At 48.2% G+C, this 131,167-nt stretch overlaps 4 protein-coding genes across 5 annotated transcripts; 2 read left to right on the top strand and 2 right to left on the bottom strand.

Moving 5' to 3' along the window:
- Positions 1-27,335: 27,335 nt before the first annotated feature.
- Positions 27,336-39,994, top strand: TMEM119 (transmembrane protein 119). Its single transcript, XM_054006463.1, has 2 exons — positions 27,336-27,581; positions 37,738-39,994. Exon 2 carries the CDS (start codon positions 37,753-37,755, stop codon positions 38,659-38,661), a length of 909 nt encoding a protein of 302 aa, XP_053862438.1. The 5' UTR covers positions 27,336-27,581; positions 37,738-37,752; the 3' UTR covers positions 38,662-39,994.
- Positions 39,995-49,174: 9,180 nt separating this feature from the next.
- On the bottom strand, positions 49,175-53,502 carry ISCU (iron-sulfur cluster assembly enzyme). Its single transcript, XM_054006377.1, has 5 exons — positions 53,384-53,502; positions 52,596-52,709; positions 51,640-51,750; positions 50,723-50,801; positions 49,175-49,740 (listed from the first exon to the last, which is right to left on the bottom strand). Exons 1-5 carry the CDS (start codon positions 53,480-53,482, stop codon positions 49,643-49,645), a joined length of 501 nt encoding a protein of 166 aa, XP_053862352.1. The 5' UTR covers positions 53,483-53,502; the 3' UTR covers positions 49,175-49,642.
- Positions 53,503-55,073: 1,571 nt separating this feature from the next.
- On the top strand, positions 55,074-77,077 carry SART3 (spliceosome associated factor 3, U4/U6 recycling protein). Its single transcript, XM_054006491.1, has 19 exons — positions 55,074-55,268; positions 57,849-57,975; positions 58,755-58,859; positions 60,555-60,739; positions 61,722-61,827; positions 62,939-63,063; positions 63,983-64,138; positions 65,077-65,215; positions 65,650-65,757; positions 66,315-66,392; positions 66,927-66,985; positions 67,803-67,912; positions 68,360-68,472; positions 68,957-69,033; positions 70,392-70,560; positions 71,353-71,813; positions 73,026-73,178; positions 75,130-75,317; positions 76,066-77,077. Exons 1-19 carry the CDS (start codon positions 55,089-55,091, stop codon positions 76,244-76,246), a joined length of 2,820 nt encoding a protein of 939 aa, XP_053862466.1. The 5' UTR covers positions 55,074-55,088; the 3' UTR covers positions 76,247-77,077.
- A 5,157-nt stretch (positions 77,078-82,234) lies between these two features.
- FICD (FIC domain protein adenylyltransferase) lies at positions 82,235-86,120 on the bottom strand. 2 transcript variants are annotated; one of them, XM_054006430.1, is made up of 2 exons: positions 85,648-86,120; positions 82,235-84,021 (listed from the first exon to the last, which is right to left on the bottom strand). In XM_054006430.1, exons 1-2 carry the CDS (start codon positions 85,943-85,945, stop codon positions 82,946-82,948), a joined length of 1,374 nt encoding a protein of 457 aa, XP_053862405.1. In that variant the 5' UTR covers positions 85,946-86,120; the 3' UTR covers positions 82,235-82,945. The 2 variants fall into 2 exon arrangements, with proteins under 2 accessions (XP_053862405.1, XP_053862404.1); XM_054006429.1 differs by having other exon boundaries at positions 85,690-86,012.
- Between the last annotated feature and the right edge of the window lie 45,047 nt (positions 86,121-131,167).

The raw sequence follows: 131,167 nt of genomic DNA, 5'->3' as shown, positions 1-131,167 counted from the left end.
GGATTATAAACTAGACCAGGGGTAGGCAACCTATGACTCAGGTGCCGAAGGCGGCATGTGAGCTGATTTCAGTGTCACTCACACTGCCCGTGTCCTGGCCACTGGTCCGGGGGCTCTGCATTGTAATTGAATTTTAAATGAAGCTTCTTAAACATTTAAAAAACCTTATTTACTTTACATACAATAGTTTAGTTATAGATTATAGACTTATAGCAAGAGACCTTCTAAAAACCTTACATTAGAGTGAATAAATGAAGACCCCGCACACCACTTCCGACCCCTGGACTAGACTGATCCAAGAGAATCTGTCCCAGCTTCTCTGTCCCATGGAGCCCCTGCATGCTGGGACAGGACGTTGGGAGTGCTATGGGCTCCCCTGCAGGGCAGACATGATCAATAAAGCCCATGGTTAATGTGTTTCAACAGAGAGTCTCAGTGTCTTGATTTAAGGAGCTTCTCGTAACCTTGGAGAGAGCCAGGATGCTCTTGGAACCTGCATACATTAAGCACCCCCAAAGGTCCAGTAAGTCCCTGTTTCCCTCTGAAGTGCAGATCCAGGGGGAAATAGCTCTCCTCGTCTTGGCTGTGCAACTCTGAGTGCCAGGGGAGCAGCGATTAGCAATGAGGAGATCTCAGGGGGTTGGGCAGCCAGCGCATGGACATGCCTGGAGACAGCACAGCGCAGAGATTGCTGTTCTTGGCTTTCTCTGGGGAAACACATTGGAGACTGAGGTTTGAAAGCCAAGAAATGGGATTTGAGAATAGGAGCTTTCCAGTGTTGGATCTTGTTCATCGGCCTACTAGCTGAAATGAAATGCACGGAGCCATAGTCTCTCTTAGCCGCACTGTTCGTGCCTTAGGTCTGCAACTTTTCACAGGACTCGTGCAAAGCTGAGACCTCTGCCTGTGTCCGGGGAGCAAAAGTGACTGAACATTTCTCTGGATGCCCACGTTGGTAGAGTTTTCCTCCTCCAGACCGAGAGCAGCAAGAAGAAATCACCTGGTTTATTTGAGGGGCTTGCTCAGCTCTGAATAAGGTGCTGGTTGGTTTTATGCTAGAACATGGTGTTGTCACTAGAGGGCGCTTAGACTTTGCCCATTTCAGGGCTGCATTGGCGAGGTAGTGCCAGCCAATGTACGGAAGGGGAGCACCTGGGACGGATGCTGGTAGCTTGAAGATTTTTTTTCAATTATATTAAAAAAATAAAAAATCATGTACTGAATTTAAAAATACTGATCGTTAAAATATGCAAAGGGGTTTTCTGCTGTGCTGCTAATGTTAGGAGGGTCTTTCCGTGTGGGTGGCCTAAAGCAAGAATACCAGCCACCCCTCCTACCCTTCCCCTCTCTTCACATGCCTGCAAGTTTTAGCTTTGCTGCTGCTGCTGTTCCTGGGAAGTGCCCCTTGCAAGGCCTGGGGCATAACTTGTACATGAGCTTCTGCAGGGCAGCATGGGAGCAACGAGGTTACACTCGGGCAAGAGACGCACAGTGCGAATGGCCATCAACTGGGGCACAGCGTAGTCCGGGAGCAGCCCTAGAGACAAGCTGTGAAGAGTCAGAGCTTAGCTCAGGATCGTTAATAGCAATCATCATCCCTCCTCAGACTGAGAGTTGATACCGATGGGCTTTGGGACCAGAACATACCCCATCGGTACACATCCACACACACTCCCTCCATGGCTTTTGGTTGATAGCTGGACTGAAAGTAACATGATTTCTGCCCATGCCTGCTCAGTCCTAGAATTTTCCTAGTAGAGACCTGTCTTCTCCTGTATACCTGCACAAGTGCCCTACCATCACCCCTCATCCCAAGCACCATGTCTCCCCCGTGATCTGCAGGCACCACCTACCTAACCAAACCGTGGGTCGCTCTAGCCAGAGGGTCTGGCCTTCCCCTGAGCGAACAAGCTTATACCTACCTCAACGAGCCAGAAGAACTTGCTCAGAAGCTAACTCCTGCTAACAGGTCGGGCCAGGAGAAGACCCCGGCTGCAGCAAGTCTTGGGCTATGCTGACACCCGTCGTTTTTTAAGCCCTCGTGATGCTAATATGTGATGTCTGGTTATTTACAATGGCCCTGATTCAGTAAAGCATCCTTATTCAGCTTGAGTGGTTTGCTGAAGAGCGATGGACGTGAGCATAGCTTTACTTGCTATTCTGAATCCTGGGCGATGTGTCTATTGTATATAAACTCCTATAAAAATAGCTTCTTCTAGCAACTGCTCTCACGCTGCTGTAACTGACTATAAAGAACTGGCCATGTCCGTCCATGACACGATAGTTTTGCATGAATAGTCTTGTTTGATGTCATGGACTGCGTGCGAACAGCTGTATTATTTGTAGCTGTATTTTCTTCACTAACTGCACCATTTTAAAAAGCTTTTAAACTCCCAACCCTTGCCAACCACCCAGTTGTGTGGAAAGGACGTAGCCACTCACAATGAGGCACAGATTTGACCCTTTAATCTTTGAGAGTCAAAGCCTTTTTCCTCCTCCTGCTTTCCCCTCAATAACAGTGCCGACCCCCTTTGTTTTTTCCCAGAATAGCAGCTGCTTATCTGAGATCGCTGCCAGCAAAGCCCTGTTTTGCTTTCTTGTTTAGCTAACCAGTAAATAGTTCTCAAACATCATGCAATGCTTTCACGCTTCGGTTTTTGTGAGAACTTAGATAGGGAGCTCAGCTCTCCTTTTTAAAAGTAATATTGATCACTTTAAAATAATGACTCTCTCCTGTGGGGCCAGTTACATTTATGCACTAAATAATAATCCCTCTTGTATGGCGTTTTTCATCCATAGACCTCGAAGAGATTTACAAACAGATCAGTATTAGCTCCATTTTATTGATGGGGAAACTGTGGGGCAGGGAGGGGAAGTGACTTGCCCAACGTCACCCAACAGGCCAGTGACAAGGCCAGGAATAGAATCCAGATCTCCTGAGTCCTAGTCCAATGTTCTATCCACTAGGCCATACTGCCTCCGAGAGGCCACCTACAGCCCTGATCTGAAATCCACTGAAATCAGTGGCAAGACTCCCATGTGCTCTCAGGGCTTTGCATAAGGCCCTGATTGGCAGTTTGTTTTCTACTTTTAAGGCCTGCTCCTGCTTCCGCTGAAGGTAATTAACAATCTCCCACCGCTTTCAGCGGAAGCGAGATGGGGCATGAGTGCTTGTGCAGTCACTGCAGCCAGGCGCTGTGCAAGCTTCTCCCAGGTTGCTCTGCAAGCCTGCCCCAGGATGCGATCGCTCCTAGGCATCTCTTGTAGGCAGTCCGAAATTGGAGGGTGGGCAGGAGTTCCTTAGCGTGATACCAGGGGGTTCAACCAGGAGCCTGGGGCTGCAATCATGGAAGGGAGATAGCAAGAAAAATGCCCCACCAGTGAGATCGGTTTGACTGTGGAAGAATCTCCTGGGGAAAGTGGTTAAATGAGATTGGAGCGACACCACCCTGGCCCTGCTCTAGACGGGGTTCCTCCGGGTCTCTGCCTCTGAAATGCCCATTGACCTCGAGACCGTCAGACTCATTTCACTTGCGGCTGATGCTTGGGGAGGAGGGTTTAGGAGAGGAGTTTGGAGACAGGATTTCCTTTTCTTTAGCTTTTGCAACGTGCATCCCACCCCAGACGAGGGTAGAACATGTGAGGCCTTTCCTGCTATTCCAGAAACGCTGCCTCTCGGGCCTTCTGATCGTTGAGATACTGCAGACATAGGCCAGGATGTTGGAAGAATTTCCCCAGTAAGGCTAACGAGGAGCGAGAGAGAGCGCTTTGGGTGTCTGCCACGTGGATGCCGACTGCATAAGTCACAGAGGGTCTATTTGGAGCATTTCCTGGCAGAGTTTATGCGCTCCTTAGACCCGTGCTGGCTGCGTCTGGCAGAGGGTGCCAAGTCACTGGCTCAGATATGGAGGTCACTATGTGTCAGGTTTGAGCGAGGCGAGCAAGCTTGCCTAGATTGGTACCTGATACTGTTTCCTTGCAGTATGTCATTCAGCCACTTGGTGACTCTGCCTTCTGTACAGAGCGGACTGCGGTACATGGTGAACAGGGGAGACCAAGCAGGAACTTGAGCTGTATGGAGCCTGTTTGCATGTGTAGTTGTAGCTGTCTTCTGTAATAAATGCCTCCTGTTTAAGATGGACTGAGAGGGCCGAGACTACTGCAGTCCAAAAGCACAAAATAGCGCATAGACGCTCCACCCACAGTAGGAATTCCCCATGAATTGTCCAAACTCCTCCTTGCCTGGTCTCCAGTTCAAATCCGGCATTGCCAGTACCACCTCAGAGCTGGATGGGAGCCTGGAGAAGGACAGAGGGATGGGTATGTCTAAAATCACAATGATTAGCACCAACTGTGTCCCCCTTTCGGGTGCTCTCCGGGGAGAAGCCAAGGAATGAACGGGACATGCAGCCGGACATCTTCTTTCACCCTCAGCAGCTGGTTCCTGCAGATCAGAGGTGAGCCCTATTGCCTGGGATGAGTGGGGATGGGCAGTAGATCTACTGGCTGCATTCTAGCTATATCATCGATGCACGGAACAATCCAGGGCACGTCTGCAGCGCCTTCCATCTGAGGAGCTGAGTGCTTGGGAAAATGTAACTCCTTCTCACAGCTCTCCTCAGGGTCTGATCCCCGTCTTGTTTTCAGATGGCTCTGCCAAGGTCGCATCGCGAGTCGCTGGCAGTTCCAGAGACAGAATCCAGCTCTCTTGATTCCACATTCTAGACAAAACCATCTTTCCCCCGCTTCTCAGTGTGTAGATAAAACTTCCCGCTCCAGGACTGTCAACCAGGCACCTTTTGCTGAGAGAGGAACTGAACGAGACAAACTCAGACCCCAGCAGTGGTGCCCGCTTATCGAATAGATAATTGATAGACGTGCTGTTCCGTAACAAGCCCTTCCGTTCTTGGGCATGAGCTGTAACCCTGACATTCCGCTCACAGACCTAGACTTAAATTCAGTCATTTAGTGTTTCCATTTCTAGGGGCTTTATTTTAAATGTTTCCTTTTTTAGTGCTAATTAATAGAGGCCACAGTTTGCTCCTGAACTCGAGCCAGATGTTGGGAACATGACCCCAAGGCTGTTGACCCCGAAGGCGGCCCAGGTAAGTGGTCCTTTGTCACCAGGACTAAACTCTGAACTGGATTTCTTGGTCGAAGTTGTAATTACACGTGTTATTTCGGGGTCTAAAGTGACATTGCCATATGGCTGGGAGTGCTGGGCAGGGCCCAGAAAAGAACGCTGGGGGGCAGGGAGTGTGAGCCTGGATTTAATGTTTGTCGCTGAAATCGTCCCATGTGTGACAGCATGAGGGAGACATGCCTGTGACACAGACGCAGCACTCAGTCAAAATAGGAAGGCGATTTAGGAATATCGCTGGGCTGCAGACTGGGCCTGGATACCGTGGGCCAAACTTTTAAAGAAGCCCCACACCGTGTGTGCCCTTCCTCTTGGCACTTCATCTGTTCACCCCATCCAAGTAGCTGGGTGTCTGTTTTCCCAATACAGCTCGCATGCCTGCAGAGTCAGTGTTCTGGTGGGGGTGTGAAAAGTTGGCCCTGGGTGTCACTGAGATCACAGCCTTAATCCCAGAGAGGCAAGAAGTGCTAACTGGCTGACTCTAGCTGACCCTCATGCTGATTAACAGAACTGTTACCGGTAAGTATGCGTCTTCCCTGTTGTTCAGATGGGGGAAGCGCCATACAGAGGTCACCAGCAGCATTCCAGGGGGAGGCAAATCGGAAAAGGAAAGGTTGGTCTTATTTTTCTTATCAACACACCAATTAACGTCTAGGGTACTTAGTCGGTGTAGAACTCATTGGCTTAGGTCATGTGCCCTTGTCTCCCTCTAGTGGCAGTATCAGCAAGTACAACAGCGTGCCGGTGACCACTATCTGCAGTTACTCCTCCAGCTCCAGTGGGAGGAGCTTGTGCTGTTCAGAGGCAGTGATGGCCAGTGGAGAGGCCACTGTGCCGGGAATTGAGGGACCAGGGTCTAGTCCCATCTCTGCCTTGACTTGCCAGGCGACCTCAAGCAAGTCAACTCCCTGCTCTGCGTCTCCACTTCCCATCTGTAAAACAGGGACCGGGATACAGCCCTCTTTGTCCGAAGTGCCTGGAGAGCCGTGAAAAGCTGCTCTGTTGGAGCTAGCGTAAGTTTGGTGCTAAGGATCCCATGATCAAGCTCCATTTACAGCCCTGGTTTGTGAGACAGAGTCGGGCCAAATTTCTGTTGCAGATGATACTCTCCTGCTTCGGCTTCCATGGAAGTCGAGGGGAATTTTGCCTGAATAAGGCATGCAGGGCTGGGCCCAGAACTGTAATAAATTGTGAGATTCCGTTGCTGCAGTGGCTTTCAAAGGGATGTGGGTGAGCGCAGGAAGATGGTCTGTGATGGAAACTTTGCTCATAAGAGCCCTGCAAAGAATCTTCCTGTAAATAGAGAAGTGATGCCAGTTGGGTTGTTTACGTGGGCTGAGGATGGACGCTCCTTCCCCACACTGTGGGTGCTAACGGCTTATGTTCGTTACAATGTGACTCTGAGCACAGCTGTGGTCAGCACCATCGCCAATGTCCTCAGAGCTCAGCAATCTTAGCTTCAGGGGAACTGGTTTGGGGTCTGTTGTGAGGGGGGTTGAATGCTGCAGTCTTTCCTCAGACAAAACTGCAGTATTTGCTTCCCCCCCACCAACTGCGCGCTAATGAATTTGACCTATGAGGTGACTGCTAGTGTCATACGCTCACCAGTGGGTTCAGCACTAGCACCTGGTGTGAGTGATGCAGTGCACACCCGCTGTTCTGGGCTGCGAGATCATTTCACTGTAAAAGGATTTCCAAGGATTCTTGTGGATGTTATTAACCAGCCCCATGGCAGGCTGCAAATTGTAAAGTCTTTTAAAATACCATGACCAAGTTCCCCTCTGAACTCCAATACCAGTCCCGGCAAAGGGAACTCCATGTGTGCAGAGAGAGGCAAATATTTGCATCGAGGTGGGAGGGGAAATTTTGCCCTGACATGTATTTTGGGCTAAATTTGGGAACTTAAATCCCACTGCATTTTTGTTGTTGATTTAGTCCGATGTTCAGCTTGAACCAGCTGTTGCTATATCAATTTAAGCCCAAGTCCTGTTAACTTTAGTGAATAGTTTTTAAAAATACAAAGAAGTCTTAGATACAGTGTTTTGCAGAGCATTGGCTGTAACAGAGATAAAATCTGCCTGCTTTACGAGCTCCATCTCAGAGGCCTAGGGGCTCATAGGAAGCCATAAAATACACAAGGGAAAGAGATTCATTAGCAAGCTCATTGGTGGTGGGTTGTTTTTTTAGCCCTCTTCATCTGGCAAAACCAGAGAGATTAAAAACCAGGACAAAACAGCAGTCAGGGCAGTAAACTAACATTGGAGGGTAATTTTTCCCAGCAGGAGACAGAGCAGACCCAAAGGCTGTCTCTTTTGGCACATCGCCTCTGGGACGGCTATGAATTCTTCTCACAGCGCCGTTCTTCCGAGTAACGGCTCTAAAAATGGCACGGTGTTGCTCCATGTTTATCGTCTTCTTGACTCCAACTCTCAACTGCGCTTTGCTGACAAGCTGAAACATGCGGGGTGGGGGTTCTGACCACCAGCCCAGAAAACTTCTGCAGGGATCTGAGAATCAAGCTGGGTTTCTGCAGCAGGGTCCTGCAACTGGAACTTAGTTAGCAGTTTTGCAGCTGGCATACGAGACCGAATAGAATCCAGCTCCCTTTCCGCTGCTGCAGAGTGAACAGGCGTTAAAAGGGGGAACGACGTATTTATGACACTGGAGTCATCAGCTGTAACTGCACGTGATTAGCAGGGCTGTGGAATAGGAAAGGCTGGTCTCACATAGTCCCTTTCCAGATTAGAACCACGTTTCAAATGACTGTCTCTGCATTAAAAAAAAAAATTGCTGTTAACTCAGCTGTTTTTGCCTTCCTGGCAATGCCACGGACTGAGCCGCCGGGGAGGCTGGCTGGGGAGAGTGGCATGCTGCTAGACCACAGTGGGTTTCTTAGAGCGGCGTAAGACATCTGATCCAGCAGCCATCTCTAAAGTGTCTGGGCTGTGGGTGAACTTAAAGCAGCATTTTTTGCTTTCAGGGCTGAGTGTCCTGTAATTTTGGTGAGGGCTGGGCTCCCATCAAAGATCCAGCCCATCAAGCCAAAGACAAGAGGGAGAACGTACATATTTTTTGAGAGGAGCCGTATTTGCAGGCTTTCCACTCGCCTTCTGGCCTGACATTCTCAGAATTCAGTCGAGGGGCATCAGCGCAAATGGCTTGAAGATCACATTTGAAGATTTTGGTGTTTACATTCAGACCCTGCTTCAAATATTTTCCATCCGAGGCTAATAAACCTCACTCTCCCCTTGCTTTATCCTGGTGAATGTAAATGTTTACAAATGAGTCAGCAGCTGGTTAGCCTGTGGCCACAGGAAATGGGAGCTTTGAGCTCGTTAGTTTAAGCCCTGGGTCAGTAGGAATCTGCAGACTGTGATTTTTCCATTGCAGGAATCGAGCCTCGAGCAGCGCTCTGACTTTGCAAATTCAAGGAAAACCAGAGGCGATCCAGATGTTGGCCATGACGACGTCCTCCCCGGGAGGAGGAGGAAGGGGGTAGATAATTTGCTTAGTTATGCAGCCTTGTATTTTAAAGCTGGGGCAAACTGATACTAAAACATTTCGGTACCTTGAAAAAGAGACGCTTGTTCCACAGGTAGGATGGGCAGATTGGCAGCTGTGCTCCTTCTGAATCCTGCCATCTCTGCCCTTTCTGAAAGATACAACCCCCAGCTCCTCTTGGTAACCAGCCTTTTCTTGAGTCAGGCTTGTCTGTGTATGTAAATCTTTCCCACTGAGAGAGAATATGTAAAATCAGCTCAGGCATAGATCTGTTTGTAATAGTCTTGTCCTCCAGAGACTGGAGTCTTACTCCTTTTCCTTGAGCTCAAGTGGCAGAATTTGGGGATTTGGGAGCAATGGGGTGTGAGTTCTGCTCCCAACTCTGATGTCTCTGTTTTGTTCGGAGCCCTGGACCCCTTCACATGATTTTGGATTGAGGTTGCCCTGGCATAGGTGCGACATGGGTATTTTAGGTGCATCCATGAGTACAGGAGTACTGTATTTCAAATCTAGCCGGATTACAGATGAACAAAGGAGATGGTGGAAGCTTCATAGCTTGAGCCATTTGACCCTGGCCTGGAGAAGGCAGTGAGGACTATGCTGTAGGGAAGGATGCTGTATCTGCTGAAGTTGTAATGGGTCATTCACATACCCAGCTAATGCACAGATGAGCAGAACTATCTGACTCCAGTAATTTTGTGAGCTGGGATCTATTTGTGTGGGTTTTCTTTTTTCAGTACCCAGTGTTCCCATTCCCTTGGTATATTCAGGGCCATGGAATATTGATTCAGTGGAGAACTAATGCTGGTGGTCCCTGAATCCTGGAAATCAAACCACCTCATACCTGCACTTCGAGTTATAGGGTCTGAGATGAACCCCTAGGTCTAAAGTTGCCCCTACAATTCTACTGAGGGTCAGATCCCTGCCAGGAAGGGGCTATTTTCCAGCTCTGATTCAGAGCCACCTGCAATCTCATGGAAACTGTTCTCATGTGATTTGGCTTCCAGGCTGCAGAAATCTCAGCTCTGGGGACTTCTACCACTCAGGGCAGAAATCTCTCAAGAACAGCTCATGGGACTTTTATGGCTGTTGAATCTGGACCTTTTATCCCTGGTATGGACTCAACTCTGAACCCCATCCTAAAGCACCTCCAGACCCCAGCACCACCCGTTCGGTCATCCACTAGTTAATTACGCCACCTCCATCTTCACTGAATTTCCGAGGTTTTTTTTACAAGAACGCTCTTCCCTTGACATGATCTTTTTTAAAACAACCTTTCTTCATCACCTAGACCTTTCTGTCCACATGAAAAGTCTGTGGTTCCATAATGAAAGCTCCTGCTAGTTGTTATTATACTGTGTGACTGCCGTCCACCCTGCTCTGCATAGTGTATTTATGGATTATAATTCAGCCATGTTTCCACAATTAAAGTGTTCTCAGCTGAGACACACATCAGAGGAACTCCTGCTCCTGGAGATGGCTCTTAGTGTTTCTTCTTTTAGAATTTCTTTAAAAGGCCTGTACTATAATTTCCTAGCCCCATGAAATACAACATGTGTTACAGAAAGCCCGTTTTCCAAAGATAGATGGGAACGCTGTTGTTTCATGCCAGGTGAAGTTTTTGTCTCATGATGCAAGAAAATGGTTTTTTATAGAATATTCATTTGTAAAAGAATTTTCACTGCTTTGAAAATAAATTCCCATTGTTGGTAAATGCCAGACGGACAGATTCTTGAGTTTCTCTCTCAGCTGTATTCTCTTTCCCCATTTTAACAGCTATTGGGAGCTCACTGGATATTCCTGGGGGTTCAGTTCTCTGTTTGGAAGTCACTGGAGTGTGATGGGAAAAGTTCTTCCAAGTTACTTTCAGCAACACATGTTAGTTCCCATCAAGTCCTGTCATGCCAAATAATTCAGCTTTCAGAGGCAGCTCATGTTTTTACAAGGCAATTTGTGAAAGCTCGTCTGCAGAGAGATTTTTAATCCCTTTTGCTTTATTTTCTGCCCCTTCTGTTCGGAGTCCTGCTCGCTCACTTAGAACGGGTGCTGAATTCTCTCCCCAGCCTTTTGGATTTACCAGTCTCTTACCCACACCACACCTTTGCTCTGGCAGCTTTAAGTTGCTGTTGACTTTTTTATCCTGCAACTATTGATTGTTCACGTTATTTTGGACTTTCTCTGTCCGGTACAATAATTCCTTCATTTACAAACATGATCACACTTCGATGCTTTAAATTCAAATACTCTAGTTGGAATTTTAAAGGGACTGGACAATATAGGCACATGCGCCCTACTAAGCATAAGTACCTTCTAAACAGTTCCTTACATGACACAATAATCGGTGCTCCCATGCTCACGAGCCAGCCTGCAGGTCGTGGGGTGGAGAGCCCGGGAGCCCATGGTGTCTGGAGGCATATGGACACAGCCCTTCTCAGTCAACCTGTGGAACTCTTTGCCAGAGGATGTTGTGAAGGCCAAGACTATAACAGGGTTCAAAAAAGAACTAGATAAGTTCATGGAGGATAGGTCCATCAATGGCTATTAGCCAGGGTGGGCAGGGATGGTGTCCCTAGCCTCTGTTTGCCAGAAGCTTGGAATGGGCAACAGAGGATGGATCACTTGATGATTCCCTGTTCTGTTCATTCTCTCTGGGGCACCTGGCATTGGCCCCTGTCAGGAGACAGGATACTGGGCTACATGGACCATTGGTCTGACCCAGTCTGGCCGTTCTTACGTTCTCCAGAGAAGTTGGGCGGATGGCGTTCCAACCCTGCTGTCACTGCCGCTGGCTTGAGAGCTCTCCGAGCACTGTTTCAAGCCTTAGATTGGTTTCTGTCTTCTGAGGGTCTGTCCAGGCCCCCCCTGAGTTTTCCAAGCCACCCAGATGGGGAAGGAATCGGCTGTCTTACTTAAGGATAACATCAAAAGGGGGTGTCCTCCCTTGAGGGGACAATGCCAGAAAGAGAGGCAGATCTCCTCAGAGGGTCGGTGTCTGGAGCAGCACCCAGGAATGCTTCTCTGGCCAGCCCAGAGCTCCAGAATAGGACAAACCCATGAGAACAGGCCCTGTCTTCTGAGCTTGCTGACTTTCACCTCCTTTGGTGGCTTTGGAAATGGCCCAAGAAGAGTCCCTTACACTGTGTTTCTGGTCCGGCCAGCGCTGAGCGGGAAATGAAAAGCAAAGGGGAAAACGGGAAATCAGAGGCTAGGCCTGATGGTGGCTCACACTGGTTCTAAATTAGCCCGGCTTGTTCGCACATCTCTTTACTGTCGTTTCCCCCCCCCCCCCGCCCCGGGGCCGGCTCTCTGCAGCCGTGTGTGTCTGCCCCACATCTCCTCTTTGCATTGCTCAGCCTTTACCGCGGCTTTGCCATTACAGTTCTGTCACAAACAGCTCCGAGAACTACGGCATCCAGACCCGGGCTCAGCGCGGCGCCCTGGCTGGCCCGTTCCCCAGCTACTCTGGAGTCTCAAGCCCAGCCCCGGGGCCGCTCCAGAACACTGCTGGCTTTCCCAGCGGGGCCTTGTCCCCTTGATTTCCTGCTGATGGGGCGTGCGGAGAACTGGTGCTGAACAATCTGATCCTGCAAAGTGAGTCTCTGGCAGAGGATCAGACCGAGGAAGCTGCAGGAAACCCTGCCCCCGTGTGAAGCCACAGGGGAGCAGGAGCTGGTGGGAAAGAAACCCCCACATAACCCCACAGCTGGTCTGATTAGCAACGGGCAGCCCCTGCGCTGTGCGTGCGGAAAGCCCGCAGGGAGGCCGGGCAGGTGTCCCTGTGAACTGCCCAGCCTGTGCCACCCCCAGCTAACGGAGCAGGCTGCTGCTAGCACATGAGGACGTTTGCCTGAACCCGAGACTGCTCGGCACAACAACACACGCTTCGCCAAGTCCCCTTTCCCCTCCCAATAACCTCCTTCACCCCCAGGACTGTAGCATGGGATTGACGCAGAACCCTGGGCCCAGCCCCCTCCCCAGCGTTAGGGCCAGGCGGGTTCAGCATTCACACAGGGAGGCCAAACCAGCAGCCGAACTCTTCCTGACTTCAGGCTATTCCAGATCTGGCCGGGAATGTGTATCGCTGGCACTATGGTGAGCCAGGTCCGGCCCGGCTGAGGTTCGGCTGAGAACATCGCTTGAGAGCCTGGGTGGGAAGACGGATCAATGGCCGTTGTGTGATCCAGCCCTGAGGCTGCCTCGGGGAACAGACCTGCAGTGTCCACTTGCTGGGATTTCTTGGGGAGAGGAGCTGGATGGGGGCGTCTGTTAAACTCCCGCAGCCGATTTTTACCCACTGCAGGAGGAGATGGGTGGGCATAAGACGTGATTCTCCAGGGCTTTTGTGGGGGGGCTGCTGCTCCGGCACCTGGGCTGCTAAAGGGCTGCTAAAGGGCGTACTCTTGTTTCTAGCGGATCCTGCTGATGAATTGTTTGATCTTCGATCACTGAGCTCAGCCCTGGTGCGGATGTTGGGATAACAAGCGAGAGAGACCCAGAGTGCTGAAGTGCTGTAACTCCCGGGCTTCCCTCTACCTTCAGCTTGCTCCGTGATTCCTTCCTGGGGGCTGCTGAGAGGGGCCTGGGATCCCTCCCCCTCTTCCCAAAGACATGTTATGGTGCCAGGCAATGCGCCCACGTGGTTTATCCTGGAAGCGAGGGCGTGAGGCTGACTTAGTGGAAGCAAAGAGCGTAACGGGCGAGGGTGCGGGAGTGCGCAGAGGGCAGATCACGTTGGGGGAGCGAAGAGCGTGGTCTCCTGGCTGCAGAGGGTGGTGCTGGTTCTCCGCCGCCGCTCAGAGCGATACAAACGCCCTGCTCCCATGCAGGGCCTCCAGCAAGCACTGTGCAGCCTGCCAGGCCTCCCTGGACGGGGCTTTAGGAAAGGCACTGAACTGACTTCGCTTCCCCAGTAAAGTCACCCAGCGTGTCGGTTGCAGAACCAAGAATGGAACTCAGGAGTCCTGGCTTCCTGCCCTGGCTCGGAGCCCCTGTGCTCCCTCCTGACCTTCGAGATGGAACGAAGGACCCTGAGTCTCAGACTCCAGCTCTAAGCCCAAGAACCTACGCTCCCTCCTAGGGTCAGGATAGAACCCAGAAGTCCTGAATCCTAGAGCCAGCTCTAACCCATAGTCCTCACCGCCGCCTCTTGCTCTGTTGGATTATTACTAAATATCTGGGACGAATGTAACGTTGGGGAAAGGTGCTGGATTGACCCCTCCGTCAATAGCTCTCCCCCCGGCTCTGCCAGCATTCCTTGGCCCGGAGGGGCCATGTCTAGCTTACTCTGCAGGCCCGTCAGTCCTTGGCTTCTCAGCTGAAATTGCCAACACAGGAATTTTTCTGGTGTGGCCACCTTCGCCTTGGGAACTGCACTGAGCTCATTTCACTCAGGCCCCCGCATAGGGAGGGTCACTGCTGACTTAAGCTGGGTTTGAACCGGCAATTTAACACCAAAGGGCTCTGTAGTCCTCTCTCCATTTCGTGGCGGTATCCTGTCCCTGCTGCCAGTCGTTCTGAGCGGAGAATACCCAGCTGTGTGCTGCCTGTGTTCAGAGACCCTCGCGTTCCTCTCAGGAGCTGATGTGAGAGGGAAAAGGCCGTTGTTTTGCTGAGCCCCACACATCTGGTTGTCGCTTTTTCTGTATTAGCCGCATGGCCAGCAGCAGCATTCCTCAGTGTATGCGTAAAAGCAATAGCAAGGATTTTTGTCAGACGTGCCCTTTATCGCTACTGTTTAAATGAGCAGCTAACACCAGAGCCCAGCTCTGGGTGGAATCACTTCATCCTCCCACAGGAATAACCCCCCAGTGCGTTGCCGGCTTGGAGAGATGGCCCAGGGAGGCGTTCATATTGCAGGCTGAATGGCTTTCCCCTCACATGGGCCCTGAATCTGTTCATTCACTGGCTCGCTGTACGAGCCAGGCCAGGAGCATTCCCAGGAGTGAGGGTGCCCAGAGAGGAGCTGACGCCATGTGAAGTAACTCTCAGGCCTGCGTGTGTCACGAACGTGGCCGGGCGGGGCGCCGGGGAGATTCTCCCAAACGGGGCTGGGATGCGATGGAGGGACCGTCTGTCAATGGGAGGGACCGATCTGGGTTTTCTCCGCCATCCCCTTCCCTGCAGCCGGGGAGCGAGGGGCACCTGGCAACTGGTGCAAACTGCAATGTGCAGGGACAGTGTCTGGGCTGGATCCTCAGCTGGTGTGAGCCCGGACAGTCGGCGGAGCTACAGTGATTTCCACCAGCAGGCCCATTGTTAGTGTTTATACACGTCCCCTTGGCGCACCTCTGCCTCTTGCTGGGGGTGGCTCAGGCTGCCGCACAGCCCCCCATCTCCTCACAGCCGGGGGAGGTGTCTGGGGCCAGCAGTGGATGGGGTCCAGCCGCTTCCCCTTTGTGGGCTGAGAGTGTGGAGGGCATGTGGCTCGAGCCTGGAGCGAGAGGCCGCTGTTTGCTCGGAGAGCCGCGAGTCATACTCAGACAGTGACTGGCCAGCTTCCCACGGCTTCGTTCGGGGCGGCCTGAGCCCCCCTGGCCGTGTTACCGACGATGCAAGAGAAACATCCGTGAAATCCTCGGGCCGGATCCCCGGCTGGGTTCTGCTGATTGACTCCCTACTCACGGGGCCAGCCATCCTTCCATCGTCACCCGTTCCATTGTAGGTGTTTTCACAGAGCCTTTCACTAGGGCGTCTCAGGGCTGCTGCCTAGGCCCATCTTCAGTTTCCTGAGATTTTGGGCGAGTTTTCGAAGCTGGTAGTGGGCATTAAGCAATGCAGCCGTGTGGGCAGCTGTCACCTGGGGGGCTTCTCTCGATGTTCCTAGCGCAACGGCGTCCTGATCTCTGCTGAGCCCTCAAGGTGCTGGGGAATAGTAGGAGTTCTGTTTTAATACACTAGCTGGCTCACGGTCAGCTCCGTTTGTTCCCTGGAGAAATCAAGGACCAAACCAAGGGCAAACCAGGGAGGCTGCAGAATGTCACTGGCTGAGGGCACACACCCAGCGATCCCAGCTCTACCAGGTTCAGATAATGGACTCTTTGTGCATGGGGAAAGGAAAATCTCTATGCCCTGCAAATTACTTTTCTACCTTCAAGTAATTAAAAATCCCATGCTATGAATATTCCATTGTGAGAGCCGTGGATAGACGCCGGCGTCTGTTTCCGCCCCTTTATCGGAGGCTTTGGCTAGCGAAGATGCACGTTTCCAGATAACCCCCCTTGAATTCTTTCTGCAAGTCAAAGCAGCCTGAGTCTACCGCATACCCCCAATGCTGTCTCCCTTTCATCAACCACAGGGCTCTGTTACTGTTTGCAGGAACACAGATAGTGGCAAGCCAACTTCTAGACATGGAGAAATGCAAAGCTGCTATTAATCACAGTTTGCATTTCCAGCTGGGATTCATAGGTGTGTGCTGTCAGCAATGCAAGAGAGTGATATGGCCTCCATCACCATCGCATCAGAACCCCATGCACGCTTTACCCTGGGCTATTATCCCCGGTTTGCAGATGGGGAACTGAGGCACAGAGACTAAGGGACTTGCCGAAGTTTGCACCAGGAAGTCAGTGGCAGAGCTAGGAATTGAACTCGGGTCTCTTGTGGGCTAGGTTAGGGCCCTAACCACTCCTTCCTCATCTGGAAGGACCATCCTTCCTCATCTGCCTAGCTCAGGGCTCTGTGTCCAAATTCAGCCTGTCAGCTGCAGTGTGAGGTAGGCAGGTAGGGAGCTGTTCTAGCCCTTCTACAAATGGGGCTCCCAAGGCACCATGAGCTGAGAAAATAGTCCAACGTGTCCACTGCAGAGAGAAGTGTGGAAGCCAGCAGGATGACTCTTGTTTCTCTGTTGTACCCACCAGGCCTGGGGCCCTCCCAGATACCTGGGACAGGAAGCTCTGGCATGTGCTATCTCCTAGGACTTCTCTCCGGGTCTCTGGGGCACCGTTCTGCTGGCAGGTGTTTGGTTCTATGGAGTTTGCTCTGAGCTGGTTTTTGTGTGGTGGTGGTTATCCGCCAGGCAATAAGTATCTGAGCGTCCACTTAGCCTTTCCTGTCAGTCCATGTGCTTTGGAATGGAGAGACAGGGTTTTGAGTGCAGAAGAGTCCGAGAAATGCTGCAAGAAAGGGGAAGGTGGTGGGGGGAAGGTATCTTTGTTCCAACGTTACTTCCAGGAGATACAACTTCTGCTCCTACAAGCCTGACCTTGTCCTCTGCTAGCAGAGGAGACAGCTAGCCTGTAACTCGCTGATCCGGCAGGTGGCTACAACTCCAGGGGTATGGTAAGGGGAAGAGGGAAAACGATACTGCTAGGTGGCTGAATGATAATAATGAGCATCTCCCAGAGCTTCACACTGGCAGGGCCTCTCCCATCCAAGGATCTCAGAGCTCTTTATGGATAGTGGTTAACCCTCAGCTCTGCTGTGAAGGACAGAGCTGAAGTCTGAAATCCCCCTGTGTTTTGTAGGGTATTTCCCACTTTGCAAGCTGAATTCCACTGAATTACTAGTCAAAAGACACTCCCTTCTGAAGGAGAGGGCTTTCTAAGATTCCAGGGCTGTGGGTAATAAGTGTTTTTTATCCCTGTTTCACAGGGAGGGAAACTGAGGCATAGAGATGATTGAAGATGAAGGTCACACAATAAATGTGCTGGCCCTGTGATGAGCACACAGGTGGTCCTAGCCCCACACCTGTTCTTAAACCATGAGCATGTGCAATTTTCTCAGCTTCAGGTAAGGAGAGCACGGAGCACCATGTTTCGCTGCACTGAGGCTAGTTTTGATGCTCTCCGCTGTCCCTCATTCTACACCCAGGTTTATCTCCATCCCATAAACCCCCGCTGGCATCTCCCGTGTACCGCAGGAAGTGAGTCACCTGCACAATGCAGACCCCCTAGAGTGCAGACCACAGAAGATGGGGTTTATGCAAATCAAACTGATGTTATTTGCGGTCTCCTGTCCTGGTCACTCACTTGTGCCCATCGTTTAGGGCAGAGGCGGGCAAACTTTTTGGCCTGAGGGCCACATCGGGGTTCCGAAACTGTATGGAGGGCCGGGTAGGGAAGGCTGTGCCTACCCAAACAGCCTGGCCCCTGCCCCCTCCCACTTCCTGCCCACTGACTGCCCCCCTCTGAACTCCTGACCCATCCAACCCCCCCATTCCTCGTCCCCTGACTGCCCCCGCCCCCACGGGCCCCATCCCCTATCCTTCCCCCCTGCTCCCTGTCCCCTGACTGCCACAACCCCTATCCAATCCCTACCCTGCCCCCTGACAGGCCCCTTGGGACTCCCATGCCTATCCAACCACCCCTGCATCCCCCTCCGCCCCATCCAACCGCCCCCCTGTCCCCTGACTGCCCCCAGGGACTCCCTGCCCCTTATCCAACTGCCTCGCTCCCCGCCCCCTTACCATGCCGCTCAGAGCACCAGGACTGGCAGCCACACTGCCTGGCCGGAGCCAGTCAAGCCGCCGCGCAGTCTAGAGCACTGGGGCAGGCCGGCAGCTCTCGCAGCCGCGCTGTCTGGCAGGAGCTCACAGCCCCCCTGCCCAGAGCGCACTGTGAGCTGAGGCTGTGGGGGAGAGGGAACAGCAGGGGAGAGGCCGGGGGCTGGCCTCCCCAGCCGGGAGCTCAAGGGCCAGGCAGGACAGTCCCACCAGCCGGATGTGGCCTGCGGGCCGTAGTTTGGCCACCTCTGGTTTAGGGCCTTTAGACGCTCACTGGGGCCTTGCGGGGATGGGGAAAGGGGGAAGAAGCCTGGGTAACGACGTGCTTTTATGAGCCTCCACAAAGAGTAAACTCTCGGCTACCCTTGGAACGAGAGCCTGAGTTTAGAAGCTTGGCATCGCCCTGTTTGGCGTCGTTAATAACTCCTATGTGGTTTGCCAGGTCGGCACGCAGAACAGAAGAATCTGAAAGCCTAACACTTCTAGTGAGCTCACTCGCTGTCTGCACTGTGCGTTTGTTAGCATTGGCTGGGCTGGGGGGTTTATTAATAACCAGAAGCTTTTGAAACTGCAGCTTCCTTAGAAATGTCAGCTCGAAGCCTGTAGCAAACAGCCCATGCTGCCTTCGAAACACGGGGCTTTTTCCACTCGTGGAAAATCAGGGGGCTCTGGGCCTCGTGCTATATAGTGATAGTGGAAATGGCCTTGGCTGCTACTGAGTCCTTCCACGCACACGTCTCTGGGCTGGAGCATGTGGTCTGGACATGTAGAACGATTCTGTATTGTTATGAAACGGATAGTTTATTATTTCAATAGCGCCAGAGATAGGCATGGCACTTGGCAAACACATTGACAAGGCTGATAGGCTCCGTCTAGCTTAAGGGCCAGGGCCGACGAGGCGCTAGAGCTGAAGGATCTCAGGGCTTTGCAGGATCAGGCCCCATATCATATAACACAGGAGTTAAGGAGCAGACGTGAATGGGAGCAGTGGCGATTAATAATGGGAAGGGAAGGGGAAGGTGACAGTGAGGTCAGTTTGTGCGCAGGAATTTGTCCTGTGTGTGTGTGTGTGTGTCTACACACACTCTCTCTCTCTCTCTCTCTCTCTCTCTCTCTCTGCTATGCATAGGGCAGCAGGATAGGCACCCTGGGCAGCACACGGCTTGGTAAGCTCTCCATGGAGCTCTGCAGGGAGCCGTGCCAGCAAACCTCCACCGAGAAAAGCAAATGACAAGCAGAGAGGGGTTGAAATTTGTCAAATTGCACGGTAGAGCTGAGCCTGGCTTGCAAAGGGTCCCGCAGAGCCCAGACCGCGGCAGGCACCCGCATTTCATCTGGGCTAAATTACAAAGCAGGAGCAGAGCAGCGAGACCTGCCCAGCGTCGGAAAGCTGAGCCACCCCATCCCGCAAGCTAAAACGGCATCCTAATGTCTGGGCTGCAGTGCCTCTGCGCGTGTCGTGTCCAGGCTGTCTCACGTGGCTGCCGGGGGCTGACAGTTAGACGGGACCTCGGCCAGAGGCAGCAGAATCCATGTGCGGCTGCTGGGATCTGCTTCCAAGCGCCGAGTGGAGGAGGGGGAGTGACTTAAAGGCCCCAAGTGGGCAAATGAAACAAACTGATGATGATAAAAGGGGACTTCCCAGGCTCTGTTGGGCACCCCCAGTCACAGCATCTTTTTCAGCGTGGTTTTGGCCCGCAAGGAAACTCCGGGGTCATTCTGGGTGACCTTGGGCCGATCTCTTCCCGCGCTCTGTAACGTGCTGATACTGACACTGATCTCCTTTGTAAAGTGCTTTGAGAGTGACTGATGACAAGCGCTACAGAAGAGCTCCGGATTAGTATTTTCTTCTCCATTCTCTGCATCTGTTCAGTGCATATTCTATACAACGCAAGGTGGGCTGGGCAGCCTGGCTGAGACCTCACCATCTCCTGACAGCTGGGCCAGCAGACACAGAATGCATTTCTGATGGCAGTAGCCCAGCTCGGTGACCTGAGGTGAGCTAAGTTTGTAAGGTTCAGGGTCAAAACGGCGAGCGAGCGAGCGAGCCATGAAAACGTCCGTGTCCCCCACATGGAGGATGGGGGAGCTGGATGTGGTGTCACACTCGTCTACGTTTACCTTACATGGAAAATCTTTTTGAATAGCTCTACTGGAAATACTAAAGGGACAGTGTCAAGGCCCCACAGGTACATTCATCAAGCAAATTGGGAGAGGAAAGACTCAGGACTTCCCCTTTGCAATTGCCCGGCAGCTATGCTGTGCGTCTCTAATGCCGAATGCATACGGCATGGGCCAAGGAGAACCACCACAGAGCTGAAGCTCCCTTTAGCATTAGGCAGTGTACTCCATGCAAAGGCCCGGGGGAAGAAACTCCCTGTTTTTTTTATGGTCAGAAAAGTGGCGGGGGAGTCAATGATTTGGAACATGCCTTACAATAAAGAAGATTTGACTCAAGCAGTGGGGAAATCGCGCCTGGCCCGGCGAAGAGCTGTGTCCGCGGGACTCTCAAAGCCTTGGAGTTTTTGCAGATCTTACTGATGGGGAGGAAGGAGCCGCTGGAGATTTCCCGCTGTCGTGCTTGGTGGCCCGGCTTCCCAGCATTCTTTGGGCGTGTGGCTGGGCCGGTTTGCATGTGGCATCAATATGGCATGCGTGCAGGCTGGCTAAGCGTCTGGCCAGGCTGTTGCTGATGCTGCCCTGGCTGAAATGGTCCTTCAGCATTCAGCACCGCTTCTCTTTATTCAACGACAAGAAAGAAGAAACTTGGTGGCAGGGAAAGGGCCCTGGGGGCTGGAATCTCCTGACTGTGGACTGGACAGCAGCAGCCCGATGAGCTTCCTCGCACGTGCCTCTTCCTGGAATTCACAGCCTCATCTGGGCTGGAGCCTTCTCCCTGCCCCAAGCAATCCCTCCGCCTCTGGGCCCATCGGTGCTATCCTGAGAGAGGCCCAAGCTGCAAAACTCAGGTCTAGATCCCTGTGCTGACTCCAAACCCTCTAATGGTCATGGGGGGCAGTCTGGGGAGTTTCAAATTCAGTCTCTTCTGGCAACATTTAAAAAAACAAAATAAGAAGTCCTCAAATCAATCTTGCTTTTCTCCCTGCTTCTTTTTTGGGGAGGGGTGGAACATGTCTCGTTTGTCTGAAGATTTTATTGGTCATTGATCGGATACCTCCCATTCCCTTCCTATTGTAAAAGGCCTGGATCCGTAGGGAAGGGAAAATGAAAATCAATTGAAGTCTCTCGTATTTGTGGCCGTGGTTATGCAGGTGTTCGTGGCACAGCAGGTGGAATAGGGCCCTAGTAGACTTCCTTGTGGTGGCCCAAGGCACGGTGTGCTGTTCGCTGGGCTGCTTTTAGCACAGCCAAGTTTCAGCATGAAAATTCCAAGGGATGGCGCACCCTGATGAGCTCAGGGAGGTAGAAACATTTGTGGGCTGGGACACACGAGAGGCACCTGTAGATTTGAGGCAAGGAGACTCTTTCTCTGTGAGAAGAGATGATGGATGGAGCGTGACTGGCTCAGCAGAGACTTCCTTGAACAAACATGGATGGTTCAGCTGCAGGGCCCTTTCTCAGCTGTGCTCTGGCTTCTTGACCAGTTCAGATGTGTGTGTTAGTACTAGGAGATGTGTATACTCCACGGTGCTTTGACGACTCAGTTGTATATTCATCTGTTCCAGGCGCATGGTTTGATGATCCTGCGAGTTTATAGCTGTTTTGCAACCCAACCATCAAAGTGTGCAGAGCTCCATTAATAAACTACGAGGACTTCATTTTAGTGGCTGAAATTGTATGCAGCGTATTAAGCTTCATTGCCTGAACTGTGTGCTTCATGGCAGTTGCTGAGTTTTAATATACTCTGTTGGTCCAGCTGTTTGTCTCTCTCTTTTTTTTTTTTTTAAACCCCAAACATTGTCCACACCAGAATGACCAACAAGGATTGGATAATTGACTACTTAATGGGCAAATGGTATAATCCTTACTCAGTCTAAACACCCATTGTAGTTTGCCTGAGGAAGGACCTCAGGATTTTGCCCTCAGTGAGTAATATGTGCACCCCAAATAGTGGAAACTGCAGCTTAACTTGCAACATACGCAGCTTCACACAGATGAGTGTGTAACTCCACTAAGCAGGAGTTAATGGGCTTCCAGCCCTTGTTTCCCTTGTTCTATGGCAGTGGTAAAACCAAGAGAGTGAAGAAGCCAAATTAAAATTCATGCTGCAATGCCTGTCAATATAAAACCAACTCCCTTTGTGCAGAAAGGAAAAAATATGCATCAAATCCCAAGAGAGAGACTGAGAGCCATGCTTTTCAAGTGCGGTATGCTTCGGAAACCTTGTCCGCTCCAAATTCCAGGCAAGGATGTGGGTTGCTTGATTATGAAAGCACCTTTGTCAAAGTGGGGACTAGCAAAGAGTGCAGGTCAGTAAGTGAAATATGTCGCTTAATCAGCGAGTTATGGAAACAAGCACAAATCAGGTGCATCATGCAGCCCCCGCGCGTGGCGAAGAATGCAGCTTAGGGATAGCATATGAAAATTCAGCTACTGAAATACATTGCTCAGACTGATAACCATGCAAATACTCCACTGCTATGTTGTTCAGACAGCAAAACACGCCGCTTGGATGATAAAGCATGGAACTCGGCTAATGGGACTTGCTCCTTGCTGCAGAAATATCTTGCTTTCTCCAGGGTGAGTCCAAGCAAAGGCGAAGCTAACAGCCTCCAGTGACCAGCCTGTGATTTTAACTGGTTTATTTCTAAGCGGCTAGAAACCGACTTGGTTGGAATCAGAATGGACGGACTTGCCTGGAGAAAGGGTAATGGCTCAGCAGACCAGAATTGGGAGGGCACGTGTTACAAATATTTAGTGCTTCTCTAGCGCCTTTCACAGGATCTCAAGCACTTTAGATCTATGAATTAAGTCTTGCAGTGCTCCTGTGAAAGAGGTAGTTATTTTTGTCCGGATTTTATAGGTGAGGAAACTGAGGCAGAGAGCGGTGACATGGCTCCCCCCCAAGGTATCATGGTAGATCCATGGCAGAAGTAGGACTTGAAGCAAGATGTCTTGACTGTCAGTCCACGCCTTCGCCACAGGACCATCCTTCCCTCTTTTCCCACTGGGGAACGTAACATTCACCAAACTGAAACTGGCATTCCTGTTCAGATGGGCTGTGATGGGAGGTGCTGTTCCCTGGCGTTGTGGTGTCACTCCACTGTGTTTCAGGGTGGGTTGCTATAGCACCCAGTTCCGCTCCATGCATTTAGATCCTCATGCCAAAGGCAAGGGAGAGGGACCACCTTCAGAGATGGCCCTTTTCCAAGCTAGTTAAATGCTGGTTTCCTGTTCCTGAGTTCTGTGTGTTTTTTTTTTTATTTTTTTAAAGAACCTGACAACTCAGCCTCACCCAAAGCATCTCTGCCATCTGGAAAACCTTGCAGTACGGACTGACCGAAACCACAGAACCTGTTCTCATGTTGGGACTGGTCACTACGGGTTAATGATGGACCTGAATGATAACATCTCTCCAAGCGGTGCGTCGGGCGCAGGAAGGAATTAGTGGCTGTCCCCGGGATTGCTGTCTGGGGGCGCTGTCACAGAGGCACCCAGACAGCTTGGCCTGGAAATAGAGGACACGCAGAAAGTCTCCCAACAGTGCCAGGTATCCCTGGAGCTCTAGCGAAGCTCCACCATACTGACTACTCCAGAAAAGCCAAGTTGACACATTTTCCCCATTCTATCCCAGATTCCTAACAATACATTTCTGGAAGCAGGGTCTTGAAACCTTTGAAGCGCTGCCAAATTAGTTCAGAGAAACAGAAGACTCTCTACAGCTCTCTTCCTTCCCTCCCCATCTTTCTTTTTTCTTCTCTGCTTTTCTGGAAGGTTTGGGCCCAGTTATTTGACGCACAGAAGAGCGTTCCCAGCAGCTGGGGTGAATTATGCTGCTGGACGCAATAATTGGACAACATATAAGACTGACTAATTATTTCTGAAAGAAATGAATTTGATTCAGTTTGGCAACATGGGTGAAATCTGAAACCCAACGGCTTTCCTTTGAATTGCCCTGGGACCCAAGTATAGTACTGTAAAAATTCCAGCAGGGAGGGTCAAGGATTACAGGGCTCATATTTCCATCCTAGCAGTGCAATAAATGTCCTGGGTGCAATCTTCTCACAACCTAGATCCCCTCCAGGAGGCATGTTCGCTCCATTCCTTTGGGAAAAGAAAAGGGGAAATGAAATGAAGAAAGTGTGTTTATCACAAGCTTTTTAGGGGGTTATTTAAAAAATGCTGGGAAAAAGCTCAGAAATAAATACCAAGTCGATGAACTCATCCAAGGACAGTTAACATGTGTCCCAAACAATTTCGCTCATTGCATGGGACAACGAAAAAGTATGTCGTTCATTGTAATGTTATAGTCTTGTTTGGGAAAAAGTGTAGAGTTCTTAGGAACCTGCAATCACCCATTGTTAAAGCCCAAAGCAACCCGGGCAACTTCTTAGCCTTGCGCTATAATTGTCTCTTCTATTATAGCTGAAACTTTGCTCAGGTTGTGCCTAGTATGTAAACACCCCAGGGTTTATTACTATTCTGGCTTTTCTATTCAGGGCTCTGTGACCTGAGCCTGAAGGCCTCTATGTGCCTCCATGACACAGCAGCCTGTTCAAAGCTAATAGGCGATCTGCCCAGATAAACTCCAGAACAGGAGTGAGGACACGCCAATTTCTAACAAATCCAGGGCTGCTTTTGTTGAGTCTGCAAAACGTGCAAGCACGTCAGTTTCACGTGCACAACACCAGCATGCGCGTGGGGCAGAACCACGTGGATTTTTAGCCCACTGATCCCAGCAATGAATACGGGAAACACCCAGCTTGGATGAGCTTAGCTGAGAAGGATGCCACAGATGGGCTGTGGGGAAAATATCCTTGGTCCGTATAAAAAGAGAGCATCACATGGGCCCTAATCTAGGCCAGTTTTGCCAGTGGGGAGAGAAATGCATCCTCCTTAGTGCAGGGCGCTTTCTGGCTCAAGCTTTTGGGAAATGGCCTCTTGGAGACAAGGAGTTCAGTGCCTGTTAAACTGTGTCCTACAAGAGTGACTTTTCTGGCAATGCTTCCATAAGAAATCCAGACACCCCTCCCCTTCATGAGTTTAACGGCGCACCCCTGGCCCTGCCTTGGGTTAAGACCAGGTAGGTCACTTTTTAACTCTTTATTGCTCCTTTGTGCCCCCTGCAAATCACTGGTTCTGAATGCAAGGCTGGCTCTGGAGAGCGATTCCCCTTCCCCCATGTTCTGTACGGCTCTGTCTCCATTGGGAGCAGCCAGACCAGCGCTGGGTGGCCCGCAGGACATCATCGAGCTAACTGGGGATGCACTTTGCTGAACTCTGTCAGTGGCTCGATGCTAAACTTTTCTGCAAGTGATTGGCCAGTCCAACAGCCATGGGGAAACCAAAAGCAAGGGAAACGGACTGATGGAAGCAGCCCCAGGGTTAGCAGGTCAAAGGCTGACCTTTTGTTTCTGGAATTTTGGATCAAATCCAGCCTCAGTTCTCAAGCCAGATGTCTGACCTCCATTCGGTCTCTGTTAAGCTGTGGTTTAATTAGCAAGGGACCAGCTCCTGAGAGGGGCTTCGCGGGGGCCGAATCCTGAAGGGCCTCCTGTTGGCAAACTTCTGTTGATTTCAGCAAGAGCTTGAGGGTGCACTTGGGCCTTTCTGGAGGCCTTGCAGAGGGCCCCAGAGGAGGCCAGAGCCACCCCTAGGGAGTGGGGAGCAGAGCAGCTGCTCGCAGAGCCAATGGCTGGTGCGGGAGGATGGTGGGAAGCATCTGGGAGAGGAGTGGGGTGTGTGTGGAAGGAGTCCCCTGGAGGGAGGAAGAGTGGAGGGGATGTAAAGAATCTGCTGCTCCCAGGCAACGCTCTAGAAGTATGGATGCCTGGAGGTGGCTGAGGCTCTGAGCAGGCTGGCCAGGCCCAGATTTTGCCCAGTTGAGGGCTGCACTGGTAGCTTGCTGGGCAGCCCCAGGGATGGAGTGAACGTGCATCACAAGGAGCAGGTGGCAGCCGTCCTGCCCTGGATTGCAGAGTGTTGGCCTGCAGAGGTGACCGGTCCCAGAGGCGCTTCTACTGTGCGGAGCCACATGTGCTTCGGGGGCTGGGGAGATAGACAGTAATGCTGCACCTGGTTTTTAAATCCATTGCTTTGCATTGCTAGGCAGTATTTGGTCCTGCCATGCGGGCAGGGGACTGGACTCGATGACCTCTCGAGGTCCCTTCCAGTCCTAGAATCTATGAATCTATGAATCTATGCAGGGGAACCAAGAGGGTGGATAAGAGGGCAGAGGGGGGGCATGTCCCCAGCATGCTGCCCTCCTTTCTCTGACCCCAGGTGCCCTGGCAGACGTGGGCTCCGCTCCTCTAGGCCAGGCCTGGGAGGAGCGGAGGTAGGATGGGGGCTAGAGCATTTGTGGGTTACAATAGCTCTCCTGCATGCTGGAGGTGACCTGCCCTCAGCACTATCTTGGGAGGGGGTTCCCCTCTGTATGGGGAGCCCTGTCCTGATAGTGGGGGCTCAGAAATGTCCAGCTGCAAGGGACCACATGGTGGGCACGTTCCTGGCCACCGAGCTGTCCTGGCAGCTAGGGGACCCATGGGCAGCTCTCCGGATGCACTTGGCTTTCTTAGGAGTAGGTCAGAAAATCCATAGCCTTCCGCTGCTTGTATCCTGGCCAATTAGCCCACGTGGACAAGGTGAAGAGCAGCTGTGAGGGATGGCCAGGAGTGCCAAGCCAGGGTTTTATTCGTCCCCCGCCCCACCCCGCTTTCCATCCTAGTAAGTAATAAAGCCTTTGTTAGACCCCCCAGCCCCCATCGTCACCCCTGGAGGCTCCTAGAGCAGTTCAATAGTGGGGCTGTGAAAGGGCGTTCGATTCCTGTTCTATCGTGGTGGTTAATGAAGGGGCACTACGGGCGAGAGAGATTTGCTGGAAGGAATGAAAGACAAAACTCTCCCCAGATTGCTTTTGTCTGGGGCTGCAGCTTTGATGGGGCTCGGGCTTCGCCTTTGCCAGATCTCCAGTAAAGAACAAGCTCCCTGCCTCTGCCTGCCCCCCACCCACCCCCCCTTTGCCGATGTGGGAGTGAAAGCTCAGGGCTTCCCAAGCTTGGAGGGAGCTGCCAGCAGGCGGGGGAGACACTGAGGGTCTCCCTGCCCCCTCTTCTCTCCCTCCCTTGTCCCCACATGAAACCAGCCTTAATGAAAACAAGCTGCTCCACAGCGATCCTAGCCAGTGAGCTCAAGGCTGCAGAGGAGGAGGGCTCCAGGCTGGGCTCAGATAGACACCGTTCCAAGGAGCCAGAAGAAACTGGGCAAGGAGTGCAGGACAAGCAAACTTTCCCCCTTTGCTTTTACATTCTTTCAAGCCCTGCAGACAGACCCCCCCGGCAGGAGGGTGCTGGGAGACGTTAGCCTCTGTCTAACCTGCAGCTGGTGAGTACATGCAACTCCCCCATCTTTCAGACCCTTCACTTCGCTTTACAATATTTAATCTACAAACACAATTGCATCGGATCCCCCCCCTCCCCAGCAACCGTCTCCTTTCCTTTTTCAAACTCCTCACTGCAGCTTTCGCTGCAGCACGGTCCTGGACTGGTTTGAGTGTTTGTTTCTTTGCCATAGAGATGTGTGTATATTTTCCCCAGTGTGTTGATGTTAGGAGTTCATGCTCATTTGTGAACCAAGCTGACTGTGCTCAGCTAGACAGGCCGGCTGGCGGAGGTCTGTTTGGAATACGTGGTGCAAAGATTTCACCTTGGAGTTGCCTGCAGAAGACCAGTGAGAGACAAAGGGAGCCAGATGCTTAGCTCTGGACCCTTGCAAGAAGTTCTCAAGCGCCACTGAAGCGAGCAGACTGCGCTTGCCTGGGCAAAGCAGGGTGCGCGTGGGAGAGGCCTGATACGCATTTGCATCAAGGGAGCAGAACTCAGTGGGCTGGGGGTTGCCAAGCAGAGGAAAACTGCGTTAGATTTGCTTCCTTTGCTTTACAATTAAAAATCCCTGCTGTGGATCGAATCAGGCGTTTGGGGGGAGAGGAGTGTGCTGGGGCTTCCGGGGGAAATTTTTGGGGGGGCACATTACAGTACTGGGGAGGAGTTTGAAAGTGGAGATGATGGGACTCGGGGATATATAGGGTGTGACTGGACAGGAGTTTGGGGGCAGCGTGCTGGGGATTTGCACAGGAGGGCTAGGGGAGGGAATGCACTCTGGCACTTGGCTGGGCAATGTGGTTGAGAAATGGGCTGCCCAGGCAGTGGGCGCTCAGCGGGCCATGTCTCCGTTCTTTCTTGTGGTCAAAGGAACATGGCCCAAGCAGCATGTGCTGAGGGGTGCAACGGCTGGGAAGGACGATCCCCTAACAGGGAGCAGTTTGGGTGCAGGCAGGTTTTTGGGGGGCAGGGGAAGAGAGTAAAAATTTGCAGCTTCCCCCTGTTCTCTTTTTGCCCAAGCTGCACGTTGCGAACCATTGAACAGAGTCGGATGCCATTTTAAAGGCGGGGGGAAGAGACGTGGGGCTCGGCCTTCTCTTTGCTTTAAGCGTCAGTGGCTGAAACCTGCCACTGCTCCCTTCATAGCTCAGGGCTACTAGATGGCTTCTTAATTTCGTTGCCGCCAGGATGTCCAGTAAACTCACGGTCTGCCGCTGCGCAGCCTTCTCGCTGCTATACCAATGCCCCCTTTGGAGGGAAGGCCAGCACTGAACTAAATAACACAGGGGGGAGGAAAACTTCACTCCAAACGGAGCTGACAATGGAATCGAAGTGGTATTGAAGCCATTCAGGGCTACTGGTCGGCTGCAGCAAAACTGGCTGTGAGACAAATGTGGCGCCCATGCTGTGCAGACTCCTGGTGAAGTCAGAGGGGTTTTACCTGAATAACGACTGCAGGATGTTGGCCTGTGGGTCGTGGAGTATAATATCCCTTATCTTTGCGGAAGTGGGGCAAGCCATAAAGTTTAGCTCCGGGTGTGAAGCTCCCTCTGAATTTAGGGTGTGGGTGGTTTCATCATGTTGATCTGGGCCCACGTCGAGTTCTTTAATTCCGCGTTGCTCAGTGCTTTATAAAGCTGTGTGAACGAAGGCTAAGTGGGAATAGTTATTAGCCTCCTCGTTTCTCCTGTTGGTCCAGGCTTGTGGCTTTTTTTGCTATGTAGTTGAGGGGCGCAGCGCAGCGCCAGGGACCAGGAGAAGGGGCTGGGGGATGAGGCGACCACATGGGAGTCACAAAACCAACAAGTGTTCACAAAATAAACACATTTGATTAAAAAAAAAAAAAAAAAAAAAAAAGGCCAGAAATAGCAGGTAAGAAGGACCCTAGCGCCCCTTAGAGCAGCTGGTTGCCATGACTCTGCCTTCAAAACAAAACCCTGGCTCCCTGGCTGGCTTTGGAGAAGTTGGGATCTGGATTTCGGGTGACCAGATGTCCCGATTTTTGGGTCTTTTTCTTATCTAGGCTCCTGTTTCCCCCCCACCCCATCCCGATTTTTCACATTTGCTCTCTGGTCACCCGATCTGGATTAAAAGTTTGCAGCTTGAGCTGGTCTCCAGCACGCACCTGGGTGACCACAGCAGCACGTGCTCCTTTCCTCCGTGCTAGCTGCAAAGCCTCTTTGCAAAGATGGGCGAGGAGAGACGCTGGTCCTTTTTTCTGTGTTTGAAGGGGAACTGGATTTCGGGGAGAGGGGAGAGTTACTGTGGTGTTTTTTTTAAAGAGAAGCGTCTGTTGTTTTCTTTTGTTTAAAATCAGCTTTTTTTAAAAAAACCCCGAAGGCTGTAGGGTGGGGTGGGGGGTATTGAAACTGGGGCTGGGCACCCTGGGAATGGAGTGCAGCTGGGTCCTGGGGGCTCCCTGCAGACTGACTGCTGGGGCAAGGAAGGCAGGAAGTCTGCTGCTGCCCAGCTACGGAACGTGGACATGCTCCAGGGTGGCCAGGCAACTGCTCTTTGTAGCTCTTCGCATGCAGAGAGGGAAAAACAGAACCGCTAATGGCAGCCGCAAAACTAACCCAGAGCAAGGCTGTGGGTTCTTTAGCTACTTCTCTGGCACCTCAAGATCTTTATTCTCATAACACCCCTGTGAGGGAGGACACTAGCTTCATTTTACAGATGGGGAAACTGAGGCAGGGAGTGCCCTAAGATAGCACAAGAGAGCTGGGAAATGAACCCTCATCTCCTGAGCCTCAGGCCAGCAGCCTAACCCCAGGGCCATCCCTCCTCTGAGCTCTTTCACTGAGCCGGCTAGTGATCAATGCAGGTGAGTTCAGCCATGTGATCGCTTCTCCTTTAGGAGCGGGTCAGTGGCGAGACCTGGGCGAGGTGTTGGCTGAGGGCTGACTCAGCCATGAGGATGCTAGTTTGCACCCTGCCTGTCCACATGAGAGCTCTGCAGATCTGGGTGGTGGGGGGAGTGACAACACAGCAGAGTGGAGGTGTGGGTTGGAGTGTCTGCATAGCTCTGTCTAGATTACACTGATCCCAGGTTAAATCCATCCCTTCAAAGAGAATGGGGGAGGATAACACAGGAGCAGTAACAATGGAGGGGAAACCCCAGCTGAGTTGGTCTAGATACTCCTAGGGCTTGAGGAACTGTATGTGCCCGTCCTTGGGCCAATACAGGTGAGCATTTAGCTATCTGGGATCTGGATGGTCTCAGAATTCCCTCCTGACTAGGAGAGAGGTGAGATCGGGGTGGAGTGTGCTCCCTGTCTGGGAGAAATACCCCTTCCCTGTGTGGTTTGCCTGAGGGAAGCTGCAGGTGTCCATTCTGGTCTATCCGTGTCACTGATCATCCCTCGGTGGCTTGCGGCCCATGCTGGTTGGAGAGCAAGAAGCTGCTCACCGCAGCCGGAGTGTCTTTCCTGTCGAGGGTTAAAGCTGGTTGCCTGAGAGGTGAGGGGGCATTACACTGGTCCTGCCATCCCAGATCCTCCCATATGAACTGGCAGGGTGCAGTGACCCCCATGCAATTCGGGAGTGGGCAAAAGGGGAAATGCTGTTGGTTGCGATGACCTGCAGCAGAGTCAGGCCATGAAACAGCCTTGGCAGAACAACATGGAGATCTGAGGTCACACCCCACGCACCTCGAGAGCTGTTCCTGCCTCCTGCAGGGTAATGCACATGTAACCCTGCTCACTAAGCACCACTGCACATCACCTAGCGAGCCCAAATATCTGTCTTGGTGATTGCAGGGAAATCCGGGTTTGCTGGCAGGGCAGGAAACTCCCCAGGCTAACCTCGTCTCTAGCATGAAGGGGCTAAGCTCTCAACAGCGGCAGGTGACTGGGAGAACGGAATGGTGCTCCCAGAACAGCTCCCGCACTATTAGCCAGGGATCGGTGTGGTGCAGACAAGGCTCCAGCAGCTTGTGGTGGTGGTTTTTGCCTCCTGCACTGATTTACCAACGAAAAGGCCGTTTGTACTCGTCACTCTGGTCACGGAACCGAGACCCACAACTCCACTTCACACAGGCTGGTCCAAGGGCCGGCAGATGCGGCGGCATTTGGTTACTATCTGTGCCCTGTTACCAATACCCTACGCCATCCCGTCCCTGTTGCACCACTTCTACTGATGTAATGCAGAGATTCTACAGGGCAGCAAGTCAGCAACGAAGCTGGGAAACGGTCTTTGTTATTGCTCTAATATAACCCCTGTGCCCACAGGGAAACATAACTTGAGCTCAGTGGTTTGAGCATTGGCCTGCTAAACCCAGGGTTGTGAGTTCAATCCTTGAGGGGGCCACTTAGGGATCTGGGGCAAAAATCTATCTGGGGCTTGGTCCTGCTTTGAGCAGGGGGTTGGACTAGATGACCTCCTGAGGTCCCTTCCAACCCTGATATTCTATGATTAAAGAACTGCCCAAGGTCGTGTGTAATGTCCTTCTCTGCTGGGCACAGCCTCATTTCCTCTAGACAAATGGAAAAACTTAAGTGCATCTTGCATCTTATTTTACATCATTCCTGATGAAGAGTGTGGGGCACTGGCAGCCTTTGTTTGCTGAACATGCCAGATCTTCCTGTAATGCCTCTGGTCAAGGCACACAGGGTCAAGACAGCAAAAGTCACTGCTCTCAGAGGCACCTGGCAAACATTACCCTCTTGTCCTCCACTGGATCAATAGATGTAATATATGTAAGTGGTCCTGCTGGCGGTTTGTTTCTCCGGGGCTGTCTGAAATGCTGTTCGTAGTGAGGATCGTGGCAACCGAAGCATTATAGGGGCGTCTGGGGACATTCTCCCTGCCCAGTAGGTGCTAATCTGGAGTGTTGGTCATTGGGAAGATTTTGCTCATGGAGCTGGTAGCGGGGAGCCTGCAAACATCTCTCTGTCCCTCTTAAGTACCAATCTGGGTTGTGCTGACCACAGTGCTCTGGAGGTCTGGGCAATCCTAAATGCATGAGAATCTTTCCTTCTAGCCCTGCAACGCCTGCTAACTTAGGAGAGGGATTGCGTGTGGGGAGGGGAAACCTTTGTGTAAATTGTCCCTGTCCTTTAATGTGGATCAACTCAAAGAATGGGTGACGCTTCCACTGGGTTTTTATTAAAGCAAACCAGCTCTCCCAGGAGCTGTGTGAGTGACCTTGCAAGGAGCTGCAGGCAGAATTGCTTCCACTAATTCCATCCTAGGTTTGAAGCCTGGCATGCTAAATCACCCCCCAGATTTCAGTAACCATCTAATAGGAAATCACAACATTTGCAGTGCAGAAAACTTCGCCTTGGCTGGGGCAGCAGCGCTACCCCAAAGCAACCCATTTGAAAAGGGCCATCTGGACAGATTTTAGACTGGGAGGAGGTGCCTGAAGTCCCATTTCTGCCCCTGATAGAACTGAGAGTTTCTTCTCCTCTCTTCTCGGGGCCTGGAGTTTTGGCAGAGGAGGGAGCTGGCTGTGATCTCTCTTCCAACAGTGAATTATCTGGAGATGACCGTGCTCATATGTGCAGCTCACATCTTCCAGCACCCACGTTACACTCCACTTAAAATTACTGCTGTGGTTTTGTCCTCCGTTTCTTTTGTTGCTCTTCTCACGCTTTCCAAACTCACAGAAAGCCACACTTCAAACCCAGCACTATTCTGGACTGGGCTCTGGCTCTCCATTGGCATGAAAGAGGTCGCTCAGGCAACAATTCAGCAAACGCTTCCAGAAATGTGAGCTTAGCCCCAAAAGCTCCTGACTCAGTTTCTCCCATACAGCTGAAATGTGTTTTTCACACCCATTTGTGTAAAATGTAATAAATGATAGAATATGTGAAGTGAGCTGGTTAGCGCCTAGTGGCCCCATTCAGGAAAACATCCCTAGTCAGTGCAGCACAACTTAATTCAATGGGACTTAAGTGCATGTTAAAGTTAAGCAGGTGTTTAAGTACTCTCCTGAATAGGATGAACCTTAGCACATGGGTAAGTGCTGTCCTGACTTGTGGCCTTGCAAACTTGAATGAGCTCCAGCTGTCGCGGTCTCTCTAGCCAAGGGATGAGGGGCAGGGTAGCAGAAACTTGCAGTGGATGTTCCCCGAGTGGTACCGTCTTGGGACTAGTCACAGCAGTCATGTCCGAGGGGAGTTCAATCATTGTCTGAATCTGTTTCTAACCAGGCCTGAGGCTGCTGATCGTTGCACCATTGTTCCAGCTACACACGTGGCTCTAACAATTAGTAAACAAAGCGTGGGCTGGATCAGGGGAGCTGCACGTTTGCTCTTCTGTAGTTCAGTCTGTTCAAAGTTTCCATTGTCAACCTCAGGTTTCAGGAATTTATTAATCAGCCAAACTAATGTTGCTTGCGCCAGGATCTTGGCGCGCAGCACGCCCACCCCAGCAGTGCATTTATAAATAACACGAAGGGGAAAAAATCATTTCATCTGTTTTTCATCTGTTTTTCAAGTACGTCAGCGTAAAACAGATGGAATGTTGCACTTTACGATGCTTCTTTGCAATCACAAAAATGAAATCAAAGTTCGGGCTGGTTTTTCTTTAGGAAATCAAACTTGGCAAGTAACTCGGGACCTAAAATAATCAACGTGCTTTCCTTATTTTGGAAAGGAATGGCAAAAGCAATACCATTAAACTTTTAAAAGGGGCTGCCCGGTAGCTACTGTGTCTGCTTTGAATATGATAATGTATGCCGCCTCCTTTTAATAGTCTTGCCAGCAAATTTGTTTCAGTAAATGCAATTTTGTCTCAGACATTAATTTAAAAAAACACACCCTAATTTTCACTCCATTTGGGTTTATTGAATAAATAACATTTTTTTAAAAGTGTCTTTAATGGCTAGATCAGACACGTTTCTATGGAGATGGATCTGATCTTATTGGTTCAGTATCCCTATAACCCCGTGGGTCTCAAACTTTTGTACTAGTGACCCTTTTCACATAGTTAGCCTCTGAGTATGACCCCCCCTTATAAATTAAAAACATGTTTTTATATATTTAACACCATTATAAATGCTGGAGGAAAAGTGGGATTTGGGGTGCAGGCTGACAGCTCGTGATCCCCCATGTAATACCTCGTGACCCCTTGAGGGGTCCCGACCCCCAGTTTGAGAACCCCTGCTATAACCAATGTGATAGGTGAACAGATTGCAAAATTCTTGTATTGGTGATATGCAAATATTCAGGAATTCCTTTGTGAAATTCCCTCCCTATTTTTGCTACCTGTTGACTGTCTGATTTCAGGTGAGCTTCTCACAGAGTAAGGTGCTAGTCAGTGACAAGCAGGAGCAGCAGAATCTGATGCTGTCAGTGAAATACGCTCGAGCACAATGCCCCCTTTGCAGATTTTAAATGAGCTATGGGCTCTGTGCCAGGCCAAAGCGAACAGCTCTCCAGCAGTGCACTGCAAATATTCCAAATGTGCAGCTTACTCCATGTTGGGTAACTGCGGACGTCACATGGTGGTCGTGTTCCCTGATGGAAAGGTTTCTGAGCCAGCCAGCCAGGGCTGTGTGAACGCTGGAGTTTATTATTAATACATTATTAGTCATTGGCATTTGCTTGTGGCCCCTGATTCGATGATTGATGTGACCAGCCAACGCTGTGCAAACTGCATGTTGTGACTCTTGGATGTTGTTATTGAAAATTGTCCCGAGAAAGAGTGTCCTATGGCGGTGTGTGTGTGTGTGTGTTGTGGGAGAGGAGAGGGGAATCCCTAAGGGGTTGCAGATGTGGCAATAAAAAGGGTGTTTTATATTGAGCTGGGTCGCTGTAGGGGGCACTGCTGCTCCCAGATTAAGATACTCCTCCACTTTTTTCGGACCACTTTAAGACCTCGAGGGTGGGTGATAAATCCAGTCCTTCGGTGCCATCCACTGGTGTTATGACCAGCCACGTGTTCTGCCCAATTATATGGCAAGAGCAACCAGTCAAGCATACTTTAGCCTAGCAGTCTGGAGGTCAAGACACCCCTTTTCAAGGCCTGCCAGCAAGGGGCTGTACCTGGAAGGGCATGGTCTGCTGCCACCGACTGTCGAGGGATTAGTTAAAGGGGCCCCTGACTAAACCCACGGATGGGCAGGTGTGCATTGGGGCCCCTCCCACCCAGACACACATGGCGCAGTGTGGCAGGCTCCCAACCTAGCCAGTGCCTGGCCACAGACAGCTCTCCCAGGGCCCCATCCTTTCAGGGCCCAGGGACCCCCCAGAGTCCCTCGAACTGCAAATGCACCACACACGCTACTATTTAAAGAGCCTGGCCTCCTGGCTTCCCCCTCTGGCTTCTGCTTGGTAAAGGAGTTTGCAGCGCATGGCTGGGAAGAGCTGTAATCGACGGGGGAGCGCAGCATACGCTTCTTCCCCATAAAAATAAGCAAGTGGGAATTATTTGTCAGTTTCCTGGGGTGTGCTTGTGTGTTATCTTTTGCAAATGCACTTTCTGTTGTGAGACACGCCCAGGCCCCACGGCGCTTAAAGTAATTTATTGCCAGGTCTGGTTTCCACCAGAAATATCTTTATAGCTGCTAGAATCACCGAGCTTCTCAGGGTCTAGTGAGAGCTGCATAGTATCAACCTCCCAGCCATTCCCCTCGTTAACGGTGGGTTTGAGAAATAGCCCGGCAGGTCACTGCAAGTTCCAGGGGGTCGTAACCTCCAGAACAGGGGCCTCGTCAAGGAAGCAGGATACAATGTGCTTGAGGTCTTGCGTCAAACCACTGCTTAAACTGTGCAACCTGTTTACTGGTGGGCTGGGAGGCTTCCTCCTAGCAGAGGGCCACATGGTTAGAAAACGCCAGGCACACGGGGCTGAGTTAACGATGCTGTGGCGGTCTCCATTGCGAGATTCCTTGGGCTTGGTGGTGGTGTTGCATCTTCTGACGGTCATGCATTTCCACTGGCTGAATGTCGTTGCTAGTCAGTGGGTGGCAGTAACATGGGCTGGGGAAGTTCCAGACAGCTTGGTCAATGGGCTGAAGGGTTGAAGCCCAGCCCCGCTTTCTTGGAGGTGCAAATCGGAGCGGCGCTCCTGAAAATTGGCCCCAGTCGTTGTCCATACGAAAAAAGGAGGCAAAACGGAGTAGAGGATTTGGAGCTTGTTGGGTAAGAGATTTTGGATGGAGTTGAACTCGGCTCTGGCGAGGGGCAGGAGTCCCATTGCCACGACTCTGCTGTGGCGTCTGTCATACGCAGTATTTGCTCTTTATCATTGGCGGTTTCCTACGGGCAGTACATCTATGCAACATGAATAATAAAAAGCTTGTGATGTAGCTAGCGGTGTGGAGGTCATGGGCAGGGGGTGCACTGAAATATCAACAGTAGCCATGTGCGTTCTGCAAGATCATGAAAATGACACTCAGGATCAGCAGGTGCTGAGGGCCGGGGGCTGATCGCAAAGTCCAGCTAAGAAAGACAGCTCAAGAAAGTGCAGCTTCTTCCTCTGGCTTCTCTGTCTGCACCGTATCCTGAAGCTCTGGCTGATGTTTAACGCAATCATGTCCTGAGAGCTCCGTTTCCCACCCTTTCTCTGTCGTTTATTCTAGAGGGACCTGATAGCCATTCCATTGTTAAGGTTACGACTTAATGTGGGTTGACAGTGGAGCATAAATTCCTGTTTCTCTCCAAAAGCCTGAGTCTAATCCATGTGAAATTTCACTCTGGGTTTGAGTTTTTTGGGCAGGGTTTCGTTGTGTTTCTCTTCATACATTTTTAATAGAAAGTCTCTGAAATTGGGCGGTGGCTGAAATTTCTCCTTGGAAGCCCTCTTATTTTACTGGTGACCACTCTCTCTTAAAGACCCATGTCCCAAAATAAACCCCCACCATACTCTAGCTACATCAAACGTAGCGGAGAGATGGACCTACTGCGCCCCTCCCGCAAACTACCCACCCCCAATTAAAGCATTAAAATAAACCTAGGAAATGAATACACCTGAATGGTTGGTTGTTGAGAAGCAGTCAGCGTTGCGACACAAGCAACGTAACTGACACAAACCACAAAATCAAGGGCATGAAAAGTGAAGCCACCTGCCAGGTCACACCCTTTGTTCGTTCCTTTACCCAGAAGCACACACCATACCACAACTCATTGTTATTGTCCATTGACCATTGTCACAACTCCCAGGCACCTCAGGCCAGATACTAACTTGTCCCTGTTTCTTTCTGTTCGTGGCAGATTCCGGTCTGGGAAATGGCTGCTCCAGCTACGGTCTGTGTGCTCCTTATGCTCATGGCACCTCTGTGCATCACGCGATCGACACGCATCCATGCGACTGTCCTGGATGATAATAGTGGGAGTGGAGACAATCCGGGTGCCTCCATCCCCTCCTCTGCGAGTGTGAATTTGGGGGTGAATCCTACAGCCGGGACTACTGCTGTGAACTTTGTCAATGGCACCTTGACTTCGATCAACATCTTCGAGAGGATTGTGAACTTCTTTAAAGAGTACATGCTGCTAATCATTGTGGTAGGGTCCTTAGTTTTTGTGCTGCTCTTCATTGTATGTGCAGCCGTCATCGTGCGGCAGAAACACAAGGCCTCTGCCTATTACCCGTCGTCGTTTCCGAAGAAGAAGTACGTGGACCAGAGTGACCGGTCGGGGGGTGCCAAAGCTTTCAGTGAAGTTCCTGAAAAGGCTCCTGAGACGCACCCGGAGGAGCCCGTGGACTCCTCCAAGCAGCTGCAAGCTGATATATTGGCTGCTGCCCAGAACTTGAAATCCCCAGCCAAGGTCTGCATGGCGAATGGCGATGGGACCAAAATAGAGGATAAGCCCCCAAAAGAAGAGGAGGAAGGGACCAAAGTGGAGGACGACAAACTAACAGCGGAGTGTGTTTCCAAAGAACAGGCCGCTCCCCAGGAGAAAGTTGAACCAGCGAAAGAGACGCCCGCTCCAAATTGCACAGCAGAAACGGAGGCCAAAGGAGAAGAACCTCCCTCCATTGAGGAAGTTCAGCCCGTGGAGCAGGCCAATGAGTCCTCACCAGAAGAGCTCAAAGAATGCCCCGGGGCTGCCGATCCCGTCCTGCAAACCCCTGAAGGTGAGAAGCAAGATGTGTCTGTTCCAGCGGCTCCTGATGCCTGTGCTCCGGGTGTCTAACGCAGGAGAGCGAGACAAACGGACCTTCGCTCCTGAACAACGCTAAAGCAATGGACAATCACCATTCATCAGCTGACCACGTTATTGATTTGGAAATTGATTCAACATGCCACGGGGTATTTTTCTATTAAGTGGGCACGATAGATACCCTTGTCGTTATACCAGCCATGGTGCCCAGCTCTAATATCAAAACATATTCGATTTAGTACACTGTTTTACATTAACAGACCGTTCAGTTACTGTGTAATTGCTTAGTAGCTCTCACTTACAGTAAGTACATATGTAGTGGTTAGAGGTGGGCTTGATCAGAATCCATGACCTAGCTTTCAGGGTGAGTGACAGATCTGGAATGAAATGTTGGGGCTTAAGCCTGTCTCGAATAGTGGCCTTTAATTATATATGGTAGGACCAGTCATTTATATGGCACAAATCTTGTGGGTCCTTACCCAGGTATCTAGGGGAAATCAATGGGAGTTTTTGCCTGAATAAAAACTGTGTGAGCATCTAAGGATTTGAACTCTACTTGGTGGGAAATCTAGGGCTTTATCCATTAGGGTCAACATACAGTTGCAGAAGAATTTCCAGGCAATTCTGTGTTCTCTGTAAAATAAGCTGTTGCTGGCTTTCTTGCAAATGTTATTTTTCTAATTCATTTTTATACTATTTGATGGAGGACTTTGGCTGGAAAAGAAATTGTGTGTGTGGCGTGAGTGACTCTAGATGGGATTTTCGGACCTCGCCCTCTCGACTAGTCTGAAAAGAGGAGTGTGCTTCATGTAATGGGCAGCTGGACCATGTCATTCCATCTGGTGTGAAGAATCTTGTTTTCAAACATAACCTCAGACTTTTCGTCTGGCATCGGAAAGGCTTTACCGATATTTATGACCTTCTGTGATATTTTTTTCAAACATCCTAATCTTCAAAGGACCGTAAGAGGGAACCTGCAGCTCTTCGTAGACTTCCACAACTGATAGAGTTTTACAGTTGTTTTCTTTGGCCTCCATATTTTGTTGCAGTGTATAATAATTATTCTAGATTAAAAAGAGTAAGCTTCTTATAGCCACTGATTAACTGTTCCATAAAGATGTTACTATGACTCACAGAAATATATTTTACTCAGGGTTTCCATTAAAAAAACACAGCCATGACAACTTGACTAAAGATACTAGGTAATGGAGGGGGGAGAAAGAGAAATGTAATGGTCAGAAGTTAGCTTTTAAGTTTTATGCCAACATTCCACTCATTTCTTAAACAAGAAAATTCCTGTTTGCAATTTTGTTTTTTTTTCTTGCCTCCCTTTTCCACCATTATTAATAAAGAAATTTTCTATGCAGATTTGTTTTGTTTTGTTTCTGTGGCCTCGAAAATGAGGAGGGTGACTTGTTAGTTTGGTTATTGGATATTTGTTTTATGGGGTTGCTTAGAAGCCCCTGTCGCCCTCTCTGGAGTAGTTCACAACCATGAGTGCCTACTTCAGGGCAGAATGTCAAAAACAGGGCAGGCACCCCAAACTGGTGGCAGGTTCTGTAATTAGATTTCACCAAGCCAGTAAAGTGCTCCAGGAGTTCACATAAGTTTTACCAGGGAGTCACAGACAGTCCCCTTAGACTCTCCAGTACAGCATGCCACCCAGGTACGCTGGACTTAGCGACAAATGGTCACTTACTGCAAAAATCACTAAACATTCAGATTGCTTCCAGTCCTAGGCGCCCAGTCACTTACCCAGATCAACTGGTACCCTAGATCTTACACCAAAGACAATGCCTGTAGCCAATCCTGTAATAAAGGTTTACTAACTAGGAAAAAGAAATAAGAGGTTTTTTTACAGGTAAAAGCTAGCAAACATATACGCACAAATGAGTTATCATCTAAGGTTCCTAAAGATGACAGAGACATGGTAACCTGTCAATTCAAAATGTCTTTCAAGGCGGACCCACAGGTAACCCCTGGGGATCTCTGCCTTAGTTCAATATCTCTGGCCCTGTGAGAGTTCAAACAGCATAGAGATGAAAAATCTTCATGTCAACTATTTTTGTGTCCCTCTTCCGGCATTCAAATTAATAAGACAAGGCCTTCTGCACGTACTTCTCCGTGGATGGATGGGGGGCGGGAATTAACAAAGCTTTTGTTTTCTGATGGGGGAAAGGGAGCAATTCCCAAGCCTGGGTTCACAAGTGCAGAGCAAACGTTTTCGAAGCTATACATCAAAACTAACATATTTCCTTATAGCGTGGAATACAGACATTACAAGTGAGATTAATGCACACAGCAATTTACACTCATTTCATAAAGTCTAAATACTTTCTCAGAAGACGAACACCTCTTTTGAACAAAACTAACCTAGAGGTGACCAGGTTTGGTTTCCAGCTATGAGTGAGCCAGTTCTTAGCTAATGCCGATGGCCTTGGCCAGTGCTGGCACTTGATTTACTAGTGTCACAGTCCCAACCAAGAGCAAGGCTCAAGATTTAGTGCATACATTGCATACACACATATGCATGGCTACACCACATCAGGCAATCTGCCTACCAACTGCCACCCCACCCATCCCTTGTGATTCATTATCTGTCCAGCTCTCCTAGACGTCCTAAATAGTAGCAAACAATTTTAGTGGCGACTTCTGCTTAAACCTCAGAATGTCTCAGTGCCACGTCTGGAAAAAGCTGCCTTAAATGTATTTCTCCCTTGGGATTAAAACAGGAAATAGCCGGCATAGCTTTGCCCATAGGAAAGAGCTGAGTGGGAACAGCTGAGAGGCCTTAGTACTGATTTCCTTTGCTTTTAGCCTGGTTCTCTGCAGGCTAGTAACGCTGGAGGGCAAGGGGAGCGCGAATGGTTATTAGTCACTGCAGTAAGACAGGACTCTTTCCTGGAAGAGCGTTTCAAATGGATTTCTCTCGATTTCAGTCCTGGTGTTGCTGCAGCAGTTGTCAAATTAAAGAGTGAGCCAGCAAAGCTGAGAGAAATGGTACAAGCAAATCAGCACTTTTTCTGCTCTCCAGATTTTGGGCAATGTTCTGCTCTCGGTTTCACCTGTGTGAATCCCCCATCAGCCCACTGGCTTCACTGGTATGGGGGATTCACTGCAGTATAACAGCAGAGATTGGCCCTCGGCATGTGCACTGTGGTCAGGGCCCCCTCTCAGTCCCCACCTACAACCTCCTCCACCTGCAGTTCTGCTGCAGCCACACCTGGAATGATGAACCAGTTCCCTGATCCTACAGTGAGATGTGAATGGGGAGAGGATTGCAGGACTGGACCTTAAGGGCTCAGTCCCAGATCCTCAGAGGTATTTAGGAGCCTCGCTTCCATAGCTCAGGGGATCCGGGCCTCAGCCTCCATCCCAGGGCCAAGCATTCCACCAGCAGATCACAAAACCCTGCAACTGTTGAGAGCTGGATCCAAACACCCCCCTTGTGGCTTGCAGGAGTCTCTGGAGCTGGGGCTTTCTTTGGCCTCACTGCAGAGATGGAAATCAACAAGGATGTCTGGAGCTGGATTCAAAACATACAGAGTTTGGAGTGTCTTGGACTACCCTGTCATCTGGAGTATGGGGTAAATCTCGGAGGAAGGGTAAGGAAAGGGGAAATGTATTGAGGGTTGTACCACTAGGAGTAGTGGGATGAAATTAATAAAACCTTGGATGGAAAGATCAGGATAAACTCCATGGACTGTGGGATCATCTCTCAAGTGAAGAAGATGAGGAGCCCCAATGCTTAGAATGTCTAAACTAGACTGCACTGAACCCTGGCACCTCAGGGACATCCCGAGTTCCCACCCTCTCTCCAGGAGGTGGGCTAGACGGGATGTAATAAGCCTCTTCCACCTCTAATTACTATAGTCTTCAAATGTGGACAATAATGAATGCAAATAAGACATCAACAGAGCTGGTCAAGGCCTTTGCCCTATGATGAAGACTAATGGGGGCAGGAACAAGAACATAAACCACACCTGAGCCCAGCAGTTTTTGGCTTCTGCTCTATCCAAAGTGTGTGTGTGTGTGTGTATATGTATGTGTATATATTTCTATAGAGAGAGAGAGAGAGAGAGAGCTGGAGGGCAATTGCAGTCTTTGTCACATGGAAAAGCACAAAAGAGGTAGGGGATATTCATGAGTCAACTAAGGTGTTATAAATACGGGGGAGATTTTTAAAGTCCTTTTATCTCTGCAAAGAAGAAGCTCCTTACTAGACCCTGGAGTCTTAACCAACCTGTTGCAAAACTCAAAAGCTCTCCTCTTTGGCCCCTTGTTAGGAGAGAGTGGGGTGGGGACAGTGTGTATGGGGGAACACATCTGTGAATGGGTGTATCTATGGGGGAAGTGCATACTGGCACGTGGGCCACATGTGTGTGCATGTAGAGGCACATGCAGGTGGCTAGGTATGTCTGCGGGGTATGCACACACCTTTTCAATTGTTCCTCCTTGCTGGATTGAAATACCAAATCAGAACCTCTCTCCAAGCTGGGATGACAGGGCTTTTTGAAGCTTTCCCTTGGTTTTAAACACTCCCTCTCACACCTGTGTTTTAAATAGAGCCGATCTGAAGCAAACTGTGGTCACTTTAATAAATAGCTGCAACACAATTAAATGAATAGTCAAAATGCTCTTAATACACCTCCTTTGTGCCATGCCAATGGAAACAGAACAAGGCCACTTCCACACGCACCCTCCGCCAACCTACTTTCCCTGCCTCTTTACATTCTCTCTCTTTTATTCCAAGGCTTTTGCTACAACTCGGAGTTCTCCCTCACCGTTCAATGCTCAGTTCTGCCATAGGCCTTGCTCCTCTCAGGACGCTGCTGTTAGTAATTTACAGTAACTTCTCCTCTAATAGGGGATCTCTCAGACTCTCCTCTTCAGTGACTCTAAACCTGGTCTCTGTTTAGTGACCTGATTATCCCCCTCCCACAACTCTTTGTGGTCAGATCCCACAACAATTTGCACCCATCACCTACAATCCTTTGCAGCTGTTTGGTTCTGAATGGGTGATGAGTGTGTGGGAGATGGATTTTGGGCGAGGCTGGGAGTTAGGATTGAGGGAGAGTTTGGTGTGGGTCTTGGGTGTTATTAGCTAAAAGCTGATCGTTTTTTTTTTTTTTTTGTCCGGGGGGATTTGGGCAGTGACCCCCGCCCCCGACGCATGGTGACCTAGACAAGAGAGGGAAAAGGTGGCTTTAAGTAATTTGAACCCTTCACAATATAAAACGCACCCCAGCATCAAATGCTATGAGGCAGTACTTGAGAGCGAGGGAAGGAAAGGATTGGAACCTGTGCCTAGCAGAAATGATCAAAGGCTGATGACACATCAAGGGGGACCAGATAAACTGCAAAGAAACCCAGCAGCCCTTGGCACATAAAGTGCCTCGGTTTTTTTTCTTTTTTTCTTTTTCTTCAATTAACCAGTTACCATGAGGCAATCTGGCAGTACGGAATGCAGTTCAGTTCCATATGTCAGCTCACGGCTTTGAGGACACAGAACGGAAGTGAAAGATGAAACGTTTGCTAATGGACACAGCAAATAAACAAGGTCTGACAAAAGGCAACGGAGCTGCACTTAGCTTTTCGGTAAGTTTTATGTGCTCTGGGATACAGATTAACGGTCTTTGCTCGATATTTGTGTGCGTTTCCCCTGCCTTGGAACTGGAGCGCTTTGGTAAATGCATTGAGACACGGCCTAGTTACACTGTAACTCTGGCTACTGCCTTTGCATCTTGCACCTCCCTGCAATTCATACAGCATCAGTCTTCGGTAAGGGCTGCTCCTTCTCCCTCTGAAGTAAATGGCAAAACTCTAACCCAGTGGTTGGGGCACTGGGAGTGAGGGCATAATGGGTGTGTTAGCGGGTAAGACCACTTGTATCCTAGCTGTTTACACACCCAAAGCACAGCTGACTCTTGTGACTGGAGGCATCAAGGGGACTAATATAAAAAGCCATGCAAATTCCAGTGTCCGTGCAGGCACACAACATGTCAAACTAGCATCCGAACCCCTTCTTCAGAACCAGATTCCATATAACTCCCGTAGTGGAAGAATCCCAGGAGATTCAGAGCTTGGGTGATTATTCAAACCTACAGAGGATCCACCAGGCCTCTCCCAGGGCTCTGTCCCCATAAAATACTTCTCCATTCCCACCTGGTGGTTTCCCTCTCCATCGACTCTGCTGGATGGAACTACTGTCCCTTTCAGTGGCTAGAGGGGGCCACAAGATGGGTTGGTGACCCCCAAATTCCTGGTCCTTGTAGGGTACAGTGAGATAAACAGCCCTCTTCATGATGCACAGGGAGGTAGAAATGAACACAGAGCCCCCATCAATCACATACCCAGCCCCAGACGGTCATTGAGGCTTGATGCATCCAGCACCAGTCGCTGGAGTTTATGCAGACCTGAATTCTGAGGAAGGGAAGTGTAGGGAGTGGTGAGTGACTGCCTCAGGCCAACGCTTAGAGGAAGCTTGGCCTGTCCCAGGACTTTGCAGGGCATTGGCAGGGGAGTGAACGGGAGAAGAAGGCACAGATGCAGGATCTCCAGACACGTATCATGCTTCCTTCACTACGTCTATGTTCTTGAGGCTATAGAGACTTTTAGCTCAGAATCTCTTTGCTTTTGGGGTTTATTTCTCAGAAGGGATTTATTATTATTATTATTGTCGGAGGGTTTTATAGTACTGCAAACCCCAACCATTCAAATATTGTGAGTCAGGCCCCCCAAAAGCACCCAATATTAACTGGGTTTTTAAAATTGCCTTCAGGTTTTCAAACCTTTATGGTGCACTTGCTTCATGATTATAAAGCTCTCCTCGGCAACCAAGCGGGCTAGAATCTTTATTTTGAAAAAAATGAAACTGAGACTCTCATGAGTCCAGCAGCTGGGGATTTAAGCAAAACACCAATTATTACGTAGCCAGAGATAAAACCATGCGAGGTGGCAGTGCCGGATCCGCTTGCAATGGGAACTACGTTTTGACTTGCTGGTGATCCTGTGAAGCTGTCACTAGACCAGGGGTGGGCAAACTTTTTGGCCTGAGGGCCACATCGGGGAATAGAAATTGTATGGCGGGGTTGGGGTGCAGGAGGGGGTGCAGGCTCTGGGGTAGGGCTGGGGATGAGGAGTTTGGGGTGTAGGACGGTGCTCTGGGCTGGGACCGAGGGGTTTGGAGGGCGGGAGGGGGATCAGGGCTGGGGCCCGAGTGCAGGAAGCGATGCAGGTTCCGTCTGGCGGTGCAGGCTCTGGGGTGGGGCTGGGGATGAGAGGTTTGGGGTGCAGGAGGGGGCTCCGGGCTAGGATCAAGGGATTCGGAGGGCAGAAAGGGGATCAGGGCAGGGGGTTGGGGCATGGGGAGAGGCTCAGGGGTGTAAGCTCCGGGTGGCGCTTACCTCAAGTGGCTCCCAGAAGCAGTGGCATGTCCCTTCTCTGGCTCCTGTGCGGAGGCGCGGCCAGGCGGCTCTGCGCGCTGCCCCATCCACAGGCACTGCCCCTGCAGCTCCCATTGGAGCGCATAGGAGCCGGAGCGGGGCCATGCCGTGGCTTCTGGGAGCCGTGTAGGGTGGCCAATTCCCTGCCTCCCCGGGAAGAGCAGCCAATCATAGCTGCTGCCAGTGGAGCTCTGCCCCGCCTGTGAGCAATGGAGACAGGATATTTCCTCTGGTCCTTCCCCTGCCTCCCTGCAACACCCAGCCTGGGAAGATGGGGCGGGGGGTAAAGAGCCCCCAGAGCTGGAAGAGGAGCAGAGGTGGAGGGAAAGGGGCAGACTTGATGGGAAATTGGGAGCAGAATGGGGCATGGGCAGATGGGGCTGAGAGCGCCTGCAACAGGGGCCAGAATCCCCATGATACGTTTGGGAGTGTTGTCACATACAAAGGGGAAGGGGCCAGAGACGGGGCCAGCTGGGCCTAGGGAGGGGCCCTGTATCTACGATACTGGGCCTGAGCATGCTCCATCGTCCCCATGCCTACCCCTTCCCCAAACCTGCACCGAACTGACCTGCTAAGGTCACAGGGACGGGGGGTAGGGCAAACACCTTTGGGCTGTCTGTACCGTGAATGCAGCATAGGGACGGGGGAATTTGCTGAACCTGCTTCAGAGTTTGGGACCCCACCAGGCAGCCTCAGTCGATAGCATGAAGGTGCCTGAAAATGGCTGTATGCCGGCTTCCAGCTGCCCTTGCACGGGTTCGAGGGTGCAGCCGGCATGTTGCTATTCAAGTCCCCTGCAGGTGCTGCCATGCTAAGCAAGTGACTCATGACCCACCTGCCTAGAGCATCACGGCCAGCCAGTATAAATGAGATGGGCCCAGTTGTGCAGCCAATGGAGGGTGCCCTACAGAATTAATGGGAGTCAATTTGGGGATTATCCTCATGGGTCTGGCCTACCCCTGGGGGTGGGGTGAAGAAAGCTCTTCCCTCTCAGAGCATGGGTTGGGATCCTTGGGGTTCAAGCCTTGGCTATCAGCCCCATTCAGCTTTAAGGTGTTCCTCAACTGAGCTGAGGAAAGTGTTGCCCCCTGGGCCGCCTTAGGGCACTCACCAGGGTCGGTTGCACTTTGGAGACTGGGAGGAGAGGGCAGGACTAAGGTTGGGGGTTGGAGGGACAGGGAAATGGCAGATCTGGGGGAGAGGAGAATTGATGTGGGGCAGAATTAATCCTGGGGCATGGAAGACAGGCAGATGTGGGGGCAGAACTGATGTGGAGTCTGGGGGCAAATGTACATGGTGGCTGGGGGGATGGTATTGATGTATGGGAGAAGACTTGATCTGTTGGGCTCTGTGCGGGGCAGGCAGAATTGATGTAGTGGGCTGTGTGTGTTGGAGACAGGCTTGCCAACTCCGACTGAAGCTATTCCGGGAGATTTCCCCCCCCCCCAACATGACGTAATGTCATTTTCTTAAAATAGCCTATTAAAATCTCCTGGATTGCTTTCACTAGTTCGTTACCGGGAGATCGATGCTGATTCTGGGAGACTCCAGGCCAATCCTAGTGGGAAAACTGATGTTGGGGGGAGAAGTGATGAGTGGGGGAATGGGGCAGAATGGTGTGGAAAACTGAGGCAGGGGAAGAACCGATATTAGGGGTGTGAGGGCAGCAGAATTATTTGCTGGGCTGGGGGGGGGTGCAGATGTGAGGGTAGGAGGCATATAATTAATTGGAATTTTGGGGATAAGCTGAATGCTCTGTGCCGTCAGATAGCAGCAGGAGCTCCTGAAGCAGGGGTCAAAATCCCCTTTCCCGTACATTTGGGAGAGATGGTGAGGCAGCTTGTCAGTTACACACAAGATGGGGGCGGGCAGGGGGAGTTAAATAATCAAAAGGGCTGTCACAGACTGGGTGAGGGTAGGAGGGACCCCAATGCACACCCTGCCAGTGCTAACCCAGCCCAGCCAGGGGCATAGTCAGTATAGGTGCTGAGGGTGGTACTGCACCCCCTGGCTTGAAACAGTAATAACCCAAATACATGGTTTCCACCCTTCAGCACCCGGACTATAAAAACGGTTCTAGCATCACTGATAGCCAGGTGAACAGAGGCAGGCCACACCCCTCCCACACATGCTTCCCTTATGTGGGCAGGCAGGAGCAGTGGTGCAGGCTCTGACCTAGTCAACACCAGCCTACCGGCATTGGGTGGCTCTTGCCTCCCCGGGTCCTCCCCACCACCCTCCCTCGGAGCGGCTTTCTCTCCCGTTTTCCCCCATGAACAGCCTCAGCCCCTGCAGCACTAATGGGCTAGTACCCTCTTTTGCATTAGACTGGAGAAGGAACGGCCCAGTGCCTGCTCCCTTCATACAGAAAAGGAGGGGGTGTGTAACATTTAATACACACTTTTTTCTTGATGTAACGCTGCCTATAGACAAACATATTGTTCCCACCCCCCAACACAGGCTTACAAAGCATCTGGAGTAATGCCAGCTTCCAGTACTCAAAACCCATTAGACAAGGCCCCACCAAACAAGGATTTATTAATAAAATGTGTTTTTAATTTGCCTTCTTAAGATGGGAGGGAACCAGAACTTCCTTGCTGGGAAAAATTTTGCATTTCTAAATCTAAATGAAAAGTTAGAAACTCAACATTTTCTGAGGGAAGGAAACTTTAAAAAAAAAGCTAAACAAACCCAAAGGGCATTACTGGAAAAATTCCAGGTGCCATGTGGCCAGCCTGTCTGCCTGCCTGGTGACCTAGTGTTCAAAGGTCCAACTCTCACATTTGGTACCCCTTGTTTAAACTACTGCATAGACTGATGGCGAAAGTGGTACTTGAACTAGAAAAATCAGTATATTGTGCCTGCCTATTCTTAACAGCTCATGAATGTACTGCCTTCTAGTGGCCATTACCTGCTCTTTCAATTCAGTTTTTGGTGGTTAAATGCCATAGGATGAAACAGGGGTGTTTTTTAAAGTAGCCTCTAAACAGATACTTCCTAAGTTTTGAAATGCTAGGAACCGAACTGTAGGGTGGATGGATATGAATGCCCCAAAGAGTCAGAGTGAAATGGACTTTCAACAGAACTGTACCCAACAGGAATTGCCATAGATTGTTTAATATATTATATACAGCATATGCAATAAAACTGATCTGCAATTTCCTGCATAAACATTCAGATCAAGGCAAAACGCTTTCCAATATAACCCTTCTCTATACAAAACTTTAGGCAAAACTATACATTTAGTCTATGCATTTTAGCCCTTGCAACATTTGAAACCCCAGGATTTTCATTGCTGAAAACTCAACTGTCACACTCAGAGCTCTGTCTCCTTCACCCGTACACTTAATATGAAGTCAAGACAGGACAGTAGCGTGTGCTGAAATAAGCTCAAAAAAATTCCAGTAATTTGAGCACCACAAGGGTGGTTTAATACATGTGGACCAGTGAAACGTGCGTCTCTTACAGCTTCATTGAGTACTGCACCGGTTCTCATCTCTAACATCTAAAGTAACTGCACTGCACATTTCAGTGGAATGAGAAAGCCAGCTTTACAGTCTCACACAGGTTTAGGCTTTGGCTGCTTTCTTCTCTGGCTCTTCTTTCTTAGGATCCTGTTTCAACTTGTAGTCTGCCAGAGCAGCCCTGATTGCATCTTCAGCTAGCACTGAAAAGCGAAAGAGAGAACGAGCACTTTGAAACTGGTTTGTAAGTAAAGGGGGGGAAAATGATCCACTTTCTAAAAATGGGTCAAAGACACAGACTATACAGCAGGGCCACCAGCAGAAACAGAGAAGGCTAGATTTTCTTGCAGGTCCCAACTGGGATACAGGAGAAGTGTTTCTACAGCAAAGCTTGCCCTGGCTCCGGCCTGCACTGTTCCTTAGTTGAGGAAGTGCTTTTAATTGTCTGAGGAATTAACTGATGTTTTAGACAGACACCCCCGCCTTCCCCCTCTTCCATTTGCCAACCGACTGCACAGCTCTCTCATTCAACATCCTTAATCTGGGTTATGTTCCTTTTCCTTTCAAGGGAGCTAACAAAGGAGGTTTTTTTTTTAAAAAACGGGGCCTATGCTTTTCTGCTTTGCCATATCAGCATCAGAAACGTCAACTCTGGTCATCATTTGCTTCTGAACTTACACTTACATTGAGGGGGAAGGGGTCCTGAATCTTTAAAGTTCATGACTAATATTTTGGAGAAAGGAAAATTGGTCAGACAAGACTCCTTCTGATTAAAAGCTCAGGTTTCCATTTTTGGCTCTTTGATGTCACTTTACTAGTTCTCTAGTCACCACAGACTCTTCTAGATGAAAGACCTGGTTTCTAATGTAAACATAAAAGCAGAATGTCTTCTAGGCCCCCATTGTACCTCCCAAAACAGCCAACCCCCGATTTGTTTCTTTTGCAGGTCACCTTTAAAAAGATCAGTAGAACTGGGCACTTGACTTGGGAGAGCTTATGGCAGACTCAAAAGACAGGTAACACTAGGTACATCCTGATGCACCCATGTAAGTCCTCTGCAAATACCTAGAGACCTCAATAATAAGAGCTAGAGTTGTACCATGTTTCTGGGCTTTGTCTGACAACATAGATTTTAATTTTTAAAATAGTTGTGTTTAAACAATCGGTATTTAACTTGTGACTTACTAGAACAGTGTAGTTTAACTGGAGGAAGGCACAGCTCTTTAGCAATATCAGTATTTCTGATCTTCAAGGCTTCGTCAACCTGAAATTTATAAACCTGTTAATATACGATTGACTGCTTGCCACCAAACACCTTAGGTGGTGTACATGTGCCACAGATTTGTGAAAGGGGTGTTTGGAGGACTAGCCTTCAGGATGGGGGTTCAGAGAGAAACATAGGAAGAATTATTTTGTTATACTCAACGATCGTGCACAAGTAAAGGACTGTGTATAAACAAATTGACATAACCACCCCATCAACATCTTTCCCATTCTCCTTCCATCCCAAAATACCAGATTTAAGGAAAAGGTTTTCAAATGAACAGTTGCAGATGACCGAAGTCAAGGCACACACTAGTGTTCTAGGTTGTGACCTTACAAGGAACCTATATTGGCAGTTTGTGCATTTACAGCTGTACGGCACTATGTGCATAAGACTGACAACTTGATGTTTTAGACTGATGGGAAAAGGATAGGTAGAAACCTAAATAATCTCAGAAGAGCTTCTTATTTGTTGGAAGAAGTCATGGTGCTTGTGTGGAAGAGAATATACATACATTATTTCTGGCTATGTAAGCTATGGCCATTCTGAAAATCATCAAGCTACCCAAGTAAGAGCTGCCTTTCCAGAAATGGAAATTAAAACTACTGAACTAGAAGAGTCAAATTCCCATGATAGAGATGGAAGAGATTCTTAATCTCCCTCATTCTAGGAAAAAAAATTCACGCTAGGTAAAATGTAAACGCCATACTATGCTTTTCAGACCACTATTCCACATCTGGTCTCTGATAATGGATGGTGTAGCATTAATAGCAATCGCTGGAGACTGCTGCCAGCTCCTGTGTAATATGCTCTTTCATAGGTGTGAAGTCAGTTTTACCGTTTTTCCTTTAATCCATTCTGTGGCCAATGAGCTTGAGGCAATTGCCGATCCACAGCCAAATGTTTTGAATCTTGCATCAATAATTTTTCCATTTTTATCCACTTCAACCTGCAAGAGTTTCAATGACATCAGTTCCGTTTATATCACATTCTTGTACTAATAACACTGAAGAGGACTCAACTGGATAATGGTTTAATTTGAGCCTAGTCATATAGAAGTCAGGGGCAAGATTCCCTTTTCACTGGTGTCCAGTGAAGCAGGATACGTAGGGCCTATGACTGAGGCAAGGAATGTTGTAAAACATTTACATTTTAGTTCTAGAAATAGTAAATAATTTTACTAATGGTTTAAGCCTGCAGTTACTGGTCAGAGGACATAATCCACTTACAATCTACTTAGTTGCAAAAGGTGAGTCAAAAGCAGTCTGCAGGTCTGACACCTGCCCCTGAATCCTCCTTTTATTTTTTGTGGTTTTACCAGAACATTTTCCTTTTTTAATTCCCCCACCCCTTTTATGTTGTGTGAAGAACCCACAAAAACAACAATGGGAAAAATGACAATACATAGGAAACAGTGAACGTTCACAAAGTGCTATCAGATGTATAAACAAGACAGAAACCTCACTCTAGCATAAGGTACCACTTGTAATACCATTAGATGAAAATTCTCTGACAGAAGTGTCATGATTAGGTGGCTCTCATTTAAGAGTAACAAGCTCATATTCCATAGCTTCCATTTTGTAATGTTACTTTGTCTCATCACCAGCTGTTCTTTCTTGCAAACAACTTATGATTGTCAACATAATCAGTGTGGTCAATTCATAATATTAATTATACTAGAATTCTCTCTCAGTGACTAGAGCTTAACTTCAAGTCACTAGATAACAAAATTCAGCATTTTTTTAGCCACACAGAAATAAGCGGGGCATTGTTGTTATGTATTTGTAAGCTCACCTGTAGTTTCATAACATCGCCACAGGCAGGAGCACCCACTAATCCAGTGCCAACGTTCTTTGCACTCTTATCAAGGGAGCCCACATTTCTCGGATTCTCATAGTGATCCACTACCTACAAGAAGAAAGAAGAACAGGAGTACTTGTGGCACCTTAGAGACTAACAAATTCCTACAAGGGAATTTGATCTACAATGACTATGGGGTCTACAGTCCCCAGCCAGGAAAGCCTGCACCGTTTAAAACATGCATCAGACAATGCCCAGCACGTGGCAAGGCCCACAGCTAATAACCCCCTCAGCTGACCCATCCTCAAAGATAGGGGCTCTCAGCCAGTGCATAGGGGTTCATAAGCTCCCTTCTCCCCCAACAGCCAGACCCCCTTCTCATCTCCCACTCTTAAGGTCCCCATACAACTTTCAGGATCCTGCCCCCAGCCTCTTCCTCACCCTCCAATGCTGCTCATACTCCCCCAGTCCCTTCCCCCTTCCACATCCTCCCAGCCCCCAATGCTGCTCCCTCTCCCCCAGTCCCTTCCTCATCCCCCCCAATCCCACACCCCCAGCCCCCAATGCTGCTCCCTCTCCCCCAGTCCCGCCCCCAGCCCCAATGCTGCGCCCACTCCCCCAGTCCCGCCCCCCCAAGGCTGCTCCCCCCAGCCCAGTCCCTTCCTCATCCCCCCCAATCCCACACCCCCAGCCTCAATGCTGCGCCCACTCCCCCAGTCCCTTCCCCCTTCCTCACCCCCCCAGTCTCCAATGCTGCCCCCCCCCCCCAGCCCCGCACCGACCTTCTTGTGATACCCCGCGGCGGGATCCGCCAGCCCCATGAGCCCGGGTCTCAGCAGCGCAGCAACAGCCCGGCCCCCCGTCATCCGCAGCGCCGCCATCTTCCCGACATCCCCCCCCACCGCTCTGCGCACTGTTAGGAGAGCGTTACGTCACGCCCCGCCGCGCCCCACACGTGCGCCGGCCCCGCCCCCTCGCGAGGCGGGCGCGAGGCCGTGATGCCGGGGTCGGAGGTCGCGTCCCCGCCCCGCCCCCGCCCGTTCCATCCCTGCCGCTGCGGCGCCGCATTGTTGTGCTGCCCGGGGCCGGGGCCGGGGCCGCCCTTTGCTCGGAGCCTGGGAAACGGCCCCTCCCTCTGCGCACGTTGCAGGGTTCACGGCGCTGCCCCCCCCAGCCGCCGTCTTCAACCTCCCCCCTTCCACATGCGAGTGACAGGCCAGCCCCCGCCACCGGCAGACCCGGCCCGTTGCCCCGCGCACGTGTGCGCCCTCCGGGTTTGATTGTTGCGATTCACTCTAGCCTCGATCCGGCGAAGAGTGAGGCATGTCGATTAAGGACGTGTTTGAGGGGTAGAGCGAGCACTCTGTTTAGCACTGAAGCCACAAACCCTGCAGAAGCTCCAGTTGGTACAAATGCTAACAGACCCTGTGCTCCCCAGTGACTTCAGATCTCAATTGCAAGTCTCTGTCCTGATGTTCAGAGCCCTCTACAGGACTCACCCTGACAGATGATTGCCTCGCATGCTGTTTATCCCAAGCCTGAATTTGCCCCCCCCCCCCCCCAATTTGCTGTAGTTTGACAGCTAGCTAGCGAGGATTCACGATCAGAAAGCTAAATGCAATAGGTCTCCTGTTGGTCTGTTTTGTTCCTTACTGGCTGTTTTATTTGGCTTCGGGGGAGTGAGTGCAAACCGCGGGATCAAGCTTTTTGAGGAATGAATGTTCCCATTCCCAACATCTTTAAGACCTTGCTATCATATAATGCATTGCTAGTGTATCAGGTTTTAGACAGCATCCTGAACACCGTGGTTGGACAGGATGGGGAGAGCTTTGCAAATAGTTATTATTTTAATTTCTTTGCAGTGTCCCCAGTAAGGGGCCAAGTGGGATGGGGGAGCTTTGCAAACACAGGACACATTACTATATTTAATTCCCATGCCGTATCTCCAGTGTTGCAGCCGAGGGAACTTTATAAATACAGTAATGAGTATTTAATTTCCTGTGCAGTGGACCCCCCCCTCGTGTTTACTGAATTTTCAGTTATTATGATGAATCCTGCAGTGGTGGGGGGAGGATGAGCGGGGACACGACAGCAGGACCTGAGCCTTTTGCTATGGACTGAGCTGATCAGAAAGCCCAACCAAGCTCTTAAGCCTGTTGCCACACACAATATGGCGGCCAAGCCTGGGTCCTCCCCCTATCGTCAAGCCATGGCTAGGGCGACCTTCCCTAAGGCCCCTACGTGCCCAGGGCCCGAGGAGACTACACAGGTGCCTGTAGGAATCCGTGCACGAGAAGGCCGTGAATCCCTACTCGGAAACGGCCGTTGCCGCGGAACTGTGTAGCGCGAGCTCCAGGCGGGCGTTCGCCCTTCTCTACAGGGCTGCGGCCAGCATCTGTGTGGTGGCGGTTCGGTCAGGCGCGCCAGGGGCAGCCCCACGGCTTGGCCGAGCTCGGCAGGGCTGCGCAACCGAGGTAGCTGCACAAGATGGCGGCGGCCGGGGCCGAGGAGGAGGCAGCGGCGGCGACGACGGAGGAAGAGGGGCGGCGGGAGGGAACCCGCGAGTCGGAGGTGGAGTGCGGGGACGAGGGCGACTCGGACTCCTCGGCGGACGGCGAGGATGAGGAGAAGGAGAACGAGGCCGAGATCCAGCGGCTGGAGGAGCAGGTAGGGGGCGGGGCGGGGAGCAGCGTGAGTCCCTGGAGCCCCGCGTGGGGCCTGCCTCGGCGTGTCCCATCCCGCGGCCCCGCGCACAGAGGCTGCGCGGGCCGTCGGGATCGCTGGGGGGGGGGGGGGTTCCGCGCGCGCGCGCGCTCTGTTCCGCGGCTGAGGCGCTAACGCGGCGGCGGGGCCAGGCTCGGGGGGCGCGGGAGGGAGCCCCTCGTCCCCGGCCCGCCGCCCCGGGGGCCTCGCGCGTGCAGAGCATCGTGCCCCGGGTGCGGGTCTGGGCACTGTGGCTCGGGGGGCTTTCGGGTTTCCACAGTGGATCCTTTCCCCCCCCCCTGCCGTGGGAGGGAGCTGCGCCCGCCATTGTGGCATCTGCTCCTGGCTCCCCCAGGAGAACACCCCCCCCCCCCCCCCCAGTCCTGTCTCAGTGCCACGTGCTTCCTGAGCAGGAGATCCGGGGCTGCGCCTTTTCTGCCGGGCTTCCAATTCCTGTAGGACTCGTGAATGGGACCTGGCTCCTGAGGGCTGGGTTCCATCCGGCCAGGGGCCCTGCGGCCCCCATCACTGTGCTAGCGAGGCGGAGGGCTAGTCAGTGTTGTTAAGGGGAAAAAACACTTTCTAGAATGTCCATACACTTATAGTATCATTCGCCACCCGTTCTGTGTTGCTCGTTGTCTTCATCTGTAAGTATCAGGGGGTAGCCGTGTTAGTCTGTATCTACAAAAACAACAAGGAGTCTGGTGGCACCTTAAAGACTAACAGATTTGTTTGGGCATAAGCTTTCGTGAGTAAAAACCTCACTTCTTCGGATGCATAGCTATGCATCCGAAGAAGTGAGGTTTTTACTCACGAAAGCTTATGCCCAAACAAATCTGTTAGTCTTTAAGGTGCCACCAGACTCCTTGTTGTTTTCATCTGTAAGGATCTTTAGAGCAGTGTCCTTGCATGTTGTGGGTGCTACTGGGCTACAAATGATGAATGAAGTATTGATATCTCTGTGGAGCAAATGAATAAATACGTGAGGGAGTCTGTATTATAGTCCCCACATTAAATATGGGAGCATAGTTAGCATGTGGGGAGAGGGAGAGATTTTTGTGAACCAATGGATTAGGAATGTGGTATTATTGATGGGTGAATTTGTGGAAGAAAGTGAGTATACTGGGTTAAACTTTTAGGCATGGGTAATTCTCCTTTCATGTATATCCATTTTGTAGTGTTAATCCAGGATTGTATAACTGCTGTTTCTTGCAAAGGATTAAGAAATCCTTTCAGTTTATATATAGTCTCAATTTCTTTGATCACATCCTGGAACTGCTTTCAAAAAATCAAGTATCAAATTCCAAGTGTTATAATCATGTGAAATGTATGTAAATTACACTGTTCCTAAACTTGGTGTGTGTTGTCTATTAGTTTGAGAATTGAAAAGTGTACCTTCTCTGGCCATCTTGCTACAGAGCCCTTTCAGTTGGAGACACTCTCAGTATTTCTACAAAAGTGTGCTAAGTGCTTTCAGTTTCAGAGTGGTAATTATGAAAATGTTATATCTGTGTAAAGAACAACTCCTGTTGTGTAATCCTTCAGCAATTTAATTGCTATGGCAAACTATGGAATAGCTGCTAACTTCAGAGGGGTTTCTTTGTGCACTGATGACTGAAATAATTGATGGTTGTGGCCAGAAGCAGCAATTTTTGAGGACTAATATAGTTTGAGAGCATGCAGTCCATTTCAGCACCAGACATTCAAGGTGGACCCTACAGTAACAAGTCTAGGGATTTTTCTGAGCTTGACAGACACTGAGAAAACAGCTCAGAACTACTGTATCTTGTAGATGAGAACTGCTTTTGTTGGCTATTTCCAGTTACGGTAGGGGAAGCTGAAACTCATTGGGGTTTTTATACTAGTTTACTAGAGCACATTCTCAGTTTTGTTAAACGATGTTATTGAAAAGTGGAGATTAACGCAGTTTGGATACATACCCTCATTTCTACCATTGAAATGATGACTTGGTCAATATGCACAACTGCTCAGTGAGGCTTGCAGGCACTCGCTTGTTATGCTTATCACCTGAGGATCCACATATTAAACAGTGGTTTCTTGCTCTGAGAACCTAATTCAATCCTCTATGTCTTCTTTATAAACCTGACTTTTTTCATTTTGTGCCCTCATTGGGCTTTACAAACAATAACGAAACCTTGCACTACCCAGGAGGGACGGTGGAAGGTGTATGTATTGTATTCATCTGACATGAACAGACTGAGGCTATGTCTACACTACCACTTAGGTCAGTATAACTTATGTTGCTCAGGGATGTGAATAAATCACCCCCTGAGCGACGACCAAAGCACCAGCTGCCACTGCTCGTTGAAGGTGGATTAATTAAATCGATGGAGAGCTCTCTCCCGTTGACTGAATGTGACTGCGCTGCTATAAGATCTCTAGTGTAGCCATAACCTGAGATGCTGAAGTTCATAGAGTCGATGGCACAGTCCAAAATAGAACTCCGGAGTTCTGTATCCTAGTTTCCTGCTCCAACTGCTAGATATACTCTGTCTTACATTTCTTTAAATCTCATTTTTAAAGCTGTCGATCAATGCATTTGACTATAACTGTCACTTGGACCTGATAAAACTGCTCCGCCAGGAAGGAGAGCTGGTAAAGCTTAGAAGAGCCCGCCAGAAGATGAGTGAACTCTTTCCACTTACTGAAGGTACAGGATGATTTCAGCTCACCCTTGAGTGTTATCCTTGAGAACCCCCCACTCCCATCCCATTTTTTAGCAGCTGAACTGAACAGTTTGTAAAATATTTGCGTTGAATTTTAACATGAAGTCCATGAGACCAAATCAGACGTCTTTGGGGATTACAGTCATGTGGATGATTCTGGCTATAATGTCCAGTGTTGAGCATACAAACTCCAGCCAAAAGGTTAATATTTTGTAATCTTCTGAATATGATGCTGTTGAAAGTTGCAGATAGCCCTTGAGCCAGAAATGTATTTGTTTATTGATGGTACAGACAGCAGCTGAGTAAGCTTCCCTACACTGCCTGGCTGATGTGTCTTGGCCCTGACATGGAAGGACCTGCCCCAGAAGAGAGGGGGAGAACAGCCTCTGTGGCTATTCAATGATTGGCATCTGCAGTGTATCCAGAAGGGTATCATTGGTGCTGGTGATCCCTTGTGCTGTGGACCATTGTTCACTGGGAGTTGAACTGACACCAATGATGCTCTTTTCACATAGGAATCATGGTAACATTCTGCCTTTACAAATAGAAATTTACCTATATATTTGGTGTCGTGGTGGTAAATTTAGCCAAAGCTTTAGTAAAATTAACCGTAGCTAACTGTAAAGGTTAAAAAAGTGTTACCAAAAAAATCACATTTTCAAACAATTCTATTTAGTGATGCCAAGTTAAACTAATTTCTTGTCTTTTGGACTCTCTTGAATATTCTTGGTAATGTACCTCTAAAGTTCCTGTTGTCTTACAGAAATTTGGCTGGACTGGTTGAAGGATGAGATAAGAATGGCTTCTGAAAGCACCGATCGCGAGAAGGTTTATGAGCTGTTTGAGAGAGCTGTGAAAGACTATATCTGTAAGTTGCAAATACATCCTACAAAATAAACAGTTGTAGCTTTGCATTGAAATCATCACTTTCTTTTTTTCCTAAGAAGGTGTTTTCTTATGGCTAATACAGAAACTGGATCAGAAGTATTAGTATGAAAGATACTCCCCCAAAGTTGTATTTATTTATTTGGATCTGTGTGGAAAAGCTGTTTAAAAGTAATAAATCACAATCTGTTGGTGACATAGTTTGAGATTTCAAGTTTGTGCAAATTGGAGAGAAGTCATTGAATGATTCAGATCTGTTGTATCCTTTCATTTATTTCAGCGGGCAGCAGATGGTTAACACTACATTTTCTGGTTTTGTATCATGCTGTTACCTGATGAGGAGTGCTTCCCTAAAGCTATTGAATTGTGTATCCCATAATGAATTCTTCCATTCTTGTGTTTAGAAAGTGTTTTTAAAAGGCTTATTTTCAGTGCCTTGCATTTTTTCTGTAGACCTTATTTTATTAGTTCCTGCTGTCTTTAATGTATTTCATTGTGCCCACTGTCCATGAAAGCTTTTTCAGAGTAGGTTGCCATTAATACCACAAAGACACCGTCCTTTATTAACCAAGTACCTCAGCTAGCCTACGCTTTACAGTGCTGGACCATGGGGACTCTCATTAAAAGAGAGACAAATATCTGGTACTTGTCAGTACCTCTTCACCAAGCGATGGCTGCTGCTAAGTACCTAATTTATTGCGCTGAACAACCAGGTTTGCTTCATGTATTGTGGTGGAGCTATCTGTGAATTGAATCGGCAGATATTATGGAGGTGTCAGTAGTGGCTTCATAGTTAATTCTTCAGATCTGCAGGCAAAGCCGCTCTTGAACATCTAAAAAACACGTGAAAAGGAATTATTCTCTGACCTGTCATAATTGAATTGATCTCCAAGAAAAGTGACAGAATTGCTCACCCAGCACTTCTTCTCTATTTCCAACAGACCATTACTTTTTTTTCTTGATTTTTTTTTTTACACTATGTTTTATGATAGTTTGATTAGAGCAATAAAAATAAACACTCAAAACTAAAGGGAAAGATAGGGTGCTAGTTTTCTAATTTGGAATGACACGTGGGGGAGTGGGACCTATGGAACTTGGGAGATGAATGGCCCTTTGGGTTTTGTTGTGGAGCTGGGAACATAGTGGAGGGCTATGGAGTCTCATGGGAGCTCGAGTGCTCCGCCCTGCTCTCCGGCTCTGCTTTGCAGCTCTTCTGCCAACTTCTTTGTCCTTTCTTGCTTGTCTGTGCTGTCCCTATCTATGTCCAGCTCATCTCCCCTCCCACTCTTCCCTGCAGGCATTAAGAGTTTGGAGTTTTCATAAACATTACAGAATAGAGCAGGTTGGAAAATGGATTTTCCATCCCATGAAAAATTTTTGAGATGTCTAAAGTGTTTTTGTCTTGATTAGGGACAAAAAGTCAAATTGTTGATATTGTCTATTGCTGCTCTGCTATCCACTAGGACAGTAACCCTTCAAATTGTATTGGGGTAAGAGTGCAGCATGAAAGAATATTTTAGTTTCTCTTTTCCTTTGTGGAAGTGTAGGGTGCAAGGAAAGTATATTGTTAGTATGAAAGATTCTGTGTATATGCTATAAACACTTGATTTGGGAAGTAGAAGGGAAACTTTTTTCCTAGGAGAAGATTTTACTTCATTGTTTCTGATGACTTGTTTAGGTCCTGAAATCTGGCTAGAATATGCTCAGTATTCGATCGGTGGCATTGGTGAGGAAGGCGGGATTGAGAAAGTTCGCTCAATTTTCGAAAGAGCGCTGACTGCAGTTGGCTTACATGTGACAAAAGGAACAGCAATCTGGGAAGCTTACCGTGAGTTTGAAAACGCCATCTTGGAAACAGTACAGGTAAAATCCAGATTTTTCTGTTATCTCAGGAGTGAGCAAATGGTGGTGTTAGTTCCAATAGGCCTCTCAACAATCAATGCATCTGTTCCATCGCTGTGGGCTGGTGTCATTTGTAATGCACGCAATGAGGAACCTCAGTCCAGATATTAGTTTCCTTCCTGCTTTTGCGTTGGCTTGACACTCAGAAAAATAGCTTTAAATTAAACCAAATAGGGCGTTATTAAACACTTGTTTTTTCTCAATAAATATTTATCAACAAAACTCACCCATGTTTGTTTTCTATCTTTGGAGATTTTCTACCTTTTCCTCAGAATTCATTCATTTTCTTCTTCTGTGTGAGTGCATATTGGATTCCAGACAAAATTTCCAGAGCATATTTTCTCTCTGAAATATGCAAGCACAAAGCCTAAAAAAATAGTCCCACAGTCTGGCTGATAACATTACCACTCCTGTTTCTTGGTAGTTTACAAAATAAGACATTGAAAGAGCCACTCTCAGAATGCTAATCACTATTTAAATAGGGGTAATTGGAGATCATAGTCTTAAGGAATCCAGTCTTTAGTCAGGGTTGTTAGGGTACCTGGAAGTCTTAGAGGATACATTTTGTGTATGAACTTCAGGGATTTATTAAATCAGGTTAGAAACTATCTTGCAGTTACTGACATTGGGTTTGTGAATTGCCATTATCACATGTCACTGTCTACATCAAGTACTGTAATTGGCTTGTGTTTGTAAACATAATTTACAAATGTGTGTTCATCTCAGTTCTTGGTGAGAAATGCTACTTGCATGCCTTAGACCTCCAGGCTGAGCAGCTCTCCTGTTGTGCGCTTGTACAGTTCTGTCACATGAGACGCTTGTTTGTCGTGTCTGCTTTTTAAAGATCTGAGGTCTCTGTTATGTAGACTTGCACTTGGGTTTATTGTTTATCAACCCAGGACCCAAGGGAGTTGGGTAATGCTCAGTATATCTTTGTTTGTAGCCAGCTGCTGGCAGTATTCCTTCCCCTGAACAGCAGCAGACACTCTGTGCACAGCTTGAGAAGATCCACACACTGTTTAGGCGCCAGCTGGGGCTCCCGCTGCTAGGTAAGAGTCTATGAACTTGAGAAGACTGCATTAATAAGGCTGTAAGTCCTCCTTGACTTGGGCAGTGATTGTGCCACTGGGTTCTCCTTTTTGGTCATGCCACAGACAACGCTGCTGCAAGGGTTGTGTATTTTTGAAGTGATCAGTCATGGGTGTGTCATTCTGGGGGCTTCAAAGACTTTCTGTGCCTTTGCTTTGTTTGGAATATTTTGCTTACTAATTGATTTTTGCAACGCTTAAGGAAATAGATATTGCCAAAAAAAATCTTTTAGTGCTTTACATACTTTGGTATAATGTGTCTTACAATTTAAACTAGGAACTTTTAAACAGAAGACAGGCATGAAGATGCCATGGCTATAGGCATGGTATAAGAGTAGATCTGGGTGGGAAACAGTTTTCTTGTCCCACTAAAGCTTTCAAGATTTCAGCCATTTTTTCCATTCCCCATCAGGATAAAACAGAGACCTCTTGAGGTTTTTCCAGGAGGGGTGGGGGGGGGGGAAGAGAGCCTGCACCCTAAACTAGCCAATAGCCCGCTGCTTAGGGTGCACACCTGGAATGTGGGAGACCTGGGTTCAGGTCCCTGCTCTGTCTAACGTGGAGCAGGTTCAAAAAAAATTTAGTTGAAAAATTCCTGACCAGCTTTATGTAAGAGCCTAGGTTGCTATTTGGGAATACATACTAGCTGCTGCTTTCTTAGGTTTTGGTGTTCCCCCTAATGTCCATTAGGGTTGTCAGCTCCATCATGCTTTCACTTGGTACCCTCTGTGTCCTCTTCCTTTAAGAGTCTAGCCAAACCCAGATAAACACAGTTCTCTCACTTTTTTTTGACTTGCACACGAAAACAATCTGGCTTGTTCTCTCTCTTCCCTAAAGCCTTAGAGTAATCCTGCTGTGTGTTGGTTCAAAACCATTGATGTTTTAAAAACAGTTCATCTTGGGTTTGAATTAGATTGCACTGTGTAGGAACGTTTACCTCAGCCCTTTAACCAACTGGCCAGACTTTACAACTAAGTATACAAACATGACAGCATCAAAACTCATGATGCTACGTTCAGATTACTTAGTAAAATAATTTTCAGTTGCTTTGGTTCTCTGTATGTATTAATAGACATGGAAGCCACATACGCTGAATATGAAGAATGGTCAGAGGATCCGATACCCGAAGCAGTAATAAAGAACTACAAGAAAGCACTGCAGCAGATGGAAAAGAGTAAACCGTATGAAGAGGCACTGGTAACTATTTTAAGCATGTGTTGTGAGACTAAGCAACCTGTTTAGAAACAACAACCACAGAAGTAAACCAGTGACTTTGAAAACCCTTTTCAGCAGTAAGCAACGTAAGGGAAACTTTCCAGTTGTTTGTATTATTATAGACACTGTTGAGAATTTTATAGCAGCTTGAAATAGTACTGTCTATACCAGAGTGGGCAAACTCTGGCCTGCAGGATCCTCCTGCCTGGCCCCTGAGCTCCTGGCCCGGGAGGCTCTCCCCTGGCCCCTCCCTTCCTGTTATGCCTCCCCCGCAGCCTCGGCTCGCCCTGCCACCGGCGCAGTGCTCTGGGTGATGGGGCTGCAAGCTCCTGGGGCAGTGCCGCTGCAGAGCCTGGCCTGACCTGGTGCTTTGTGCTGCGCGGTGAGTGGCTTTAGCACCACCGGTGCTCCAGGCAGCGCGGTAAGGGGGCAGAGAGCGGGGGTGGAGAGGGGGGTCGGATAGTGGGCAGTTGGATAGAGGCCACACCCCCCTCCCCTAATCGTCCCTCCATACAATTTCCAAAACCCAATGCAGCCCTCAGGCCAAAAAGTTTGCCCGCCCCGGTCTATACAGTGACACCTGCATCAAGATTCACTCTACAATATCCCTATGGTGCCCATTAGAATTCTTGTTAGTTTTCCAGACCTTGTGATCTCTTAGGGATAGAATTGTATAGTTGAACCCTCTCAGAGCCTGACATGTATTCAGAGGTCAGTGAAAATCAAAGGCCAGAATCCAGTTCCACTGCTTAGGATTCTCCCAGATCTGCTGATGTTTTTGAGGCTAAACACTTGTTCTTCAGAATATTGTTCTTGGCCTGTAAAATGCTGTTTTGATCTAAGGTTGATCTGCTTATTTTCCCGACTCTATTTCCTTTTTGTACTCATGTTTGTGTTCTAGCTGGTTGCTGAAACACCAAAGCTAGCAGAATATCAAGCCTATATTGACTTTGAAATGAAAGCAGGGGATCCAGCTCGCATTCAGTTAATCTATGAGCGTGCCCTGGCTGAGAACTGCCTTGTGCCTGATCTGTGGGCGCGTTACAATCAGTATCTGGTAAGGAAAGCAAAAGAATATGATCTTTACCCTATTTTGTAGCCATAAGTGTCTACTTGGACTCTATGTTGGATTCTGCCTCAGTTTCCTCCTTTCATGTAAGCTGTCAGGCCAAGTAACTGGACAGGTGACCAGATGTCCTGATTTTTATAGGGACAGTCCTGATATTTGGGGCTTTGCCTTACATAGGCACCTATTATCCCCCCACCCTGCCCGAGATTTCACACTTGCTATCTAGTCATCCTAAGCTGCATCAATGAAGTTTTCACCAGTATCTCTTTCCCTTTTCTCAGGGATGCATTTCTTGTTCAAACACAGATACGCTTTGACATTGATCAGAACAGGTAAACTGGGTCCTGCCCTCTGGTCCATCCCAATGTGTTTTGTGTGTGGATGGGAAGGCGGTTAGAGGCAACACCCAAGTAAGAGCCCAGGTTAACTCTGCAGCGAAGGCATACCCATACTGAGCTGCTTCCTAGTCTCCATTCTTCCCTCCTGGAAGGTATTGAGTAAGGCACAGGTGCTATACCTAGTTCCCTTAAAGGGGGTGTCTTATGCTGTGAGGCTAAATTATTTTTTCTTTCTTGCACTCTAAGTGACTAAGGGGTTATTGGGGATTCAGTCAATGCTTCTATTACATCTGTCTCATTCCGTCTGGTAGCATAGCAGAATGGGTTAATTGATTGGTTATGGTTTGTGTTCATTGAAAGTGGGACCAATGTTATACCCTGTTACACTGTAGCATATCTCCTCTCCCTTTTGGTGTGCTCAACTTGAAATTACAATTCTCAAACTTTTATGCGAAATTAAAACATGCTTTTTTTGAAGTCAGCAATTTTTTTTTTTTGTAATATTGTATCCATCTGTGATGGTGGCTGTCTAATGAGAGGAACAGTGGGCTATTTTGCATCCTTTAATTAATTGTGTGGTTATTTTAGGACCGGCAGTTGAAAGTGAAAGAATTGGTACTCTCAGCACATGATCGAGCTGTTAGGAATTGTCCCTGGACTGTCGGGCTGTGGAATCGGTACCTTTTAGCAATGGAGAGGCACAGAGTTGATCATCAGATTGTTTCTGGTAAGGAAATACTGCTGGCATTAGTGTCCGGACCAGGATGTTTTCTTGTTGACGAATGGTGATGTGCACAGTATTCAACAAGGAATCTGAACCCATTCTGAAATCTCTAAAACTAGGTTGGATTAATGGAAACACAGTGGAACCATTTTACAGTAAAGTCTCTTTCCTGGAACAATTTCACGTTTAAACTGTTGTTTCGTTATAACCATAATTGCACATTACTGAATTGAAACAAATGTGCAATTTTCCTACTAATTTGCCAAATCAGAATTTATTATATACAGGTTCCACTGCATCATTCAGTTTTCTGAAGTGTTAACTTTTGGTTCATAAAACCACAGAAATAGCCCCCTCCCATCCCCCAATCTATTAACTCCAGTTATTGGCAAAGGGAACAAAAGCAAATACATGTTTGCTTTTATTTTTCCCTCTAGAAAACTTTGAAAAGGCTTTGAATGCTGGCTTTATTCAGGCTACGGATTATGTAGAAATCTGGCAGGCATATCTTGATTATCTAAGAAGAAGGGTGGATTTTACACAAGGTAACTATATATAAACTTATGAGAGTAACTCACCTTAGTTTAAATTTTCTGCTCTGTGTAGCCTTTAGAAATGGCAATATACTCTTCTTAAAGAGCCTCTAATAATTGTGTTTAAGATATCAGAGGGGTAGCCGTGTTAGTCTTGCATCTGAAGAAGTAAGGTTCTTACCCACGAAAGCTTATGCTCCCAATACTTCTGTTAGTCTTAAAGGTGCCACAGGACCCTCTGTGTTTAAGATGTTATGAATTGTGGAGGAAATAGTCATTTGGCATTTATTAAAACACAACTTGTACAGTTCACTAAATCAGTTCCTAGTTGAATAGATTGTCCCAAAATTCTTTCTCTGTTTTCGATCTCCTGTGGCTCTTTGTCCTTTTAAACTCCATATGCAATGACTTCTGCTGAAGTGAAAAATGCTTTTTGAAAAAACAAAATTTCTGTTTGTGAAAGTGGATTTCTTCTTTGTGCTGGACGTTAGTGAAGGAAACCATAGTAGGCTAAAGGAAACAGAAATCATTATTTTAAGGTGCAGATATATTTCTCTGTCTTTCTAAAGACTCAAGTAAAGAACTAGAAGAGCTGAGGTCTGCATTTGCACGTGCAGTGGAATATTTAAAACAAGAGGTGGAAGAACGTAAGTCAGAGCTTTGAAATATTCTCATTCTTTTCACTCCAAAATGGCTTATTTTCTATTCTGTGCGTGTTACGTTGAGACTGATAATGTTTTAACGGGGCGGCTCTACGTATTTTGTCACCCAAGCACGGCAGTCAGGCGTCTTTCGGCGGCGCGCCTGCGGGAAGTCCGGCTGGAAACGCAGATTTGGCGGCATGCTTGCGGGAGGTCCGCTGGTCCTGCGGCTTCGGCGTACCCGCTGCTGAATTGTCGCAGAAGCCGTGGGACCGGCGGACCTACCGCAGGCATGCCGCCGAAGGCTCCCTGACTGCCGTCCCCACAGCGACCGGCAGGCCATCTCCCGCGGCTTGCCGCCCCAGGCACGTGCTTGGTGCGTTGGTGTCTGGAGCCGCCCCTGTGTTTTTAAGCTTGGACCACAAATATAGTGAATCTGTAATGCGAGTCTTTTACTGTAGTGTTACAAATACTTTGCTTGTGAATCATTGCTTTTAAACATGCGTCGAACAACTCTGCTTTTTTTTTTTTTATCTGAAGGTTTTAGTGAAAGTGGGGATCCATCCTGCACTATAATGCAGAACTGGGCGAGGATTGAGGTAATATTTTCATCAATCTGTCGTATTTAAATTGTGTTGCTAGTGGAAGTTACCTTTTTAGAAATCTGTGTTTATAGAGGTGTACATACTCCTTCCTCTGTACACCTATATAAACCTGGGCCCTTGTGTCAGCCTCCGCTATACAGATCACTTTCTCCTTATTTCACCACAACCACTACAAACTGATCAGCCCCCCACGGTGTACCTGAAAGCATGAGTTCAAAGACCCTGAGTAGGCAGCAGTCTGATTCAGATAGAAACAAGACTCATGGTTTCTGTTCCTTGCTTTGCCACAACTTTGTGCAACATTGGATAAGTCACCTCTCTCTCTCATTTCTTTCCACCTATAAAAGGGGATATATGCCTAACTTGCATGGATATTATAATCACAACGTGCTTTGGTTTCCTCAAATTAAAGGTGCTAATGAAGAGCATTTCAGTAGTACTGGCTTAGAAACTTATCTATTCAAATAGAGCATCTATTGTATCGTATAAATATGAAGAAAGATGTTTTTGTGTTTCATTATTTTTAAAGGTGTTCAGTTACTAATAACATTTGAAATTAAAGACATTCAGAAATATTTAAATAAGATCTTATATAATGTATAAACTGAAATATGCCTGGGAACCAAAGGCCAACATGGGGATGAGAAGAGCTCTAACTGGAGAAGTTAGCTTTCAATAGCAATAATTTATTTTGACATTTCTTATGTGGCACTTAAAAGGTTTGCAAAGTGTGATGAATGTGCCTTTCTGGTTTCCGCTGTGTGTGGATGATTCTGACCTATATTGAATTTTTTTAATGTTGCCTTTTTAGGCTCGCCTGTGTAACAATATGCAGAAGGCCAGAGAGCTCTGGGACAGCATTATGACTAAAGGGAATGCCAAATATGCCAATATGTGGTTAGAATACTATAACTTGGAACGGTAAGGGCTTGACTTAATGAAGCAGTGATTTAATTTCTGCCTGAGTTTCTCCATTTGAATATAGGTTCAATGTGGTCATGTTTTTTTAATGTTTAAGTGCTTTTGAGATCTTCTAGGGCGGGGATTCTGAAACTGGGGGTCGGGACCCCTCAGGGTCACAAGGTTATGGCCTGGGGGGTCACGAGCAGTCAGCCTCCACACCAAACCCCCCACTTCACCTCCAGCATTTATAATACTGTTAAGTATAAAAAAAGTATTTTTAATTTGTAAGGGGGGGGCCTCACTCAGAGGCTTGCTGTGTGAAAGGGGTCATCACTGCAAAAGTTTGAGAACCGCTGTTCTAGGGAAAGATGCTGTAGAATTGCTAAGTTTTATAATAATGGGTTATACGTGTTATCTGGGAGTGAAAGCAGAAAATATAAGTGCTCCTTAATTTCTCCAATTCAGGGCCCATGGAGATACCCAGCACTGTAGGAAGGCCTTGCATCGAGCTGTGCAGTGCACAAGTGACTATCCAGAGCATGTCTGCGAGGTGCTGCTATCTCTTGAGAGGATAGAAGGTAACTTCTATAGCCCACTGTTGTGTCACTTTCTTGGTTTATTAAGTCCGAAGTTATTGCGCAGGGAACTCTTATGTAGTGAACTCTAAGTTAGTGGTGAAGTAGAACGGTAGTCCTGTATTGTTCTGGTACAGTGCATTTGCTTCAACCTTGTAAACTTTAGCAAGAAACCTCTACTTTCAGTGAAGTTCTGGGCAGGAAAAATTCTTTACGGTGGATCTGATCCAGAGCCCATTGAAGTCAATGGGATTCTTTCAGTTGACTTCAGTGCACTTTGCATCACAGCCTATAAAAGGCTTCCATTGTATTTGATTTTATTCTAAGCTTTTTCAAGCCCCACTAGATAGATTAGGACTTCGTTTTTGCGTTGTGTCCAATGATCTGTAATATTGAGGGATATTTTCAAAAGTTTCATTCTTACTTTAGTAAATGTGTTTTTTCCCAAATTATGGGAAGAGTAAAAATCATTTTTTGTATCCTATAGGCACTTTAGAAGACTGGGATGCAGCTGTTCAAAAAACAGAAAATAGACTAGCTCGAGTTAATGAACAAAGAGTAAAGGTCAGAATTTCTTTGTGAACTATCCGAGAAATGAATAGGAAACAGTTATTCCAAGGTCATCTTTACAGGAGTGTTTTGACTTAAGCTTCTTCTGTCAAGCCCCACAAATGATCTTGAAATATCCTCAAGACTAAGGCCTTGTCTACACTGGCAAGTTACTGCGCAGTAAAGCAGCTTTCTGTGGTGTAATTCCTGAGGTGTACACACTGCCAAGCCACTAGTGCGCAGAAACTCCTCAGTTGCAGCGTTGCAAAAAAGCCAACCACCTCAGGGAGAGTCATAAGCCTTAAAGCGCAGAGGCTCCAGCGCTGTATTTGCACTGTAATGTGTTTACACAGCCTAAAGCCATCAATTGGCCTCCAGAAGTGTCCCTTAGTCCCTCAAGTGGCTGCCCTGCTCATTGTTTTGAACTTGGCTGGCCTGGAGACATGCCTTTCCCCTTTCAAAGCTCCCTTTCTGACAGCCATTGTGTGCTGTGCTGATCTGCTCTGGGACACAAAGCAAACCATTAATGTGGAATGCTCCTGCCATTGAACACAGAGGCGTGCCTGGGGAGGGAGACAGGCTGATGTTGGGGTTTCCCCCTGCCTCAGGACTGGTTGCTTCCTGCTGCTGTCTGAACTTACAAGACAGCATGCTGACATACTCTCTGTCCCCCAAAACACACTGTCTCTCCCTCCCCCAATACACTTACACACACACACACACTCCCTGTCTCACAATCTCCCCGCCTCTCCCCTCCCCCCCCCCATTCCCCTTTCAGTTGAAAAGCAGCTGGCAATGTAGTAGGAGGCCCATGGAGCAATGGGTTTGGGAAACCTGCATCATGTGACGCTGTGCCTGCCTCATGAGGCATTGCAAACCCTTCCCAAAGCACTCTGCAGCCAGTTGCACAGTGGGACAGCTACCACAATGCACTGCTCTCGTTGCCATTGCAAGAGCTGCTAATGTGTCTGCGCTCCACTGTCACAAGGAACACAGTGTGGACACGCAACAGCGGTTTAATTCCAGCGCTTTAATGAAAGTGGTATAACTTGTTGTGCAGAAACTTGCTAGTATAGCCATACCCTAAAAACTGCTAACTTCTTAGTGTGTTGATATAACTAGTTTCTTCTGCACTGGATGTCTAGTTGATACTTGTGAAGAGGTAAAATTAACATGACAATTAAAACTATAGAAATGACCAGTTAAGATATATCTGTTAAGTGATCCTCCCACTCGAGCTGTGTGTATAAAGCTTAGTGGAAGAATCTATTTCTCATTGCTGTAGATACATGCAGCATACTTCTACAAAGAAGTGCTTTAGAAAAAATCTGCTTCAGTTTGTAGTGACTGACAAAACTCCCCAATGTTTCCAGGCTGCTGAGAAGGAAGCGGCTCTTGTGAAGCAGGAAGAAGAAAAAGCTGAACAACGAAAGCAGGCTCGGGCTGAGAAAAAAGCTTCCAAAAAGGCTAAAAAAATGAAACCTGGAGACAAACGCAAAGTCGAAGATGACGACGACGGAGAGTGGGGGCAAGAGGAGGAAGGTACAAACTGTAGCTTAAAATTTTTCACAACTTAAGACAGCAGGACTTTTAGCTGCCTCTCTGCAGTCAGCACAGGTCAAGGAAGTCTGGCTGGGGTCTCCTTGGAGCTGTGTGTTCCAAAGGGATCTTAATTTATCTCCATGTGTCAATCACAAAACTGCCTCTTTGCATTGTTTGGTCGTCAGTGATCATAAAATGAAATAGGGAGTGAACACTTACATTACCTTAATAATTGAAATAAGTTTAAAAGAGCGCTCACTAGATGTGTTTCCTGGCTTATACAATTATTTCATTGCATGTAAACCCCAATTAGCTGAAATCTCCCTATTTTTTCCCTGAGTCTATGTATGTCCTCCAAGCTATTCAAACCATCTGCATTTTCCTGTATTTATAACAGCATCTCAGAAAGTTGAAACAAATGTTTCTTGTGGAAAGTCTCCCAGAGGGAGGAACATGCATATACAGCCTCACTCAGGGTGGTTTCAGAAGACTGCTCATTTTGAAAAGAATGCTATTACTCGCTTATTTGTGGAGAGGGAAAAACACATGCTAACCTTGTGTCCCTTTAAAGCCTTCACTGTCCTAGGCATGCAGTCCTTATCTCTCTAACTCCGAAAGGATTGCTTTTCTTTGTGTTAGGATCTTATTTTGTACCTGCAGTTCCTGGTGCTGAGCGCTTCCCTGGATCAGGCTGTTAGAGGAAGGCAGCCTTTCCCTTAATATCTATGTAAATAAAACCCTGCTGTTTGCTAGAACGTCTAAACCATTTCAAGCTTTTGTTTCACTAAACAGCAGAGCAGCCCAGCAAGAGACACAAGGGGGATGGTGACAGCGCGCGTGCTGAAGAAGAGGTGGAAGATATGGAGGTAGAAACCGGCCTGTTTGGAAGAAGTACACCTGCGAGACCAGCTGCTTCCTCTAAACAAAAGGAAAAGGCAGCCGCAAGCCGAAAAGAAGCTCCCAGAGTTCTCCATGACAGTGCTAAAGATAACGTCACTGTTTTTGTCAGCAATCTTTCTTATAGCATGGCAGACCCTGAAGTGAAACTGAAAGAGCTCTTTGAGAGCTGTGGGGAAGTGGTGGAAATCCGCCCCATATTTTCTAACAGGGGGACTTTCCGGGGCTACTGCTATGTAGAATTTGTGGATGAAAAATCAGCTCTACAGGCCCTGGGATTGGATCGCAGGATTGTGGAGGGGAGGCCAATGTTTGTGTCTCCCTGTGTTGACAAGAACAAGAATCCAGATTTTAAGGTACAATACTTCTTAATCATTCAATAAATAAACTTATTGATGAGATTGCATAGGAAGACTAGCAGCATGTCTAGTCCCTTCAATAATCCTTCCTAGTGATCAACCCTGCACTAACCTCTTCATACTGGCAGTCCAGAATTGACGTTGAGAAATGTCCGCACTAGATGCGCTCAGTGCATGTCGGTGACACCTTTTGATACAATAGATAATCAATAATTAGCTTGATTGGTATCTTAGTCCAGTGGTTCTTAACCTTTTCTGTACTCTCCTGTTACAACAGGAAAAAAAAATCACCCCCCCCCCCCTTGCAATTTAGCCATAAATAAAGGAGGGTAATTATGCTGCTTTGTTGGTTGAGAACCCACACTGTGATCTCTTTGGATGGTGCTAGATACTTGACTGGTTGAACCTCCAAAGCATTTGAAGCCCTTCAGAATTCTTGCATCTTTTCAGGTAGCTGAGCCACACGCTAGAGCTGACTTCTGCAGTGATCAGTGTATCTCTGACTATCTACACTTGAATAAATCCTCCGTCATTTGTGTACTCACTCAGTGTAGTAACCATGCTTCTCAGTCTCCCAGCTGTATATTTTTCAAATAATCTGTAAAATGCTTTTCAAGAGGCTGCGACTAATGCTAGTAATACAGGGAAAGGTTTGCGCCAAATGCGGCAGAAGTAACCGTTTGCAGGTATTGTATATAGTGAACTTTGATCCACGCATGATCCCAAAGTGCAGTGTTTGTGAAGCACATCAACACTGCAGCTGACAGCCGTTGAAGTATATTCAGTATCCTTAAAATCTTGCTAATGTTTCTGTGTTAGATGCAATGCGTGTGTGCGCACACACAACTTGCTACACTAGCTGGATATCCTATATTATTTTAACACTCAAAATATAGCATGAAGACACAGGGAAACTCTTCCTGAACTTGGAGCAGACCTATAATATTGTAGAGACTCATTGGGGTGAAACCTTTGCTTGCTTAGAGCAGACTGAATTCTTAGAAGTGCATACCTATTAGTTGTATTGTTGTAGCACCTAAGAGCTCCAATCAAGACAGGCCCTATTGTGTTAAGTGCTGTTATAATCACATAAGACACAACCCCGGTCTCATACTAATATTTAATGGTCTGAAATTATGGCGCAAGTTGGACATAGATTCTTTGAATGTCTGCAACTGGACAGGAATTAATGTCCCTTTTTTACCCCAGGTGTTCAGGTACAGCACTGCACTAGAGAAGCATAAACTATTTATTTCTGGTTTGCCATTCTCCTGCACCAAAGAAGAGCTGGAGGAGATGTGTAAAGCACATGGAAATGTGAAAGACATTAGGCTAGTCACTAATCGAGCTGGGAAACCTAAGGTAAGTGTCCAGCACTCATGTTAATCTAATGTTAACGTTAATCTAAATTTTAAAAGAAACTTCAAAGGGAAACTCTTGAATATTTTGGGTCCAAAAGATAGATTTTCTGTTTCAAACCAAACAAGGGAGTTGGAATGTTTTCACCAGCTATTCTTAATCCAAAACCAGGCTTGTTTAAATTTATACCTTTTTTTGCAGTATCTGTAACCCAAACATTTCATGCTAGTGCATGAGCACCAGAAAATGAAACTGAGTCAGTCTGTCTTGCCCAAATTAAGTGAAATGGAAAAAGTATGAGTATAAATGGGCAAAAAAGATGTTCTGTAGAACTTTCAATTCTAGTAATAGGCGCTGGTAGTCTGAAGAATCTGTATTTTTTTTTTTTAAACTGATCTCACACGACAGTATCCTTCTGATGTAATTATATGGAAATACGGCTGTGATCATAACTAGTTTTAAAACGACTTCAGTTGTTTTTAATTCTTTGACTCTAGTGATCTCTCAATATGTCTTCTAGCAATGGATGTGGCAGTAAGGAATTAGCCACCTCATCTCATGACAGATTTTATTACATTTGCATCTGTATCAAATTAAGGACATTCATTAAAGGAGAGATTTTAAATCAGCTGCTGTTCCCTCAAAATGTTGCCCTCCCACACTTGTCTCAAATAGACATGATTAAGTGCTAGTCACTCTAACAGCTGTCGTCCTGCTAATCATGCGTATGTTGTGTGTACTACGAGCTTGAAAATCCATTTTAAAGCAACATAATCTTTCAAAAATGGCTCTCACTGCAGGTCTTGTAATTGATGCTCTCCACTTGCTTCACTTACTTTTTCAGGGTATGTGCAGAGCTTGGCTTGAGCTGGGATTCCTACTTAAATGCCATAGAATATATTTAATCATTCATAGCTTAAACAAGGTCACATTTAAAACTGGATGTACTTGTATGGTCCAGAATGTGTCCTCCCAAGATTATCCAGCCTTAAAAGTGCATACAAACTACCGGGCCTGAAGAGCAATGGTAACACAATTAGAAAGGCATAGTTGTGAAATCATTGCGAGTATCACTGGCCTACTATGCAGTGACAGCTGCTAGAAATCTCCTGCGTTGTGTGGGAGGAAGTGCCTCCATGCAGCCTCTCCTTACCCATGTTTAATTTGAAATGAGTGGGGAAACTCTCACCCATGGGGACCATCAGCAGCGTGGTTAGCAGCTGCTATACAGTGAAACCTGCACAGAGAACCGTTGCCTATGGGGAATGCTTTGTTGCTGACGACTTAAAAGTATCCCCATGTGGTTTGTGGGACAAATTTCTCCAACCCTTCAGAGACCACTTCTACCATTCAGTGTTGATGGTGTTGCCTAAAATAGATTAGCTGCTCTTGAAACTAAAGTAACTATAGGGTATAGGGTATATGGTAATGGACCTGATTTCCTAAGTGGAAGTTTTAACCCAGTAAAGAATTGCAGCAGATTCCATGTAGATCTTGCCTTTGTAGCTGCTAGCTAGAGATGCCTAGACTCTCACTAACTTTCACTGGGCTAACCCGTAACTCTGATGATTCTTTCCAACCCTATGGTCTCAGCCTGGTTGCAGATCCTAGAGTGCTGCAGTGAGGTCTCACTACTAAGACAGCATTCTGTGGTGTAGCGCTCAAATGACTGTTACGTACTTGCTAATGTACAAAATACATTGTCAATTAAAAGGGGTCTCATGAGTAGCAGTTAGCAAGACTCTGCTCTCTAGACAGCCATATAGCTTTGAATTCTTCAGCACACCTGCGGTTTCACCATGAAGAGTGGGACTTCATCTCAGCCATATGTCATGTCTATAACCTACCATTGTCACTTCAGTCCTCTCAGTTGACTACGGTCTGTGCAGAAGCTGTCATGCAGAAAATATACACTGACACTTACCTAATTTGTCTCTGGGTTTTCCTTGTTCAGGGCCTGGCCTATGTAGAGTACGAAAATGAAGCGCAGGCCTCGCAGGCTGTATTGAAAATGGATGGGCTGACAATTAAGGAAAATGTCATCAAGGTGGCAATCAGTAATCCACCTCTCCGAAAATTCCCCGACAAACCTGAGGCAGGGAGAGCCTCACAGTCCATGGTACCACGACAGATTTATGGAGCGTAAGTATTCATGGCACGCATTGCTTGGGGGTGTTTAGAAAACATCAGGTGTGTAACACAGGGATACTTAGGAACCACACCCAGGACAGGTGAGGATAATGTTTGAAAGGTGCTAGAGAAGTGCCTTATTGTTATGGTTTAGGGTGTGGCAGATTCACAGGGTTGGTAATAGGATGTAGACACTTCCTACTTCCAGATTGCTAGTTCAAATCCAACCCAGTGCAGCAGTGACTGAAAGGTACCATGGTGTTGATGGCTGTTCTGGTGATAATCTCTGATGTGAACATCTGAGCACAAAACTGGCCTGAATTATCTGCTATTGGCAGTCTTGGCAAATTGGCCAGGAAGGCTGTGCTCTCCTTTCATCTCGGAAAGGTGCTCCCACAGATAAGGGTTTAAGGCACACTAGTAGACCAGGGGTGTGCTGCTGCTGTGTACTTGTTCAATGGATAAATAGGAGACTTCAGTCTCCCGGGCTGTCCGGCTTGGTGCCTTTTGCCAGCACTAAAATACACTCTTTCAACGGGCAACAAAATGAAAGCAACGTAAACACTGCATTGCCTGGTAATAATAAAACAACTGAGAAAGGAACAATAGTTAAATGGGTGTTCCTTGTGGTGAACAAACCTTTTCTTTCCTCTTGATTCAAATGTAATGTACCAACCCTCCCCTCCCTCCCCCCCCCCCCCCCAAAAAAAAAAAAAAAAAAACTCCTTGATGTTCTCAAACATGCCTTTTGGTTTTTTAGACGGGGGAAGGGCAGAACTCAGCTCTCAATGGTGCCTCGTGCATTACAACGCCAGAGCAATCTTGTGACAAAGGCTGAGAATGGGATGGTTCAGAATTCACCAGCAACTTCATCTGTAGCCACTGAGGAGCCTAAAAAGATGTCCAATGCTGATTTTGCCAGGATGCTACTGGAAAAGTGAGCAAGAGTAAAATGAGAAATGCCTTTTTGGAAGCCATGTTGTGTCCTTATTTATGCTAGCAAGAGAAACAGCCAATCACACTCATGTGTAAATAATTCTCTGCACTGTTGCATTCACCAAGATCCAGAATGGGGCTGTACAAATCCAGTTGTTTGTTTTTTCTCTGAGAGCAAAGAGGTATGTTTCTTGTTCCGGTAAAATGGCTTTAAATGATCCCTCATATTGAGGGTAATGGGGGGGAATCTTCACTTTACAGATTGGGTACAATATGAAGTTTTATGGAGTATTCTTTTTTACTTTTTTAAAGAATGAGACAGTTGAATGAAAGCTTAATGGTGTGATTGTAGAGCCCCACTGGTCACCAGGATTTGGTTGGTGATGGTAGACAGCCTCTGTGGCAGCATACAACCCATCTTAAACACACACTGACTTATTTCAGAAGTCATGGGCCCGTACACCTCCTTCCATTTAAAAAGTTCGTATGGCAGATGCTAGTAACTTCACCACAATGGCCTATTTTAGTATTGAGAGGGGAGGGAATTCTATAAAAATGTAATCGATGTTCCGCTCAAGTTGGTCTGTTTTTATATTGTGTATTTGTAAATGACATTCAAACTATTATTTTTAAGCTTCATAAACAACATTAGAGCTGGTAACTTTGTTTCATGTAAAAGCTGTATATGCTACTGCGGACCATTTTACCTTTTGTTTGCTAAATGACTATTCCATGTCTTGACAGTTGGTTTCTGTATGGTTTGCTTCTTGAATTTTGTTTTGTACACAATGTGAAGTGTGAGTTATTGGTTTATTAAACTAAAGTTCTCAAAGGTTTTTTTAAATACTGTCGCTTTTGTTTAGATATGGTGTCTGATTTGCAGTTACCGTAAGGTAGCAGTATGATATTGATACCTAGCTTTTCTCACAAGATCCCTTCATTTAATGTACATGTTAGTAAAGCGTTTGATACTGTCCCACATGACCTTCTCATAAATAAACTAGGGAAATACAACCTAGACGGAGCTACGGCAAAATGAGGCAAATGGCACAAAATGAGCTCAAACTAGCTACGGGAATAAAAGGAAACAAGAAGACTTTTTATCAATACATTAGAAGCAAGAGGAAGACCAAAGACAGGGTAGGCCCACTGCTTAGTGAAGAGGGAGAAACAGTAACAGGAAACTTGGAAATGGCAGAGATGCTTAATGACTTCTTTGTTTCGGTCTTCACCGAGAAGTCTGAAGGAATGCCTAACATAGTGAATGCTAATGGGAAGGGGGTAGGTTTAGCGGATAAAATAAAAAAAGAACAAGTTAAACATCACTTAGAAAAGTTAGATGCCTGCAAGTCACCCGGGCCTGATGAAATGCATCCTAGAATACTCAAGGAGCTAATAGAGGAGGTATCTGAGCCTCTAGCTATTATCTTTGGAAAGTCATGGGAGACGGGAGAGATTCCAGAAGACTGGAAAAGGGCAAATATAGTGCCCATCTATAAAAAGGGAAATAAAAACAACCCAGGTAACTACAGACCAGTTAGTTTAACTTCTGTGCCAGGGAAGATAATGGAGCAAGTAATTAAGGAAATGGTCTGCCAACACTTGGAAGGTGGTAAGGTGATAGGGAATAGCCAGCATGGATTTGTGAAGAACAAATCATGTCAAACCAATCTGATAGCTTTCTTTGATAGGATAACGAGCCTTGTGGATAAGGGTGAAGCGGTGGATGTGGTATACCTAGACTTTAGTAAGGCATTTGATACGGTCTCGCATGATATTCTTATCGATAAACTAGGCAAATACAAATTAGATGGGGCTACTATAAGGTGGGTGCATAACTGGCTGGATAATCGTACTCAGAGAGTTGTTATTAATGGTTCCCAATCCTGCTGGAAAGGCGTAACGAGTGGGGTACCGCAGGGGTCTGTTTTGGGACCGGCTCTGTTCAATATCTTCATCAACGACTTAGATATTGGCATAGAAAGTACGCTTATTAAGTTTGCGGATGATACCAAACTGGGAGGGATTGCAATTACTTTGGAGGACAGGGTCATAATTCAAAATGATCTGGACAAATTGGAGAAATGGTCTGAGTTAAACAGGATGAAGTTTAACAAAGACAAATGCAAAGTGCTCCACTTAGGAAGGAAAAATCAATTTCACACATACAGAATGGGAAAAGACTGTCTAGGAAGGAGTACGGCAGAAAGGGATCTAGGGGTTATAGTGGACCACAAGCTAAATATGAGTCAACAGTGTGATGCTGTTGCAAAAAAAGCAAACATGATTCTGGGATGCATTAACAGGTGTGTTGTGAGCAAGACACGAGAAGTCATTCTTCCGCTCTACTCTGCTCTGGTTAGGCCTCAGCTGGAGTATTGTGTCCAGTTCTGGGCGCCGCATTTTAAAAAAGATGTGGAGAAACTGGAAAGGGTCCAAAGAAGAGCAACAAGAATGATTAAAGGTCTTGAGAACATGACCTATGAAGGAAGGCTGAAAGAATTGGGTTTGTTTAGTTTGGAAAAGAGAAGACTGAGAGGGGACATGATAGCAGTTTTCAGGTATATAAAAGGGTGTCATAAGGAGGAGGGAGAGAACTTGTTCACCTTAGCCTCTAAGGATAGAACCAGAAACAATGGGTTTAAACTGCAGCAAGGGAGGTCTAGATTGGACATTAGGAAAAAGTTCCTAACTGTCAGGGTGGTTAAACACTGGAACAAATTGCCTAGGGAGGTTGTGGAATCTCCGTCTCTGGAGATATTTAAGAGTAGGTTAGATAAATGTCTATTAGGGATGGTCTAGGCAGTATTTGGTCCTGCCATGCGGGCAGGGGACTGGACTCGATGACCTCTCGAGGTCCCTTCCAGTCCTAGAATCTATGAATCTATGAATCTACTATAAGGTCAGTGCAAAACTGGTTGGATAACCGTTCCCGAGAGTAGTTATCAGTGGTTCACAGTCATGCTAGAAGGGCATAACGGTTGGGGTCCCGCAGGGATCAGTTCTGGGTCCGGTTCTGTTCAATATCTTAATCAGTGATTTAGATAATGGCATAGAGAGTACACTTATAAAGTTTGCGGATGGATAGGATTAAAATTCAAAATGATCTGGACAAACTGGAGAAATGATCTGAAGTAAATAGGATGAAATTCTATAAGGATAAATGCAAAGTACTCCACTTAGGAAGGAACAATCAGTTGCACACAGACAAAATGGGAAATGACTGCCTAGGAAAGAGTATGGTGGAAAGGGATCTGGGGGTCATAGTGGATCACAAGCTAAATATGAATCAGTGTAATGCTGTTGCAAAAAAAGCGAACATCATTCTGGGATGTATTAGCAGGAGTGTTATAAGCAAGACAAGAAGTAATTCTTCTGCTCTGATTAGGCCTCAATAGGAGTATTGTGTCCAGTTCTGGGTGCCACATTTCAGGGAAGATGTGGACAAATTGGAAAGAGTCCAGAGAAGAGCAACAAAAATGATTAAAGGTCTAGAAAACATGACCTATGAGGGAAGATTGAAAAAATTGGGTTTGTTTAGTCTGGAAAAGAGAAGACTGAGAGGGGACATAAGTTTTCAAGTACATAAAAGGTTGTTACAAGGAGGAGGGAGAAAAATTGTTGTTCTTAACCTCTGAGGACAGGACAAAAAGCAATGGGCTTAAAAGCAAGGGAGGTTTAGGTTGGACATTAGGAAAAAGTTTCTAACTCTCAGGGTGGTTAAGCACTGTAATAAATTGCCTAGGGAGGTTGTGGAATCTCCATCATTGGAGATTTGTAAGAACAGGTTAGAGAAACACCTGTCAGGAATGGTCTAGATAATTAGTCCTGCCATGAGTGCAGGGGACTGGCCTAGATGACTTCTTGAGGTCCCTTCCAGTTCTATGATTCCCTAAACTACTTAATTGATCAACTTGGTGAAATGCTTTACCGAAACTGAGTTATAGTAACTTAATACATTACACTGCATGTAAGAGAAAATGACTAATACTATTATCCAACTGAAATGAGGGAATTTCAGATGCCAGAACATACATGAGTATGGGGAAAAGATGCTGAGGTCAGTTCTACAACACTGGCACTAGTGTGAACAAACAGTATTTTCAGTCCTTTTCTAGTTGTGTGCTTTTTTTTTTAAATTAAAGTTGAAACTAATTATTCACCTCAGTAGCCTGGAACCAACCAACTGAAACTGTCACATCATAACTTGTGGGTGACACCGTTGGGAAATGAGAGGGAACAAGGTACACTTGTTTCCCCATAATCCCATGAGTTCTGTTCAGTGCTTTAGAACACTGTTTCTCAACAACCGATCCGTGGACTGATGCTGGTCCCTGATCTCCCTAGTTTAGGAAGGCAGCAAGCCAATCCCTGGTATCAAAAAGGTCCAGAAACAGTGCTCTAGAAGAAAACATCCATGTACCCCTGCTTGGAACAATAAATAATTTTTCATCATGTGACCTCTGAGGCTAGAAGCAAGTTAGAAATGTTGGTTGGAATGCAGTAAATTATAGCTACACTTAAAGTTTTTTTTTTTTTTTTTTTTAAGCCAGGGCTAGCCAGGAATTCTTGCTGTAACTAAGCACAGTAATCCACATCTGTCTGAGTGAAAAAAAAAAAGTAACAATAACTAGTAATGACATCTAGCACACAGATTTCAGGGAACCAGGCTCGTCTATGTAAAATTAAAATTTACTGTATTAAACTTGTGCGAAGTGATATTATCCCCAAACAAAGATTTACATAGTAAAATACTTTATTAATCTGTTACTAAAATAACATTTTCCACAAATAACTAAAGTGCAGGGTCCGTATACACATCTTGTACTACAAAAATAAGCATGCTTTTAAAAACAATTCCCATTGTTTGTTATCCCAGTCAGTGATGTCTAGTACACTGAGTCATGATACATGACATGAACGTGAGCCAGCACATACTAACAGGCAACATCGTATCTTGATACTTTATTGGTCTCCTGGTTTTCTTATGAAACTTGCTATTAAATAGGATTCATGTCAGGCCTTTAAGTGAGAAATGATATTTGTCAGAGGGTGGGGGAAATTATTGTGTATCGTAAACAACTAGGCAGCATCACAATTACAAGCTGCTACTTGTGATTTCAGAAATGGAGTGGCTGTAGGATACCCATCAATTAGTGAGCTACGGAAAGATCTTACTGCATTCTCAGATTCAGGATGCTGCTGTAGGTAATCCAACTAGGATGCATTGGGCTGTTATATTTTCAGTTTGCTGCAGGTTTTTGTCATACTATCACCTAACTAGCAAGCAAGGGGTCTGAGGCGCTACTGTTTATAATAAGCTTCAAATGCTTTTTTATCAAAGCAAGAGCAGGAATGAGAACATGGCCATATACTGACCATGATATTGATTTCATTAGATATTGCCAACTTACACAAACAGTAACTGGACTCTAGTATTAGAATTTACTGGAGCCTACGTGCAAGAAATTGTGTGTGATGTGCTTCTGAGTACTTGCAAAATTATAGCATCAGAAAGTGGCCCTCTCCATACTGTTGAGATGACATATATAGCTCAACCACATTAGCAGTCAGGAAATCTAGAAATTGTTAAAGCCATCAGTTGGGGCTAGTAGCCTCTTGTACCCTTTGAAGATGAAAATGCATTAACTGGGCTGTAGAGTATCTAGTATACAAATTTGCTATCGCTACTGACATGGTGGGGTTGGATCTTGAATCCTATTATGTATAGGAACACCTACTTCCCATGGTTTTGCAGAAGCTACCTATTTTCAAACATGTAACTGGAGTGTTCATTGCAAGAGGCACTTTCTATGGCATGGCAACTTCTGCTTACAGAATTAGGTAAGCTACAGGAGGCAGTATAGGACCCTTATACACAATAGAAGAAATCAATTTGCAATCCAGTTGAATTAAATTTGGACAGATGGGTTGTTCAGTTGCTCCTGAATCCCCTGGACAGTGGTCTCACACCAACTTTAAAAAATCCCCACCCCAGTTGCTGCATAAAACTCACCCAAATAGAGGGAACATACAAAGTTTAAAAAAAAAAAAAAAGCCCTAATTTTAGATGTTACCTTTAACAAAAGTAGATTAGCTACCAAGAGAGCAGTATGGCACATTACAGTGGGGTGAGGGAGGAAAGGCGATCTTGAGCCTTTGGACAATTGTAAAATAATTCCGCTAAAGAGCTTTTAAATAAAGTGCTACAACACTGGCTGAAGGGGTTTTGTTGGAAAGCGAAATAAGACAATGGTAGCAATACAATAAAATACTAGCCCCCACCTTGTGACTTTTAGAAAGGGTGCTCATGCCTTCCCTGTATGATACAAATTAAGATAGACTTGGCATTGAGGCAATTACAAGCTGTTGGCTTTAGGAAGCCATCTCATACAGGATTGTAGAAAGTAATTCAATCAGTTTTACTACAGCCTGGATCACACTTGCAAATTGGCCTCACTTTGGATTTCTCTCTCCTTTCCCCTCCAGTAACACAAGCAGGACCTAGTGCACGTTCAACACTAACGCTTCACAGTTTAGCTTGGCATAAGGATAATGGAGATAAAAAAGTATATTAATTTACTAATCTTTAAATAAATGAAATGCTAAGTGATTTTCTCCTCTGGTGGAGTTGTTTCTCAACAGGAATGTTGAGAAGCTTTATTACTCCACACATTCAGTTAGTCGTTGGCTCGTCAGAACAGTCACGTTTTGACTGGAATCGTTTGCTTGTATCTAGCAGTGCTGCCGTCAGCCTCAGGTAAACCCACTGAATATTCAGTTGTGGCAATAAGCAGCATATCTAACGTGGTCTCAGTACATTTTGCAATGAAGCGTATGAAAGGTCTCACATCTCCTTCATTGGCTGCTTCTAAGACATGATAATACTCTGCCCGTTGCTCCTTACGGATTGTGATGGGTGGATAGCCTGCCTGCATGAGTATGAGATTCATTAACAGGCGCGAGGTCCTTCCATTGCCATCTACAAATGGGTGTATATATACCAGTTTATAATGGGCTAAGGCAGCAAATTCCACAGGGTGTAAGCTCATGGCATCTTCGGAGTTGATCCACTGTACAAACTCCTGCATCTGTTTTTCAACATCTTGAGGATGGGGTGGGATATGATGTCCTACAAACACCTGGGTAGTCCTAAACCTCCCAGCTTCCACTGGGTCTACATAGCCCAGCACTCTCCTGTGTATCTCCAAAATGTCGCTGATGGTTACAGTGCCTATTCGGGATACCAGTGTGGTATTTACGTATTTCATAGCAGCATGCATACCGATGACTTCATTCTGCTCCACGAGACTTTTCCCAGGAACGGCATATCTGGTCTCGATGATGTGCCGTATTTCAGAGAGTGTTAATGTGTTTCCTTCAATGGCAACTGTGTGATAAATATGGTGGTAATAGGACTCTTCCATCACTCGCCGCAGGGCTGAATTGCCTTTGGGGATTGACATCACTTTTTTAACTTTGCTGTCTATAATGCTAAAGTATCTCTGGTCTATCTCTTCAACCAGGGGCAGAGTTCGGTCCCGATTGATCAGAGCTTTTTCATGACAAGGAGAAATGGTCAGTGCTTTGGAGTACAAGTAGTCTGCTTGAATGATGTCTTTCTCCTCTTCAGAAAAGATGCCAAACTCATTCAGAGCATCCACATAATCTGGATCCATCTTGAGGGCGTACATGAAGAGTTTATGGGCTTTCTCCCGCTTCCCCTGCCGTTTCATTTCAAGGGCTTGATTCAAAGCGGCTTTGGCTTCTAATTTGACTTCTGAAATGCACAACAACAGTACTTAGACACTACAGTGATGGGTACTAAGAGTGTTCCTTTAATACATATTAAAATGAAATTAATCAAGCCAAGAGTGATATAAAGAATTCATGTTCTAGACTTTACTGTGGGTTGCAAATACCAGAAACTCAGGCCAGGCCCACCCTACAAACTTTTGCTGGCACAGCTATGTTGGTCAGGGCGTGATTTGTAACCAATGCAGCTGTGCCAGCAAAGCCTCCAGTGTAGATGCAGTTATACTAGCAAAAGTATCCTGGAGCAGGAATAGCTTCTTTCACTTGGGAAGGTGAGTGGGCTGGAATACTGACAGAGAGCGTTTTGCTGACAGAAACTCCATTCACCCTTGGAGCACTTTGCCAGTATGGTATACTGCTACAGCTGTACCTGCAAAGCCTTCCAAGGGTACACCTGACCTTAGTCTAAAGAGAAAGGTATGTAGATCGGGACCAGCCCTGCCCGCACAGCTTGCTGCTGGAGAAGGCCTCTTGCTCAAACCACAATTAGCATAGGTGTTGCTATTACAATTAGATGACTGGTCCATCTTGCCTAGTATCCAGTTTTCAGACATGGCTGATGCTTCGGACCAGGGATCGGCCCCCTTTGGCATGCGGCCTGTCAGGGAAAGCCCCTGGGGGGCGGGGGAAGGTTTGTTTACCTGCAGCATCCGCAGGTTCAGCCAATCGCAGCTCCCACTGGCTGCGGTTCACTGCTCCAGGCCAATGGGGGCTGCGGGAAGCGGCGGCCAGCACATCCCTCGTCCTGCGTCACTTCCCGCCGCCCCCATTGGCCTGGAGCGACGAACCGCAGCCAGTGGGAGCCGCGATTGGCCGAACCTGCAGGTAAACAAACAGTCCCGGCCCGCCAGTGGCTTTCCCTGATGGGCCGCGTGCCAAAGGGTGCCGATCTCCACTTCACATGATGCATGTAGCCAATTATGCAAGGTCCGTAATGGGATCAGTATGAAGCAGCATTTCTGCTGGTTTTTTATTAAAGTATTTAATACCTTTCTAGTGCATGTGAAGTAGCTAAGAATATAGTGCTAGAAATGCAATCGTTCCTCTGAATTCTGCCCAAAGAAGTCAATAGTAGAATTAGGCGCATTCAAGAAAGAAGTTAGCACAACAGGTTATACAATGTCAAAATTTTGGAAGAAATGCTCCAAAATCCAGGCTGCTCTGCACCAGTCCAATATACTGTGTTCAAGATCCTGAAATTATTTTAATGAAGCTTCACCGCAACAGAGAAAACGCGGAAAGAACCTCAAAGGACCAACAGGGCTAGTAAAATACCAGCACGCGCTCCTTTCATGGTTCAAATCAATGAGTGGTAGCACAGTTAGGGACTAGGCGTCAGGAGTCTTAGCTTTCATTTTCAGCTTTGTGTGTGGCCTTAGTTTAATTCTTCGGTAAAATGGGGACAACTTCTCCAACTTGCAGGGGTGTTGTGGGGGTTTATTAATGTTTATAGAGTGCATGGAGATCCTTGGATAAGGACTCTATACAAATGCAGAGTATTATACAGTCAGTCACGCAGTAACCGGTGTCTGCAGCCCACACTCCCCCAACATTTCCCTAGTCTGTCAAGCACAGAAAGCCCATTTCTTACCTGGGGAAGGTTTGGATTTCAGCACCAGCAGCTCTAATTTACCTGAAGTCACGCTGAGTCCAGTTGTCTGCCCTGTGTACCTGGTAATCCCTACATAGCCTACTCCCAGTTTATTTTTCAGGAAGGAGAGTCCTTTGAGCACTGCCTGACACTGCTCTTCTACGGCAGCCAGTGGGAGCAACAGCACCAACAGAGAGCCCACCAGGACCATTAGCACTGCCGCCCATCTGACACGGAGCCACAGACTCATCCATTTCAGCTCCGGATCCGCCACCACAGCCATCGACAAGAGATTCATCTGGGCCCAGGGGTGGACGCAAGGAGCATCTCCTTTCTCATGGGTCAGACCTGGGAACAGAAATGGCCTTAGCACAGAGGTTTGTAGCTGTACCAGTATGATGTGGCAGATAAGGCAGCGGTCTGGGACTCGTGAGACCTGGGCTCTAACACCAGCCTGATGGGTGACCGGGGGCAAGTCACTAGCTCTCTATGGTGTTGCTGTTTCCCATCCCAGCCTGGGTCTGTCTTGTCTATTTTGACCGTGAGCTCTTGGGGGCAGGGCCCAGGGCAATGCCCCCCAACCAGACCCTCAACGCAAATATCAACAGGACAGCTCGAGGGTAGGGATGGTCCATCTATGGAGCACCACCCGTCCCCCAGCACCAATGGGGCAGCAAGATCCCCAGGGGGTGGCTTGACTGGGGACAGCAAAGCACCCAGCGACTCTGGGGTGCCCCTGGCCCCAGCAGCCTGCTCCCCCCAGGGCTCCCGTCCAGGCAGCTGGGTAGTGTCCAGCCTTGGGACACCCCCTCCTAGGGCCCACCCCCCCCGGCCTCGGGACACCCCCTTCTGGGCCCCCCCCCCCCGGCCTCGGGGCACCTTCCGCCCCCCACCCCCCGGGCCTCGGGACACCCCCTCCTGGGGCTCATCCCCCAAGCCTCGGGACACCCCCTCCTGGGCCCCCCCCCCGGGCCTCGGGACACCCCCTCCTGGGCCCCCCCCCCGGCCTCGGGACACCCCCTCCTGGGCCCATCCCCCCGGCCTCGGGACACCCCCTCCTGGGGCTCATCCCCCCGGCCTCGGGACACCCCCTCCTGGGCCTCCCCCCCGGCCTCGGGACACCCCCTCCTGGGCCCCCCCCCGGCCTCGGGACACCCCCTCCTGGGCCCCCCCCCGGGCCTCGGGACACCCCCTCCTGGGGCCCCCCCCCCGGCCTCGGGACACCCCCTCCTGGGCCCCCCCCCGGGCCTCGGGACACCCCCTCCTGGGCCCCCCCCCCGGCCTCGGGACACCCCCTCCTGGGCCCCCCCCCGGGCCTCGGGACACCCCCTCCTGGGGCCCCCCCCCCCGGCCTCGGGACACCCCCTCCTGGGCCCCCCCCCCCGGCCTCGGGACACCCCCCCCCTGCCCCCCCCCGGGCCTCGGGACACCCCCCCCCCTGCCCCCCCCCGGCCTCGGGACACCCCCTTTTAGCCCCCCGGGGCCCACTCACCCTCCCTCTGTCCCCAGAGCTCAGCCCGCGCCCTCCGGGGCTTCCCGAGGCCTCACCTGGCGGCGGCCCCCCCCGCGCAGACACCGGCTGCCGGCTACTGTCCCCACTCGGCCCGGTCTCCACTCTCCGCCCTGCCCCGACCCCGCTCACCACCATTGGCTACTCCGCCCCCGGCCTCCCCTTCTCATTGGCCTCCCGGCCTATCCGTCTCCCCTCGCCCCGCCCCTTCTTCCGGCCGTGTTTCTCGTCCCGCTCCACGTCTCCGGCGCCGGAGAGGCTCGTGGAGAGCAGCGATAGGCGGGACTCTCACGCCAGTCTCAGCGCTAGCAGCCAATGAGAAGGCCGCTCGATCAGGAAGGGCGGGAGCTGCTATTTAAAAGCCAGGGGGCCAACAAGCCGCCTAGGGGCTGGGTGCTGCGGCGGTAGCACATTAGTGCTGGGTGGGCAGCTGCCAGGGGCCTGTTTCCCAGCTGCTGTCTGCATCCACTGGGGCTAGGAACCTGTGGGGACACAGATACCCCAGTTCTTCCCTTGTCCTGGTGCTCCAGGAGCTGGGGCTTCAGAGAAACCCTCTCTGGGGTGCTAGGGGCTGATGGGGTGGGCTGTAAGCGCTGCATGCTGGGGCCGCTTGGACCTGCTGTGGCAGGGTCTCCCGAGCTTTTCTCCTGCTCTGGGGCTGACCTGGTTACAGTTTAGAAGTGGCTGCTGAGGGAATGAACATTTGAGGAAGGGTTCTGCACGCTAGCAGGAAGAAATACAAGGGGATTCCAGGGCTGCAAACTGAAGCTAGACAAACTCAGATGAGACATAGGGTGTAAAGTTATAGCAGGGAGGGATAATTTACCAAGAGTTGTGGTGGATTTTTCATCACTGGCAAGTTTTAAATCCTCAAGACTGGATTTTTTTAAAAATTTATTATTAAAAGATCTGCTCTAGGAATCCTTGTAGGGCAGGGCTCTGGCCTGGGTTATCAAGGGTCCTTTTTGGCCTAGGAATCTGTAAATCCACTGCAGCAGTGTCTGGCGGTGACTCTCTTCAGAGCAGCCATCAGCACCTGCAATGCACAGCCCGCTGCCACTAAACAAACTCCAGCCAAGAAGTGTGATACAACACAGGTGAGGGAGCTAGGAAGTGCTGTGCTCGCACTCTGTTACTGCCTCTGCCACAGGAAGGTTGTGACACAACAAAACTCTGCTGGAGTCTCCTGAAGTCTAAAATGGGGTTAATTATGTGCACCTGCCTCACATTTGTTTTTCTCATCGGGTGTTCTGTGATACTTAGCTCTTAAGTATCCGAGCAAAGCTGAAGAAAAGCCTTGGACTGCTGGCAATGTGCAGGCTGCAATTCTCCTTTGAAAAACTTCCCTAGACCCTAGTTGTCTTGTTTGCCTTTTTCCTTGTTGCCCCTTCTGTCTGGAACTCCCTTCTCCTAGCAGTGCCTCACAAACATTAAAGCATTTGCCTTCAAAAACAAACCCGATGTGGTAGGGAAGGATTGTTTCCCCTTGTTACAGAGGGGGAACTGAGGCACAGAGAGTGTGACTTCACTCCAGGGTCACCCAGGGGTGCTGTGGCAGAATCAGGAAGATAATTTAGATCTGAGGTTTCTGTCAGTGCCTGAAGCACAAGCCCGGCTTTCCTCCATTATTGTACTTGGAGCTCATCCTCTCTGCTGTCAGATCTCTCCTCAGAGCTTGCTTTTCCCATGAATTGCTGCCACCCACTAAAATAATGGGAATGGGACTCCCTTCCCCAGTAACGGTCCAAGACACTGTCTTTTTCAGGGACATTGTGCTGTGTTTTCTCTTTGGGTGATAAGCTGGTGGGGGGGAAGGGGAAGATAGTGCTGCCTTCTGTGTCCTGAACATTACCAAACAAACAATAGACACTTAAGTAAAAGCATTATTAACAGGAAAGGCAACTCTTAGCAGGAGATCATGATTTACACACACGACCTGGATTCTGGGCTACTTTTCACCTGTTTTCCACTGCTCCAGGACTGCGCTGACTCTGCTCAGCGCTAGGTCACTGCTGTCATCCTAAGGATCCCAGGGAAGGCAGTGCTCTCCGGTGTTGCCATTCTACTGGAGAGGGTGCTCAGAGAAAGTCTTCCCACTTCTTTCTGGTTTGTTTTAGATCAGCAATACGAAATGCAGTAACCCCATTCTCAGTCCTGGGACTTCTCCATGTGCTTTTTGACTTATTGGGATTGACAAAAGCAGCTTGAGCAGCTCAATTAGACCTGCATCCCTAAAGGTAGCCTGACAGCATCTCAGCTAGGAGACCGCTCAGCATCAAACTGAGCCCAAGGCAATCCCTACAGCAAGAATTGCCATGTAGTCTATTCATTTTGAACATGCCAATGTCCTTTATGACAAAATGTGGAGGAACAAGTTTTGGAACAATCGAATAGCCTTTGAGAGATCAGCAAAACATTTCTTCAAAGAAGCTGTAATACAAACACCAAATGCGTTGTTCTTAACGCCATTGCACTCCAACCTAATTGGGGAATTAATTATTGAGGATTAGAAAACAACTGCACCTCAGTACATGCTGTATTTTTTTTTTAAATTCAGACAGTCCCAAGCTACATTCTAAGAAGCACATTTATAATCTGTCATTGGTGATCCGGTTAGATTTGATCTAATGGTATGAGCACACCACCAGTAGCCAGGAATGCTTGGGATCTATTCTTGGCTTTGATATCAACTTCTTTGAAAAGTGCTCTTTTGTGACTCAGTTGCCATATGTATAATACAGGGATGAAAATAGCAACCCATCCCTCAGGAGTGTGGGGAGGGTTGATTAGTTAATGTTTCTAAAGTGCTGTGTAAATGCCAAATATAATGACAAATCTGTGGCAGCTTAAGCACTGCAGTTGTTGGTAGGTTGCACACCGTCATTATTCACAGCTTCACAAGGGGTAGCAGGGAAAGAATTTCAGACACAGAGGCCACTATGACATGAGCTAAAGGAGGCTCACCATTAGCAGTATAGGGCCTAAGATGCTTTTGAACTGTTCTGATTCAGAGGGCCATGAGATACGCATGCACGCTCTCCAGTTCATTGAAAATAACATTACACTTCATTGTCTAGGGCTGTATGTTTGTACATTTATGTAGCCCAGAGGTTACTTTCCTTGCAGGGCCTTTACTCAGGTTCTATAGACAGGAAGTAGCCAAAAGCGGGTGTGAACGTTCAGAATGTTTGAATTTTACCATTGACTCCCATGATGACTCTGCACTAGAAATCATGCTCTGTTGCTCGTGTCAGACAGTCAGATAATTACAGATGCTTAGACTAGAAGCATTAAGACCATATCCCATTAACAGAATTGTAAAGGCTTGATCATTATTCTCATAGTCAGCAATGGAGTTTTACATGGTGGAGCGTTTTGTTCTTTTTACCCTGTCTCAGTACCATGTTCATCCAAAGGAGGAAATGTCCTTTGCAGCCACTAGATGGCAGTAATTCATTCTGCTTTTTTTCTTCCTGTAAGAAATATTGCCATTTTTCCCCCTTTGGACTTGGTCTGCATTTCTGCATTTAGATGCTGTGAGCATGAAAACCAGAGTTTAAGTCTGAAGGAAGGGCACCAGAATAGCCTGGGGGACTGTTAGCATTGGTTGAAAGTTGCCTTGATGCTGTTTGCAATGAGCATATTTGAAACCTCTTCCTGATGAGCTGTCATTACTGTTATAGTGTAAGTGTATCTGTTAGGTAAAAGCTTGTGCGGTTTTGCCACTAGAATCAATTTTGTGATGGTGTTAATCTTTCATAACCCTAGCCTGTATCAGGAACTAAAGCAGCTATCTCTTATAGGCTCCCCTGGGTTTCCTTCAACACCACTTTTATTACGTGGTGTTGAAGGAAATTAAATCTTTGCAAAAATGGAGGATATTATGCCCCTTGACTTTCTCAGGGTTGCAGAGGGTGAAATCCAGACCTGGAGGCTTTGGAGGGCTACGATGCAGCCCAGTGCTAGGGTGAAGGGAATTGCAAATGAGCAGGCAAATTCATTCAAAACTGTCCAGGATACTATGATGTCAGAATAAAACTTGGGAAAAGCACATTTTCTTGGCAAGAATCCAGCTGTCAGAGACCCCATTGACTGCAGTTAGAGAGCTACATACCAAAGCTAAGTCATGTGATTTTGAACAGGTAGAAGATGGTCTAAGGAGAGACCAAATTATCTGCAGTATGTAGCTGATGACCAGGTCAGAGGAAAGTTATTGTAAGAAATGGCGTTGACATCACAAAGTATAGTGAATATTTGGCGGGCTAGTGAAAACGGTGCTTCCCAGATAAAAGCATTAGCAAGCGCCTTGGTAAGCAAGACAGGACAAAGGTAAATAAAAGGCAGAGGCCAGATTTGTTGGCTGTACATGGAGACAATTACAGCACAATGCAAAGACACCCAGTACCAAGAGTGCTGTGCCTTGCATGCAATGAAAACAACGATTTTGACAAAGTGTGTTGCTCTCAGTACAAATGCCAAAGAAATACAAAAGCAAAACACATCCATGCATATGTGGCTAGGGAGCAAAGCTCTGATGAGGATGAGACAGAAACAGAGGTCTTTGTTGGCTCTCTTAATAAATGCCCAAAGCAAGGTTTTGTAGCAGATTGGTTTGTAACACTGGGAATAAATGAACAAAAAGGGAACTTCAAAAGCCGGGCTGGAGCTGCATGCTGTGTAATCACAGCACACATGTACAGAACATTCAGTGACTTCCAATTTTAACATCAGGAAGCTGGGCTTGTTTCATGTAGCAGATCCCAAGTGACAAAGCCACACTGGAACATCTGTCTAAGGATAGATCCCCTTCAGCAGAGCTTGAGAGAATGGAACAGGAAGTCCCAAGTGGGGTGGACGAGACTCCCTTTATTTCTTGCGCTTGCTGTCAGCCCGGTTTGCCGGTTGGCTGCAGGCTGCTGCTGGTTTGGCAAGTGCTCAAAAGGCAATAAGCCACAAAGGGTATGTCTACACTGCACACTAACCCCAGGTTCTGACTCCGGTTGGAACCCAAGCTCCTCTTCCATCCACCCACAAATCAATTGGACTCAGGTCAACAAGCATTTGGAACCTGGGTTTTAGGATCCTGATAGGGGGGTGGGTCAGAGCCCAAGTCCTGCTGTGACTCAGGCCCATGCCCTGGCATTCTGCAGTGTTGGCACGGCACAGCTCAGGTTGCAGACCTGTGTCGCAGCGTCTGCCTAGTGCAGTGTGGAGGCGTTAGTACGGTCATGAGAGCTGGATCCTGCAATTGTAAACCCAGGCTTACAAGGCAGTGTGGACACTCAAGTTCAGGCTTGGAATCACTGAGTCCACAACCCTGGGTCCCACCGACTTGGGTTTACACTGCAGTGTAGACGTACCCAAAGGGGCATGAAAAGTCTAATCTGATTCAAAACCTTGACAGATGGAACGTCGCAGCTTTCAAGCTGCAGGTTGTGGGGAGAAGCACCACTGAGATGTCAGTGTTTTGCCTGACAGCCGGCCCTTGTGTTTGAACGAGAGACCCTGTTCGCACTCAGGAATTTGTTTTGAAGTGAAAAATGTTAAAATTGCAAAATTCACTTTGCCCAGGAAGCTCCCCAATTCTGCTAGCTTCCCAGGGTCAGAAAGTGGGTGTTTCTCAGACATTGTACGCGCCTCCCCCAAAATGTCTGGGTTTGACAAATGCTTTTGCCCAGCATTTCGCTACGGCGTTTGTCGTCACTTTCATGCGGCTCAGAAAACTAGGTCACTGGGGACTCTGCCTCAAACGGTCCTTAACCGAATGAACGCCCAAGTGACTTTCCCTGAGCATTTGGTTCTGGACTGCCCTTGAAACTAGCACAGAATTGCTGATGGTATAATAACTAGACATTTTGGACTGACTGCCACATATACTTGACTAATGTGACTCCATGCCAGGCAATTTGGAAATATATTAATCCTGCGAGCTGCCTTTAGTGCTGATGATTTGCATGTCAATAAAGGTCGGGAAATTGCCTTCACCGATCTCCTCTCTAAGGGCTCTGATCCTGCGAAGTGCTGAACAGCCACAGCTCCTATTAACTTAATCAGCTCCAAGAGGTGATCAGCACCATGTGGGATGAGCAGGTTCGTAGAGATAGAGACGCAGGTTCTTACTCACTTTCCCCCCATTGCTGACTGTGGTAGTTGGACGGAGCGAGGAGGAGGGTTTGGCTGTTAATGCAGAGAGCTGATGCTCATTCACAATGATTCAGCATCAGACCCACTGAAGCCCAGGGGTCAGGGACAGTCTGTGACAGAAGTAATGTGGCAGAAAGAGGTTTGGGTGCTGCTGGTGAAAGAGACGAGCAGACTGTCACCCAAAGGAGCTTCAGACTCTGGCACTGGTTGCTGCATGTATTTGCCAGCCTGTCTTGGCAGAGAACAATCTCCTCTGGGTACCTGCAAACGGTTTGCCATGTGCTCAGGGTGTTTACACGATGGGTATTACAGTAGCAGCTAAAGGCGCCCACTGAGGGGTGGAGATTCGTTGTGCGTGGTGCTGTGCAAACCGATCAAAGAGTCCCTGCCCTAGCATGCACGCCGTCTGGGCTCATGACGAGAGGGTGAAGAAAGAAGCAATTGGGCAGAGAGGACGAGATCGGGGTAAAACCAGCGCTGTTTGCATACGAAGCGTTTGTCTCAGCTGAGGCACTGACAGCGGTCAGTGCCCTGCAGGCCTCACAGCAGTGGAGAGTCCCAGGAGAACACGCTGGTGGCTTCACAGATTTTGACAGGCAGTTTTCCCCACTCATACAATACAGTGGGTTCGACTTACTCCAGGGTTGAAGTTAGTCCCTTTACACAGACACAGTTGCAGCCAGAGGGAGAGGGACAAATGCTGCATTTGTACAGCAGGGAGCAGCTCTCACTCTCACGCCATGTGAACCAGTAGAGCTTCCCGCAGTTCCAGGGACATGCTCCCAATTTTAGCCCAGTATGCGCTCAGAATCGGGCCCATGAGCTTCATCCTGTGCTGGCCGAGCTCCAGGTGACAAGCACAGGAGCTGAGAGCTCCTTCTACATCTGAGCTGAAGGAGGCGGCTCTAATCCGGATTCAATCTGCCTCCTACCCTGATCCCTCCTCAGGGTGGATTATTCCCAGCTCTGATTAATATCAGAGGCTGTGGATTGTATTTTATTAATTTGTGTGAGGGTTTTGGCGTCTGGAGAAGGGAGCCCTCCTTGTTTCAAAGGGGGCTGTTTCTCTGATTCAGCAGGGACCGTCCCTCTCCTTCCCATCTGGGAAGTTTGTGTCAATTTCAAAGGGTTTTTTCCTCCCACACTGGAAATTCTGACTTTCTTGTTGTAGATTTCCGCTCAGAGCCTGGAGCGCCGGGGTCTGGATCACGGCTGCTCCGGCAGGCCGGGGAGCCCAGCAACAGAGAGGGATGGAGCTGAAATGATTGAAACTTTTAGGCCTGGCAGCGCGGAGGCAGCTGCATAATGAGGTGGGGTCTACAGGTGCCGGCTGGATCGGAAAGGCTTTTGGCGCACCAAAAAAAAGAAAAACAAACGGTGTCTGTTGAAGGTAATATCCTTGGTCCCCATAGCAACCGGGAGAAATGGAAATGAGCAAGGACGCGGTGGAGGAAAGCAGATTCCCCCACCCTTGTTCTCTCCCTGTTATTCTAATGGGGGGAAATAAGCAAACGCACAGTCCAATGTCAGCCCAAGCGGGCGAGTTCATAGGCTCAGCACATTGGGACTCTGTAAAGAAAAATATGGTGGAGATCAAAGGCTTTGGGTGTTGCTCCCCGCACCTCTGTACTCTTAGAAGGCAGCTTAGGTTGACAGCCGGGGACACAAGGGCCTCTCTCCAGTGAGCACGCTCAGTAGCACTGCAGGCTTCCCCCCCCCGCCGTCCCCTGGCCTGTTTTCCCCAGCCTAGCTCTGGAGGCCCCCCGCGAAGGGTTGGTCAGCCTGCGTGCCCATTCTGTCCTCGGCCTCTCTGCTGTGACGGCTGAAAAGTGGCCACTGAACGGCAGCTTGCTGTGGTGAGGGCCATACGCCCCGTATCATTTCACTCTGAGCCCCGGAGCAGCCCTCCGGCAACGGCTGCTGGTCACCGTTCTGGCTGGGCCGCATCCCAGGTCGCCGGGAGTTCTGTGATCAAAGACCCCCAAGGCTTCCTGGTGAAATGGGAAACTGCTGGCTTCATGGCTCCTGTCTGCCCTGCACAGGGATAAACACAGCACTCGTCTGGCCCGGCCCTAGCGGGAATTCGCTATAGCTCCAAGCACCCCGTAGGCCCCAACCAGATAATAAATGGGAACAATCCTTGCCCTCTACGCTCCACTCGCCTTCCTATCTCCTGTCCTCACTCACCTCAGTGTCTCATGTGCCTTCCTCCGTCATGCCTATTAACACCCTGGCTTCTCTTCTCACCCCATGACCTGTTTAATGTGTGTATGTGGAGGAACACACAGGCCCATGCTAGAAAACCTCACCATGATTATTTGTATCACTGTAGCATCTAGGAACCCCGACCCTGGGCCAGGACCCCATTGTGCTAGGTGCGGTACAAATACAGAACGCAAAAGCAACCCCCGACCCAAGGGGTTTGCAACCTACGTCTAAGACAAGAGATGCCAGCTGGAAACCGGCAGACGGGGGAGTGCAAAGAAACAATGACACGAAAAAGGAAAGATGGTGGAACTAACATGGTATTTGCCAACCCTCCCCTGATTGCTCTGCTTGTGTCTTGCACCCCTTCTCCCCTTCCTTTGTCCAGCCCTGTCCTGGCTAAGCTCTCCAGGGCAGGGCCATGTCTTAGTGTGCTGGGGTTCCAGGTGCTATCGGGGTAACTGTAGCAGCCAGGAATATGCCAGGCAGGTATCTTCAGGGCATTCCAGGCTGTGAGGTGAAAGGCTGAATCGGGGAGTGCCATACCAAATTGCAACCGGATGATCCCCCCGGGGCCTGAATTCCCACGTGTTGCTCCCATTTTACACCGATATCTCTCCACCCCAGGGTGCATGTCCCAGTTTACAGTGGCGCAATGAGTGGTTTGCATCAGCTCAGTTACACTGGTGCTTGGACCCCCAATGTAGACAAGGCCTCAAGCCCTTAGACTGCGGGTGCCAGTGTAACCAACTGGTCTGTGTGTTGTGTTCTCGGCCTGATCCACAGGGCGGGCCAGCCTGGGACATGCCTGGGACACCTGGTTCTTTAGCTCCCGTTGTAGATACTCCCCGTTTCAGTCCCTGCCATTGGCCACGTGGTCATCCTTGCTCCAAGGTGTCGCTAAGGCCCAAGAGTCCCCAAAGCCCCACGCTTTCATCTGGACAGCACAGATATCCAGAGCTACCGTGGTTCATGGTCCCCCACACTTGGGCGGCTCGATGAAAGCCCAAGCCTCAGGGTTTAAGGCAATCTCTGGCTACTAGGAATTAGCAGGAGACCTAAGGTGGATCTGCCCAATGCCAGGTGGCTCCTACCTTCTGGTGAAGCATCTGCTGGTGGTTCCTGCCCGAGACAAGATACTGGGCGAGCTGGAGCGCAGGTCCATTGGTATGGCAACGCCCATGTTTTCTGTGTCATGTCAGCATGCTCGGGGCAGATCAGGATTGTATCTGAGTACTCGCCACTTTGTTCCCCTCTTTCTAAACCTGGGGATCTGGGGGGACACACAGTGCAAACAAGGCCTTTCTCAGCCCTGCTGGGTGTATATCTCCACCATACTGTCATGCACATGCCATCAGAGAGCCGTATCCCACCCCAAATGCTATCAGTCGCTCTGCAGCCCCCGTCCCTTTAATCAGCAGCTTCCGGGGCCTCAATTATTGTTGATTTGAGTGGGATGCACTGGGACTTATTCAGTAGGTTTTTTTTTTTTTAAGTTCTGACATTTCGGAATCCTGACTCCTCAATCTTTTGATCACCTTGGGCTGCTTGCCAATGCTCTTGTTAATCCGGCCCCCCTGCCCCACGAGCGCTGCTTGATAATGGGAAGCTTTCATAAACACGGTGTTTAAAAGCCATTTAAACATCAAAATCCCAGTGAAGTGAAACTGACACTTTGGAGCTTAAAACCTAATAAAGTGCCACTCACTCTGCCGTGGGCGGAGGAAGCCTTGATGAAGATGGGCCCTGGTGTTTGGGAAAAGGATCCCATTATACCTAGATGTACTGGAGTCCAGCAGCTCGTGGAGGTGCTGCAGAGTGAATGGAGCGATGCTGATTTGCACCCGGTGAGAATCCAGCCCTGGCTGCCCTGCTGCCATGACCCCAAACCTTGAGGAAGTCGGTCGCTGTCCTGGGAATGCAGGTTCTGGGTTGGAGTTAGTAAAGTGAGTTGGGGCCCTTTTCTGATGAAAGTCTCACTCGAATGGCAAAGCATGATTAGAGCTGCGTTTGTAGAGTAACAGCCGAGCAGCTGTCGTTTTACTCCCAGTCCATTCAGTCCAGTTTTACTCTTCTGTCCATTTCAGTGTCAAAAGGTAAAAGCGGTCCTGGTAGGTGCTCAGGTTTGGGAAGCTGGAATATTCACCCGGTTTTTATCTTCCCTGCTAAACGGTTTTAAAAACTGTTTACATTGACCCCATAAGCCGCAAAGCACCTCAGCAGCTGGTCCCATTTAAATGGAGATCTGACCTCATGCCAATGAGAGCAGGTACCCCGGAGGCTCTCCCACTGTTTCCTCAGCAGCCACATCTGGACATAAATAAGTTTGAATTTGGCTTCCACCTCGGATGTGGTAATTTCTACTTCTGTTAGCCACCATCCCACTGTCCCCAAGCTCCTCATTACCCTTACTAAAAACCAAGGCAAAGTATTCATTTAGGTGTTGGGCCATGCCTAGATTATCTTTAATCTCCATCTCCTCCTCAGTGTTTAGGGATCCCACTTCTTCTTTCCTTGTTTTCTTTTTATTTATATGGATAAATAACCTTTTACTACTGGATTTACTTTCCATTGCAAGATCCAACTCTGCTTGGCTTTTGGCAGTTCTCACTTTAGTCCCACACTTTCTGACCTCCAAGAGGTAGCTTTCCTTGCTGATCCAGCCCTTTTTCCATTCCTTGGAGGCTTTCTGCTTTCGCTTAATAACCTGTCGGCGATACTTATTCATCCAGCTTGGCCTGCAACACTTCCCTATGAGTTTTTCCCCTTTCTTGGGAGGCAGACAAGTTTCTGCAACTTTGACGTAAAGTAAATCCAAGCCTCCTCCACATTCACATTCTGTCCACATTTTACCCCGGGATTTAAAGCAAACACCACAGAGATACAGGCAGTTACGCAGCAGAGCAGAGGGACGCACCTGTGCTCAGACACACACGTCAAGCCCGTAAGCCAAAGGGATTGCGAACGCCTGCTTTGATCTCTTAGCTCTAAGGAAGCGACTCTGATGGAGCGTTGTTATCATCACCTGTTCCTTCCTAGCAAACTTGTTCCGTGCATCTTCTCACCACGCTGTTTGTGTCTCTCTCTGTGAGTCTCTTCAGTTGTGAAGTGGCTGGCAGCCTGTGGCAGGTGGAGTGCTGCTGCTGTCTGCTCCTTCCCATGCGGCAGCTTTTTACCACGCTCTCGCTGATAGGCTAAAAACACAGTTTGTATCTGTACCGTTCCTGGCTAACGATCCGCTCAACCGCGTGAACCTTCACCCTGTTCTACGCGGTGCTGACTGCTTAGCCCTGCACCTGGCTTGGTTCCTGGAACCAGTTAGGCCCCCGTGGCATTTTGCTGTGTGGACGAGCATCCTAGCCGTGCTGCAGCTTGAGGGAACGCTGTCCTCAAACAGGGATTTCGTTTTCCTCGGAGGACGGCCTGCTGTGGAAACGCTGGAAGATGCTAAGTGCTAGTCCCCTGGCTGCAAATGATTGCAGGTGGGAGTTACAGATTTTTACTCCGCACTACATTTATAGAGTCATTCCGGTTAAACGGAGGCTTGTCCAATGAGTTCATAAGCAGCCAGCGTTGCCGCGTAATTCCCACTTCAGCACAGCTCTGCTGCTTACATCAGGGATTAGGGCCTCATATAGCTGTAACACGCCACCAGCCGCAGCCTGGTGACCGATAGCAATGAAAAGCAGAAGGATTCTTGGTCTCGGTCAGGTCTAGTGTTCCTTCTCCGTGAGTTTTACTCGGGAATGAAGCCATTGAGTGTGTTGCTCCATGGTGTGCATCGCAGAGGTTGGGGTGAAGATGGGAAAGGAAGCAGACAGGTTCTGGATGGAGGCAGCGGTTTGGTGTAGTGTTGGGAACATCAGCTAGTGGTCCAAGAGGGTCCATCGTGACCACCGAGCTCATGCTCTGTTCTGGGGAAATGGGACTTCCTTGAGACCCACTCGGCCAGTTCGGAGATTAAGGAAGGTGGGGCCATACAGAAACCCAGTAACTGGCTAAACGAGGATTCCTTGAATGTCAGGAATAAATGATGGCCTAGTCCTGTATTTCCTTTGTTGCAGATGTTGCATTGAAAAGGTTTTTGCTGGCATTGGATGTCTGTGGTAAAGGCTAGGCATGCTTGCTACAGTCCCAGAACAATAAACTCCTAATAAATGGACTTGCTGCATTTCTGCTCTTGTGTAGTTATTGCAGCTAGTCTCCAGCGATTGCAGAGCTGACAGCTGGCAAAGATTTGCATGGGGCATGAAATTAAGTGAGTTCATTTTAATGGCTAATCTGCACAAAGCTCAAGTTTGGTTTCTAAAAGCCTCGTTTTGCCTCAATGTTGCTGGCACATCTGCTTCTCGCCTTAGCCTCTCATTTCTAAAAGTTGATTTTCCCTGTCTCTCATTTCTAAAAGTTGATTTTCCCTGTTTTTCTCTGGCGTGAGCAATCACTGCCGTGTCTCCTAAGTGGTTTAACACCAGCACTTGGGAGTCTGTGGCGTTTGTAGGAAGAGCTTTGCCTACAGGACGTTGTCGGCTGGTTCTCAGTGCTTGTCTCTCTTTGTGCTGGGCCCATCGGAATAGCGTTCTGCCATGAAACCCTCTTTAGGCCTTGTCATGACGGCATGTTTGGCGTTGCATGCTGGGATTATACAACACCAGCGGCAAACCAGCTCCTTTCAGAGAACTCCTCTTTGATCTGCTTCCCTCAAGTGTGCGCCAGGTATTTCTAATGCTGCCTTTGCCCTCAAAGGAGAAAGCTGGCTTCAGAAGTAGGTTACGTTATTTTGATTTACTTCCTCCTCCCGTTTGCTGCTTGTGAACAGCGCCGGGAACAGCAACCACCTATTTTATCCGCAGAAGGGGGACAGACTGGACCGTGGCAGGGGGGCAGACATGCCTAATGGTGAAGTACGGGAAACCCTAGCGTGGTAAGGTTCCTGCAGCTTCCAGCATTTTTACCACTGTCTTAATCCAACTACAGGATACTTTATGGAATTATTATGATTTTGTCTGTTGTGACGTGTAGCGGCCCCAGGCCGGGCTCTAGGCTCTGCTCTGGTAGGTGCTGTGCTGCCATACAATAAAACTACTGCCTCTGCCCAGACAGCTTTCAGGCTCAGGAAAGCTTGCAAGCTGCAGGATGCTCTGTCGTTCCCGTGCAGAACATGTCTCACACCTTAATCACACCCTGGTCCCTCCCTGGCTAACAAGTAGCAGAATCCACGTGATGAGCATCACACGTGGCAGTTCCCAGGTCACACGTTGGGTTATTTGACATCAGGGAAGAAGCGCTCAGGGCTTCCAGTCTGCATGCTGTTTTCAAAGGGCCCTCAATGGCATGGGCATGGTTTTGAGTGTGCAATCTCTTCTAGGCAGCTTTCCCGTGCTTCCTCCCTGTGAGTACAAATGGTAGGTCTGATGTGTGCAAATCCAGTTCTTCACCCAAGAGGAGTTTGAGTGTGCCAGTTTGCTCACACTTGCTGTGTAGCATATGCACCACTGGAGGTCACACATTGCAGCTTTTACCTTTGGTCTCCAGAAGACCAAACAAGTCCCGTTCCAGGGAGAAGATGGTGGGAGCTGAAGTATAAAGAATGGGGCAGCCAGTCAGAACCTTCACCCAAACCTTGAATCTTCTTCAAGTGTCTAAAAAGCTCAGTGACTTTTTGTGGTTTCTCCCATTTTCACAGACATTTCCACTTCCTCACTCCATCAAGGAGTGCAAATACCAAAAGAGCACAAGAAAGGAGGTTCTTGGAATATTTCTGTCACAATGGAACCAAGAAACACCCCAAATCTCACCAGGAAGCCCGTGCTCCTAGGGTATACAACTCTGTCTTCAGACCAAAGAGCTCCTGTGAGTATCTAAACTTACCCAGCCAAATGCCTGAACACATTGAAGTTCCTCCATCAGAAACAAGGGCATGGCCTTGTATGGACCTGTAGAGAAGTTCAGGTCTGGTGTCCCCCTTCCACACTTACAGGTCCATGAAGATGAAAGGGTGGAATCAACCAGAAATGACCAGTGCCCTCATTACACACAAAATCCACCAGTATTTTGAAGCTGCGTGCCAGGGCAGATCTGAAAACCGAGGGACCTAAGGCAGAGGACACTTCAGTACTGCTGGAGTGAGAGGGGTTAGATGGGACCCAGCAGATTCTTTCCAGCAACATGACTATTTAATGGCATGATTGTAATAAATACTAAATACTAAGGAGTTGCCCTTTTCTGGCATCTTTCACCAAGGATCTTAAAGGGTTGTACAGACCTTGATTAGCAAAGCCCCACAAACCCACCTCCCAGTGAGGTAAGTACAGATTTTGCCTATTTTACAGATGGGGAAACTAAGGCATAGAGTGGTGCTGTGACTTGCCCAAGGTCTCCCAGCAAAGCCAGTGGCAGAGCCAGGGATAGAATCCAGCTGTCTTGATCACCCTGCTCTAACCACTGTATGACTCTACTGCCCTGCTTTTGCAGAATGGAAGTGAGCCTAAACACGTAAAGATTGCCCGTGTCTGATCTGTGTCTGATTGTAGCAAGAAACCAGAACTGGGGAGCGCTGATTTGAGGGGCAAGAGGGTGGAAATGAGACACGTCTCAGCACAAAGACTGTTATTCTTGCCACAAACCGCACCACAGTCTTGCCTCTATCTAAGGCTTTGGCATCCTGAGCCGTGCACATCTCCGCTGTCAGTCCAGCAGAGAGAAAAGCCGAGAACACACTGCTGCTTTCTCTAAACCGAGCCTGACCTCTCTGCGTTTGAAACTCAGTGCTGGGAAAGCAAAATCCACGATTAGCTGCCACACGACGGGGCTTTCAGACCATCTGGAATACAGGGTGATTTTCTGCTTTAAGCCCACTGTCTTCTATCCATGTAGCAGAAAGGACATTTAGAGACTAGACTAGGAATCTGGTGGCTCCCCGGCTGACAAGCAGAAGAAAGCTTTGCAGTGGATTCTAAGCTTTCAGAAGCTGTGCTGGTTTACACCTGCTGGGGATCTGGCCTTTTGCATGGTGCTCCCCAGGCGGGTCAGTTTTGCTCCTGCCTGCACTGGGAGTCGGGGCAGGAGCTGAGCTTGGGCTCCGTCTGTGTGGTGCTGAGATCCTCAGCTGCAACTGAAATCGAAGGCAGAGGAAAGAGCTCTGCACTTCCCAGGGGTGCACTCAGCACGCTGCAGGACAGGGCCTGGAAGGACCAAAGGGCTGTGCCCTCTGGTTGCTGGGTGCTGGCCTGGGTGAAATGAATTGCTGATCTCAGCCCAGGGGCCTGCGTTGCACAAACACCATGGCCCGTCCCTGGCTGCCCGTCCCAGCAGAGAGGCCAAGGACTCCGAGACTGAACTCGCAGCCCCAGGGATGATGCACAGTGGGGAGCAGAGCAGGGGACACTTGCCCAGGCTGTGCCTTTCCTGGGGATACAAAGAACTCTGCTCTCTAACGCTCAAATTCTATCTGACTCCCGTCACCAGCACGAAATGCATTTCGCTTCACCATGGCGATGTAGCTCCTCAGGCCCCAGAGCTGGGCAAGGACCAAAGCTTGTCGTGCCAGACACTTAAAGTTGGGCAGGGCTCAGTTGTGTACCAGACAGAAGCATCTGGGCTTGCAGCAAATCATCAGTGCACAATGATGCCAGGGAGCGTGGGCTGGTGCTAGCAATGGCGGCTGGATATGACTGGGGGTGTTTCAGAGGGAGATAAATTCCGGGCATGGAAGGTGAGCAAGTGGTGTCAGTTTCAACCCAAACTGGGCCGTTCTTTCCCTGCACCAAGCGCCATCTAGATCACGTCCGTGTTCTCTTCGCTGGCTTTTATTAGTGCAGCTGTTTGAAATACTCTGCTGTAAATAAACTCTCTGCTTGGCTGCATCTTCTTCCAAGAAATCAATTCAATTAAATTTAATTGAATTGAGGTGCAATATGGGAGCAAAAAGCAAAAGCATTTGCACGGCACCGTAAATCTCGGTGTCTAAATAGTCGTAACGTGTCCCACATTTCTCTCCCTGCCCTCCCGCTCCTCTGCTGAGAAGGGAAGCATCCAAACCCAGTTGCAGCCTTTCTCTTCCTTTCCCTTTGCTTCTGCTCATCCCCCTCTTCTACCCCGTCTCCGATCCGCCCCCTCTTGCTGAAAAAGAGAGTGCCAAGGCAAATCTCACATGGCAACAAATCTGTGACCTCCTGGGAACCTCCTTCCTGTCACCGTGCTTCATGCCACGGTGACACTAGAGATAGGAGTCAGGTCCTCTTGCTCCAAAACTCCTAGGCCCCTGTCACTGGAACTGAAGGAGAATCTTCCTAAATGCCTAGCAGTGCAGCACCTATGACACACACTTGAGATGTTCTCATTCCACCTAGCAGAGAGGGAAGCAGTTACGTACACTCTTGCCAGTTGATTGCAATGTCTTTTCCTCATTGCTGCTTCTAACAATTCCTTGGCATGAGAAATGATCGGAGAGGTGCTCACTTATCTTTGCACCATTTCTGCTGGGTGCTCATTTACTTCCTGTCATTTTCTGCCCCTTGGAGAATGATACTTTTCTTTGCAGTCAGTTTCACTTCCTGGTTCCCATGTATAATGGCTGGTGTGTTTGGGTTCCCAAGGCTGCGAGGGAATGATTGAATTAAACAAACACACTGTGGTTTAATTGGATTTGATACATTCAAGGAACCATTTCTATTAATCCAGAGTGAAATTCGCACCCCGTGCAGAGGGACAGATCTCGGGGTGGCGGAAGCTTCCTAACAGTGGGGGAGTCCCTGGAGCCCGAACTGTGGCCCCACACTCCACATCGCCCTTTGCCTCCGAGCCCCCAGCCTCTCACCGCCCCTTCTCCCTGATCCACTGCCCCTTCCCCCGAGGCCCTGTTCCCACCCCCTCGCTCATCCTTAGGGTGGATAAAAAGTGGAAGGACATAGCCCTCTCTCTTCTAAAAGTGTGGGGGGACATGGACCCCCCCTTCCAGCGCCCCGACAGACTTAGGTATCATTGAAGTCCCACAGGGATGAATTTTACTCATTCGAATCTGTAAATCCACCTCCTTTTGAATAAAAAAAATCCCTAAATTTTGGCCCTATCTGAGGCTGGTGTCCCCCTTTAAAGTCCAATCCAATCTTTTCCTTACACTGAGCCTGTACTGCAGTCAGGCTGCTGGGAGTTATAATTCTTCCATCAAAACCTGAGCTTACTCCCTTTAGCACCAGCACAGACATGGAAACAGATGGTTTCTTCTTCCTCTACAGCCCAGGGTGGTGGGTGGGTTGAGGAACTCAAAATTTCCCTCCCTTCTTCAGCACGGTGGAAAAATCCATGATCTAAAGCAAACCAACTGCCCTCATTTTGGTTTTTGAATTTCTGAGGCCCAAGCAGCAAACCACCAATGATTTCCCGTGACTCTGCTGAGCAGATCTATATTTCGCGAGTGACAGGGGACTGCCGCTCTGAAAGTGAGCTGCTCTCTGATGGATAACTGGGTCAGTGAAGGGTGCAATGATCTGTTGGCACGGAGCACTTCCACTGCCTGACAAACAGTAAATCAGAGCTGCTGGCATAGACCTCCCAGATGGCTCTGTGGAATCTGTGCTCATTTGTGTCCCGGCAGTTCAAATTCAAGTGCTGCCTTTCCTGATTGCTTTGGAAAGTGCTTCCTTCTGGGCTACGGCCCCGGTGTTACGGTGTCAAACAAGCACTGAGCTTCCTTATTGCTTTCAAATGGGGTGTCTGGAGGGAATATGGCTTTTCAAAGGGGGAACGTCTGGATCTTACACCTGTTTTCTTGTATTGGCGCCTGGGAGTGTGAAATAGGCAGGCATGCACCCCAGCACAAAACAGAGTGGCCAAATGCAAGATTTGGACGTCCTGTTAAGGTAACTACCTGAGCTGGAATGGTCCACCTCCAGCTCCCCCAAGGAAGGCGCATTTGGATCCATTTCCAGTGCAAACCCAGACCCTGGCGATGGAATGAGAGTGTATCTAATCACAGGCGTGTACAGAGCACAGCCTGAACAGGCCATTTGATGTAACAGTCTGATCCGCCGGCACGTTGCGGGAGCCCCATTCCCGTGCTGGTTCTCGTGACTGCTCAGGCGAATGCATTCTGGAACCTCTGCCACCTCCCCGGGGAGTCTAGATTTTCTGGGTAAAATTCCCCCTGTGTGAAGGTCTATGCACCACTCAGACCCTCAAAATAGGCACCTGTGTGGTGCATCAGCCTTGTGCTTGGGAGAAGGGTGGCTTTCTCCCCCGATGTCTAACACACGGCCTCGAGTTGCAATGGGAAGACTCCCCTTGACTTCAAAGGATGTTGGATTTGGCCCCAAATCTTTTCCTTCCTTTTGCTTCAGGCTCCTGCCCTCTGCTGAGGCTGTGCAGAGTTCCCTTCCTTCATTTCCATTGTCCCCCAGAGACATGGATTCTGACCATGCTCCCTGGAATCCCTCTCGCTAGACCACATAAATGCTGCTCCTGCATTCTGTCCTCTGAGCCCCCGCCCTATTTTATTTCCTGCCCCTTGCACTTTGTCTAGCTTTCCCGTCTCATCAGCGTTAGAAATGGACAAGACCTGGTAGGTCACCTAACGGATGGGTGCCTAGGGCACATTTCCAAGCATCTCGTCCGGAATTGTTGTAAACGTCCCAAGCAATGAGGTTTCCTTTGGGAGACCCCAATCTAATACCGCTCAGTGGTGGGAAGCTTTTCCTAGTATTCACCCTACATTTCCCTTTATCACTAGGGCTGTACAGCAATAAAAAAAATTAATTGCGATTAATCGCGCTGTTAAACAACAATAGAATACCATTTATTTTAAATATTTTTGGATGTTTACTACATTTTCAAATATATTAATTTCAATTACAACACAGAATGCAAAGTGTACAGTGCTCACTTTGTTTATTTTTGATTACAAATATTTGCACCGCAAAAAACAAAAAAATGGTATTTTTCAATTCACCTCATACAAGTAATGTAGTGCAATCTCTTTCTCATGAAAGTTGAACTTACAAACGTCAAATTATGTACAAAAAATGCATTCAAAAATAAAACAATGTAAAACTTTAGAGCCTATAAGTCCATTCAGTCTTACTTCTTGGTCAGCCAATCACTCAGACAAACAAGGTGGGTTACAGTTTTTAGGAGATAATGCTGCCTGCTTCTTGTTTACAATGTCACCTGAAAGTGAGAACAGGCATTTGCATGGCACTATTGTAGCTGGCGTTGCAAGATATTTACATGCCAGATGCGCTAAAGATTCATATGTCCCTTCTTGCGTCAACCACCATTCCAGAGGACATGCGTCTATGCTGATGACGGGTTCTGCTTGATAACAATCCAAAGCAGTGCGGACTGACACATGTTCATTTTCATCATCTGAGTCAGATGCCACCAAAAGAAGGTTGATTTTCTTTTTTGGTGGTTCGGGTTCTGTAATTTCCGCATCAGAGTGTTGCTCTTTTAAGACTTCTAAAAGCAGGCTTCACACCTTGTCCCTCTCAAATTTTGGATGGCACTTCAGATTCTTAAACCTTGGGTTGAGTGCTGTAGCTATTTTTAGAAATCTCACATCGGTACCTTCTTTGTGTTTTGTCAAATCTGCTGTGAAAGTGTTCTTAAAATGAACATGTGCTGGGTCACCATCTGAGACTGCTGTAACATGAAAGATATGCAGAATGCGGGTAAAAAAGAGCAGGAGACCTAATTCTCCCCCTAAGGAGTACAGTCGCAAATTTAATTGACGCATTATTTTTTTAACGAGCATCATCAGCATGGAAGCATGTCTTCTGGAATGGTGGCCGAAGCATGGAAGGGGCATACGAATATTTAGCATATCTGGCATGTAAATATCTTGCAGCGCCGGCTACAAAAGTGCCATGCGAACGCCTGTTCTCACTTTCAGGTGACATTGTAAATAAGAAGCAGGCGGCAGTATCTCCTGTCAATGTAAACAAACTTGCTTGTCTTAGCGATTGACAGAATACAGAAGAACAAGACTGAGTGGACTTGGAGGCTCTAAAGTTTTACACTGTTTTGTTTTTGAGTGCAATTATGTAACCAAAAAAAAATCTGCATTTGTCAGTTCAACTTTCATGATCAAGAGATTGCACTACAGTACTTGTCTGAGGTGAATTGAAAAATACCATTTCTTTTGTTTATCATTGTTACAGCGCAAATATTTGTAATCAGAAATAATAATATAAAGTGAGCACTGTACACTTACTATTCTGTGTTGCAACTGAAATCAATCTTGAAAATTTAGAGAAACATCCAAATATATTTCATCAATTTCAATTGGTATTCTATTGTTATAAATGCGATTAATCGCGATACATTTTTAAAATTGCGATTAATTGTTTTGAGTTAATCGCATGAGTTAACTGCGATTAATTGACAGCCCTACTTATAACATTTCATCCCATTACTTCTAGTTATTCTCCCTCCGGCTCCCCTAAACAACTCCTTTCCTTCCTTGGGGTTTGCATCTTGGGAATATTTGCAAAGTCTGATCATGTCTCTCAGGGCTTGTCTATACTTACCGCGCTGGTTCGGACGCGATAAATCGAACTCAGAAGTGCTCCCCGTCGACTCCGGTAATCCTGCTCGCCGCGAGGAGTACGCGGAGTCGACGGGGGAGCCTGCCTGCCGCGTCTGGACGGCGGTAAGTTCGAACTAAGGTATGTCGACTTCAGCTACGTTATTCACATAGCTGAAGTTGCGTACCTTAGTTCGATTTGGGGGTTTAGTGTAGACCAAGCCTCACTCCTCACCCCAGTCATCTCTTAGCCAAGTGATCCTGTACTTGACTTTTCACCAAGTTATAGCTTTCCTGAAAGGCGGGGCCCAGAACCAGACACAGAATTCCAGGCAATATCCCCCCAGGGATGGAGGCAGAAATTGACTATCTCCCTAAGCACGGTTCTAGCACAATGAGCTAAAACCTGCTTGGTGTCCACTCAGAAATCCTCTGACAGTGAGGCTAAAAATAGTGCCATCCTGCAGTAATTTATGGAAGGCGCGAGCGATTTCTCGTTGTAGGTTTGTATTAGGTGCATAGAGTTTTACGTACTGTAAAATTTGATGTATTATTGTAAATTACAGTTTGGCTGAGACTGGTACAAAAGGTACTGTTAAATATAAATAAAGTGCAATGATTATTTTTCAAGCATGGTTTTCATTTCTCTCTAATTCCCTAGCAAAGAAATTCTTTTTGGGGCAAAAGAAGAGCTCTTCTCAACAATAATTCCATAGACTTATGGATAAACTCGGCGGTTTGAGCGCCATAATGCAAAGTGAACAACCTTTTGCCACCCAAAGTCTGTATTATGGCAGTTTTATTTGGATATGCTCTTCTTGGCTTCCTGTTGTATAGTGCTGCTGTGTCCATCCCAGAGGTGGCTGCATTTCAGTGGTGGATGGAAATTATTCCATCCAATCATTATTCTGAAAAGTTCTTCACTACCTTCCAGAATGAAGGGCTATAGAAATGTCAGGTAGGCCACGGAAAATGGAGTGTGTGTGAGTGCCGCAGAGGATGTAGTGTGTGTGTGTGTGTGTGTGTGTGTGAGAGAGAGAGAGAGAGAGAGTGTGAGTGTGAGAAAGGGGGCACTGAACAGCCCAGAGAGATGCATACCATAAAAAGCTAAAAGGTGAGTGGTTGAGTCTGTCCCTTGGGGATTTTACTCTGTGGTAGGTGAATATCTCAACGCTGATGCCACAGAGGGGCTCCATTTGCCTAGTGGAGGGAGTGAGAAGACCCAAGCAGCTGAGTAGAAACGCTTGTTTTCTTTTCCAAGCAGGTGGTGTTAGTGGAATTTACCAAAGTAGCTTGACCGAGCAAAGTGACATCTGCCTACTTTCTGGCTATGCCAAGTTTCAGATAGACACTGAAATTAACTGGACATGAAAGTGGCAGGGTCCGTGGTGACCTTGGCACTGAGATGCAGGCTGAAGAGACCCCATCTCTGTGCCGTGCAAAATATATGGGTTTTGGAGTGGGTTGGGGGGTCACTGCGCCCTCCAGGCAGGCAACACCTACATTAAAATTCTCCCCCTTCTAACTCAGCACTAATTATGCCGGCTGCCTGTATTTACGAGACCGTAATGTCTTGAGAACACAATCTGCTGAAGCCAGTGATTGATTTATGCCTTGTTGTGCCCTTGAAAAGAGCTCTCCAGCTGAGCTGAGCAAACTCTGTGCTTCTCTCCGTGCTAATGGGCTGCCCCTTTCTATAGAGACAGTTCTGCTTCCTCCAGAGACTCCAGGTTGAGCCCCAGAGCTGCTGCCGGGGGGACAGGCACAGGCCTTTGAGCACCATCCCTGGTTCTGCAGGAGGGGGCGGTGTGTTACACTCCCCAGGGAGATTGGGGAAGTGGCTTTGTTGGAGACATTTAAATCTAGGCTCATGATTCAGAAAGGCAGCTCAAGCCCTGGGCATCTAGAGCAGGGGAGACATGAGAAGCCCCTTCAGGCACCATGCTGCCATGGGCTGGGGCCCCCTGAGGCTGTGGAGGGGCCCCTGAATGAGTCGGTGCAGCTTCCAGCTCCTTGATTTCCACTGTGGCATGAGGTTCTGCAAGCCTTGCTCCCTGAATGCTTGTGGCGCCCGAGGAGAAGGGCTGAGGGAGAGGGCAGGTTTTGGGGGGAGAGCTCCTTCCAGCACAGACCCGCAAGGGACAATCCTACCTGGGCTTTTGTCCCTTTAAATATAGAGCATCCCCTGACATCCATCCCCTTATAAGGCAGTGGGCTTGGAGTTTCAGACTCCCCCCCCAGGGGAGGGGGCAGGACTCAGCACCCGCTTAGCAGCGACAATGGCACTACTGCAGGTGGGAAGTCCCTGTTCAGGATTTCAGTCTTCCTTTAGGACCATGAAGTCCAGCCACAGCCCTTGGGTAGCTTTGGACCAGGATAACACCCCTGGAACAGCAGCACGCTGAGGTCCCCTCAAGCCAGAATGCCAAGGGGACAGGAGGGCTCGTGTCCCCAGTGAATGGTTGGGCCGTACATTTTAGACTGGAGGCTAATCAGAGTTGGGACATCTTAGTGCAAAGTGCGGTGTAAATTTATGGCCACGTAGATGAATGTGTGTTCATGTAAGCAGCTATCCGTCCATACATTTGTGGCCATAACCCAGGAGTTTTAAAAACACAACCACCACCAAACAGAAGTGGGCGACTGGTGATTTTTAAAGCACTGACATGTTCTATCTGATTAGCCACCCAGGGCAAATCTCATGCAGCCTTCTTACACCAGGGCACGAATCTTCAATCCTCACTTGTGCAAGGACTGTGGAATCAACCCCATTGCCTTTTGTGGGGTGGGAAGTCTAATGGAAGATGCAAGTCTGTGTCTACCCAATGCCCTGTCACCGGGTATATATCCTAGCTGTAAGGCACTGGAAGTATTAACTTGTATACACATTGTAACCTGCTATGAATTTCAAAGAGATCTCCAAGGTACTAGCATGACTAGATGAATGGGAGGAATAGGCCAGTGTTATTTGCTAATATTATTTTTGACTCTAACAAGCTTTTAATCTAGATAGGGCCAAATATTCCACAGAAATCCCTATATTCCCCTTCAAGTCCAAAAGAAGCAAAATGATTTGCTGTTCCTTAATGCTAACTTCTTTCTAATCCTCCCCAACTTTTCTGCAGCATGAAGAGCTGTGGTTATTGAACTGGGGAGATGAAGCCGAGTTGCGTTGAAATATTTATGGATGTCCGTGAATTTTATCAAGCCAGCAAGAAGGTCTTTTACCCTGGGGCCTGTGTATGCAGCCACTCCATTTCCATCCTTGCTTTTGTATAAAAGCTGCATGATGACAGGGGTTTGAACATGGTGCTCAGAGAGGGTCAACACTTTATTGATTTGGGAGTATTGTTTCTCATTTGTAGGCCTGCATTTCGAGCAGCTTCTCTGACATGGGCCACGAGAGAGAGAGAGACACATTTCTCTGTGACCTTCCAGAACCTGTAGGTAATATGTCTTTACCTCTGGCCTAGATGCAGGAATTTTCATGTGTGAAATCTATGGCCTGTGATACGCAAGGTGAGAGACTAGATGATCATAATGGTGCCTTCAGGCCTTAAAATCTATTGTTATTGTTTATTATACCTCAGCTGAAACATTGCCCTATGCCATGTTCAAGACACATGTTCTGTCCCTATCCCTTCGTTTCTCCATGGCAACATGGTCTGGCTCGGTCTGGCTGAAGCAAGGTTTGGGACATGGTTCGGTCCCCGCTATGCTACGTCCAGATTGAACGGTCGTGCCTGGGGCCCCTGATGTGGTATTTCCTGTGAGGAACACAACTGGGCTGCAACCATGTTTTAACATGGGGGGCTGAAGGGCTTGTGGTTACAGCTTCTCAGCGTTGGAATATGTCCCCCGAGGTGCATCCACCATGGGAAAATTCATAAGCGCCATTGCAACTCCACCGGAGATAGTAGCAGATAGTGTGGGCAAGGGTACAGGTGATTTTACCTATGTGGCACCTGCCCCTAATGGCTGCTTGGTGTCTCTGGAGATGCGTCCTAGTGGGTGGGTTCCCACGCCGCCCAAACCTCAGCCGGGAGTGGCCTGCTTGTTGGCAGATTCAGCAGGGACAGGGGTGGTCTAAGCACAGGCCTGGGAGCCAGGAATGGGTTGTTTTAACCCTAGCCCCGACCCTGCTTCTTTGTGCAGCTTTAAACCAGTGACTTAACCTTTCTGCCTCCATTTGCTGGTCTGTTTCTAAGCCTGTTGTTCGCCCGTTGTTGTGGCCTCTCGCAATGCCCTGCTCCTTTATAGTGTATCCCACCCTCTCACTGAGTTAATCAGGCCTGTTTAGAAAGATTGGGTCATCCAATCAGGGAGCATGTGCCATATGTGATCCACAGGGCAGTGAGACTATCAAATTTGTCACTAACGCGATCTCAAATTTAGTCGTCGCAGCGAAAAGTTCACGGGCGGCAATTGGTTTGCACGAAACATTCCTCGGCCGGTTGCTGACAGCAAATGGGCTGGGGAAAGTCAGAAGGCTGGCTCCTCTGCTGGGGTATATCAACATGCCCTCTCACACCAGCTGACAATCTTGCAATCAGAAGAGAGGGTGACCTTTGCTGAGCGACTTGTTCACCTGGCCCTACTCCGGGGAAAAGTGTGCAGTGTTTCGAAGGCCCACAGGGGGTCACTGCTGCTCACAGAAATCCAATGCACAGCGCAGTCGGATCCTGTGATCCACCGCCCTCAGCTTGGCGAGGCTGGTTAGCATCCTTCTTAGGCTGTATCAGTGTACTCTGAGCTAAATCCACCTGGAGACAGAGGGCCTTGTTAACCTGTGATACGGTGATTGCTGAGTTAGCAGGAAGCACGGTCACATTGTTATTATATTGAAATGGCCAGTGACTCTGTATCTTTGCATAATTGAGTTAAAATAATATTTACTATTCAGCTGAGAATTTGAGGGGGGGACGGACCATATTCATTTGGCAGTTCTGATTGGGTAGAAATGAAACGAATGGAGCCAGTCAGATGGCAGAGCTTTACATAACATATGGGTTTTGACACCATCACATGTTTAACTCCTCTGGCTTTTTACATTTCCACCTCCCCAGCAGGGAGGGTGTGTCCGGAACGCCACGCTATCCAGTGGAATTCCCTCGGCAGGACAGGGCATCCTGATCCCCTCCTTGTGATTGGCTGAGATCTTTCCAGCATAAAATACAATATGGTACCATTTCCCTCTAGCGTGTGGAAATGAACGCATCTAGCTAATGAGACCTGGTGCACATGAACTAGAAATCCGGATCCAGCCTGTGACTGGCATAGGATTGTCTGAGAACAAGCAAGGTAGTGTGTGCAGAGAGACTCAGCTTTGCTTCACTAGTCTGCCTAATGGTAAACTATCGGAAGCCCATTTTCTGAAGAGTGAGAGCAGGCGAGCTAGATAATCTGTCCCCATTCATAGCTGAATTTCCAATTGCTTTATTTCTATATTAAAATCAACAAGAAGTTCCAAACAAATCCACGTTTTCCGTAATTCTAATAATAATTTCCAAGTCAGCTCTCAGACTAATTAGCTTTTAAGTATCACTGCAATTTGTCTCCCCTTTGTGCCGAGCACAGTATCATTAGCTGCGAAGCGGAAGGAGAAATGCGCTCTGCAGACAGTGAGGGGAAAGCACATGCGTTTCCCACCACCCCCACACATCCCAGCACAACCAGCCTAAATACCTTGGAGAGGAAATGGAAAATAGGCGCTTCTGAGAGTCTAACACTGCCCCGTGTTCCCTCCTCTCCAATCAGGGAAGAAACAGCAACGTTTAGGGTGTTGAGATCAAAGCATTTCCTAAGGACTTTGCATAACCGATATGCAACATGTAGGTAGAACCGAAGAACGTTAATGCCCTTCTGTGTGGCTGGGGTCTGGGTCCGGCTGCACTGCAATAAAACGCCCACAGCGGGCCCGGATCAGCTGACTCAGCCTTGTGGGGCTATAGAATTGCAGTGTAGACGTCCGGGTTGGGGTCTGAACATCCAACCTGCACCCGAGTCAGCGGCCTGGGCCAGCCGCGGTGCATTACTGCAGTGGTAGCCCTCCCCTCTGAGAGTAAACGCACCATGGGAAGAGAAAATAACCAACGGGATTTTTCTAGAGCCACTGTGCATTTAACCCTCTCATTGCTGGCTTCCGAGTGTCCACATGTACCAGGAAGTATCAGCCTTTTACTCTCCGTGCCGTTGCTTTTCTCAAGCCCTGGTGATGCCCAATGCCCTTCACCGCCCTTACCCCAGTGGGGAAAGGCACAAGCTCTCTACTAGGTAGGAAAGTTACCTGCTGCTCTGACTTTGCTCTCTGTGTGACCCTTCCTGCAATGGCTGATCTTTCCCTTTGTCAGCATGAACCTTCCTTGTACCGAGCGCAGTACTGTGGGCTGGAGCTGGCCTTGCTACTGTTTCCTTTCCAGCCCTGGGAGTAAGTAAGCATGAGCATACCAACTCTTGGTTAGTGAGAGCTTTTATCCAAAGATCTTAAAGCGCTTTATAAAGTAGGGTAAATATTATTCTCATTTCCCAGGTGGGAAAACTGAAATGCAGAGTAGGAAAGTGACGTGGCCAAGGAGACAGAGCAAGACCCTGCCAGAGCTGGGCATAGCGCCCAGGTGTCCTGGTCCCACCTGGAGCCAGAGCATCTCAGAGACATGTCTGAGAGGTCAGGTGACTGTGTGCAGAATGACATAATGACTGCTCCCAGGTGAACAGCATTGGGATGGTTTGCTCTCGAGGATTTTCACCTTGCAATATTGACTGCGCTGACCGGTGAAGGCTTTGTTCAGCGGCGCTGCTCCCTGCTGAGTGCATCCTGCGCATTATTCAGAAAGGCGAGAGGGAATTCATCCAGCAGCAAAGAGGGACTCGTGCTACCTCTTCCCATTTCAAGGACCTGCTGTTTGCGGCGTTCCAGTGTCTCCATCATCAATATCATTCTAATGCAAAAGTGTTTGACAGCTGCGTTCGCAGCAGGCATTAGGGAAATGTCTCTGCGTCGATTAGATTACCTGCTTTCCCCCACAGTGCTGGAAAAATGGAGCTCAGTCCTCATGGGGACCATTCCTCCTCTCGTCCTTTGCATAGCATAAGTCATTGCTGGATCAGAATATGAGTTTTCAGTGCGGCTGCTGCTAAAATGTGTTAGCCAGGGAGAATCTCATTAGAGCCTGGACTGTCAGGAGACAGACAATAGAGAAATGCAATTTAGCACTGTAGCTTCTCATTAAAAAGGCTCTGGCTTTGGAAGGGGCATTGGTCCCTACACAGATGGCACAGACAGAAAAGGGGGGAGGCTGGTAGAGCCCCAGCACTCACTGCCACTGGTGGGGGCAAACCTGGACCTATGTGTGCCTGGTTACCCCACTTCCTGCTTATGAGAGCCAGACAAGGTGGGCGAGATAATATCTTTTATTGGACCAACTCCTGTTGGTGGAAGGGACAAGCTTTCTTGCTTAAAGGAGCCTCTGGTCTTCCTCAGATCTTCCCGAAGAAGAGCTTGGGGAAGTCGAAAGCTTTTCTCTCTCCACAACAGAAGTTGGTCCAATAAAAGATATTAGCTCCCCGGACTTGTCTTTAATGGCCTGGGACTGAAATGGCTACAACAGCGCTGCAAACAGAGTATAAGAGCCAGACTCATTCCCTCGCGAAGACACATCAGGGCCAAGACAGGAGCTTTCCAGAGACTTGAGAGATGTACACCCCACCCTCCTTGGTGCCACAGATGATGGGTGTACGTGTCACTCTCCTTAATGCTGTGGTGTGATTGGGCATATGTGTCACCCTCCTGGCACCGCTGTGTGATGAGAGTACATGTCGCCTACTCCGGTGCCGTGGCGCGACGGGCGCACGCGTCGCCTACTCCGGTGCCGTGGTGCGACGGGCGCACGCGTCGCCTACTCCGGTGCCGTGGCGCGACGGGCGCACGCGTCGCCTTCTCCGGTGCCGTGGTGCGACGGGCGCACGCGTCGCCTACTCCGGTGCCGTGGCGCGACGGGCGCATGCGGCGCCTTCTCCGGTGCCGTGACGCATCTCCCGTCCTGGCATCGTGCTGCAGATCTCTGGCTCCTTGTACTTTACGCTGGGAGGTTTGGGACGAGCATTTCCTCGGTCCCCTCTTGTTTAGCACATGGCGTCGGTTCAGTGGTTTCCCGCTTGGCCGAGTCTCTGGTGGCTGCAGCGGCAGCTACCTGGTGGGAGCTGTTTGGTGGGAAGCTGCTTTTGGTGCTGAGCAAAGCCCCCAGCCCGGCCCTGCCCCGGGGGCTGTCGCCCAGGCTCTCGGTGCGATGGAGCTCCGGAGTCGGGGGTTGTGACTGTGGGGCTGGGCTCGGAGGGAGGGGTGGGCTTGGGGCGAATGGATTCTGCTCCCGCTGGCTGCATGGTGAATAGATACTGATCTGGAGCCTCTGCCCCTCACCACTCTGCTGTGCCAACTGCTGCTGCCACAGTAGCAAGGTGGGTACATTGGGGTCATTGCGCTGAGTTCTAACCTGCGGGAACCTACCTCCATGTCACCATCCTGCCTTCGGTGTGCTGGGAGGGGCCGGGCTGAGGACTGGGGCACTCATGGCAGGGATCTTCAGAGATGGCTGACCGGCTTTGCCTGGCATCTCCTGGTTGGGAGTCGTGGTGGTGCCTGCAGCTGGGTGGGGCTATAGGGTCACGGGGAGTGGAGGAAGGTGTGAAACGCTGCGTAGCAAAGAGACAGGGCTGGAGGGCAGCGGGTGGGGTTGAGAATTCCCTCCCTGCATTGGCAAAGCCCTCTGCACCCTGGGAGGGCTCAACCCTGGTGGGGGCAGCTTTGGAAGGGGAGCTCTGCTGGAGCCAGGTGTGGCTATGATGTCCCGTTCTGACTTCTATAATGAATGCAAAGGGGTCATGAGTATTTCTGACCTTGAGCAAGGGCTCACCAAACTCAAGGCTGAAGCTGACCCAGTGGGGAAGGGAAGGGAAGGGGGTTTGTGACTGAGTGAGCTGGAAGAGGATGGCTAACCTGGCTACAGCTGCCTGGCATTGCCCTGGACTTTCCTGGGGCCTGTAGATCCAAATCCGTTGGGCAGCTGATCTCATCTCTGGCTAGCTGCATAAACAGAAAACTGAAGCAGGAGGAAAAATTCCAGTGGATCTAGTGGGTTAGGGCCCAGGACTCCTGGGTCCTTCTTCCATGCTCTGTCACCTTGGAAGTCCTTTCGGGCTCGGTGTTTTCCCTTCTGTGAAATCGGTAGAATGGTACTTCCCTCCCAGGAGGGCTGTGGGGCTCAGTCAACGTATGCAAAGCACTGGGAGGTCTTTGGCTGAACGGGGCCATAGAATTGTGAAGAATGAGGCTGATTTTATTATGGGGGGGCTGAAAGCAGATGCCGAGGTTTTCCTTCCCCTTTAGTTCTTATGAAAATTGTAACAAAGGGCAAAGCTTTGGGCCTGAACTAGCGGCCGTTCGGTTTCAGGTGATATTGCGTTTCCAGGACAGAACACTGCTTGGCTTTTGGGCGCTTGCGCTGAGATTTCCTGGGCAGTCCTGCAGCTCATTCCATTAGAGCTTTGGGATTTCTGAAAACACTGGCAGGAGTTCATTGGAACAACAACCTCGAAGCCCTGCATGCATCAGCGTTTCTACAGAACGGGTCTCCAAACAGATCAAGCTGCGTAATCCAGAATTAATTGTGCAGCAGGGCCGGGGAGGGCTCTTTAGGGACAGGACCCCCGAAGGGTTTTGACCAAGCTAATACGTGTCCTTTGTAGGGGGATAAAAACCTATCCGTTGCCCACAGAGCTGTGGGAAAGGCAGGATCCAGGCCTGAGCCCTCTGCTCTGGGCCCCTTGTTCCCAAACTGCCGCAGAATCTCTCTCCGCCTCTCTTTCCTCTGGCGAGATAAAGAAAGTTGCGTCGATCCCACACAAAGTTCCCGACGTCCCGGTTTCCATGACAGCAGAGATGATGCGTCAGCACTTCACACGCTGTTCTGAAAAATAACCCCCCTCCGAAGGGAGCCCGGGGAGCCTGCTGACGTGCTGCTTCATGGAGCCCCATGGCGCAAAGCCGGAGGGGCCTGTCACCAAGAGCTGCAGCCAGGGCAGGGTCTGGCATTGCCGGGATGCGCTCTACACATAGCGCTGTTAAGTGAATTTAGTGCTGGATCAACATGTTCATGAAGAGAACTAGGGCATCGCAGCCAGCATCACCGCAAACTTCCTCTGCTCGGGTCCTGTAGCCTGACAGTGGCACCTCACCCCGGGCCCCAGGGCCCACTTGGTCTTGCTGCGACTGCCCCGGGACTGCAGTGGGCCTGTGGAGATAGTGACCCAGCGAAAGGCACGTCAGGCTGTAGGGAGGCTCAGTAAAGGTGTTTTTCACTGCCGGGGGTTTCTGGTGCACAGCTCGTACTGGGCAGGACTCAGAAGGGTGCTTTGGGGGAGGTGGACACCAGTGGCACAGGGCCCCTCCCTTGCTTGTTCCCCACAGCTGAGAGGGGATAATAACCTTTTGTCTCGGCCAAGCTGGGTTGGATTCTCCCCCGGGAGCTCGAGGAGTAGGGCCGGATAGCTCATTCCCCATCCTCCCATCTCCCCGATTTTAACACTGTCAGTAGGGCCCCTGTCCAATTCCTTCTCGGATCTTCGTCTTTAGTGTTTGTTACTCTATGTTACTGGGACCTCTTAGGATCCTTCCCAGGACCTGTCTGCTCAGCGCTTGCCACGCAGCCACCACTGAGAGCGGGAGACACGTGTTACTAAAAACTCAGGCAGGGCAGGTGTCTGCTGGAGCTGTGCCTAGGTGTACTGAATCTCCCCTTTCTGTCACCTGACCGGGCCATTCGCCGGCCCAGCCGCCTGTCTAAATCCAACGTTCAGAAGGCACTGAAGGGATGGTGACCTTAAACGAACACCCTGCAGCCCTAGTGCTCTGTGCCAGGATTCCAGAGCCAGCCGCAAGCTCCGGACAGCCCCTGCCCGGTGCACAGCGCCTGCCTGCCAAGCTCGGGGGTTTTGCGGAAGCTTATTGGAAGTCAATAGCAAAATGATAAGGGCGAGAGTGAGTCTGGCTGGCGAGAGCCTTCCTCCTCCCTGCTGTGACTCTTCCGTGTGCTCTGGGTGTTTCTGGTCCTGTCTTCCTCCCTGCCCCTGACACGTGCAGCAAAGCACTGGGCATGTGCCATGTTCTGAAGATGGAGGATGGGTTTTGCAAGCATGGCAAATTCATAGGGCATCTGGGCATATTTGGCACACTGTTACCTGCTAACTAGCCTGCTAGTGTAGGGGCTGGCCTGCATTTCCTGCCCTCGGAGAGAGTCTGTGTGCATGAGAGGTCTATTAGCCCTCATTTACATGATGCCCTTAAAATCCCTCGCTCTTCTTCCCCCAACCACTGCCAAATTTCCCTGCCCTTCTGCTGACCAGGGATGGGAAACCTTCTCCATGCTTGTCTGGGGCTGTCTAAGCTGGATCTCTCTCCAGCTCTGCACCAGCTGAGATGTGCCTCTGGCTCTCCCAGAGCTGGTAGTAAATTGTTTGGCTGCTACGCAGAGGTGGCGCAGGCGGGATGACTGTCTGTGAGTTCTTTAGCGCTGGCCTGTGCTCTACCAGCTTTAGTCCATTCACAGTTTACTCCGCATGGGAGGAGAGAATGGAAAGGAGAGCAGGGCCTTGGTGACACTGGTCAGTACCAGTGGAGTGATCCCTCCAGGCAGTAGAGGAGGATCTGGTGCTGCGTTTTAATGGTTCTTGGCAGTATGTGGATTCATGAAACAAAAGCGACCCGCCCAGGTTCCCTGGATAGTCCCAGTCCCACCGAAATGCAAAACGTAACAGAGCAAATGGTGGGAAACAAATCAGATTCAGAAACGTCTTTCACTCCTTGCACAGTGTTACTTACTGTGCATGCTGAAACAGCTGCTGTGTTCCTTCCCGGGGATAGTGGAACTGAGCCTATGTAAAATAAAACCCCAAACAATGTATTCATCAATGATTACATCTGTAGAGTTGGTAATACCATTGGGAGTCACCAGGTGGCACAATTACAGAGAGTCTCACGAATTCTGTTCAACTGTCTGTATAGTCAGGTAGATCTTCGAGAAATGCTTACTGTCCTTGCAGTGCAGTCCTGTTAAAGAGATGAGCATAAAGACTGTGAATCTCTCTGGCTGAAATAATCTATTAGGTACAGAGCGGCTGCCCATAGGTTTTACCTATGGAAGCCAACAGAACATTATATGGGGCCAAGACATTGCAGTCTGAAACAGCAGCAAATTAAATAATGCACAAGTCAGGATTCCAATACCAACGTTCCACTAGACGGGCTACATTTCTGGTGAGGTTTGGTGGTTGGCCAGGGAAGTGCCTTCTTGTGCTGCTTGCAGGAGCAGTCGCGATTAGAGCTGGCTGGGAATTTCTGACATCATGTTTGTTCAGCAGGAAATGCTGGTTCATTGAATGTCAATTTTGACAAATTTCCCATTTGAATTTTTTTTTTCAAAATTGTGGAAGCTAACTGGTTTTGAAATGAAAACGTTCTGTTTTTCGGGTTCAAATGACTGTTTGGAAATTTAAGTTAACTGATAGTGGGAGAAAGAAAAGGTGAGTGTGTCAAAATCAAAACGAAACGTTCTGAAATTATCGAAATGAACCATATCAATTGACCCGATCCGAACTATTTTTGGATTTTCAATTTGCGAAAATGTTCATGACTGACTTTTCATCCTGACTTGGGTTGGGAAAAATTTCCCCAAATCTCAAATATTCTCATGGGACGAGAAAAGAGTTCCCTGCCCATCATCATAGGACCAGTGTTGATTGCAAGGACCAGAGTAGGTTAGCACTGACCTCAGTACTAGAGACCCCAAAGGAGGCGGGGCAGGGCCATGGCCCCACCCCTTTTCACACCAGCTAGCAAACTGCAGCTGCTAATGGGTGAGGAGCGGTAAGGAGGACCCCTGCTCTTCAGAATGCTGGCCTAGCACCTCAGAGGCATGTTCCTTAGCTGGGTGTTCCTCATCCGCATGGACCCGTGTCTCTGCCGCCACTCCTGCTGCACCCGCTAAAGGCTCGATAAAGCCCTGTATTAAGCTACCCATTTAACCCAAAGATCAGCCATCTGCGCTGCACTGATCCTTACTCAGGAAAGAGCCATGGTTTACAATCCAGGTCTCGGTGTTTCACCGACAGATTTTTGCAGTTTGTATCATCATATTTAATAACAGCTTTCCAAGAAAGTGAAAGGAAGAGGAACAATCTGGAATGACTTGGTTTGTAGCTTTTATGAACTCCAGATTTGATAAGCTAAAAACAGTATTGTCCCATGTTCCCTGGGTGCAAAATCCTGCCATGCAATGCCTAGCCGCAACTCACAAGCTTTGGTGTCCTCATCTGATTAAGCCACTTTTAACTATTTGTTGCAACTCTTAAACTTTCCCAGACCTGAGCAGAAATTGCAAGGAGACAGTTTGCCAATGCCTAACGCCCCAGATTGAAATCAGTTGGTACTTTAGGAGTCTACTGCAGCTAATACAGAAATTGGTCCCTGGATAAGCATGATTTTGGATCACAATAAAAGCCACATCACATCAAGGCTTTTAGTAAGCTTCATTTTACAGTGGTTAGTAAAGACAGGAGTGAGTTGCAAAGGGATGGGCTCCAGAGTGAACTGGTAAATATAGAACCCAAGACATCAATTAAAATGAAATATGTTTTGGGTCTCTGAAAACCATCTTTAAAAAGAGCCTGACATTATTATTTTCAGTCTGATGTTTTCTGCCTAAGTAACGTTGGAGAAATGTTCTGAATAGCTTCCTAATTCACAACAGTCCCAAAGGCATAACGTTCAGGAGGAATTAGATTAACACTTATGAAAAATAAATTACAGGCTGAGTGTTTGTTAGATAATTTTGAATTAATTTATTGATCTGAGGCTGGAGTGTTAGAAAATGGGGGGCGGGGGAATAACGGATGGCATTTCGAACTACCCAACATTCTTTTACTGAATAAACAAGGAAATCAAGTAGCAATTTCCGGGAGACCTGTTTGATTTGAGCAGCTTGTAATGATAAATGGAAGAGTAAAGTCATTAGCTCAACGCTGAATGAATGGAGGGAGATAACAACATCAAGGAACATGAGCATTATGCATAATGGACCAAGCCCTGAGGTGAGGCCTGAGAAATTTTTCACATGGTGTGAACAACCGAACCCCTCTCACTTTAACTTAGCATGGTGATGACACAGAGGCTTTTTTTAGTAGCAAAAGAGGTAATTAAAAAACCAAATGGATGATGCTGGTAATAACACAACTTGTCATTTAGTGTTAATGATCAAGAAAATATATCAGACATTTTAATACTAGGTACTGATAACATTTAAATACAAGTGAAACTTTAAAGGTGCACTTACTGTGGTCAGTCCTGGAAGAGAAGCTGTGTTCTTTGCATTCCTCTTGCATCAAAGTCTTGCAACCCTTTCAATGGCCACATCATGGTGGATGCTCCTCCGTGCCACCCCTGGTAGGCGCGTCTCCATCATGGTGCGGCACAGGTAGCATTTCAAACACCTCAAACAGCTGCCAGTGAACAAAGCTGAAGCAGTGAACGCTGGCGTGGCAGGCAGCACTCTTCAGACATTGTGGATGTTGGGCAGAGCGTAACAGTGTCCTCTGATACATCCCTCACAACACTACTGCTTTCGGCAGACCTGGAATGCCCCAAGAGCCCTGCATCAGCCATTTCTAGACATAGAAGCATGGCCTCATTCTTTGTCTTGTTCCACATGGCTGGGGTCAGCATGGCTAGCTTGTTGGGCAGGAGATACTGGGCTTTCAGTCAAAGAACTACACACTCGATCATTCAGCTGGGCAGTTAAGCGATCTGAAAGTGGGACAATTAGTGCCAGCATTCCTGAAGTATTGAAGCTGGGGCATTCGATCGCAGGGTTTGCAGTCTAGCTATACAAAGCATTAAGACAGTTATTTCCACTCTCACAGGCACATCTCTCCTGTAGATAGTTATAAGTGCAGCCTACTCTTTTGTCCCCAAGTGGTGACATCAAACTGCTGGCTTGTTGGCTGGCGTTCACAAGATGACGAGATGGGTTCTGAAGAGCATTGCTCAGTGGAGTAACATATTGCTGTATTGGCAAACAATACTACAGACCAGAACGTTAAATAACTCCATTGCTCTAGCTATGCATGCAGCTGTGTCACACCTGTGGTCTGTGCAGGTCTGTAGATGATCCACAGTGGGAAACAAATGTTCGTAATTGGCGATGACAGTGGAGAGGCGTGCCTCCTGCTGAGACCAGTGGGTGTAAGAAAACTCCTGTAGATGCTGCTTGGTGTCACTTTCATCCAAGAAACACTGCATCTGTTTTGGAGATGCACTCACAAAAGACCCAATGTCCTGAACAGCGTTCAGTGTGTTGTGAACCAAAGTGATGCTTGGTTTCAGAGAAGCAGCCGTGTTAGTCTGTATCTGCAAAAAGAACAGGAGTACTTGGGGCACCTTAGAGACTAACAAATTGATTAGAGCATAAGCTTGTGGAGTATGTAATTGTGAGGTTCAGCACCTGGTTCAGCAAGTTTGTTTGAGTTTCTTATGTGGTGTTTGTATTGTTTGTTTGTGGTTCCCGGGCAGCCTTGTGTCCCACGTCTCTGTGTAGTCTGCAGTTTTACCTGCTGTATATTTCAGTGTATTTGTTTGTAAGCTGCCTGTCATGTTTTGAGCAAAAGCCATTGAGAAACAGGAGCTGAATTAGACAAAAAACTAACCGCTGACTTCAAGAGGAAGAGATGGCTTCCACTGAGTTTAATTGAAACAAATCAGAGCGAATTCCAGTCCTCTCTGCTTCCACATAGCTTCGCCCAGCAGGGCCCCTTGGCAGGATCTTAGGGGACATGTACTGCGTGGTTAGTTAATGTCTCTGCAGCACTGTCAAGATGCTAAAGGCTGAGTCCAAAGGGGTGTTATTTAATCTGCACTTAGACAAAGCTTCCACTGGGAGTTTGCTTGAACAAGGAGAAGAGGGATCAGATCTGTTTTGTCATCACCAGAATACACTCTCATTGGTGGTCCACAGCCCTGTTTTTAGCTGCTGAGGAAGCAACAACCTTATACAAACGATCCCTTTCCTTTATAAGCTTGGATACCATAGCAGAGAACAGCAATTGGAATGATATTGTGGCATTAAGTCTAAATTAATTATTCATGGGACAAATCACATGGTTCTTATTCACTTTACTCACTAACTCCCATTGGCTGCAGTGTTTTCTTGATGAAAATTGAATTTAAAAACGATAGTGAGCAAAAAACTCATAGCAAGCCCTTTTATCTGAATCCTTTCATTTCTGGTCAAGAATCGCCTCTGAGCAGCCTTTAATTTTCTCAGTCTTGTTCCATCTAAGAAATTACTGACGGGATAATTTCTGCGAGCATTTCTTGGCCCATAGATAGTTTCTGATCTCTGTTTGTATTCTGAAACCTCGTGTTCTCCACCCCATCTGAGCAGAGAAAAGGGGAGGGGACCTGGTCCTGCACTGGTAGGTGAGCATTGCAAAGTGGGCCAGAGAAGTCAGCCCCTAGAATCAGGTTTCCAGAAAAATAGTCGAGCTTATGAGGTCAGAATTCACTTTCCATGAATACACTCTAATAATTGCTTAAAATTCACTGTTTCATTCCTGCCAGGGGACAGGTTCAATAAATTATTCAAGACAAGTGCATGGCATGATATATGGAATCACAGACCTTAAAGAGGAAGTGTTTATTAAAGAAAACAGCTCCATCCACAAATAAACAAAAAGATTTCCACGCTGCTTGAGTTCCAGCTTTGTCTCCTTTGTTTACCATGGACCACACCCTGTCCTTTTACAGAAAAAGGGTGCAAACATAGGCAATGAAAATTGAAATTTGTAAAAATGAGCCAAATGGCAAGTTCCTTTCACAGTTTCCACAAGTATTTGGTGAAATACAATCATCTCCTATTCCAACTGCAAGTTTTGAGTTCCTTCTTGGAGTGCTTATGCATTATCTTGGACTATTGCTAGGATATAAGTTTGCTGAGAGAGCCAGAAACTTGGTAAACTTCTGCAGTGTAACGTGAAGCTTCTGTTTCTTTTTTTTTCAGGGCTGAAAGCAAATATATCCCAGGAACAGACAGTCCATTTAAAACAAAGATAACAGAGGCTCTCAGTGCCTCTCTGCTGGCAGCTGCCTGGCTTTCTGTATTTACTTGATAATGTGATGGCTAGTGCAGTAGGCACAAATACCTAAAAATAAGTGAGGGCGCCATTGACTTGGATTCTGGGTTGATCTGTTTTGGAGGAAAAAATGGTGCACGGCCCATTCGGAATAAATTAACCTTTTTTTTTTAATGTAATGTACAATTTACAGTAGTGGGCCTGTATAAATAAAGTGCAGCAGTAAGAAGAAATTGATCACTTAGCACATCACCCAGTGGTTTATTTTCCATATATTCTGCCAAGCGTGAGCAATTTCTCACCACAGCTGCAGCCCCAAGTCTGATCATTCCCTGTGCTGATTAAATTTAGGTTCTAGTGTGTGTGTGGGGTTGGGGTGGGGGAGGGTCTGTCTCTCTCACTGCAGTCAATACCTTCTTCCCATATCTCCAGGTGCTGCTGTCCATCCATCCTCGGTGGCAACATGACGTACCGAGTGCCTGCAGAATGGCTGCAGATTCGTCACTGTGCACAGCATTGGACTTTGGGGACCTGCTGAGATATTCCACAGTGGCACGTCTCTCAAGCAATTTCACACCGTCACTTTGCATTCAGCTCCGACTCAGACACAACCCAGAATCCTTAGCTGCAGAGGCACTGTGACAGAAGTAGAACTGATATGTAATAATGTTATGAATAGCGTAGGAACTGCTATGCAAGAATCTAAGAACATTGAAACGTCACCTAGTTATTGAGAGAGACTGTTAACTTATACTGGGGTAGCAGAATGTTTATTCCATAGCCAGAATGCTTGAATTCAACAGGGGCTGAATGAAGAGCAGAGAGACAACACAATAGCTTCCCAGATAAGACCATATAGGTACACACTTGAAAGACAGTGGGCCAAGCTACTGGCTTCAAAAATCCTGTCTCCAACCTAATTTGGCCAGAACTGGAGTTACCAGATCAAAGGGCTACAGACAGTTAAAAAGTGTCTTGGTTCCTGTGAAGTGTTTGTCACTTGTCAGCAGCTGCCTAGGCAGCAAGCGCTGTGGAAGGAGTCTGAAGGCTTTGGCCCTTTCCAGACACAGGGGATGGTAAGCCTGAGGGAAAAGCAGGCATGTGTATCAGCTGGTGTATTGTTTTTAAGATTTATTTTCTCTGAAATGTGTTTGTTCTGAATAAATGATACTTTGCTTTCAGGAGGCTGTTTGGTCCCTGGTTACCATTGTCATTGCTTTGGAGGGAACAGAATTGCGGGGTCTGGACATAAGTCAGAAGTGATGAGGTGGTCATGGCTGATACATGGGGTCTGCGTGATTCCATCCCACGTGAGCGATGACAGCCCGAGGCCGAGAGGGGTGGTCTCAAAGAGACCAGGACGGATCAGAGATGCAGTTCACCTGGTAACTGTGCCAGGTACCAGGGCAACGAGCATGGTATAAATAGCTAGCTAGATCCTTTGCCCTGATTCCAGGAGCTTGACAGGAGGCTCTAAGGCAGGGGTAGGCAACCTATGGCACGGGTGCTGAAGGTGGCACACAAGCTGATTTTCAGTGGCACTCACACTGCCCGGGTCCTGCCCACCAGTCTGGGGGGCTCTGCATTTTAATTTAATTTTAAATGAAGCTTCTTAAACATTTTTAAAAACCTTATTCACTTTACATACAACAATAGTTTATAGAAAGAGACCTTCTAAAAACGTTAAAATGTATGACTGGCACGCGAAACCTTAAATCAGAGAGAATAAATGAAGACTCGGCACACCACTTCTGAAAGGTTGCCGACCCCTGCTCTAAGGCACCACAGGGCTTGTAAAGAGGCAGCAAAGGATCGGCTCCAGGGCCGGTTTGAAAGCTCTGAGCACAAATGGCAGGGTGACTCCGTTTCAGCAGCAGATGGAAAAGAGGGAATCGGAGCAGGTTGCTGGTTTCTGGCTTGGGGATTATGACTAGAGGTGAATGGCACATTCCCAATGAAATGCAAAGCTAGTTGATACCCAGGTGTTTTCCCTCAGTTAACACATTATGTGTTGGCGCACATACCAGCGGAGCTCGGAAGGGGTCATTTTCCAAAAACACTTGCTGAATGTCACCAATTGTTCAGTGGAAAATGGGCATCATCTCCAAATGGAGAGAGAGAGAGGGAAACTATTCCTGACCGGAACCCAGTGGGGCAGGGGCCGTTCCTGACTGGAATTTGGGGGTGTAGCACCTGTTCCTGACTGGAATTTGGGGGTGGAGAGCCCGTTCCTGATGGAATTTGGTGTGGAGAGCCAGTTCCTGACTGGAATTTGGGGGTGGAGAGCCTGTTCCTGACTGGAATTTGGGGGTGGACAGCCTGTTCCTGACTGGAATTTGGGGGTGTAGCACCTTTTCCTGACTGGAATCCCAAGCTAGCCTTTCAGTGCTGTCCCTCAAAACCTGTGCTGATCTCAGTGACCTGTTCAACCCAATTGCACACATCCCAGCCTGACTAGCATTTTTGGATCTCTTATAAACTCCACTGACTTGGGGTTTCCTGGTGATATTTTCACACTATGGGGTCAAATTCTCCACAGAGCTCCACTGACTTCAGCATAGCTGCAACAATTGCCACCTGCCTGCAGAAAATTTGCCCCATGGTCTGATTTTACCTTACTGGGTGTAATGCTCCCCCTAGTGGGCACAGGGGGAAATTGGCCTAGATCACACGTGCATGACAAGGTTGGTGATTGTTTGGTGGAGACCCCCTCCCTGGCTGCCTCCCTGACTATAACCCCTACCCCCTTCCTCCTGGATTCATCCCAGACAGTTGGGTTGGTGTCCCGTGAAGGTTGGAGCAGTATCAATTGCTTGGGTTCTTCGGTCCCAATACTAAAGGTCTTACACTTCTCTCTGGCCCCTCTTTCTGCCAATGTTGCGTCTTTGGGAGTGGGTAGCATTAGTCAGGTAGGCAGCAGCCCTGAACATGAGTCGCAGTGCCATTTTACAGAATATAAATTAGGACCATCAAGCAGTGGCTAAGCTGAAATGTGCTGTGTAGTCTAAAGAGCGTGAAATAGCGCGATGTAGTATAGGCAGCGTCAGTGTAGGACGGAACAAAGGTTACCAGAGTGACTATCCGCTAGCACTTAAGGAGATTAGGATGTACAAGAGAAGGGGCGGGGGCTGCTTTCTGAGATGACATCCTGAACCCAGTTGCAATTGACAAGAAAATAAAATAAAAATGGGTTCATCTTTTTATGTTGCAGAGTCTGCTACATAACGCAGGCTGGGAAAACCCTGCTTGTAGGCACGGCAGTCGAAGATCAGAGCTACTGGCAGCAGGGGGCACTGCCTGGTTTAGGGCTGTGTGGGAATGAGAGACAAAGCCTTTTATTTCTGGTCATGGGGTAGAAACAGGCAGAACGGTTTGACAAAAGCTTTTTCCTCTAGCTCCCCGCTTTCATTCTGCCCCTAAGGTGTGTGTGTGTGTGTGTGTGTTTGTGTTTGTGTGTGTGTGGGGTGGGGGGCTGGATTGCGAAGGTCGCTGGGACAGGATCCAAATCTTTTCATCTCTATCACTATTTTGCCCATATTAACATCAATGTTTTTTTCCCCTAAGACATTTGGAGATCTCTGATTCTGCAAAGCACTTAAACACATGCTGATTGGGGACCCTGCCCCCCCGAGTCCCAGCTACACACACTGTTCAATGCACCCATTCCTTTTACAAGCCATTGCCTCAAAACATGAGCTAATCCCTTTTCCCCCCGAACTCTCCCCCGAACAGCTGCACTAGCTTTGTCCATTTGCTAGAATTTTATTAATTTACAAGAATGAGCTCAATTAACACAACCCATTGATTAAAGCAAATTAGCTCACTGAGCTCCTCCATGTACAATGAGCTCCTCCATCGTTTTAAAAAATTGCCTAAAGTTTCTCTCTGAACTGTCAACTGATTTTTTTCTCCCCTCTTCCCCGGAAGAAAGGCTGGAATGTTGTTCTGCGAAAGACAGATCTGGCACTGCGGGTGCTAAGAATTCATGCTCTTCCTAGGCAGCAGAAATAAATTTGTGTGAAGGAAAAGGGTAGAGAAATATTTCCATGCCAAGTCACTGGCTATAAATTCCGGGGGCTGGCAAACAGAGCAGCATGTTTGTAGTCTTCAGATGCGATGGCAGGGGCATAATTCTGTTGGTAGCTCTGCCAAAATACTAGACGCAGGAAGAAAGGCTGGGAAGGCCCTGAAACAATGTCTGGATCAGAACAGCCTTGGGCTTTGGGAAAACCATCCCTGGAGAGAGAAGAAACAATGCTCTGCATCTCATGTAATGAACAATCTAGAGAGAAAGGTGAAGATTTTCAAAGCTACGTTTGGCAGACTGTTGACTTTCAATTGGAGTTAGCAGCCTAACTGCTCTTTGAAAAGCTCCCCCTAGAATTTTTTTGGTCAAAAAATGTTCCTAATGAAATCTGGGGTCTCATCAAAATCAAACTTTTTCGGGGGGAAATGTCAATTTTGACCAAGCTTTCCAGTTTTTTTCCCCAATGGGACAATTCTCAGCGGAACATTTTGCTGTGATTGGAAAATGTCAAAAATGTTCCTTTTGACATTTCTGAATTGCAATGTTTTTGGGAATATTTTTGTTCTGTGAACATTTTTGATATTTTGAATTTTTGTCCCTCTTGGGGAGAAAAATAAATATTGGAATTTCCCTTTGGCTGGAAATCCCATTTTTCGAACAGCTCTACTAAAAACCAAATGTTATTCACTGGGAAACGTAGAAAGAATTTTGATTAAAGAATACACCTGGGAGTTTCCCAGTTTGATTATGGACAGTTTGAAAAGAGGGAAAGAGATTAAAATTTACGGAATAAACTATGCATGAAGAATTTTTTGCCCTGTGCCGTCTTGGAGAGGGAGCCTTTGAAGACACCATAGATATATTCCTTAAGTGAAATTCACTCCAGGTAGAGGGCCAGTGCAGGATCTACGCAGCATGTAAGCCCTCAGGTTGGTTTATTTGTCTATAATTTGTAGTGCTCCCATGACCCTATAGCTGGGTGCCTCACAAACAGGAATGAATTTATAGTGAGGCATGGATGGACTGTTATCCCCATTTTACAGATTCAGGTTGGGGGAAACTGAGACTCATTGGAAGTGACGCACCCAAAGAGTACGCAGCAGGGCTGGGAAATGAACCTAGGTCTCATGAGTTCCAATCTAGTGCTTCGGCTTCTAGACCTTCTTTCCTCCCTGCTGCTTTTCCTGTTCCAGTTTCTTTGGAAACCACAACCCACTATGTTTTCTGTTAAATGGGCTTCAGTGACAACTGATCCTGGTGGTTTGCTGGTGTCTTAAAATTACATAGACCCTGCAGTTGGCAGCTCTCCAGACTGGCGCATGCAGACAGCATGTGGCTGGGATGGCTTTGCCAGCCAAATGAACCCTTATAGCTGTGTTAAATTGTGATTGAAGGTGCATTTAAAGCAACCACCTTGAATGTCACATCAAGTATTTTATGATCTTTCCCTCAGGGTACAGCTACCCTGCAACGTAAGCCCAGAGTTAGCCGAACTCGTGTTAGCAGACCCTGAGCCTGAGGGTCTACATTGATTTGTAACCTCAGGTTAGGAATTGTTGAATCCTGGGTCCCAACCTGGGGCTCCAGTGTCTACACTGCACTATGCGGGCCTGAATCCAACCACCCATATCCCAGACTTCTGAGCGCCCTCCCAAAATGTGGCCACTCTAGCCCTTTGGTCATGCTGCAGCATGTGGAAAACTTGACTGTCCAGAGGACAAAGCAAGTCAGCCCTTGGGATTGTAGGATACTTTGGCTGACTCCCAGAGCACGAGTCCAGTGGGGCTGCGTCTACACTGGAAAGCAACAGGCTTGAATCCTGGGTCCCGGCTTGACTCAGGCTTTGACCTGCATGGGATCCTAGGACCCTGGGTCCAAGCTCTGGGTTAGCATGATTTGTGTATAGACAGAAGGGGGATTAGGCTCGAGCCTGAGTTCAAAC

The sequence above is a fragment of the Malaclemys terrapin genome, chromosome 16, assembly GCF_027887155.1.
Source record: "Malaclemys terrapin pileata isolate rMalTer1 chromosome 16, rMalTer1.hap1, whole genome shotgun sequence".
Taxonomy (NCBI): Eukaryota; Metazoa; Chordata; order Testudines; family Emydidae; genus Malaclemys; species Malaclemys terrapin.
The sequence above is the reverse complement of the archived record's forward strand: the minus strand, read 5'-3'. Positions and strand labels throughout refer to the sequence as shown.

Coding starts and splice junctions, on each gene's coding strand:
- FICD (XM_054006430.1), bottom strand. CDS start 85,945: ATGAATCTCTTGTCGATGGCTGTGGTGGCGGATCCGGAGCTGAAATGG. Junction 84,022..85,647: donor GAAATCCAAACCTTCCCCAG/GTAAGAAATGGG, acceptor TGTGCATTTCAG/AAGTCAAATTAGAAGCCAAA.
- SART3 (XM_054006491.1), top strand. CDS start 55,089: ATGGCGGCGGCCGGGGCCGAGGAGGAGGCAGCGGCGGCGACGACGGAG. Junction 65,758..66,314: donor AAGGGTGGATTTTACACAAG/GTAACTATATAT, acceptor GTCTTTCTAAAG/ACTCAAGTAAAGAACTAGAA. Junction 68,473..68,956: donor ATCTCTTGAGAGGATAGAAG/GTAACTTCTATA, acceptor TGTATCCTATAG/GCACTTTAGAAGACTGGGAT.
- ISCU (XM_054006377.1), bottom strand. CDS start 53,482: ATGGCGGCGCTGCGGATGACGGGGGGCCGGGCTGTTGCTGCGCTGCTG. Junction 52,710..53,383: donor CCGCGGGGTATCACAAGAAG/GTCGGTGCGGGG, acceptor TTCTTCTTGTAG/GTAGTGGATCACTATGAGAA. Junction 50,802..51,639: donor AATGGATTAAAGGAAAAACG/GTAAAACTGACT, acceptor TATAAATTTCAG/GTTGACGAAGCCTTGAAGAT.
- TMEM119 (XM_054006463.1), top strand. CDS start 37,753: ATGGCTGCTCCAGCTACGGTCTGTGTGCTCCTTATGCTCATGGCACCT.